At 35.9% G+C, this 144,179-nt stretch overlaps 4 protein-coding genes and 8 pseudogenes across 4 annotated transcripts; 10 read left to right on the top strand and 2 right to left on the bottom strand.

Moving 5' to 3' along the window:
• Positions 1-213: 213 nt before the first annotated feature.
• LOC114082345 (olfactory receptor 4K3-like) lies at positions 214-1,104 on the top strand (annotated as a pseudogene).
• A 1,365-nt stretch (positions 1,105-2,469) lies between these two features.
• Positions 2,470-3,361, top strand: LOC114082347 (olfactory receptor 4N5-like; annotated as a pseudogene).
• Positions 3,362-16,655: 13,294 nt separating this feature from the next.
• Positions 16,656-17,597, top strand: LOC114082348 (olfactory receptor 4K13-like). The gene has a single exon (XM_027923614.2). The coding sequence runs from the start codon at positions 16,656-16,658 to the stop codon at positions 17,595-17,597; it is 942 nt and encodes a 313-aa protein (XP_027779415.1).
• Positions 17,598-28,027: 10,430 nt separating this feature from the next.
• Positions 28,028-28,954, top strand: LOC139704550 (olfactory receptor 4L1-like; annotated as a pseudogene).
• Positions 28,955-35,782: 6,828 nt separating this feature from the next.
• Positions 35,783-37,419, top strand: LOC139704620 (olfactory receptor 4K3-like; annotated as a pseudogene).
• Positions 37,420-37,783: 364 nt separating this feature from the next.
• On the top strand, positions 37,784-43,790 carry LOC139704621 (aldo-keto reductase family 1 member B10 pseudogene; annotated as a pseudogene).
• Positions 43,791-57,667: 13,877 nt separating this feature from the next.
• LOC139704551 (olfactory receptor 4N5-like) lies at positions 57,668-58,594 on the top strand. The gene has a single exon (XM_071607303.1). It carries the CDS (start codon positions 57,668-57,670, stop codon positions 58,592-58,594), a length of 927 nt encoding a protein of 308 aa, XP_071463404.1.
• Positions 58,595-66,170: 7,576 nt separating this feature from the next.
• Positions 66,171-67,112, top strand: LOC114084784 (olfactory receptor 4K13-like). The gene has a single exon (XM_027925803.2). The coding sequence runs from the start codon at positions 66,171-66,173 to the stop codon at positions 67,110-67,112; it is 942 nt and encodes a 313-aa protein (XP_027781604.2).
• Positions 67,113-71,705: 4,593 nt separating this feature from the next.
• On the bottom strand, positions 71,706-96,863 carry LOC114084783 (olfactory receptor 4N5-like; annotated as a pseudogene).
• Positions 96,864-98,287: 1,424 nt separating this feature from the next.
• LOC114084782 (olfactory receptor 4K17-like) lies at positions 98,288-99,352 on the bottom strand (annotated as a pseudogene).
• A 27,858-nt stretch (positions 99,353-127,210) lies between these two features.
• On the top strand, positions 127,211-128,151 carry LOC139704622 (olfactory receptor 4K13-like; annotated as a pseudogene).
• A 9,468-nt stretch (positions 128,152-137,619) lies between these two features.
• LOC114084781 (olfactory receptor 4K13-like) lies at positions 137,620-138,561 on the top strand. The gene has a single exon (XM_034637096.2). It carries the CDS (start codon positions 137,620-137,622, stop codon positions 138,559-138,561), a length of 942 nt encoding a protein of 313 aa, XP_034492987.2.
• The last annotated feature ends 5,618 nt before the right edge of the window (positions 138,562-144,179 follow it).

The following is a 144,179-nucleotide window of genomic DNA, read 5'->3' on the forward strand; positions in this document are numbered from 1 at the left end:
CTTTCTTTAGGGAACATAATGCCATTCATAATTAACCAAGATTTCTCCTTGTAATCTGCCTTTTAATGTTAGAATAGAATTTCTATTAGAATGTGTTAGAATAGAACAGAATTTCAATGTGAATATCAAATTCTCAAAATTAAGTCTCCTTTCTCCTCCCACTAACTGCTAATCTACTTTTTCTAGGTTATTTCAGGGAACACACTGAATAAAATGGATGAAGGAAATCGGTCCACAATGTCATAATTTATACTTGTGGGACTTGGCCACTCGTGGAGTATGCAGGTCTTACTCTTCATGATATTTTTGTTACTTTTCCTGATCAGTGTATCTGGAAATATTGTAACTGTGACCTTAATCATCACTGACCCTCATCTTCATCCCCCCATGTATTTCTTTTTAGCCAAACTGTCCTTTGTTTATATGTGGCTGTCCTCAATCACCACTCCTAAGATAATCACCAACTGTCTCAGGGAGAAAAAGACCATTTCCTTTGCAGTTTGCATGTGCCAAATCTTCTTCGCCCATTTCATTGCAGCAGTTGAGATGGTGCTCCTGGTGTCCATGGCCTATGACTGCTATGTGGCTATCTGCAAACCACTCCACTACTCCACCATTATAAACCTGCAAAGGTGCACTGGAATAGTGGTTTTTTCCTGGACTACTGACTTTGAGCATGCCGTGAGTACCTGGCTGTGATTGTGTAGCCTTTCTGTGGCCCCAGGGAAATAGGTAGCTTCTTCTGTGATATGCCACTGGTGATCAAGTTGGCCTGCATGGATTCTCCTGACTTGGGAATATCAATGAATGTGAAATGTGTGACTGTGGCTGTAACTGTTTTTTCCTCTTGCTGGTGTCCTAAATGTATATTCTTCTCAGTGTTTGCCAGAGATCTAAAACTGGTGCATCTAAGGCCCTGTCCACCTACAGTGCCCACGTGTCACAGTGGTGGTGATCTTTTTTGTGCCTTGTGTGTTCATCTATGTGTGGCCCCTCAACATCACCAGGTTGAGGAAATTTCTTGCTGTGTTTTATTCTGTTTTTACACCTCTTTTCAATCCAGCCATTTATACACTAAGAAATAAAGAGATGAAAAGGCTCTGAGAGATTCAGGAGCTATTACATGTGTTCTAAGGAAAAGACTTTTGCTAGAAACTCATTGCATGTACTTCAAATTGAAAATACACTGACATTATAGTATAGTTTGAAAATCAGATAATTTAGTGAAGAACTACAAATTGTTCCAGTCTCTAGACACAAGTATACATTTAAGACAATTCACGGATTTTTCTTTTTTTACATTTGCACACCACACAGCTTAATGTTGTGAATTATTTCCTTAAAACCCAAACAAGAATGATTCTTCATTATGGGGAAATTAGCTGGTCATTCTTTTTATTCCATTAATGATGTGAGAAGAACCTAAATATGAACACTCATGTGTTCATCCTAATGAATAATTTTAATGAATTTGTCTTGAATATTGTCTTAATTCCATTAAAATACTTTATCTGGTGTTTTAACATTTCCCTGCCATTCTTTCATTTTACTCTTTGTGAAAATGTAACTTCATTATTATTTTTGTAGCAATATTCTACCAGGGAAAACAGAACAGAGAAAAATGAAGAAAGAAGAAACAAAATTGAATAACAATTATAACATTAGACTTTACCATGGTTTGGTTTCATTAGCTCAAGTGAAATAAAATTAAATAATAAATTTAAAATTAATGAATAAAAATTATTCTGTTATCTTTTCAGTTTTTCAATCATAAGGACTAAATATATATTATTTCAATTATTATTTACCATTGGCCTAGAATCCTAATATATAATATCCTTGAGGCGAGTGACCATGTCTTGGCATGTTAATTCTTTTTTTTCCCTTTAATCAACCTTATCATTTTTTAAAGTACATTACCACCCAACCAAAATGCCATCAAGATCCAATAACCTTCCTTAAAAACCCTCCCTTTAACAGCTTGGCATTGGTGACCAAGCTTTCAACACAAGAGTCTTTGAGGAATGCTTCATATACATACTACAATATTTGTTACCTAGAATTTCCAATTATATATTCCTACCCCAAATGAAATCCAATGCTCACACTCAAAATTGCCTATGAATAATAGCAACTTTAATCATAAATGCTCAGAAGTAAAAACAGCACAAAATACTTATTACCTGGCTAATTAATAAATAAAATGTGATGTATCTATACAAAGAGGTGTTATTTGGCATAAAAATAATCAGATACTGATGTATACTAAAACATGTATGAATCATGAAAATGTCAGGCTCCTTGAAAGTCCAAAAGACATAAATCCGTTTGTATCCAATGTCCATAATAACTAAAACTTAGGGGCAGAAAGTAGAATAATGATTGTCCAGAGCTGTGGAAGTGTGGTAAAATGTAATCTTTTGTGACTGTATCATTTAGTTTTGCTTTTATTCTGCAGAATGAGAAGTGATGGAGAGAGGGAACAGCACAGTGGTGACAGAATTTATCCTCCTTCGTGTGACCCAATCTCAAGATGCTGAGCTCCTGGTCTTTGTGCTAGTCTCACTTTTCTACATTGTAATTCTCCCTGGAAATTTTCTTATCATTTTGACCATAAAATCAGATCCTGGACTTACAGCCCCCCTCTACTTCTTCCTGGGCAACTTGGCCTTCCTGGATGCCTCCTACTCCTTCATTGTGTCTCCCAGGATGCTGGTGGACTTCTTCTCTGAGAAGAAGGTGATCTCCTACAGAGGCTGCATCACCCAGCTGTTTTTCTTGCACTTCCTTGGAGCAGGAGAGATGTTCCTCCTTGTTGTCATGGCCTTTGACCGCTACATTGCCATATGTCGGCCTCTACACTATGCAACAGTCATGAGCCCCAGGGTCTGCTATGCATTGCTGTTGGCTCTGTGGCTTGAGGGTTTTGCTCATTCCATTGTGCAAGTGGCCCTTATCCTGCGCTTGCCCTTCTGTGGCCCAAACCAGCTAGACAACTTCTTCTGTGATGTGCCACAGGTCATCAAGCTGGCCTGCACTGACACAGTGGCCTGCTCACCCTGCTGTGCTTCCTGGGCCTCCTGGCTTCCTATGCTGTCATCCTCTGCAGAGTAAAGGGACACTCCTCAGAAGGGAAGAGCAAGGCTATCTCCACTTGCACCACCCACGTTATCATTGTGTTCCTCATGTTTTCCCCATTTTTATCTACACCCGCCCCTTCAGGGCTTTCCCAGCTGACAAAGTGGTTTCTCTCTTCTGAACTGTCATCTTTCCTTTGCTGAACCCTGTAATTTATACACTTGGCAAGCAGGAAGTAAAGGCTTCCATGATAAAGTTGTTAAGTCAGTATGTGGTTTGCTGAATAATATAATAAGCAAAACAAAAAGAAGAAAATGCAGTTTGAATCAATTAAATCATGTCCTCATTCATGTGCTGAATCTATCATTTAGCAAAAACTATATTATGCACTTCTAATTTTCTTACATTATTTTAGGCACATTGATGAGACAGGTAAGATTCTAGGTTTCTTGAGTTGCATTCAAGTGTATAAAGACAAGTAAATCTATTAAATTTATCAGAGAACTGTCTAAGAAACTGCTGTCATAATAAGAAATTACTATTCTCATAGCAATTATGGATGTGGTTAACACAGAAATCATTTAACTGCTGTCTCCAGTATTCTTCAACCATAGCTTAAGATCATGAAAATAATCCAGAGGTATCCTAGCATTACTAGATATCATGGCAAAAAATGGAAATTTTGTATTCTGTAATCTCTGCCCACTCCCCTCATTTCTCAATATAAATCTTGTATAAGTAAATTAGAAGTCTTTAGAATATGTCATGGTCTTTTTTAAAATCCTGGAACTTAATAGATAAATCCAATGTAGACTAAATCTTATGAAGGCTAAATAGCAGCTTTAAACCACCAAACCTCTCTGTTTAGAGTAAGGCAGAGTTTGTCAGTATGACTCTATTTTCATTTAGGGCCACACAATTTCATGTGATCTGTAAATTCTTTTGCAGTTCCTTGATGTCTACTTACTGTAAGGTACTTGTAGTATATTAATCACTGTAACAACAAAAATTATCTCTGCAGATCCAGACATATTAATGTAAGACACATAAAAATCAAAAATAAAGAAAAAATCGCAGGAAAAACTTAGATGAGGAAACACAAAGAAGCCACAGCAAGATTGACTCCTTTATCCACAACAGGAACATGAAAGCCAGAGATTGGGTGACATCTTTAGGTTGCTGAAAGAAGATAATACTCAGATACATATATTCAAGAGATTTTTAAAAATTCTTTAAATGAGGGTTAAGTAAAGATATTTTCTTGTTGATAAGTGAATGTTCCTTGCAGATTATGTAAGACATATGTAGCTTAACATGCATCAAAAGAAACTACAATTCATTACCAAAAGAACTTTCAATTACATATTTCACATACTCTTTAACTGTGATTTAGTGACATTTGTCTATTTCTTTATGTATTTTTCTACTTATTTTATTAATTTTTACCACTTTTCACTAATGAGATTTTTAATTAAATTTATTTTTATCTGATATAGAAAAACTTACAGATAGTATACATTAAGAGTGTACCATGGGATTGTTTGATACGTGTATACATTGTGTTATTTTTAACTCACAGTAAAGGTATCTATATATTTTTAAAAATATTCAATTGATTTTTTAAAAATACATGACAGCGGAATGCACTGCAATTATTATTACACATATAGAGCACATTTTTTTATATCTATGTGTATAAAGTATGTTCACACTAATTCATGTCTTCATACATAATGATATCTATCACATTCCACCATCATTGCTAGCCCCCTGCCCCCTCCCTTCCCCTTCCAACCCCTCTGCCCTATCTAGAGTTCATTTATTCCTCCCATGCTCCCCCTCCCTACCCCATTATGGGTCAGTCACCTTACATCAGACAAAACATTTGGTATTTGTTTTTTTCCGTATATTCTTATTTGTCATTTCTTCATAGTAAAACTTTCAAAATAATTTCTTCCAGCTTTTTGAAATGTAGAGTACATTTTTGTTATCTAGAGTAATACTATGGTTCAAGAGCACAACAAAACATCTTGCTTCTATCTCACTATAATATACTACCCCTTATCAACGTTTTCCCATTCCTCTTAACCCTACTCTCCCCAGCCTCTGGAACCATCATTCTACCCTTTTCTCTTTCCTGATGTTAGAAAAAAAAATGTTTTCAGTGTTTTTTTCAATCAGCATGATGTTGGCTATTATGGGTTTGTAATATAGCCTTTATTGTGTTGAGACATATTCTATGTAGATACAATATTTTTGAGGGTTTATTTTTATCATATTGAATTTTACCAAATGCTTTTCTGCATGTATGAGATACTCATATGGCTTTTGCCTTAAGTCTATTGATACATTTACAGAATTTTGTGTGTTCTACCATGAATAATCAAGAAACATACAATGCATCATGGATTCAGATGTGCTGTTGGATTGTGTTTACTGGAATTTTCTTGAAAATTTTTGTATCTGTGTTCATTACAGATATTGTTCTAAGTGTCCTTTTTGTTATATTTTTTTTTCTTAGTATTGCTATCAAGGGAGACTAGTTTCATAGAATTAGCTCAAAAGAGTTCCTTATTTTTCTACTTTTGTCTTACAGTTTGAGATAGTTGATATCAGCTCTTCTTTAAGATTTTGTATAATTCAGCAGTGAAACCATCCAGTCTTAGGAGTTTGCTTGTTTTAATCCTATTACTAATTCAATCTTGGCTTTTTTATTTACATTTCAATATCACTATGATTATTGGATTTGTTCATTTTCTATGTCTTTGCAGTTCAATATCACTATGTTATATGTATGTAAAAATTCATACATTTCTTCTGGATTTTTAAATTTATTGACAAATACCTATTCATAGCAGTCCATAATTCTCCTTTGTGCTTATTTGCATTTGTTTTAGTATCTTTGTTTTTAGGTGATCTCATTTTTTTTTGATTCATCTAGCTAAAAATTGTGCTTTTTAAAATGTATTTTAAAAGGAGCTCTCCACTTTGATAACTTTTGTATTCTTTTTGGTCTCTCATATGTCTCTCCTCTGATCTTTGTTAATTTATTTTCTTTTTATGAATTTTGGGCTTTTTTTTTCTTTTCAACATTAGATTGTTTACTTGAACACTTTACCTTTTTGACATATATGCTTATTGCTTTGAAAGTTTTTCTTAGTACTGCATTTGCATTATCTTGTGTTTTGATATGCTGTGCTTCCTTTTATTTTGATTTTTTAGGAAATACTTAATTTTTAAAAATATTTTCATGTGTCATTGTTCATTCAAGAGCAAGTCAATTAATTTTCATGTATTTGTACTATTTGAAAATTATGTGTTGTTGATATCTAGCTATTTGGACAGATTCCATTGTGGTTAGAGAAGACATATGATATGATTTCAAGATTTTTTAATTTATTAAGATTAGTTTTGTGACCTAACATATTGACCATGCTGGAGAAAGTCCTAGTTGCTGATCCGAATATATATTCTGCAGCTATTGGTGAAATATTCTGCAAATATACATTAGGTCCACTTGATCTACCATATAGTTTATCTACAATGTTCCTTTGTTGATTTTTTTTTTCTGAACAATCTTTTCATTGATGAATGTATGGTCATTAACTGTGTTGAAACATATCTGTCTTCTTAGATATAATAATCTTTTCTCCTTAGATCTAAAAATTTTCTTCATAAAATTGGGTATTCCATTATTGGAGATATATGTGTGTGTTTATATATAAAATTTCTTTTTTGTATTGATTCCTTATCATTATATAGACATTCTATTTTGAAATTTTTTGATTTCAAATCTGTATTGTTTGATGTAGGTGTAGTTATTCCTGCTAACGTTTTATTTCCATTTGCATGGAAATAAAATCCCTTACATCCCTTTGTTTCAGTTTATGTGTGTCTTTACTGGTGAATTATTTCTTATAGACAGCAATAGGATGTTCTTAAGTTTGGTGTAAGGATAGTCTGGTGGTGAATCCTCTCCAGTTCTGCATGTGTGAGAAAGAATTTATTTCTCCTTGATGTCAGAAGGTTAGCTTTGTTGGGTATAATATTTTTGGTTTCAGTTACTTCTTTCAGAATTTTTAATATACCACACCATTTTCTCCTGACCTATAAAGTTTCCACAGAGAAATTTCATCTTAGTCTAATGAAGATTCCATTAAAGATCACTTGAAACTTTCTCTATTTTTAGATTTCTGCCTTTGCTTTTTATTTTTGACAGTTTGAGTATACTAAGCCTTGCAGTTGACCACTTTGGTCAAATCTATTCTGGATCCATTAAGTTCTTTTGATATGGATATTTCTATCTTTTCCAAAATTAGGAAATTTTTTAGGTATAATTTTATTAAATAATTTTTCACTTCATTTCTTCTCTTCCTTTTTTTAGAATCTCCATAATTCAGTTGTTTGTATATCATGTTTCATATCTCAAAAATCTTCCAAGTTTTTTTAGTTCTCTTTTTCTTTCTTCTAATTACTTTTTTTCTCTGAGGTTTTTTTAATCTAACTAGATTATTATTTAAAAAAAAAAAAAAAAAAAAAAAACTCCTCTCTTTAAGCTTACAAATTCTTTATTCTGTTTGACCCAGTCTTTTGTTAAGGTTCCCAATCCTATTTTTTGTTTTATTTTATTTTATTTATTCTTTAGCTCCAAGAGTTTGGGGTTCTTTTTTATGATCACTAGCTTTTTTAAATCATTAATTATTTTTCTAATTTCTTGGAATTATCTCTCCATATTCTCTTGTATTTCATTGATTTTTCTTAAAATGAATATTTTCCAGTATTAAGCAATTCACTGATTCCTTTTGCTTTTGGGTCTATAACTAGACTATTATCAGGTATCACATTACCTTTCTTTTTCATGCTTTTTGTTTATCTATATTGATATTTGCCTTTACCAATGTTATAGAGTTACTTTTGTAGTAAAACACTTTAGGCTGGTGATGCGTTCTATAATGTCAATTGGGAAGCAATATAAAGTTTGGTTCAAAGTTTGAACAGAACTGTGATTTTCATATAGCGTCTCCTTTTGTAATCAATGTTGGTGATAACAGTAAGCATCTGGTCTGGATTTCTTATACAAAATGGATTCCTCTCTGTGTGTTGTATGAGATGGTTGTGGGTAGGTGGCACTCAACAATTTTCCAGGTTCATGTGGTGTGATGTCCACTTCCTTAGGCCCCAGCAGACAAGGAACAACCGGTATAATAATAGAGGCAATGCATTTCTCAGATTTCAAGGTTTTAATGGGGGTGGGTATGATGAGGTAGTCCAAGTACACATAGTTCAGTGGTCCCAACAGTGGTGATGGGGCACTTGTCAGTATCTGATGGCCATGCAGTGACTGAGCTGCATGAGTGTACCCAGGTGGAGTATCCATCTGTGTCTGAGGACTGTGCAGACTTCATGAAACTCAGCAGCTCAATCCATTCATGGTAGGCTGTCCAGCTGCTTCCTGAAGATGTGAGTTGGTGGGTAAGATCTTCAGCTGTTTAAAAGGAAGCAGAGAAAGGTGGGTGGGTTTACTTAGCAACTTCTTCAGGTTAGTGGGGTCTCAGGATGGCACCATGAGCAGAATACTGGATGAGGTGGCACCATATGAACTGGGGACTTTCATGCATTAATGCAGTAGATTCCAAAACTGAGCTCAGTGTTGTAAGGTTCACAATGTTGTCCATGGTAAATTCTTTATTTGTCCATGGAAATTGTGGGAATTGCTGGGGGACTCTTGCTTATTCTTTCCTTGCCATGTGATGGCCTTCTCCATTTATGGTTCTATTGCGGGGCAGCCAGCACACAGCCAGGATAGTTTCTTGCTCAGAAGGTGTAAGACACCTGCTGAAAAGAGTTTGAAATAATTAAAAAGATTAAGACTCAGTCAGAAATTAGATCAAAGAGGAAGCAGAGTGCCTGATAGATCCTCATAGGAGCTGGAACTGAACAACCAGAAAATGGCTCCAGTTCTTTATTTAAGGGCGAGTACATCAAAGGCAAGAATAAGGTTTCAGCTGGAGAAGTCTTGTTTCTCCATGTGGCAAGGGTCTTGCAGCAAACAGGCTGATTGTCATCTTGGAAAGCCACACCCATCTCTGAGAGGCTATGTGGCTGTGTGGCTCCAGCAGGTCACCCCCATCTCAGGTACTGTGTTGAACCTGATAGAGCTGGGTAGGCAGTCCCATGTAGTGGGCAGTCTCAAACCAGCAAGATTGCTGCTTAAACTTCACAGATACCAGACTTTCCTATCCATTGGCTTCTATGCCGATTTGTTTCATGCACAGTTCACAGATGGCTCCCAGCATGTTTCATCTTAACTGAAAGAACGGGTTGGTAGATACCATGTGCTTCATTACCTTCTTCATAAGTCCATACTAGTTCTCCATGAATCCACTCTGTGGAATCTCTCTCATATCCCTACTGCACTCCTGCACTCTAAGTTTCAAGTAGAGTAATACTGTTTTTCCTCTGTTGAGGTCCTGTGTGTGTGTGTGTGTGTGTGTGTGTGTGTGTGCATATGCACATATATAATAGAAAACATTAATTATAAGCAATAATTTGAAGTTCATACACCACTTGCTATGTCTGTTAGAGAAAGCATGAGTAATAGAATTTATATGCCATAGGAGAGAGGCACAAATAGATCAAGCATCAATGGATTATATTATATTATCAATGATAATAACTGGGCTTTTCCCAGAGCCAAAAGAATCTTCTTATTGAGTATTCAGTAATATATAACTATTACTGACTGAGTCTACACCCAGTCCTTGATGATGTCATTCCAATATAGGATTTTGTGTAAAACATGATATTTTACCTCTGTCTATAAATGACTATTCTATTGTGCTGTTAACTCAGTATATTCTGTTATATAGAACTTGAAAGGACAAGTACATTCATGATAACTGACCAATTGTTGCATTTCCTTTTCAGGAAATAGGCTGCTTTGATTTGGTGGTACTAGAAGGACTCTCTTTTATCATATGACCTTAGATATTGTTTATAACATAAAAGACTATGGACATGAAAGAGAAGCATAGCGAGTCATACCCTGATTCCTGTGAAGATAAATCATTGTCTCAACTAAAATGCAATGGGCTAATGTAACTTGCTTATTTTTTGGTGGCTTGTCAGTCTCTTCAAGGAATGCTGCCATACAGGTGGTGTGGGTTGGTGTTTGCTGGTAATCAGTTGAATGCTTGTTGGGCCAAAAGCAAGATCAGTCATGGTGAGTAGGGATTATACATATCTTCTCTTTCTGCCACTATGGCTGTTATAATCATAGCAGGTGATGTCAACTAACCCTATCACTCTGTCTCCTTGGCTATTTAACAGCCTGTTTGTGATGCTCTCTAATGGATACTGCGGCCACAGAACCCAGATCATGTTGGAAAGCTCTGATCCTATGATAATCTATAGTCAAATGGTAGGGATACTAGAGCATAATAGATACTAGGTGATGATTGTCAAATCATCTATAGTTCTCTGCTGTATATAGTGTGGTCAGGCTGCATAATCCTATGGATCTACACTGGAATTCTCCTAGTAGGATTTGTCAAAATTTATGTGGTGCATTTCTCAGTAAAAATAACTTTAGTATCATAGGTTTTCCATAGACATATGGGTATAATGGTAAGGTTACTTTTACTGTGTAATAAGACTTCTAAGGTTATTTTCCTGAATTAAGTTCCAGTAAAACTTGGACCTCCAGTCCAATAAAAGGGTTAAAATCAATATTCCCAGACTGGAATATAATTGCCTCCAGGTCATAAAGAGTGCCACCAGACATCATAACTTCTTCTTAACAGTGGAGCGATTGAAGTGCAAAATATGATACTTTGCCCTTATTAATGTTTAGGGTGAGTTCCCAGCACATTTTCTGTGAATAGACTGCAAAAAACTTCATAAATGTGGAAAGATCCTGCATTTTGGTGTTTTGTTGTTGTTGTTGTTTTTGTTTATTTTAAATGAAGTTTTTTGTCCTCAAACTTGATGGTTTACAATGACCTAATGCTGGAAGAGAAAATACTGCTTTTCTCCCATCTCATATAAGGCAGTATTGGAAACTCAAATTACCTACATTTTAGGTGACTGTGTCTCACACATCCATAACCAGAATCATATTCATGCCTGTTATTCTGCTATTAATAAACTCAGATTATGGTTATAAATAAATTAGAATTATTTCTTAGTGTGAAACAAATCCATATAATTCCAGTGTTTGTATTATAGACGCAGAAAATCATCAAAGACTGATAACTCCTTTTTCTCTTTTTTTTTCATAGCATGTATCTTCTATTCTCAATGTCATAAAATGCCTGTAGGAATTTCACATCTTTAATTTATATTCTAGATATAATGAAAAATAAAAGAACTGTTTAATGTCTGAAATCATTTGTCTTCCAGCCCATTATTTTCATTGTTTCATTTTATCAGCTTTGCTCTGTTACATGATGCTTTAGTCCATGAAGACTGAATTTCCAGTGCCTAGTCGGACTCTGGTTTTCTGATAGTCACAATTGGGAGTCATGGGTTGATTAATAAAGGGAGTTAGTAAGGGAGGAAGAAGTATCTCCTTCCCTGCACCTCTCACCTCCACTGGAGCACACTGCCTCTGAAGAAGTAGTTGTATCAGGTCCATGGCTGCAGTTCTTATGTGGAAAGAATTACTATATTTTTGACTCTTCACATAAACTGTTTTAAGCAGAATAATAACTTCACAAAGTTCATATTCTAATCCCCAAACCTATGGATATTTTACATTACAATGCAAAAAATAATTTTCTGATGTGATTAAGTTTATAACTTTGATTTAAGGAAATTATCCTGGAATAGTACACCCAATGTAATCACATGTCTTCAGAAGGAGGTTATGATAAAACTACTTCTCTTCCCACTCCAATTTAGAAATGGAGGAGCTATCAGATGGTAAACTTTGGATACCCTGTACATACCCTGTTTATAATCTCATTTTGTCAGCTTAGTAACAAAAATTTTTCATTTTAAATATGTGCAGTGATTTTGCTTTCACTAAGAAGCCCTCAGAGAATTGTGGAGCTGGAGGGAGATAAAGTCTCTCTGAGTCTCTACCAAGCCAGGCCCTATACTGAAGTTTCACTAAATAGCCACTCAAAAATATTGCTTTCAAGTAATCTGCCATTTTTAATTGCAAGGAACATGGTAAAATATGTTCTAAATGAATTCAGATGTCTGTTACTAAGGGGAGAGTGGCAAGGAGGCACTCAGCAGTATAACTCTGACACATGGTCTATGTGCATTGCTAACCTGGTCTCTTGTGAGAAAATGGAAGTGCTGTGATTGGTCTAACTGGATATCTGGCTCTTTGGGGACAGGGTTTGAGACCCCACCAAAGTATATAGTTCATTGATTCCAAATCAATTGGTTTCAATTATCAAGGAAGAAGGACAAATCATGATTGGAAAACTAGCAATTTCTGCCATAAAGAATTAATCATCACAGTTATTCAATTTGTTTTCTATAACTTCCAGTTAATTGAATAAAGCAATGAGAAAATAAAGTGAAAGTTATTTTAATATTTGTAGATTGCTTCATATTTAACATAAAACACAATGACCCATTGGACTTTTTGAGACTTACTCACATGGTAGCATATGCCTGAAATTCTAGCCACTCTATAAGCAAGAGGATCACTTGAGCTCAGAAATTGGAGAGAACCCAGGGCAAAATAGTAAGAACTCATGCCCACCCCACAGAAAAGGAGAGAGAGATTTTTATAATTTTTGTACTTAACCCTTAAGTATATGAATAATTGCATTTGCAGATAACATAAATTATGTTAAGGAATAGCATTAAATATAACAACAGAATAAGAAATATACCAAATTTTATTTATGAGAAAACTATAATGACAAAACTTCTGTGAAGTATAAAGAAGATAAGAAGAAATGTTTTCCAGATGAAAAACTCAATTTTTCAGTTGTTCATTTTCCCTTCACTTATGGTAAGTCTAATGCTATAACGATTGAAAATCTTAAGAAATGACATATAAAAATAACTTTATTCATTAAGAAATACTGAGGTATATAAGAAAAATTTAAATGACTAGATCAATATGTGAGCCTTGAAGTTTCCTGATGTTGACATTTGCTCTGAAATACAATGATAAGAATGAAATACATGGTAGTTTATTTAAAAAAAAAAAAGAAAAGAAAGAAAGAAAGATTGAAATAGACCAAAAAATAGAAGAAAATTGATAAACTCAAAGAAGATCCTTGTCTATCAGTAAATTTAAAAAATTATAAAGTAAATATTGCATAATTTTAGAGGAATAAATTAATTACAGTAATGAAAAGATACCTCATTAATTTATAAGTTATTTATTTATAAATTTCAGACAAATTAGTTTAAATGTGAAAAATTCACTTTTGATAAAATTTAGAATGAAAATAATCTATAAGAAATCATTTATCTTGTATTAGTGTAACAATTATTGATACTTATTGTAAAAAATAAAAGAAAATAATAGCCACCATACAAAATCTTATTATTTGCCTCAAGTGATACTTTTCCAACACCCCCTGAGTATTGATTTTTGCCTTTAGTGAATTACCAATTTGATAGGGGAGAAATGGTGTCTCATTTTCTGTAATGTCGAATGGTCTATTTTAACAATCCCCATTGCTTTCTTACTGCCATTCTCTGAGGAATCTAATAGCAATCAAATGAGATCCCTCCTTCATGCCTTCTATCCAGGGATACATTTATATACTGTTGCCTTTTGCAAGTCCAGAGTAGAAAATAACGATGATGAAGATTGAGCATCCCGATTTCATAATGATTGTCCTTTGAAGTCCAACTTCAAACTGGTAAGTTACAAAATCCTCATCTATGTGACTCAACCTGCTTACTACATCTATCACACTATGTGCAGTGTTAAATATGTCCATAAATAAGAAAGATTAAAATGCTGAAATCAGGACTTATAGAAGAGATGAAATGAGGAAATTCAAATGAAATGAATTTTATCTTGCTAATATCAGGGAAAAATATGAAGATCATCATAACAATGTATATGCAAATTGAGAAATTATCAATTCAGACCAAATAAGTCTTGTTTTTAGAGATGAGAGATCTATGTATGTTTGACTTATTCAGCAATACTGATTATACTGAATTATTTTATTCTTTGGATAATTATATGATATAGAGAAAGTAACTTTGTTGTCTTTAGGGATACATCATTTCAAGAGAGATAAATAATAAAACCACAAAGATACAATGACTGATCCATAGCTTAAAAAATCATAGTATATTACCATATATAAAATATTGATGCTATCATTACATTTATTAAACTGTGTTTTATATATATATATATATTTCTATGGTATAACGAATCCCAATGTTATGTGTAATTACAATGCACAGATTTTGAAAAATTAAAAAAAAATGATAGAGAGGAATACATGAAGAACTTTAATTTTCCTATGACAACAATCTAAAAATGCCCAACATTTAAAACCCTGTTAAGGGGCTGGGGTTGTAGCTCAGTGGTAGAGCACTTGCCTGGCATGTGTAAGACACTGAGTTTGATCCTCAGCCCCACCCAAAAAAGTAAATTAAAAAAATTAAGATATTTTGTCCACCTACAACTAAAAATATATTTTTGAAAAACATATTAAGCTGTCAAGAATATGAAGAAAGATCAAGTCTAGGACTTGATCTTTGCCAGATCCATTTGCACCTGCAAATTAACTTACTTGCATACTTAATTATAAAAAACTGGAGAAGGTATAATTCAAAGAACACAATTGTCTTAGTATAAGAGCACAAAGCAGAGTAAAAATTCTCAGCTGTGAGAAAGAACTATTGAAAGCTTTCTGTTTTCAAATTCTATTACTTTAGAAGTTCTCAAGCTACTTTAAATGTGGTTTCACAAACATGGTTTAAAAAATGGTTAGAATGCAGGTCATTTTTAATGATACAATATTTGCCTCATGATATTAACTATCATGGAAAAATATACATGGTTAAATATTCATTTCAGTAGCAAAAATTATGATACTCTAAAAATCTAAACTGTGTTTTAAATGTTAAAATGTCTAAAAGCATACATGCATTTGATTTAATTTTTATGATATTTCATTAGGTTTGTGTCTAGACCCTGACAGAATAAAGGTATACAGCTGAGCAACAATAAGAATGAGACTCGGGAAACAGAGCAACCAGGGGCCAAGAGAGGAATGCGCTGAACTAATTGGACTGATATAGGTTGTTCATTGACCTGGTCTCTTAAATGTAAGTGTTCATATGTTTTTAAATTCATTTAGCTTAGCTGAGTCCTCCTCAGTTAGTAACACAATGTTTATTATTTATATCCATGCCAGAAAATGTTGAAATCTTAAGAAAGTTAAAATAAAATCATTGTGCTAATAGTCGGTACAAAGAGAACAAGTACCAATAGATATCACATAGGTGAAAGTACACATCTTATACTTTATATCTGTTTTGGGTTTAACTTAGCAAACTTTAATGATTTGTCTCACTCTTTAACTTCCTTGTTGGAGAAAAGTTGAACAGGACTATTGGAGTCAACTTCACTACATTCTGGTCTTAATGACCATGATTTTTCTTTTTCTTTGCAAACACGACATGGAAAAACGTGTTAAACAGGGATATCAGATACAAATGGTCTTTAATCCAATTTTACAACAATTACATAAGAAGAACAGACAACATACACTTACTTTACTGGATACACAAACTAAAGAGCTAGGAATATGTGGGATAAGCTAATATACTTTTAAGAATCAGAGTGTTTCAGTCTAAGACCTTAATCTTTCACAGCAATATGGTTTGATCTCAATTTACTGTAACTCTATCAAAGTTTTTCTTTATATCAACAATACGGGGATAGCAAGTTATTAGTTCTCTTCATGGAACTATAGTGCATATTGTAGATTTTTTTTTTACAATTTCCTTTCTTCTTATAAAACTATACAGGTGGAAAATTCAGCTTTATTTAGCAGTACTAAAAGTAGTAATCAATGGTTTCCTCATTATTTGAAGGTAAAATAGATAACATATCTATATGAAAATTGTGATTTGATTATGTTCCTATTTTTGAATTCAGGAAAAAGGAAAACTTTAAAAAATATAACAAAAATTTAAAAAGGGTAAGTTAAAGGAATATTGTAGGATTTCATATATAAAAATGTATTCCTCTGATTTTTCTCAAATGCCTCCTGTATCATTTTAAACTAAGCCTTCATTCACAGTCTGCCTGGAACTGAACATGAAAACAGACAAGGTTTAAGCATGTTCTTCTGACTTTGTCTCATATTAACCAAAGGACAAATTTGATCTATGTGGAGTGGTATCCACCACAGTTTCTACTCACTTTCTGCTCTATGAAATATCTCAGACTACAAAATACCAAGGAACACCTACAAAGCAGTCACCTTACCAATAGGGTTGGCTTCCTAAATAACAAATAAGATGTTTAAGTAAAGATTAGTCTTGGTATCTTGTTAGTCCCTGTCATTTTTTATGTTTTTTTCCACCTTCCAGATGACATCTAAGAATCTCATGAAAATTGATAAATGGCTACCCTAAACAAAAATTCAAGTATTTCTGAATTCATCCTGCTGGGACTTTCCATTTCTCAAGAACTTCAGTTACTTTTTCTTGCCATCTTCATTCTTGTCTATGTAGCCATTGTAGTGGGGAACCTTCTCATTGTAATCTCTGTGATATTTGATAACCATCTTCACTCACCCATGTACTTCCTTCTGGCAAATCTATCATTTTTTGACCTATGTTTTTCCTCTGCTGCAACTCCAAAAGTGATTGCAGACTTCCTCAGAAAACGCAAAACCATCTCATTGTGGGGCTGCATGGTCCAGATGTACTTTATGCACTTCTTTGGGGGTGGTGAGATGTCTCTCTTGATAGCTATGGCCATTGACAGGTATGTGGCCATATGCAAGCCCTTGCACTACCAGACCATCATGAACCGCAGAATGCTCATTGGGTTTATGGTGCTGTCATGGGTGGTTGGATTCATTCATACCACAAGCCAAATAGTTTTCATGGTGGGTTTACCTTTCTGTGGTCCCAATGTTGTGGACAGCATCTTCTGTGACCTCCCTCTGGTCATCAAGCTGGCTTGCACTGACACCTATATCCTGGAGCTCCTGGTGATTGTGGACAGTGGGCTCCTGTCCCTGGTGTGCTTCATCCTCTTGATCATATCCTATGTCATCATGTTCGTCACCCTCTGGCAGCACTCCTCCAGGGCCTCCTCCAAGGCTGTGTCCACACTCTCTGCTCACATCACTGTAGTGATCCTCTTCTTTGGCCCCGCTATCTTCATCTATGCTTTTCCATTCAATAGTTATTCTGTAGATAAGTTTCTGTCTGTGTTTTACACTATAATTACCCCCTTTCTTAATCCAATGATTTATACTCTGAGGAATCAGGAAATGAAGGGAGCCATTAAGAGACTGTGCAGTCAGAATAGTGTTTTCTCTCTGGACAGGTAAATATTGCTTGTGATCTCTAATTTTTGTGTATTTCTTCTGCTATTTTTAGGTTTTCATTATTGTATACTTGTTCAAATAATTAAAATTAAAATGTAAAATATTATCAATATTATTCTCTCCAAAGTACTGGAATTTTTAGGATATTTTTCTTTAAGATTTAAATGGAAATGTTCATAATACAGACATAATGCCTAGATATGAATATATTTTTCATGTACCTGCTTGACTTAAAATGTTTGCAATATATAAACATAATGTCTCCATGTTAAAACTGTATGATATTTCAATGTATTAATATGTAAAACTAGCACACTTTTAATATAACACAGAAGACACTTTTAGGCATCTATTTTTTTTTAAATCATGTTTTTTTAACGTGCAATGTTTAGAAAGTTTTTTATCGCTCTATGTTAACTTTGTGGAGGTTATTTGGTAAAGTTCAGGATTGAAATTAGTGAAAATTTTTTTATTCTCTGGTTCTAATAACTATCCATTCTTATAAAACATATGAACTTATTTAGAAATTAATACTTCAAACGTTTGCTCTTTGTTGGGGCACACACCTGTAATCCCAGTGGCTCAGGAGGCTAAGGAGGCAAATCGGAAGTTCAAAGCAAGATTCAGTAATTTAGAGAGGCCCTAAGGAAAAAAAAAATCAAAAGTTTGCTTGACTTCACAAATAGTTCTCTAAGAATATCCAATCAATTAAAATTTAAAATGATGTCTGTTTACCCTTTCATGTTCTACCAAAAAACATGACTTTTTTCAAAAATTCAATTCAATTTTGAAACATTTTGCTTTTAAATATTTATTATGTACCACACTGTTTTCTAAGCAATAGATAAATTGTTAATGATATATTTCTGGTCCTACCCTGTGGAAGATGATCTAACAGAGTTACCTGTGTTAAGTATAGTGAACTCAGAAGAGGAGATGGATAAGCCCAGGCATTTTAAAAGCTGATAATTAGACCTCTATACCTTCCTGTATCCCAATGACTCTTAAGTTTGGTCTCTTTATGTTATCCCACATTTCTTGGATGTTCTGCTCATGGTTTCTTAACAGTCTTGCCGAGCTGTCTATGTTCTTTTCAAGTTGAAATACTTTGTCTTCATTGTCTGATGTTCTATCTTCTAAGTGTTCTACTCTGCTGGTAGTATTCTCAATTGAGTTTTTAAGTTGGTTTAGAAAGGGTTGTTATCTGGTCAGGGAAACTAGGCATGGGTGATTTCAGAGCACGGGCAAGTATTCCAAACAAATTTAGAAATCGCAGTAATTTATAGTAAAACGGAAATTACCTTTTTATGACTTTGTGAGGAGATGGCTCCCAATCTTAAGATTGAATTTGGTTGGTTCATCACTGAGGATGTGACTCAGTGATTAAGTACCCCTGGGTTCAATCCCTGATACCAAAAAAAAAGAAAGAAAGAAAAAAAGAGAAAAAAGATTTTATATACTTTTAAGTTTGATATAGCTCTATCCACTTAAGCAGAAAATGAAAAAAAAAATGACAAAAGGCAAAGCAGAAAGAATAGGTGGTTTGTCAATTTGGCTAATAAGCCTGGACTTGAATTTATGAAGTGAATTGAATAGTAAGTTTACTGAAACTTTACAATAATGAATTATAAAGGCAAGTAAAAAACTAAAATTAGATAAAACACCTCCAGAGACTTTCCTGGGGTGACATCTTTTATTTGATGGAATATGTACCTCTAAATTCCAACTTACATATATTCCTTCCTTATCCTCTTCCTTTAAAGTATTTTTTACTGTACTTAAGTTTGGCCACAGACCAAAATTAAGTACAGTAAGTCATATTCCATGCTAATTGAAAAAGCCAAACAGAAAAACAAACAGTAATTATTGCCACTTGTATGTAGATTCCAAAACATTTGATAATGGTTACTAAGTCTGGGGTAGGGTGGGAGAAATGAGGAGTTGATAACCAAAAAGCACACAGCCTCTGGCAGATCAGGGGAATGGTAGACATTTTTCTTTTGATATCTATTGCATAGCTTCGTGAGTATAGGTAATAATTAGATTTCATACATTTTAGTATTATTATGAGAGTGAATTCTGGAAGTTCTCATCACAAAGTATGTTAAATACTTACAATAGTACTTATGTTAATTAGCTTGATTCAATCATTCCACATTGAATAAAAGAATCATAATCTTACTTTCTAACCCATAATCCCAAACAACCACAATTTGTCAATATAAAAGAAAAAAAGCAAATAAATAACTCCAAACACAATATGAACAAAAAAAATTAGCATTATTTTGGAAAAATGCTATGTCTGATACCTGATTTGGTTAATCAACTCTAGACACCAAATTTCAGCACATGCTATATTTCTAATTTCTTTATTAAGGATTTTTTTCCTTTCTTAGAATTGCTGCCAGAATTAGGCAAAGGGAAATTGAGTCAGGTTGGATCCAGGAGGCCAATTTTGAGTGAGTTGGGGAAGTTGGAGACAGTCCCCCAAGGATTGAAATATTAATTCCTTCAGAGCCCTTCCTCCACCCTTATCAAGAAACTGTCCCTGCTCCAACCTGTTGCCAAGGTAACCTGTCCCAGGAATTGCCCCTGCCTACAGTGAGTTATAAGGTTGTTAATGTGCCCTCACCTGCACCATCCTGCCCTTCCCCCTTCAGCCCACCAGTTCCCATCTTTTGGCCATCCCAACAAGGATTTCCCAGGCCTAATCAAGTACTCAGGAAGGAGACAGACCAGGGTAGAGGGAAGGAGAACAAAGGAAGCCTAGGGAATATAAACAGAGGAGAAGCCTAGCTTCTTAGGATACCAGGATACCAGCTGTGGCCCACTTTTCCCTCCCAGGAGAAGCCTATGTTACCCCTTTTTAAATAAACCCTGCTTTATATACTTTCTTAGGCCTGCTTCTCTAATGTTCAAACTTCAACATGTGAGGAAGCAGGATTTGTCACCAATAACCAGTGGTATCAGAATGACCTCTTCAAAAAGGAATGTGACACTAAAAAGTGGCATATATATTCAGAGCAAATAAAAATTTAATATATTATTTTTTATAGCACTACTGATTGTTAGTGTCTAGTTGGGTATGACCAGTTTTGCTGACAATTAGCAAAACTGAGTATTTCCTTGTAGGACTCATGGCGATTTGTATGTCTTTTTTTGAGAAATGTCTGGTAAGTTTTATAGCACATTTTTAAATGGGATTATTATTATTATTATCATTGAGTTGTTTTGGTTCCTTATATATTTTGAATGCAATCCCTTGTCAGATTATAGTTTAGAAATAATTTATCCTATTCTAGAAATTGTCTGCTTGACAGGACAGGAAAGTCTGGACATCTGAGGAATTTTCAGGAAGGATGTTTTTGACTGAAGGGTCCAGAGGGCAACTATGGCCTAAAACATTCTCTGGACAAAGAATCTAGAAATTCCTTGAACTTTATATCAGTGGGAGGAGGGGCTTGAAGATTTACATGACAAGTATTTTTTGTTCTATCTTTTTTTAGACTAGACAGAGGCATTTACAGGTCTTTCTTGGTATTGCTTTTTTTTTTTCCTGCAAACCTGACATTTACATTAAACAGGAAACTACCAACCATAATGCCCTTCTACATAAGTTTTTACTGACACCCTATGTAAAAAGCTTTCCAACAAGACTAAGAGGAACATACACCTTACTCTCTGGCTTGCTTCATGTTCACTCTAATGATTGTGTTGCTATGCAAAAGACTTTCAGTTCGCTGTAATCCCATTGTCTATGTTGAACCACAATGCAAAAAAAGACCACTGACTCAGTTTTAAATCAAATAACAGCAACCTTGTATTGTGTACACAAAAGCTGGCCAGCAACTGTCTCTCCCAAAACACGGTCAGAGAATAGCCCCCCAGCGCTCCAGGAAAAGTTTTCAAAGCAGAAAAAAATTGCAAAAGGGGGGTTGTCTTGATAACTTACAGCTAACAGGATTTTGACAAGCATAATACAAAGGCAGATAGTAGGTTAATGATCTACATGGCATAATATTTTAAGGTAGGGAATAAATTCAGATCCCAACATATAAGAATTTTTGAGGCACCACTGTGGTTTCAGAGAGACTTGTTACCTGGTCAGGGAATCCCAGGCATGAGTGAGTTCAGAGCATGGGCAAGAATTTCAAACAAGTTTAGAAATCTCAGTAATTTATAGTAAAACAGAAATTAACTTCTCATGACTTCATGATAAGATGGCTCCCAATCTTAAAATGAATTAGGCTGGGTTCATTAGTGTACTTTTGCTTTTTTTCTTGTACTTTGGAGATATTATTTAAAATATTCTGTTCAATTCAATGTCCTGAAGCATTTCACATTTTTTTCTTCCTCTTTTACCTTCTTAGATTTAGGTCGTACATTTAATGATTTAACCAATTTTTACTTATATAATGATTAAAGACAGTGTCTAGTTTTATTCTTCAGCAAAGGGATATAAAGTCTTCACACCATCATTAATTGAAGAGAATGTCCTTTTACCAATGTGTTTTGAACACCTTTGTGAAAGACCAGATGGATGTGAGTGTATGGGCTTACTTTATTTTCTTAATTTTGAACCATTGGTTTATGTATCTATTTATATGTTCAAATCATGGCATTTTGAATTACTATATTTTAAAGTCAATTACTGTGATGTCTACAATTTGTCATTTTTCTCAACATTGCTTTGTCGATTTAGAATTGTTGGGGTTCCATATGCATTTTAGGATTATTTTTCTAGTTTTGTGAAGGATTTCATTGATACTTTGATAAAGAGTTCCAATGAACCTGTAGATTGCTTAAAATAATATGGACATTTTAACAATATTGATACTTCCAATTCATGAACACAGGATGTCTTTCCATTTTGTATGTCTTCTCTAATTTTTTATTGAAATTATTTAGTTTTCATTATAGAGATAGTTCAAGTCAAGTGAGATACCCATTCATTTCAGTTAGAATGGCTATTATCAAAAAGGCAAAAGATAATAGGTCCTGGTAAAGATGTGGAGAACTGGGAACATTTCCACATTGTTCATGGGCATATCCATAAGGAAAACAATGTGGAGTTTCCTCAAAACATTAAAAAAATTAACCTGTTATATGATCCAGGGATCCCCCTAGCTGGTATATATCCAAAGGTAATGAAACAAATACATTACAAGACAACTGTGCTCCCATGCTCACTAAAGCACTATTTACGGTACCAAAGACATGGAATCAAATTATGTGTCCATTAATGGAATGATGAATAAAAAGAAGGTGGAATAGATACACAATGGAATACTAATCAGCCATAAAAATAATGTAATCTCTGATCTGCCACAACAGGGATAGAACTGGAAGATATTAGGTTAAGTGAAATAAGCCAGTCACAGAAAAACACTGCATGATCTCACTCATAAATTAGTTTAAAAAATGTCGATCTCATAGAAGTGGAGTTTTGAATGTTGCTTAACAAGATCTGGGGAAGTTACGGGAATGGAGAAATGGGGAAAGGTTGGCCAACTGGTACAAAGTTACAATTAAATAAGAAACATAAGTTCTGGTGTGCTATTGTAAACTAGCATGAGTTGGCATAGAAAAAATGTAGAATAAATTTCTAAAAGCTGTAATAAAAGATTTTTAATGTTTTCACCATAGGTAAATGGTAAGTATTTCAGGAGAATAAATATGTTAACCTGATTTGAACAATACACAATGTATATATGTATTAATACATTCATGGTGTCCAATAAATAAATACAACTTTGTGTATCAAATAATTATCAATAAAAATCTGAGGCTTCACCAAAGTGAGAAATTTGTTAGCAGGGTCTGCTCTCAGTTTTAAAATTGAGCATGGAATGCATTTTTGTAAATATGTTTTCCACCTTAATTTCTTTCTATTATTTTCCAGAAAACTATAATTATTGGAGAATCACAGTGGGATTACATATAAAAATAAACAGAAAAATTTATTTAACAAATGAAATCATCTTGTAGCATGTATTGTTAGCCTCTTGAATTTTATCTGTTAATTACTTAGTTGTATGATAAAGTTATACTACAGTCACTTCCATGATATTCTTCTAATGTTCTTAAGGCATTATGAAATTTGGCATAATTGTTAAGAACTTATGAAAGTTATAAATTTTTGGAATGATTCACTGCTGACATCTATTAATTTATTGATTATCACTAATTAATAAAGGTCAGCTAAGAAAAGTTATTTAGGAATATGAACTTCTGCCCACCCTCAATTATCTTGCATGGTAAAAGGAGATTTTTCTCTATGTTAAAAAAATGGTTAGAGCCGGGGATGTGGTTCAGTGCTAGAGTGATTGCCTAGAATGCTGAGGCACTGGATTTGATCCTCAGCACCACATAAAAATAAATAAGTAATTAAACTTATATCCATCTACAACTAAAAAAAAATTTAAAAAATGGTCAATTGTTTGTGAGTTTTTTATAAGCCTTACTCAGTGTAGATGGCATATTTTTAAATTTTACTTGGATAAAACACTCAATTATTATACTGATTATTACCCTTCATATTTATGAAATAAAATTAAGATAATTATATTTCCTCAAGTCCCTCATCTATGACAGGTTTATTTTCTGTGAATGTGCCAAAGGTACATTAATCAAACAACTTCAATTAGTGTTTTCCAGAGAAACCACTTTCTAGAGAAATTTCACATGATTCATAAACTTGGTGACTTCATGATCCACTTAAATAACAGGAAAGAAGTCCTTGCTCATAACTCAAGGGAAAACTAACATGTTTATTTTCATATTTTCCCCTGGGGGTGGGTCTCCAGTCTGCCTTTTTGTGTACATCTTTTCTGTCTCCTTCTTAAAAACTGCAAACAATTGTCATGTATTTTCTTGGAGTTAAAAACAAGATAGCCAATATTTCTTCAGAATTTCTTTGTGTCTACATGTATTTGAAGGAGTGATTCCTCAGAATAATTGGTAGGTTTAATAGCAGTGCTGAAGACACCTTACAATTATGGGCTTTAGTAAAAGAGGAGATATTTTACCTAGAGCTTGCAACTGAATGAAAACCATGTTATTCTGATCATGAGGGAAAGAATAAAAGGCAAGTTAGATCCACTAGTATCTGGATGAATGTATCTGGTTGCAACAGGAATTTAAAAGCCTCTACACTCTCTCTGAGAAATAGCCTCCCAATCCTTGGGGTCATTTTTATAGTCTTAGTTTTAATTTTCAGAATATAAACTTGCATTAGTTTAATCTACAGGAGACAAAAGGAGAAAATAATTTACAACATGCTAAATAATGGTAAATTAAGTTCTTTCTTGGCTTAGTTACCATCTATAATAAATTTAGCATTTCATCTAATAATATCTCAAGAAAGTTGAGAATTATTGACTCATTTTGCTCTATTAGTAATTTACTTACCTGTGTTTTTAGTTTCCTTCATTATTTATTTTAATTGCAAAAACAGTTATAGATACATGTGAGGTAATTAATTCAAATCAATTTTTTAAAAATTTTCTCAAGTCTACACCTCTTTTCTTGATTGTTCATATAATATTTTCATAGATACAAATGTCTAATTCTACTGCTAATATATGCATTTTAAAACATTTATTTTCTTACTTTATTAACTCTATTAATATTTGAAAATGAAGCCTTTTTGCACTAATAATATGGAGCCTCTTTTATTAAGTATACAAGTGTATTATTTTAATAAGGAAAAATACTCATAGTGATAATTTCCCAGTATATTTGACTTTTCACTTTCCCCAAATTTTATTAGTATTAAATGAATATTACCTTTGTATTAACTTATTTGTTTATAACTTAACAATTTCATGAAAAGGTAATATAGTGAAACCACATGATCAATATAAAACTTATAATACATATTCTAATAAAAAAACTTGTCTTTTACACATTTCCATATACACTAATTGTTCTACATAAGTGCTTCTGTGGAAACGTATTAGCTACTGAACACAGGCAAACAGCACTGGAGACTCCATAGCTTTTGTTTTGTAAGAAAGAGATTATAGTTGAAAACAGTGAGTCAATTGTACATTTTTTACCCATGTGAAAGACACTGAATGAGCTTGCCCCTCCAGTCCCACCATAATAAGTCATTTACCCCATTCTCAGATGTAGTTTCTGCCAGAGCAAAGCCAAACATTTTCTGACCCAATTTTATCATTTCACACCTTTTTAGTTTACTCATGTTTGTATAACACATACTACTCAAAACTTTAAATTTTCCATCTTAGGTTTAGCAGTGGCTTTAGTTAGGAAGGTCTGTTTTTTTTCTATTTTAACTTTATCTAGGAGTAAAAAATGCTTATACTTTTGAAAATATTTCATCTCTGATAATATGCACAAATTTTCATGATGAATAATGAAAGATTTCATTCCATCTACTTATAGACAGGTGAATATGAGATCTGAAGATTTTTAAATATGCTTTTAAAACATACTTCTTAAATATTTATAAAGTTTTTGCTTACAAAATATGCAAATATGATTACTAAAAGTTTTAAAAACCTAGAGTAATGGGTACTGTTTTCTTTTCTTGATTTTCCAGTTTTACATAGTAAGTTAAAAAGTTATTTTTGTATGTTGTCTCCAGATTTTTACCTGTCATTTTTTTTGAGATTGAGGACTATATAGTTTCAAAAATAATGTCAAGATTGATATATAGACTCAATTATTGTGTGAGTGGGCTAATGATGAATATAAAAATGATTCTTGATAAAATTGACAACGAGGTGATTATGTCAATGGCATTAAATAGAGCACAATATTTTAATCAAAGCTCACTATTCCTTACAGATTGTCTGTTGTGAAGTGCTTCTGTGGTTTCTTTTGGGTTGAGTTTCTTTATAATTACCAAAAAAAGAAACTAACTCTAAAGAATAGAATCTCATCAGTGCACATACTTATATATAGTCAATGAAATACACAAAGATGCTCAATATGTTAGCTTTATACCTTCTTAATAGTTTGTATTTAAAGAGTGTGTATTAGACTAATTTTACAGAAAAAATAATGTTAAAAAGAGTTAAAGGTATATTTCCTTTATAAATACTGAGGTCCAGACTGAGATTTAAGCACTATTTCTGCAGAAATTATTCATTCCAAAACTATAGGCTAAACAATGTTTTCTGAATATTTGATGAACTACTAAGTCAAAAGTCAGAATAAATTTCTGGCTTTTGTTCTGGTGCTTCAGAAATCAGGACATGGTACAAGTATGTGCCTTTGCATCTGTGTTTGTGTGTGTGATTGTTTTTTTATCTCTGTAGGTGGTATCAGTAGTAGTTCTAAAGAAAGAAGAAGAAAAAGAAAAGAAAGCGGAGACCAAAAGATCCAAATCAAAATTAAAAAGTAAGATAGAAGTGAGTTGACAATATCAGATTGCTGTGGGAAAACAGAATCCAAATGTCAGGATTAAAGAGCCAGTGTATTAGTCCAGAGACAGTCTGCTCAGGTGTGAAACACCAGGGGACAGCACTGGCTGCAGAGAAGAGAAGGTCAGTGTTTAGGAGGGAAAAAAAGCAAACACTACTTAGAGAATGCTTGGTGGTAGTCATGAGATTGTCTGCACAGAGAATACAAAGGGACGAAAAAGGACAAATCCCAGCCAGGAGTCAAGTACAATAGATTCATGAAAATAAGCCAGAGAACTGGAAGGAGAGGTCAGGAGTTTTGCTCACACCAAAGTAGTAATCACACCCTGCCCCATAAGATAACAAAAACAGACCTGAATACTGAAAAACACTAATGTTACTATGCAGAAACTTTTTAGGAGGGGAGTATAATTATTTAGAGAGGAGCAAGTGCATATGACAGATACCTTAGTTTGTCTTCAGAAATAAGTGAAATTATTGGTCTATATTTGTACAATGAAAGACAGAGGAGGGAATATAGCGTCACCAATAGAAGAAAGTACATTGAACTGATTTGCTGAGTTGGGTATGTAACTCAATTCAAATGTACCATCTGCATATATCAGACAGAGGGAAAAAGTGAACATTTAGGTTTCAAAAAACTCAATGATTATGCTCTAACCCACTTGAAATCACTTATTTGACCATTAGACATTTGACTCCTTTTCCTCATCAAACAAATTGAACACAAGAGCATAAATGCATGAACTCATACTAGAAACAACAAATGTATCTAGATACAATCTATGTATGCAAACATGATGTATGAAATATTAAAATAGATTTCTCATATTCTGTGCCTCTCTGGCTGAAAAACATGCAATAATGTTAATGGCACTTGTATTAATTAAAATGATTTTTTTTGTAAATATCCATTTTCTCTCTTCCTATAGAAACCAACATTTACTGCTTAAATGTCCATACCCTGAAAACTATCCCTGATTAAAATATCAGTTTTTTTCCAGATGATTTTCATCTTAGAGGCTTTCTGAAAATTTCTGCATGAATATGAAGAACAACTTTACGATATCTGAGTTTGTTTTGCTAGGGCTCACCAGCACTCTGCAACTGGAAATTTTCTCCTTTGCATATTTTTGCTGGCCTATGCAGCAATCATGGCAGGAAACCTTCTCATTGTGATCACTGTGACCTCTGACTCTCACCTTCATTCCACACCAATGTACTTCCTCCTTGGAAACCTCTCCTTTCTCCACATGTCTCTTTCCACCATCACGACCCCTAAGATGGTGGCAGATTTCCTCAGGGAGAAGAAAACTACTTCCTTGTGGGGCTGTATGGCTCAGATGTTCTTCCTCCATTTCTTGGGGGGCAGTGAGATGACTCTTCTCATAGTTATGGCGGTTGATCTGGAAGCCTCTTCACTACACAGCCATCATGAGCCGCAGGGTGCTGGTGGGCTCTGTGCTGCTGTCCTGGGCTGTTGGCTTGGTGCACACCATGAGCCAGATGGTCTTCACTGTCACCCTGCCCTTCTGCGGCCCCAACATAGTGGACGACATATTTTGTGACCTTCCCCTGGTAATAAAGCTTGCCTGCACTGAGACCTATGTTCTGGAGTTGCTGGTAATTGCTGACAGTGGCCTCCTGTCCTTCATCTGCTTCACACTCTTGCTTATTTCCTACTCTATTATTCTGGTAACTGTGAGACATGGAGCCTCAGGTGGGCTCTCCAGAGCTCTGTCCACACTGTCTGCTCACATCACTGTGGTCACTCTGTTCTTTGGGCCCTGCATCTTCATTTACACTTGGCCGTTCAGTAGTCTTTCGGTGGATAAATTTCTTTCTGTGTTTTATTCAGTCATTACACCTTTACTGAACCCCATTATTTACACACTGAGGAATCAGGAGATGAAATCAGCCATGAACAGACTGAGGACCCAACACACTAGCTCCATACACACCTTCTAAACAACAGCCATGGAGATGAAGGGTTTTGTGGAAAACCCACATTCAATTACATGTCAGAATAGGTTGGCCTGAAATGGAGGTTCCTTGTAGATTTTTAAATATTTTTATATCATATGTTTAAAGTTTTACAAAATGTCCCATTGTTGTATTTCTATGATATATATAGTTTTATTTAGAGAAAATTATTTTTATTGAAATCTATTTCAGATATGCATTAGTAAATTGATTTTTTAATATAATAAGTATTGTGATAGAAAATTTGGCTCATTAACTATATTTAGATAGTTAGTAGATACTGAAAAGAGAGAAAAATTGAATTTCTATACTTTAAATCAAGGATCTTTCAGCTCAATTCTATAGATGAGAAAAGAGAGTCAAGTTTATGTGAATTCTTCTGAGCCCACAGATGTGGACATAAACATTTACATTTTTGGGGATCCTAACAAGTCAAAAGATTATTTTGTAACAGAGCAAACATGTTGTTTTTATGACAGAACAGAAGCAGATATCAATTGACATAAGAATGCATTTTTTCCTTAACAGAAATTACAGCTAACAAGGGTGACATTGCACCTTTTGTCTTATCTTGCATTCATGTTTGTGTACAAATTTACATCATGTACCTTTCTAAAAACAAGTAGGAACATTACTTTAGTGTTTGTCTTCTGAACAAAGAAAAACTAAAGTAGCCCCCATGGATTCCTGGCATTTATACCATGAAAAAACAAGATTAGGAAAGCTGATAAAATTGCCTACAGAACCCCTAAATTTGGAATAAATAGACCATCCATGACCCCTTGAACATGTATATAAAAGGCTAAGATCATAATTGACCCTCAGCTAAATGCTCTAGAATTTGATATTTTACTTTTTTTCCTAAATTAATTCTTTCTTATGTTTATATTATCATTTACTCAAAAATTGTTTACTATTGTCCCTCAAATAATGCTTACCAATGTAGTGATTTAACTTGCATAAGTGCCATTCAGTTTTCTTTCTTCTCAAGCCCATCAATATGGTAATTCTAGAGAGAATTCATTGATCAAAGTGTTATTTTTTCATCATATAAATCAAACTCAATTTAATCAACTGTGCCTTAATTAATAACTAAGGTACCTTCAATTTTCTAATAATACAAGCATTTTCATGATTAAGATCTTTATACCCTCTCTGCATGTAAACCTGTGTAAAAATTTCTGTAGTATAAACACCCAGGGAAGAACATAATTAATTTCACTAACAGCTACAGATTATTACCTACTTTCAACTGCAGAGCCAGATTTTCCACCAGCCAGTATTCTAAAAGATATACACTCACATCTCTTTTGTTCTGTTTTGCTGAGAGCCACTGCCGAGTCTGTATGACCCCTGGCATTTTGCCAACAGTATTGGTTGACTGGCAGCGCATTACTATCCGCCTTGGCGGCTACTTTTGAGTGCTGGAGCTACTTTGGAGTTCTCATGGGGATTCCCAGAGAGAGTTCCCATTGGTTGGGGAAGTGCAGGAGGAGGGATTTCCGGAGGAGATATTGCCGCAGTCTGGCTGGGCACAAACAACAAGCCACTGAAGCAGGAACAAACTTTATTTTTGAACTGGAAGAAAACACTTCACACATGCTCTAGGGGAATTCTCCCAAACTCCACGCCTGCTCTTCCAGGAACCAGCCACCGGAAATATCTCCTCTGGAAATCCCTCCTCCTGCACTTCCCCAACCAATGGGAACTCTCGGGAAATCCCCAGGAATCCCCATGGAACTCAAAAGTAGCAAGAGCACTCAAAAGTAGCGACCAAGGGGGATAGTAATGCCTGGCCTGTCAACCAATACTGTTGGCAAAATGCCAGGGGCCATACAGACTCGGCCATGGCTCTCAGCACTGTTTCTCCATAGAATACTGACTGATACACATATATGCATATTTATATATGCATATAAGTAATCTCATATGTAATACATGTATTTTAGAAGTAGACACAAATAATATTTGTTTGCAAACTTGAGAGTAAGGTAAAGGCTCAACGCTATTTTACTGCTGACTAGTTCAGTCCATTTCCTAATACAGCATAATTTCCAAATCATGAAATTCACAGTGCTATTTTATGAATAGCTTATCAATAGACGCATTCAATTTTATTAAACACAAACTAAATAGTGTCTTTTAAACAAGATAAAACCTCTGGAACCACAAATTGTACTGCATCACCATGTCTCTTTATTATGTATTAATCTTCAACAATTCCTCAATTTTTCCTTGATATTTTTATGGTGATAAATAATAGAATTTGTAGAGTCTGTCAGAGTTCAGATAATGTTTTATAAGGTTTTATATAATGTTTCATAATGTTCATAATATTTTATATGACATACATAACATTATATAATGAGTAGATTCAGATTATTCACTTGTGGCAGTAGAACTACCCAAGTTGTATCCTTCTCAGTGATTCCTTGACTTTCTGAGTCTTGCTTATTTTACTTAGCATAATATTCTTCATTGGTATCCATTTACATGCAAATGACATAATTTTATTATCCTTTATAATTAAGTAAAACTCCATTGTGTATATATATACCACATTTTAAAATTCATTTATTGGACAGGCACCTGGACTATTTCCATGACTTGGTTAGTGGGAATATTACTGCTGTAAACATGGATGAATCTATATCACTATAATATGCTGATTTTAGGTGTGGAATAAATATTGAGGATTGGAACAACTGGGTCATGTGGTGGTTTCATTTGTAGTCTTTAGAGGAATTTCCATACTGTTTTCCAAGGTGGTTGTTCTAATTTGGAGTCCCACCAACAACCTTAGAGTGCTGCTTTTTCAGAATACACCATTTTGAAATGCACAAACACTTGCCAAGTTAGATAATATTCTTGGCCATAAAACAAGTCTCATTAACTTTGAAAGTATTCAAGTCACTCAGAGTTGTACACAGATAAGCAAAGAAGGTTTATTTGTAATAATCTGAAACTGGAAACAACACAAATGTGCCTCAGGATATGAATGTGAAAACAGTTATGGCTTTTAAGTACAATGAGATATTTGGCAATGAAAAGGAATGTTCTATTGATATAAATAGCATGATGAATATAAAAATAATTATGATTAATAAAAGAAAAAAAATTGGGGGGGGGGGGTTACCAAGGATTGAACCTAGGGCACTCAACCGCTGAGCCACATCCCCAGTCCTATTATGTATTTTATTTAGAGACAGGGTCTCACTGAGTTGTTTAGGGCCTCCATTTTGCTGAGACTAGCTTTGAACTCACAATCCTCCTGTATTAGCCTCCTGAGCCACTGAGATTATAGGCATGTGTCACAGCACCCAAGCAAGAAAATTTTTAAAAAGAGTGCATGCTACTCCAGTTTTTTTACATGAAACCCTAACACATGATAGATTGTAGACTGATGATTGCCTGTGAGGGAGGATATATGGAAGGTCTGGAAGGAGGTTATCTAAGAACAACTGAGCTTTGGGGGCTAAGGCAAATGTCACTATTTAGACGGTGGTGGTCTTTTTACAGCTGTATGCATGTATCCACACTCATCAAATTGTACATCTTAAATAAGAGCCCTGTCTCATATATCAATGTACTATAATAAATTTGGTTTTCAATTTAAGAAGTCAAAATAAATATATTTAGAACTCATATCAAAATCCTTTTTTAAAAAACTGAAAACAGCTTAATAACTTGACATACAATATGTAACAGTCAGCATCTTATGTAATCATAGAATAAACATCACATCACTTCATTTGACCAAGATTCCCTATCAATTCAGACAATCTTGCTATGTGTTATGGCACTATCACACCTTTCAGAGTATGACCTCTCTGGCAATTGGAAATAAAATTTGAATATAATATGAAACTTATTGTGCTTATTGTTCCAGTGAATAAAGTTTAAAATATTCACTGATTTTTAACATTGGGCTGATTTGCATGATTTTTTACTTATCTCCCTTTTCTGACTTCAAGAGTATGCAACACTTGGTATCACTCTTATAAAAAAGACAAGAGTTATCCAGGTAATTATTTCCATACTTGTGTTCTGAGCATAAAATGGGTTAATTTCCCCCAAGGGATGGCTTCAGGTGGTGAATATAGGACATGCTGAGGGAGAGCACCTCCGCAGACACTATCTCCACCCATAAATGGATGTAACACAAGCACACTTCAGAAGACAGAATCTGCTCTAAGAGAAAAGTGTGTCTTGTAAGTCATCTCATTTCTTTGATTTTCTTTAAGATAATTCTTAAAATATTTTCATGCCTTTATTTTAACGATCCTTGCTACACCTGGTGGGAAGAATGGCTTCATTACCTTTTGAAAATTTCAAAAGAGAATCCACAAATTTTCTCCTCCTACCTGTTCCTAGTAGAATTTCTATGGAGTTAACAAGAGTAAACACAACTGTAATATGCCTTGCCTCAGAGATGCTGTCAGATCCAGGTAGGAAGAGCATAGTCGTTTCCCCATGAATCAACATGAACAGGTTCTAGTAAACCTTGTTCAAGTAGTCCCTGACTTTTAAGAGGATAAAATTATTTTTATTATCAAAGAATGTATAGTATATGATGATAGCTCTTAGAATAAAGAAAAAAGAAAACACACAGAGACGTTATAAACCTGGTTATTACAAAATATGTTTAAACTAACAGCCTAAGAATAAAGAGTATAATTATGAATTATAGAATATAACTACATATTTCACCTGTAGTTATCACAGAATTAATTAAATCATCTAAGTCCTATATATGCATGCAAAATGCAAATATTAATCAATAAATCTGTTGTGTGCAATTATTCACCAACATTTTCAAAAATAAAAGTTACAAAATTTATTTTTAAGTAGCTCTATGAGTTTTTATGGGTCAGTTGTTTCTCTCGAATATACATAGTTATCTTTTAGTAAATTTCTATCTCAAACATATTTGCAGTAGTATTTGTGACAGTACTGTCTACGTAATTTATTCCAGGGCGTATAGAAATATCTTTTGAAAATTTAGCCCAGAAAATATTCTGTAAAAAGAAACTAAATTTTGGTTAAAAGTTCAATTTGTTCAAATTTTGCAATGGGCATAAATCAATTAGTTGTAATATTGATTTATTTTCCTTAGAAATTTGGTAAATCTCTATGACAGAATATAAGGTATATTTGCAACTTATGAGACTATTATCATATATCTCCTTTTCCCTAGCAAATTTTTGTTTGATTTTGCAATTTTTCTCTTTTTAATCTGTACTTCTGAGTCCTCAGTAAAAGTTAAGGCAAAATTAGTCACACTAATGTAATGGATTTTGTTACTCACCTGCTCTCCTTGGTCCAAACGTGACATTTTAAAGGCTAGAAAAAGATGAGAAAAACAATGCCAAGAAATAATCATGGTGGAGGGATATTTTGGTCCCACCATCCAGCTTGAACATAAAATGGGTTATTTCCCCCGAGGGAAGTATTGTCATTTGCTAAGAGCTTGAGAAGTATTGTCCAGCTTGAGAAGTATTGTCATTTGCTAAGAGATCGAGCTAAGCAATATTGGTGTTTATTCTTGAAGGTTTAATTTTACATTCATTCAGTACTAACATTCCAAAGGTGCAATTTACTTACATATGTAAGCAAATGCAATTTATTCCCAATTTATAAATAAATAAATATATATATATATATATATATATATATACACACACACACACACACACACATATATATATATACACACATATACATGCATACGTATATGTATATATATTTATGTAGAAAGCAATAAAAATGTTGTAACTATTATATGTATATGTAAACATATAAATGTATCTATATATGTATATATACATATATAGAGAGATGGATACATAAAGAGAGAGAGAGAAAAAAAACAGGAGAGAGAGAGATTTGTATTTCTGGTGGTCAAGAAATTAATGTTTCAAAGCCTATGATTTTCTAGCATCCACTGATACAATTTAAGGCAAATGTATTTTGTTGATAACCTTAAGATATCTGGAACATCAGAGCTCATTATATTTGAATCTATGTTTGAGTTCCCATCGACTTTGGTTCATTCACTTCTATGTGACTCTATAGTGAACATATATTTTTTCCTAACCCACTCACCTTATAAAATACATTCTATCTTCTGACAGATTTTAAATGCTGTTAAATTTTATGCCTAGTTTTGCATCCAAATTATATGCCAAAGTTTTATTATATGACCCTCAATTCAGCTTCTCCCATGAAGGTTGGCTCAAGACTTGTTTTAGAAAGAGAAGTAAAATTTTAATTTTATCATCTTTTAAGAGGACATTTTATCAGGACTTTAAATCATTAAACATAGGACATAGAAACAGTAAGAGTATGTCAAATCATTTGTGCTGGATTGCAATATCAGTTCTCCATTATCTTCCCCAGCATGATTTAATATTTTTTATATAAAATGTGATGATTCTGAGTTTCAGGCTCAGTTTTTTTTTCACTTAGTAGTGTACATAACCACAATACCGGGTGAAACCACAATCATTGTTTAGCATTTCACCTTGCTTCTCTGCTTACCACACTCCTTTCTTGTGAGAGAGCTTTCTAGGCAAATCATTTGGATAAAAATTCCAACTAACATGCAGGAAAGTCAGGTTCACAATTAGATTCTTTTGGAGATATGATGCTATTCATATTTAACCAAGATTTCTCCTCTCAATCGTACTTTTTAATGTTAGATATGAAGAATTTCAATGTGAATATCAAATTCTAAACATTTAGTCTCCTTTCTCCTCCCACTAACTGCTAATCTACTTTCTCCAGGTTATTTTAGAGGGCATACTCAATAAAATGGATGGAGGAAATCAGTCCACAGTGTCAGAATTTGTGCTTCTGGGACTTGGCCACTCATGGAGTATGCAGGTCTTACTCTTCATGATATTTTTGCTGCTTTACGTGATCATTGTATCTGGAAATATTGTCATTGTGATCTTAATCATCACTGACCCTCATCTCCATTCCCCCATGTACTTCTTTTTGGCCAACCTGTCCTTTGTTCATGTTAAGGTCTGTAAACAAGTCAAGGTGGCACCTGGCATTTTGCCAGAGGGAGTGGTTTGTGAAGTAACGCCAGCGAGCCATTAAGTGTGGAGATTCCTTATTGGTTGACTGCTGTATCTAGTTTATGTAATTAAGATAAGCTGTGTGTAATGTATATATACCCCTCCTGTCCTACAATAAAGGGTTCCCACTCCTGCTGTATCATTGTACACAAGTTGCTCGTCACCCCCGGTAGGTTATTTTGCTGCAGCCGGACTGCGGCATGTTGATATGTGGCTTTCCTCAGTCACCACTCCTAAGATGATCACAGAATTTCTCAGAGAGAACAAAACCATTTCCTTTGCAGGTTGCATGTGCCAAATCTTTTTTGCCCATTTCATTGCAGCAAGTGAGATGGTGCTTCTGGTGTCCATGGCCTATGACTGCTATGTGGCCATCTGCAAACCACTTCATTACTCCACCATTATGAGCCTGCAAAGGTGCACTGGGCTGGTGGTTTCTTCCTGGACTACTGGCTTTGTGCATGCCATGAGTCACCTGGCTGTGATAGTGCAGTTGCCTTTCTGTGGCCCCAGGGAAATAGACAGCTTCTTCTGTGATATGCCTCTGGTGATCAAGCTGGCCTGCATGGATTCCTATAATTTAAACATTTTAATGAATGTTGACTGTGGGTTTGTGGCTGTAACCTGCTTTATCCTCTTGCTGATATCCTACGCATATATTCTTCTCAGTGTTTGCCTGTTGGGACTTGTCTGTGCCTTCTTTGAAGCTGTAGCCATTATTGGGCGTTAAGAAAAGTGGCCTCATGATATCTCTGGGTAAGTCTTCTGTATATGTGACCACACGAAAGCTGGGTATGGTTTCCACATGCATAACAGGATTAAATTAGAATATGTCTCTGGGGTAACAGGGATGTGCTTGTTCCCTATAGGCTCCCACTACTTCTTCTGCTCTACTTCCTCTTTACTCTGCTATAAAAATCACCTTAGAGGCAATAAAGATTGAGATTTGCTGTGCCTTCAAGGCTGACACAACTCCTAGCTCAGTGTGGTTTGTTCCCAATCTTGGGTGGGGACTGGGTCGTAACACCCTCTTGCTCAGCCCCTCGAGATGACAGGCTGGTCCTGCCTGTCTCCCACGTACACTTGTCTCAGGGAGCAACATTTGCCAGAGATCTAAAACTGGTGCATCTAAAGCCCTGTCCACCTGCAGTGCCCACATCACAGTTGTGGTGATTTTTTGTGCCCTGTATCTTCATTTATGTGTGGCCACTCAACATCACCTGGTTGGACAAATTTCTTGCTGTATTTTATTCTGTTTTTACACCTCTCCTCAATCTAGCCATTTATACATTAAGAAATAAAGAGATAAAAAAGGCTTTGAAAAGACTCAGGAGTTATTATGTAGGTTCCCAGGAAAAGGCTTAATGCCCAGAAATTCATTGCATGTACTTTAAATTGACAATATGCTGACCTTATAATATAGTTTAAAATTCAAGGAATATATTTTATAGCTATAAATAGTTCCAGTTTCCAGATACATCTGTAGATTTGAGGCAATGCAGAGATTTTAAATTTTACTTATCAGCCAAAGTTGTGAATTATTTCCCTAAAATCCATACAAGAACAATCTTTCATTATGGAAAAATTATCTTTTCAGTCTTTCGACACCACTAATAATATGAAAAAGAACCTGCAAGCAAGCATAGTGACTTTAGTGTTCATCTGCAATACAACATGCATCAGTATAGGACACCAAATAAAACCTCATTGTGTGTGAACCACATTAGGCATGTCTGCCAAAATGGTGTGGATTTTTCTTGGTGGGACATGAAAGCATTCTAAAATAAGATTCTCATCTTTGTTCATAGCTGTGTGAATATACCACTTTCAACTTATACACATATATAAGTGAGTTTTATGGTATGGAAATTCTATCTCAACAAGACTTCTCTTTAAAAATCCAATTCTAGGTGTATACACATGGAACCTATCAAAACATGAAAGCTATTTATTTTAGTTTATACAGTGCTCAGGCTTTTTCTTCCTTTGTTAGGCCTAGCATGACCCAGGGGTTTCACTGGAACTTCAGTTATCCTCTTGGAGAGGGAGTCAGGTGCAAACAAAAGGGTCTTCTGTTGCCTGAAGCTTCTTTGAGCAGGGTGAGGTTCTGGCTCTTCTAAGGTAGGGAGACTGCTGGGGTAAATCTTTCATGAGCAACATCCAGTTGTTCCCACACTTTGGACTTCTAGGTTTTCTCTGCCAGTGCCCTGATCTGAGCATAACACCCATATCTGGACTAAGAGCTTATACATTTCTGGAGCTGTGTTATTGCATTAGATGTTAAATGTAGGTAAGTACTATACCTTCACCACAGGAAATAAGCTTCTGTATTTTTCGTACCAAATATTTCTTCAGGCCCTTACACTGGACCTTTAAGTACTTGTTTGTAGCCTTCTGTTCACTATTCCTCTGAAGGGAGTCCTACAGTTTAGCAAAGAGTAAACAACTACCCTACAGGAATGGAGTAGCTATTCCTAATCTTTGAACACCTGAATCACTTCCCTGCAGGGGTATTCATTTCGAAATGAATATTTTTTCCAGTGAGGCTTGGTGGTAGGCTAAGGCAGGAGGATTGTGGTTTCAAGGCCAGACTGGGCAACTGGAAAGAAACTAAATTTAAAAACAAGACTAAAAACAAAGATCAAAAATATTTTTTTTTTTCCCCAGGACCATCAGTGAAATCTTTTAACAATCAGGAATCTTCTTCCAGAACTGGGGTTCCATATATTCCCTGCGACTGATTCTTACTTGTCCACCAAGTTGCAAGTATAGAGATATGTCTAGAACATTATTTATGTTGATAAGGAGATATTTAAAACAAGAGTAAATTCTGTCAAAGTTTTATTTAACAGGAATTCAAAAATAGAGAAACAAATATTTAATGATAGAAATAAGAATAGTCATTCTTTCCAGTGATACTAGCTGCAAAGTGGATTAAGGAAACTTTTAACTTTGAGAAAAAATATTTTGTAGTTGATAAATGTGATAATTTCAGGTACATTTATGAGGGAAAAATTTAATCTTTTCATTTAAGAGTTTGAACCTTAATATCTGCAAATTAATTCTCATAAAATAACAGGAAATATGAATGGCAAAACAAAAAAAAAGTACTGGTTTAAAATAGTTTAAAATGTTCAGGGTAGATCTTTTCAATATGTAGACAAAAAAAAATTGGCACATGGTAGATATAGTACTAATTATTAAAAAGCAGTGTCTTTATTTCATTATCATAACCTCTTTTGAAAAATCTCCCCTGAGGTACTTTCTAGCCAACTCTATATCATGATAGCCAGTGTCTCATTATATTCTCCAAGGTCAAAGCAGGCAAAGGGGAATGGAATTCTTGTTTGCTGGGCTTAGGGAACATCTTGTTATTTATTTGTAGTTTTTCATTTTCATCCTTTGTCTTAACTTGTAATTTGTATGTAACTGTGTCACATGTGTTAAATTTAAACCATGAATGTATTTTAATTAATAGTGTTTTCTAATTTGCTATTTCTCTTTCTTTTTGTAAAATTTTCTCCATATTATTTTTAATGGTTTAAAATAATTCATTGTAGTTATGTTTCCTAATCTAGTTAACTAATAAACAATGGAGTAAAGCACACTCTTGCAATCAAATTATTACACACATCCTTATTTCCCTCGTTTGCCCCCCCCCCCCAGGTGCTGGGCATTAAAACTAGGGCTTCACACTTGCCAGGTAAACACTCTACACCAAGTAACATCCCCTTGTTCTTAATTTCTTTTTTCTATTTAATTGATTTTATTTTTTTAAATACACGACAGCGGAATGCATTACAATTCTGATTACACATATAGAGCACAATTTTTCATATCTTTGAATATAAAGTATGTTCACGCCAATTCATGTCTTTTTACATGTACTTTGTTTTGTTTTGTTTTTGCATTACAATTCTTATTACACATATATACCACAATTTTTCATAGCTCTGTTTGTATATAAAGTAGGTTGACACCGAATTCATGTCTTCATACATGTACTTTGGATAATGGTGTCCATCACATGCAATCATCCTTGGTAATTCCCTGCCTCCTCCCTTTCCCTCCCACCCCTTTTCCCTACCTAGAATTCATCTATTCCTCCCATGCTCCCCCACCCTATCCCACTCTGAGTCAGCCTCTTTATATCAGAGAAAACATTTGGCATTTGTTTTTTGTGGGGGGATTGGCTAATTTCACTTAATAATTTGCTATTTCTTTGCAACAAAATTAATTTCATTGCACCAATAAATTATTTTTTTATGTAATCTTTGTCTTTACTGGCACAAAGGCTTGAATCAATTACCATTCATTTTTATTTAGACCAAATTCATTATGGTTTAAAACACATAATTACAATTTCATTGAGAATAAACAAAGATGAATGGGTAACAGAAGCAAGACCAGAGATTCAATTTATCTAAAGATGTACTGGTGTTCCATTAAAAATAGAGGTTGCACCTCATGATCCAATGTGGAAAGGCGGTAGACATGGCTACTTCTTTCAGATTCAAATGTCTCCTACAATCATCTATCTGGTTCCTTCTTCACTACTAAAGTGACTTTTAATTTTAGAACTTAAAGACTGGTTTTTGAGTTATAATTCTTAGATCTTGAATAGTTTTCTTTAATAGGAAATTGGAAATGATAAAACAATACACTTTTTCATAGGATCAAACATCCACCTAAAATAAATAAATACAGAAAAAAAATGAAGGAAGTATAGGTAATACATATCTAAATAATATTATGGATCCTAAAAGAAACAAACGATCATTGTAAAACAATGAAGTATGGCTAACTTCAAAATCACATGATAATTTAAGAACTAAAGAAGAAAGAAAGTTTCAGAAAGCATAGAGCTAACTTGAACTGTGGAGGACATGCTATAGTGGGGCTCAGAGAAGGTAGGTGCGTGGGAGAGACAGGTAGAACAGAACCTCCTAGCTAAGCCTTTGATGTGCATTGCTGCCTCTGCTTCAGCCAGCCAACACCAAATTCACACCCGAAGCAACAGCATCTGCTCAGCTTTACCAATGTGAATTTAGGCTTTCTGGGTTTCTTTCCTATTTATATCTCGCCCTCTTCCAGCTTAGGTGGTGGAAACGGGGTTCCCCTTGGTGGAATGGGCTGGGTGAGAAATAAAAGCTAAGAGAAATAAAACAGCAAAAAATCACAGAACACAGAAAGTAATTTCAAGAGTGGGGGCAGGACGGGCACTTCGATCATACAGATCAAGCTTCTATACTGACAAAATGGAGCCCGCGCCTGCTTTATTTATATTAGGAAATAGCAAAGGCCTTCCATAGAATGTTCTTCATCAAAAAAGGTTAAAGATAGGTTGTCCAGTTCCCAACAGGTTACACCCATCTCCTGAGCTACTATGGGGGGACTTCCTAGCAGAGCAGAGATAGAAATCACATGCATTGGGCAATCTATTGGGAGGGCCACGGGTAGTTGGATAGTTCACAATACCAAACCAAAATCTCCCTGGCCACCATTGCTGGAGAACACCCTCATGTAAATCACAGATGGCTTCCCACACTTATATCCCCTTCAGACTCCTGGGTATCAACTCCTTTCAACATTAGTAACTTATTATTACATAAAACAAGATTTTGAGTCACACATTCTGTTACACTGTCAAAAACTCTCTGACTTTTCAAAAATATTCAATTCAACTTGTCCCATTTATGCCTCATTTTCTCTCCTGAGTAAAAGAGTCTGTTTGCTATATATCTTGAAAAGATGGAAATGGTTTATTTATTAAAATTAACTGCAGCTACTGCTTCTTAAATTACAAACTGAAATAACTCATTTTACTAAAATTAAAAATGTGAAATATATAAATTATAAAATAATCACCCCTAATAAAGAAGTTCTTCATTAGACTTGTAAGCTCTACTGTTTTAATTGGGTAGGAATATAGTTGGTCAGCCATGTATTGCTGCAGAAGATGATTATCTATCATTAAGAAAATGGAAGTTCGGGGTGGGATTGTGGCTCAGTGTTAGAGCGCTCGCCGAGCACAGGTGGGACCCGGGTTCGATCCTCAGTACCACATAAAAATAAAGGCATTATGTTGCGTCCATCTACACCTAAAAAATAAATAAAATCTCTTAAAAAAAAGAAAGAAAATGTAAGTGTCACTCAAGCAAAACTTTGACAAATTTTAGAGGAGAACACCAGACCAAAGGATTCCATATTTAGGGAAACTGTCAGTGATGGTCTGTGTATTTGTAGTCTCCTTAACTCAGGTTGAAATTAATTCTCAAAGCTATATAGTATTTTGCAGTGGGGCTTTTTGGAGGTTGGTAGACCAGATCATGAGGGTGGGGCCTCCATGACTGCATTATAATAATAGGGAGAGAGACCCAAGGTAGAAAGCTTGTTCTATCTCACATGCAGACAGTCCACAGAACAAGAAGGACCTCAGTAGAGGCAGCTGCCTGATTTTGCACATCTCAACTTCAGAACCGTGAGCCAAATAACACATCATTACTCAGGAGAAGATCGGAGAGAAGAAGGTTGGGAAAAAGAAAAAAAGTAACTTTCAAAGCAACAAGGGATAGAGTCAAAGCATCAAGTGAACCCCTGTTACACTTTTACTATATTTGTAGGAATAGTTCATTTATTTTACATAAATTAAAACCTGATAAATTTCAGAAAAAAATAAGATGTACATGCAGGTGTCCACACTAATGCTGACCTTCAACTTATAGTTCTGATCATTTATTCTTCACACACACACGTACACATTTTGTTTTATAAGGAACCCAGCCTAATTCCATCTTAAGATTGGGAACCATCTCATCACAAAGTCATGAAAAATTAATTTCTGTTTTACTATAATTTACTAAGATTTCTAAACTTGTTTTGGATTCCTGCCCATGCATTGAACTCACCCATGCCTGGCTGTCCCTGACCAGATAACAACCCTCTCTGAAACCTCAGTGGCCCCTCAGAAGATCCAAGAGAAGGTGGTGAAGCGGGAGGACCTCTTTATTGTGAGCAAGTTGTGGTGCACCTTCTTTGAGAGGAAGCTTGTGAAGGAAGCCTGTCGGAAGACCCTCAAAGATCTGAAACTGGACTATCTGGATGTCTACCTTATTCATTGGCCCCCCAGGATTTCAGGCTGGGAAGGACTTATTCCCCAAAGATGATAAAGGCAACAACCTCATCAGTAAAGAAACATTCTTGGATGCCTGGGAGGTCATGGAGGAGCTGGTGGATGAGGGGTTGGTGAAAGCTCTTTGTGTTTCCAACGTCAACCACTTCCAGATGGAGAAGATCTTGAATAAGCCTGGACTCAAATATGAACCAGTGACTAACCAGGTCGAGTGTCACCCATACCTCATCCAGGAGAAACTGATCCAATATTGCCACTCTAAGGGCATCATGGTCACAGCCTACATCCCCCTGGACTTTCCAGATAGACCTTGGGCCAAACCAGAAGACCCTTCACTACTGGAGGACCCTAAGATCAAGGAGATTGCTGCAAGGCATAAAAAATCCCCAGCCCAGGTTCTGATCCGGTTCCATATCCAGAGGAATCTGGTGGGGTGATCCCCAAGTCTGTGACCCTAGAACGTATTCTTGAGAACTTTCAGGTCTTTGACTTCAAATTGAGTGATGAGATGGAGACCTTACTCAGCTTCAACAGAAACTGGAGGATCTGTGTCCTGGCTGACCAGGCTAATTTTCCGGACTATCCCTTCAATGCCGATTACTGAAGCTCATCTCCTGATGGATTCTTTCTCTTCACTGAAGTGGAATTTGCTCTCCCTGAGGCCCATTTTAGCTAAATTTATATGAAATTATATTGTGCTTGATCTTGTCAGAATCTAGGCAAATTTTTTTTAAAGTTATTAGTGTATTATAATTGTACATAATAGGATTTTTTGAATGCTCTAATCATCCATGCATGCAACATTAGTTGCTCAATCTCCTTCCCAGAACCTTCTTTCATTCTCCTCCTCCCTTCCCCTAAGCAAGGTTTTATTTAGATCCATATGTTGAACCAGGAAAAGACTTATCACAGGGAAGTATGACTCAGATGAGCAAATAACTATTTCTTCCACTTATTTGTCTGAACAAATGTTTGTTAAACAACAGAGTCTCTGCTACAATTGATGATGCAAAAATAGAAAGAATTAAAAAAATGAAAGTTAAAAAAAGAAATAAACCAAATTCAAATGGTCAAGGTTAAATGTTTTCACTCAAAGTGGAAGTAAGAGCAAAGTCAGTAAAAAGCTCCCATCTAAAAGATTTTGAGTTTTCTCCACACAGAAAAGATGAGGTTTGAGGAGGTAAATGTTTCACCTGATGTGATCATTACAGAACATATACATCTATCAAATGTTACTTGGTGTTCCATTCATACGTACAATGTTATATTTTTATGTACTGGTTAATTGACAAGTGGGATTACATCAAATTTAAAAGCTTCTGAAGCACAATGAAGAGAATAGTTAATAGACTGAAGAGACTACTTAAAAAGTGGGGGTAAATCTTTGGCAAGAATTTATCTGACAGAGAGTTAATTTCTATAACATATGAAGAACACAAACATAAAGAAAAGGAGCATTTCAATTAAAAATAGGCAAATGACATGCATAGACACTTCTCATAAGAAATAAAAACAGCCAGTAAATAATTATATGAAAAAAATCCTTGTGCAGTGGTGCACACCTGTAATCCCTGAGGCTCAGGATCCTGAGGCAGAAGGATCAGGAGTTCAAATCCAGCCTGAGCAAAAGTGAGATGCTAAGCAACTCAGTGAGGCCCTGTCTCTAAATCCAATACAAAATAGGGCTGGCAATATGATTAAGTAGTCAAGTGACCCTGAGTTCAATCCCTGGTACAAATTATATAGAGTGCTCACCTAGCATGTGTGAGGCCCTGGGTTCGATCCTCAGCACCACATTTAAAAATATTTAAAATAAAGATACTGTGTCCAACTACAACTAAAAAATGAATTTAAAACAAAAGAAAAACCAGGCAGAATTTTGAATGATTAAATATTTTCTTGTATTTAATTTTCTTAATTGAGAAATGGAATGTAACAAAGCGTGTGTGTATGTATGTATGTGTATGTATATATAGTTAGCCATCAGTGAAATGGAAGTCAAAGATAAAATGACATTCCATCTCACCCCAGGTAGAATGACTACCATCAAAACAACAACAACAACAAGATAGAAAATAATAGATGCTTTGAAGAATGTTGTGGGGGGGGGGGCAACACATTATTGCTTGGAATGTGAGTTAATACAGCTGCAATGGAAGGGTATAGAGCTTCATCAAAAATCTAAAAATGGAACTTCCTTACGATCCATTTATTCAAATCATAGGTATATATCCTTAAGAAATGTAGTAAGAGATACTGGCCGACCCACATTTATATCAATACTGTTCATAAACTATGTACAATAGATAAGACATGCAATCATTCTATGGACCCATCAACAGCTGAATGGATAAAGGGAATGTAGTATTTATGCCAGGGATTGTGATTCAGCCATAAAGCAGAAGGACATCCTATCATTTGTAGTAAAATGAATGGGAACAAGTGAGCAGCATGTTAAATACAACAAGGCACACAGACAAGTAGAGCATACTTTCTCTCACATGTAGAAACATGAGAAGAAAAAGTTGAAATCAGGAGAGAAATTATTAGTGATTGATAAGGAGGCAAAGGGAAGAAAGCAGAAGGATGAGGGGAGCGGGTAGAAAAGCAGATGGACATGATCAATAGTCAATGTATATGCATGTATAGAAATACCACAATAAGTATCACTAATGTGTACCATTAGTATTAGTAATTCTAAAAAGTAATTTTTAAAACCTTACACATGAATGCACACTAAAGTATATCTTTATAATGTTATAAAATTGCCTAACATGAAAAAGTTTCTCAGAGGTAGAGATTATTTGGACTAGTAAAGCTCTAAGATACTACTTTTAACTAATTCTAATGTACTATGTTATACACTGAGAAATGGGAGCCAAAGACAGTCTGTAATTATATAAAAAAGGAAATAAAAACTCCACAAAAATCCAAAATTAAGACTTGTCTTTCCAAGGATACTCCCCCGCTCCCCCTCCCTCTCTTTTCCAGCCCCTTCCTCTCTATCTGTCCACGACTTTCTGAGTTCACCCATCACTTTGGGCATTATCACTCTTTTCATCTTTACTTCTGTATTTTCATATGTATTTTTGTTTATTTGTCTCTTCTGTGCTTTCTTTCCAGATACTGATATATTTAACTTTTACTACTGAGGATCTACTCTACAGATATATTTTTCATGGAAGATTACTTATGTATATTCAAAGTTATTAGCAGCATAGACTTTAATAGGAAATAAACCCCTACAAATATCATCTTCTTTCCTTTACTCTTTTGTTCACTTTTCATCACCTACTATTGCCTTCCTGTCTGAACTTGACAAACATTTGAATGAAAGAATACTTGACTGAATATTGTATTTACTTTGTAAAATTAAAGTTCCTTATTTTAGTTTTAATGTGGTTCAGAATAATGCCATGGTTCTTTTTCATGTATAAGAAAAACTAGGAAGGGCTGGGATTGTAGCTTAGTGGTAGAGTGCTCACCTAGCACGTGTGAGGCCCTGGGTTCCATCCTCAGCACCACATTTAAAAAATTTTAAAATAAAGATACTGTGTCCAACTACAACTAAAATAATAAATTAAAAAAAGAAAAACTAGGCATAGTTTTGAATGATTAAATATTTTTTCTATTTAATTTTCTTAATTGAGAAATGGAATGTAACAAAGCACATTTTTTGAAAAAAAAGTATAACTATCAATACAAAATGTGCAATAGATTATTATTTTATTTGAGAGGACAAAGACCTAAAGGAATTGGTCTCCAAGACACCATGAAGGTCTTTAGTTAAGCATAATTAGTAATTTCTGACAATTCATTAGAAACCTAATGTATTCTCTTCATCTTACTCTTTTGCACCAAAAAATGCAGATACTATGATATTTATTATTGATTCAGGACCACTATTTAACTTCCTAGATAAGATCTATGACTTCTTATCCCAGATATGAGTTACATATCTAAAATAACCTGTCTAGGCTTACTGCTTTCATTATGCCTGATTAACATCTGACATTCTAATATCACTGCCGCTAACAAATTGTCAAATATTACACAGATACATGTAATCCTATTCTTGTAGCAGCACAATCAAAATAGCCAAGTTATGGAACAAGCCTAGATATCCGTCAACATATGAACAGATGAAGAAAATATGGTGTATATACACAATGAAGTTTTATTCAGTTATAAAGAAGAACAAAATTATGTCATTTAAAGGAAAATGGATGGAACTAGAGAGTATAATGTTGAGTGAAATAATGCAGACTCAAGATTAAGGGCCAAATGTTATCTCTCATATGTGGATACTGGAGAGAAAAAACGAAGAGAAAAAGAGATTACAACAAAATAAGACAGACTAGTAGAGAAGAAGATGTTCAAAGGGATGAGTACAGGGAAAGGACAGGTACTAGGAAGTGAAATTTACCACAGTATGTTATGTGCATGTAGAAATATACCATACTTCTAAGGACATCAAAGACATTTTGTTATATTTCAGATCTCTTAGACTGAGTATGTTTGCTAATGCATGTGGGACTATGTGTTTGTGTGTTCATCAAATATATCCTCCTGTATTTTAACTACTTATTCTATAATATTATAACATTCTTGCACAGCTACTGTGCATAAATTATCATGATATAACTCTAAAACATTTTCATCAGGATAAATATATCCTCATGTATTTTATGTAAATTTCCACTGTACCTTTCTGCCTCTAACAGTTTCCTTGTCTGGATATTTTACACAACTGTTTTGTGTTGTCTTCTTCTTTCATACAGAATAGTCTTTTTCAGCTTCCTTCCTATTGTATCATGTATCAACATTTTACTGCTCTTCTTTTCTTTTCTTTTTTTGGCCAAATTGTATTTGTGTATTTCATAGCACTTTAAAAAAGTATTAAATGTAACTAAAAATCAAACCAGCATCTGTATATTTCACATTGCAGTAATTTATTCTAATCAGTAGTCATTTCTCTTCCATATAATCCACTACAACTGTGAACTATGTATTCTCAAAGTATTAATTATGTATTTGTTAAGTGTTTTTATATTAGAATAACACAAACACATGATTTTAAAAAACATCTGTAGTAAAAGAGAGAAATTCTACTGATTTCAGCACTCCAAAATATTACCTTGTTACCCTCCATCCCAGAATGAATAGTTTCTACCTTAGAGACTAGTATATAGACTAAATATTATTTCTCCATTTCTCCAACATGATTGTAACTCTTATTTAGATAAAACTTTAGACAGAAAAGGTGACTTTTTTTTTGGTACTGGAATTGAACTCAGGAGCACTGGACCACTGATTGACATCCCCAGCACTATTTTGTATATTAGTTAGAGACAGGGTCTCAATGGGGTCTCACTGAGTTGCTTAGTGCCTCACAGTTCTGAGCTGGTTGTGAACTCACAATTGTCCTGTCTCAGTCTTCTGAGATATTGGGATTACAGGCATGCACCACCTCTCCTGGCTAAAATGGGAATTATTAAGTCAAACAAAGTCATGATTTGTCATTTAATGCCTTGATGAAATAGTGTCAGTTAATGAAACACCAATACTTTCCTAATCAGTTTTGACAGAGGTATACACACTCATTTAATCACTTGCTAATGAGACCAAAGAAGGAAATACATTGCAAATTAACTGCAACTAACTTTAATTTAATTATCTCTTAAATGAGTATATTATATATTGTATATGGCCAATACCAATGCACTCTGCTTTAATTATATTACTTAGGGGGGATCCAACATGGCGGCCGGCAAGGAAGCAGCACTTTCAGTATCTCCACATTAACCGGATCAGAAACACCCATTAAAACAGCTACATTCTACCTACTGAGGAACTTCTAGCAAAATTCCGCTGAAAGGAGACCTGCCAGGAATTAGTAAGTTATATTAGAGGTGACAGTTGGCCCCAGACAAGTGAATCTTGGCCGGCCACGCGGGCGCAGAGGTCCAATCCCGCAGCCACCACCCAACCGGCTCTGCAAGCGGCCCCCGGCGGCCCGGGGCAGCGAGAAGGGTCCCTGCCTGGCCCGGCAGACGGCCCCCGCCATCCCGGCTCTCCTGGCGGCCCCGCTCGCTCTGTGATCGGCCCGCCCGGCCCTTAGCCACGAGGCCGCTGCCTACCGGGTTCTACAAGCGGCCCCCGGCGGCCGGCGCAGCGAGAAGGGTCCCCGCCTGGCCTGGCAAACGGCCTACGCCCTCCTGGCTCTGCTAACAGCCCCGCCCACCCGGCAAACGGCCCCCCGCCCTCCCGGCTCTGCTAACGCCCGGCCCGCATGGCTAACGGCTCCCTGCCCCCCGGCTCTGCAAACGGCCCCGCCCACCCGGCAAACGGGCCCCCGCCCTCCGGGCTCCGGGTTCTGCTGGCTCCCCGCCAGCGGCCAGCGCCGGCCCGGCTCTGCAGGTGGCCCCGCCCCCACTGCGAACGGCCCCGCACACCCGGCAAACGGCTCCCCCCCTGAGACGACGTGAAGGAAATCTAACCAAGCCTTTATGAAATAGCGAACTGGGAACTAAAACCAGAGATTGTGTCAGACCAGAGACAAGCCAGTTCCACCCCTCCCTTCGGACACTCCAGCAAGGAGGCAGGGGCCCGCCATAGCAGAGAGGGGAAGTCACCAAAGTTCGGCCAAAGAGATTCCTTCCCAGCGGAATCTACTTTAGCAGGTGTGTGACTCCCACCCGCATCAGATACAAACAACTGGGAAACTTCAAAATCTCTCCGTGGGTGTGACTGTAAGGGCCAAAGGACTCTCGACCCCCAACTCCCAATACTGCCAGTGACGTGGGCATGACTGTAGGGGCGGAGGGAAGCAGAGATGACTCCCCACCCCCAACTCCCCCAACCGCCAACTGAGAGGGCGTGACGGTAGGGGCGGAGGGAAACAGAGGACACTCCAGACCCCCAACTCCTCCTACCGCCAGCGGAGTGGTCGTGATTGTAGGGGCTGAGGGAAGCAGAGGGGATCCTCAACCCCCAACTCCCATTACCACCAGTGGCGACACCAATGGTCTTAGCCGCCAGACTCCGAAGGTGTGCCCACCAAAGGGGTCCGGAAAAATTAAACTATTGACTCCCAGAACACAGCTCCACAGCACTGGGGCTTAGATGAATGACAGAGAGAGTGCTCAGTCGTTAGGGAAATAGAGCACCCAGAGGGGCTGAAAGTGTAACCAAATCCTTGGAGAACCTCCTCCGATGCACAGGACCTGGCTGGCTGGCAGGAGGAAGGGGAGGAGGGGCCATAGAAGTGAAACGGCTCTGGACCAACAGGATTGAGAGACTCCCAGGAGCCACCTTACAGGGATTGCTGTTGACACATTGAGGGCAAATCTCAGCCCAGAGGGCACAGCTTTGCCTACGGGAAGAGAAGAAAATGGATCTCTAAGACCTAATTTTATTTCTTATTTTATTTTATTTTTTCTCTCCTTTTTTCCCTCTTTCTCTCCCCTTCCAAGTTTTATTGTTCTTTCCATTCTCCTCTATGCTATCTAACTCCCCCTCCTTCTTTCTTTTCAAGAGCACCTTCCTTCCCCTTCCCCCCAACTTTCATCCCAAGCATTACGTCCTCCATTTCGTGTAACTGTCTAAATGCAAACAGGTGAATGTTTCGAGGCCGTCTATAGTGCTCCTAAATACCTAGCTACTACCAACACCCTGATCCAATTGACGGTTAGCATCCCCCTTCAGTAGAGCAATCTTCTAAAGTAGCCAAGACATACTAACCCTTATACCTTCATAGCACCTAACCTAAAGTCCTAAGAACAAAAAACAAATCACTATATGCATACAAAATCCAGAAGCCCTTTATAAATTGAATGAATCAGCTCTAAAGTACAATAAAGCCCAACATCTATAGGCATAATCTCCCACCACAAAGGAGAGACAACAGATATAAACAAAGCCAAAACAAATGTATAGGAGAAAGCAGTTACAAAGCAGTCAAACAGAGCTGGAAAGTAACGTGAACAACATGAAAAAACCAGGGAAAAAAGGAGTACAGATAATGCAGGACAACTTAAATCTACAGGAGGACCTAGAAGCATCAGAAATATGGACAGGGAAAGAAATCAAGGCATACCTAACTCAGATGGAACGGAATTTTAGAGAAGACATGAGACAGCAAATCCAAGAATTGAAAGTATATTTTGAAAACCAACTAAACAAACAAATTCAAACTGCAAAGAACGAGCTTTACCAGGAGATAGAGATCTTTAAAAAAAAACCAAACAGTGATTTTAGAAATGCAAGAAACCATAAACCAGATTAAAAATGCTAACGAGAATATTACAAATAGACTAGATCAAGTAGAAGTCAGAACATCAGATAATGAAGACAAAGTTTATCAACCTGAAAAGAATATAGTCAATACTGAAAAGATGCTTAAATCTCACGAGCAATCTATCCAAGAGATATGGGATCTCATCAAAAAACCAAATTTGAGAGTCATTGGGATAGAAGAAGGCACAGAGATTCAAGCCAAAGGAATGGACAACCTATTGAATGAAATAATCCTAGAAAACTTCCCAGAGATGAAAGATGGAATGGATTGCCAAATCCTGGAAGCCTACAGGACCCCAAACATCCAAAACTGTAATAGGCCAACTCCAAGACATATAATTATGAAGATAGCCAACATACAGAACAAGGAGAGAATATTAAAAGCTACGAGGGAAAGGAGGCAGATTACATTCAGGGGTAAACCAATTAGGTTAACGGCTGATTTTTCATCACAGACTTTGAAAGCGAGAAGATCCTGGAACAATGTATTTCAAACGCTGAAAAATAATGCATTCCAACCAAGAATACTATATCCAGCAAAATTAAGCTTCAGATTTGACAATGAAATTAAAATCTTTCACGATAAACAAAAGCTAAAAGATTTCACAGCCAGAAAACCAGCACTGCAAAGCATTTTGGGCAAAATTCTACAAGAAGAGGAATGGAAAAACAGTGCCCAAAACCAACAGCGGGAGGTATCTCAGTAAAGGGGGAGGAAAACAACCAAAAAGTAAAAACTAGCCAAACTAAAATAAATAAATAAATAAACATGACTGGAAGTACAAATCATATTTCAATTGTAACCATAAATGTTAATGGACTAAACTCACCAATCAAGAGACACAGGCTGGTAACCTGGATCAAAAAAACAAATCCAACAACATGCTGCCTTCAGGAGACTCATATGATAGGAAAAGACATACACAGGCTGAAGGTGAAAGGTTGGGAAAAAATCATACCACTCACATGGCGCTCGGAAGCAAGCAGGAGTGGCCATACTCATATCGAATAAAATCAACTTCAAACCTAAGTTAATCAAAAGGGATAAAGAAGAACACTATATCCTGTTAAAAGGAACTATTCACCAACAATACATAACAATTATCAATTTATATGCACCAAATAATGGTGCAGCAACGTTCATAAAACAAACTCTCCTCAAGTTCAAGAGTCAAATTGACCACAGCACAATAATTATGGGTGATTTCAACACACTGCTCTCGCCATTAGACAGATCCTCCAGACAAAAGCTGAATAAAGAAACTATAGAACTCAATGACACAATCAATAACCTAGACTTAACCGACATGTATAGAATATATCAACCATCATCAAGTGGATACACGTTCTTCTCAGCAGCACATGAATCTTACTCAAAGATAGATCATATATTATGCCATAGGGCAACTCTTAGTAAATATAAAGGAGTGGAGATAATACCATGCACCATATCTGATCATAATGGAATGAAACTGGAAATCAATGAAAAATGAAGGAAGGAAAAATCCTGCATCACATGGAAAATAAACAATATGTTACTGAATGATCAATGGGTTACAGAAGACATAAAGGAGGAAATAAAAAAATTCTTAGAGATAAACGACAATTCAGACACAACATACCGGAATCTATGGGACACAATGAAAGCAGTTTTAAGAGGGAAATTCATTTCCTGGAGTTCATTCCTCAAAAAAAGAAAAAAAACAACAAATAAACGAACTCACACTACATCTCAAAACCCTAGAAAAGGAAGAGCAAAACAACAGCAAATATAGCAGAAGACAAGAAATAATTAAAATCAGAGCGGAAATCAATGAAATTGAAACAAAAAAAACCATTGAAAAAATTGATAAAACTAAAAGTTGGTTCTTTGAAAAAATAAATAAGATCGACAGACCCTTAGCCATGCTAACAAAGAGAAGAAGAGAGAAAAATCACTAACATACGGGATGAAAAAGGCAATATCACAACAGACAGTACAGAAATACAGAAGATAATTAGAAAGTATTTTGAAACCCTATATTCTAACAAAATAGAAGACAGTGAAGACATCGATAAATTTCTTAAGTCATATGATCTGCCCAGATTGAGTCAGGAAGACACACACAATTTAAACAGACTAATAAAAAAGGAAGAAATAGAAGAAGCCATCAAAAGACTACCAACCAAGAAAAGCCCTGGACCAGATGGGTATACAGCGGAGTTTTACAAAACCTTCAAAGAAGAATTAATACCAATACTTTTCAAGCTATTTCAAGAAATAGAAAAAGAAGGAGCTCTTCCAAATTCATTCTATGAGGCCAACATCACCCTGATCCCAAAACCAGACAAAGACACTTCAAAGAAAGAAAAAAACAGACCAATATCTCTAATGAACATAGATGCAAAAATTCTCAACAAAATCCTGGCGAATCGAATACAAAAGCATATCAAAAAAATTGTGCACCATGATCAAGTAGGATTCATCCCTGGGATGCAAGGTTGGTTCAATATACGGAAATCAATAAATATTATTCACCACATCAATAGACTTAAAGATAAGAACCATATGATCATCTCGATAGATGCAGAAAAAGCATTCGACAAAGTACAGCATCCTTTTATGTTCAAAACGCTAGAAAAACTGGGGATAACAGGAACTTACCTCAACATTGTAAAAGCTATATATGCTAAGCCTCAGGCTAGCATCATTCTAAATGGAGAAAAACTGAAGGCATTCCCGCTAAAATCTGGAACAAGACAGGGATGCCCTCTCTCACCACTTCTATTTAATTTAGTCCTTGAAATACTAGCCAGAGCAATTAGACAGACAAAAGAAATTAAAGGCATAAAAATAGGAAAAGAAGAACTTAAAATATCACGATTTGCAGACGATATGATCCTATACTTAGAAGACCCAAAAGGGTCTACAAAGAAACTACTAGAACTAAAAAATGAATTCAGCAAAGTGGCAGGATATAAAATCAACACGCATAAATCAAAGGCATTTCTGTATATCAGTAACAAAACTTCTGAAATGGAAATGAGGAAAACCACCCCATTCACAATATCCTCAAAAAAAATAAAATACTTGGGAATCAACCTAACAAAAGAGGTGAAAGATTTATACAATGAAAACTACAGAACCCTAAAGAGAGAGATAGAAGAAGATCTTAGAAGATGGAAAAATGTACCCTGTTCATGGATAGCCAGAACCAACATCATCAAAATGGCGATATTACCCAAAGTTCTCTACAGGTTCAATGCAATGCCAATCAAAATCCCAACGGCATTTCTGGTAGAAATAGATAAAGCTATCATGAAATTCATATGGAAAAACAAAAGACCCAGAATAGCAAAAGCAATTCTAAGCAGGAAGTGTGAATCAGGAGGTATAGCGATACCAGATTTCAAACTGTACTACAGAGCAATAGTAACAAAAACAGCATGGTACTGGTACCAAAACAGGCAGGTGGACCAATGGTACAGAATAGAGGACACAGAGACCAATCCACAAAATTACAACTTTCTTATATTTGATAAAGGCGCTAAAAGCATGCAATGGAGGAAGGATAGCATCTTCAACAAATGGTGCTGGGAAAACTGGAAATCCATATGCAACAAAATGAAGCTGAACCCCTTTCTCTCGCCATGCACAAAAGTTAATTCAAAATGGATCAAGGAGCTAGATATCAAATCAGAGACTCTGCACCTGATAGAAGAAAAAGTTGGCTCCGATCTACACATTGTGGGGTCGGGCTCCAAATTACTTAATAGGACGCCTATAACACAAAAGTTAATAACTAGAATCAACAAATGGGACTTACTCAAACTAAAAAGTTTTTTCTCAGCAAGAGAAACAATAAGAGAGGTAAATAGGGAACCTACATCCTGGGAACAAATCTTTACTCCTCACACTTCAGATAGAGCCCTAATATCCAGAATATACAAAGAACTCAAAAAATTAAACAACAAGATAACAAACAACCCTATCAACAAATGGGCCAAGGACCTGAACAGACACTTCTCAGAGGAGGACATACAATCTATCAATAAGTACATGAAAAAATGCTCACCATCTCTAGCAGTCAGAGAAATGCAAATCAAAACCACCCTAAGATACCATCTCACTCCAGTAAGATTGGCAGCCATTATGAAGTCAAGCAACAACAAGTGCTGGCGAGGATGTGGGGAAAAGGGTACACTTGTACATTGCTGGTGGAACTGCAAACTGGTGCGGCCAATATGGAAAGCAGTATGGAGATTCCTAGGAAAGCTGGGAATGGAACCACCATTTGACCCAGCTATTGCCCTTCTCGGTCTATTCCCTGAGGACCTTAAAAGAGCATACTATAGGGATACTGCCACATCAATGATCATGGCAGCACAATTCACAATAGCTAGACTTTGGAATCAACCCAGATGCCCCTCAATAGATGAATGGATTAAAAAACTGTGGCATTTATACACAATGGAGTATTACACAGCACTAAAAAATGACAAAATCATGGATTTTGCAGGGAAATGGATGGCATTAGAGCAGATTATGCTAAGTGAAGCTAGCCAATCCTTAAAAAACAAATGCCAAATGTCTTCTTTGATATAAAGAGAGCAACTAAGATCAGAACAGGGAAGAAGAGCATGAGGAAAAGATTAACATTAAACAGAGACAAGTGGGGGGAGAGAAAGGGAGAGAGAAGGGAAACTATAGAAATGGAAGGAGACCCTCATTGTTACACAAAATTACATATAAGAGTTTGTGAGGGGAAAGCGGGAAAAAAAAAACAAGGGAGAGAATTAAACAACAGCAGATGGGGTAGAGAGGGAAGATGAGAGGGAAGGGGAGGGGGGATAGTAGGGGATACGAAAGGTAGCAGAATACAACAGTCATTAATATGGTATTATGTAAAAATGTGGATGTGTAACCGATGTGATTCTGCAACTTGTATTTGGGGTAAAAAGTGGGAGTTCATAACCCACTTGAATCAAATGTATGGAAGATGATATGTCATGAGCTTTGTAATGTTTTGAACAACCAATTTTAAAAAAAAATATATTACTTAGGATAGTCAAATTCCTTTTTGTATTATTAAAAAATATCTGTGAGAAGGATATCATTTGGCTACCATTCTGACATTCAGAGAAGCAGATTTTAGGTATATGGTAAACAAAAAAAGGTCTACTAATTAGAATTTAAGAACAGGATATAGTGCCTAAACAGGATCGGCACCTGGTCATGTATATAACCAGGGTAATACTTCTAAATCAGGTCAAAGGCACAGATCTTGTTTTAAGTGCCTGATGACCAGTTTAGATTGAGAATTCATAAGACTATCTATGCAGAGCATGACATCAGAATTATCATTGCAATTCAGAAAACAAACAGAAAGATAACAAGCAAGAACTTGGGCTTCTGTAGGACTTGAAAAAAACACTTTGTTATGTGTCAATAAGGAGAAAGGACCCACACTTTGCCCATATTCTGACAATTAGAAACAGTGAATTAGCATTAACAACAAAGATTAGTCATCAATAACCCCAAAATGGAGAATCTTGCTAAAGTTTATGTTGTGTGTTAGTGAGTAAATTCCTAAGACATTGTAAGCAAAATAACTTTGAGTCCTACAGAAGCACAGTTATATAAAAAACTCATGGTTAAGTAGGAATGAAAGTGTAGTTAGAAGACCTGAGTCTTGGTGAGGAATGAGTAGAATGAAAGAAGGGTAAACTCAGGGTTCACACGAATTATGGGGCATAAGTTGCTTTCAGCTATGCTAATTTGGGATGTAGCATATATATATATATATATATATATATATATATATATATATATATATATATACACTAGGAAAGGATCTATTGAGCAGAAAAAGGTTGGTCATAACAGTTAACTGTTGAGGACCACAACCAAGTCAAGATGGCGCCTGGCACGTTGCCAGGAGGAGTGGTTTATGAAGTAACGCCAGTGAGTCATTAAGATGTTGAACATTCCTTAATGACTGACTGCTGTATCTAGATGATGTTAATTAAGTTAAGCTGTGTGTAATTAGTTAAGTATATATACCTCTGCTGTCCCATAATAAAGCGGCTCCCGCTGTTTCAAACTTCACAAGTTGCTTGTCACCCCCCCCCCCGGGTAATTTTGCCCACACAGACTGTAGCAGGTAACAATTTGCTTTTTGTGATTCTCCAGATTAGGAAGTGATGGACACAGGAAACAGCACAGTGGTCACAAAATTATTCCTCTTTGGTTTGACCCAATCTCAAGATACTCAAATCCTGCTCTTTGTGCTAGTCTCAATGTTCTACCTCATAATCCTCCCTGGCAATGTTCTTATCATTCTTACTATAAGATCAGATCCTAGACTTAATGCTCCCCTCTATTTCTTCTTGGGAAACTTGGCCTTCCTGGATGCCTCCTACTCCTTCATTGTGTCTCCCATGATGCTGGTTGACTCCTTCTATGAAAAGAAAGTAATTTCCTACAGAGGCTGCATCACCCAGCTGTTTTTCTTGCACTTCCTTGCAGCAGGAGAGATGTTCCTCCTTGTTGTCATGGCCTTTGACCGCTACATCACCATATGTTGGCCTCTACACTATGCAACAGTTATGAGCCCCAGGGTCTGCTATGCATTGCTGTTGGCTCTGTGGCTTGGGGGTTTTGCTCATTCCATTGTGCAAGTGGCCCTTATCCTGCACTTGACCTTCTGTGGCCCAAACCAGCTGGACAACTGTTTCTGTGATGTGCCACAGGTCATCAAGCTGGCCTGCACTGACACTTTTGTGGTGGAGCTCCTGATGGTCTCCAACAGTGGCCTGCTCACCCTGCTGTGCTTCCTGAGCCTTCTGACCTCCTATGCTGTCATCCTCTGCAGAGTAAAGGGACACTCCTCAGAAGGGAAGAGCAAGGATATCTCCACTTGCACCACCCACATTATCATTGTGTTCCTCATGTTTGGACCTGCCATTTTTATCTACACCCGCCCCTTCAGGGCTTTCCCAGCTGACAAAGTGGTTGCTCTCTTTCATACAGTCATCTTTCCTTTGCTGAACCCTGTAATTTATACTCTTCGCAACCAGGAAGTGAAAGCCTCCATGATAAAGCTGTTATGTCAGTACAGGGTGTTCTAAATGAAGTAGAAACATGAGTAAATCAACAGCAGACAAAGTCCAATAAAAATGAAATAAATTATTTATGCACTGAACGAATGAGTCATTTAGTAAATATACTATTACCGATCACTTTCAATTTTCAGGCTGTGTGGCATATGAAGGATATAAACAACATCCAGTTGTCCTAGGATTATATTCAAGTGAATAAATATAGGTAAAACTATTAAATCAGAAAAAATGTCAACAGCAGTGCTACACTCTGGATTGACTGGGGAGGTGCTAAATACCTTGCTTTTGATTGTCAATAAAACCAGCTGAATCCTTGGGATTCAGCTGATTCAAGATGATCTGAAAGTAGTAACCACACAATTACCTGAGATATTATAGGAAGAAAAGATGACTAATACAAGGATCCACAATTTTATAAGTTTGGTACATTTGAAGACCACAAGAATAACAATGTAGCTTAGTGGAGTTGAAGCATTTGCAAGTGGCAAGAATTGAAAAGAAGAGAGGTTGGCAGGTAAAACTCTCCTGAGGGATTTTCAGCCAAGAAGTTCACACCATTTAAACCTCAAATAAGTTCATAAAAGGCATTAAACTGGAGAGTATTAATGTTTTCTACTTGTCATAAGGAAAAAGGCTCAAGACTCTGGAGGAATATGGGAAATAAAATTTCATTAAGTAGAAAAAATTCATACTGTTAAGTAATTTTTATGGTGCCTTAATTAGTTTCAAAATTTTCCTAAATTTGAAAAGTATTGTGATTTTCCTCACTGTTGTTGTTAATCTTGGAGAGGAATTTGAGTTCCCTTCAAATGATTTCATCCTGAATGTAATTATGTTGGCTATTTGGTATGTTAATCTTTATTTAGTTATAGATGACTAAACCACTTCAATTTCTTTCTTTGTTTCTTTGTTTGCTTGGATGGGGGTAATACCAAGTATCCTATATTTGAAATAGTTGAATGGGTGGTAAAAGCAGCCTATGAACTTGGAATAAAGTTATATATATATATATATATATATATATATACAGCAAACTGGTCAATTGAAGAAATCCTGTCCTCATAGCAATTATTAATATGCAGAATACAGCAATTATTTTTCCATTTCAGGCTATAAGGTCACAAAACTGAAACTGTGTGTAATACTCAGGAAAATTGCTCAGAGCTTTTCTAGCACTAGTAGATAGTAGATATCTCCATATAGAATGGAAACCTTATATCCTGTAGTCCCTATGCCACTTCCCTGATTTCTGAATTTAAGACTTACTAAGTCAATCAGAGTTATAAGAAGACTTTATCCATGATGCCTCTGGAGAAGACAAAGTTGGATTCTCTCTTAAGAAGACTGGAAATCAGCTTCAACCTACAGTCTTCTTTGGATGAACAAGGGCTTTCTAATGGTTTGTTGTGAGGTGCTTCCCTCTGCATTGTAGGTTGCTGGGTAGCATCTCTGACCTCAACCTACTAGAGGTAATGTTTGCCCACACTTGAGACTCTCTGAGTTAAGAAGATTAGCTTCCTCATTTTGCAATTAGTACATGATCTAGTGCCTATGCAACTTATGATTTTTTAAAAAAATGTATTCATAGTATAATAAAAATCACTGGAAAATATTAGTATGCTATCTAAATATAATTTAAAAAATCATTTGTATGTATTTCTATACTATCCAGAGTATGAAAGAAAATAATATCATTAAACTAACTATGATGACTGTGTTCAAAATGGCAGAAAATAATGTATAAAAAAGATAAAAGGTTAGACACATGGCACATGCCTGTAATCCCAATGGCTTAGGAGGCAGAGGCAGGAGGATCATGAGTTCAAAGACAGCCCTAGCAGAGGCATGGCACTAAGCAATTCAGTGAGGCCCTGTCTAAATAAAATACAAAATAAGGTTGGGGTGTGGATAATTTTTCGGTGCCCCTGAGTTCAAACCCCGTCCCCCCAAAAAAAGGATAAAATAATTTCAACAGAAAATTATAATTCAAGAAGTCATCAACTAAAATTCTATTAATTAAAAATTGTTAATGTAAGAATTCATCACGACTTTAAAATTGATTAAACACAGGAAACTGCAAAAAAGTTAGCTAGAAATAAAGTGAATAAAAAATTTCAAATGAAATGCAAATTGGATAAAAAGGAAAATAAGGAAAGGATATTAGAAATATGTAAGATACAATGGAAATGACCTACCTATATATAGTTGACATCCAAGTAGTGTGGGAAAAAGAGAAAATGGAAAGAGGCAATATTTGCAGAGAACTTCTACAAAGTGATAAACGGAATCAACATGGACCATGGACCACAAGTTTTTGGTCCATAAGCAGAATAAAGTTTTGAGAAAAAAGACCCAAACACATGAATGTAAAGCAGATAAAAGTCAATGATAAAGAGACTCTTAGAAGCCACTGATAGAAAGGAGCACATATTGACTTGAAAGGATAAAGAGTAAGGATAGCTTTTCCTCCATAAAACAAACATGGAAATCAGAGTACAATGATACCTTGAAACTGCTGAAAGATGACAAAACAAGTCAAATAATTGTTATTAGATAAAGAAAACCGTTTAAGTTAAGAGAAGACATTTTTAGACAGAAAATCTGTTGTCTGGGAATTTGTACTAAATCAGTATTAGGAGTAGTTCTTCAGTAAAGAGACCCTAATCCTGAAAGGAAACAATAAATTAAATGAAAGAATACGTTAATTGTCAAGTTGATACATGTAAATAAGTATAGACTGACTATTGACAGTACAAACAGTAGTGTACTTTAAAGGTTTTATCATACATATGTACAGTACATACATACAGCATGTATGTAATATATACATATTATACATATTGTGTGTCTGTATGTACACATGACAAGAGTCATGAACAATGAAAGAAACAATAAACAAGGAATTTAAGTGTTCTATGATTCTAATATATTAAAATATTTGGTCAAACTAATACTTTGAGTAGAATCTCTGGATATATGTTTAATCTTTATGAAATCCTGTAAAATACTAATAAGAAGTCTTCTAACTGTAAAATTCAGGACAAGTTTTGAAAAGGATTATTTTGCCTGAAAACAGCTAGAAAGAAGAATGAAAGAGTGTCTGAAATAAGAAAAAAACATATAGAAAAGTAAATATACTACAAAAAATAAACATTAAAAGCTTCATTTAAATTCTGGAATTGCTAAACTTCAAGCATGAATGCTTTCACATACTTAATAAATAGGTAGAAAAAAGTTGAAATAAAAGGAAAGTTTGAAATAAAATACAGTTGTTGTTTGTTGTTCATGGGTTCCATATTTGTTTATTTGCCTACTCAGGAAATTTATCTGAAATCGCAAGTCAACATCTGTTATGCTTTTGGAGTGATTTGAGGACATGCAGAGAACAGCAGAAACAAAAACAAAAATACTTGAAACACCCTGCATGTGCACTCCCAGCTAAGGTGGCACAAAGTGACACTGAGTTTTCTTTCAGCTCTCTTCCTGTAACAAGTGTCCTTTTCACAGTCTGTTCACAGCACTGTTTTCCATGTATTTACAGTTATTGTTGGTGATTCTGCTGTTTAAAGAGCGCCCATCAGAGTGCTAAGAATGTTCCAAAACACAAGGAGTCTGTGATATGCCTCAGGGACCAAAGCTTGTATTAGTTAAGCTTCATTCAAGCAGGAGTGATGCTGGTGGCAGTGAGGTCCTTTTAAAACAGGAGTCTTTAAAAAAAATAAGCACAGATAAAACAAAATCATGTATTGATTGTTTGATGAAAATGTTGAGACCAGAGATTTGTAGAAAGATATGTTGCATTATTCTCTAAATTATTGTCATTTATTAATAAACATTAATGATTAATTATAATGTTATATTATATAATATAAATAAAAGTTTCTTTTAGGCAGCCATTTTTTAAAGTTAGATAAATAATAAGACTGTAAGGATAAAATACTTTAGAAAATCACAGAATGTTACCACTATAAAATATTGGTGATCTCATTACAATCCTTAGAACTTAAGAGGAGCAACAGATGAGAAAATTTAATCTTCCTGAAAACAGTAAAAAAATGGGTAATTACTTAACACTTATTAATCTAGAAATATTTAAATAGTGAGACACTGTCTTTCAGTTCCATGAGCTTCTGTAAGTCTACATTCTTTTTTGTACAGTATGTTTTTCAGAGATACAGAAAATCCAGAGGCAATAGCTGAATCTTTCAAACTTCTAGAACACAAAAATAAAGAAAATGCTGTGATATCACTCTGGCCAATATTTTTTTGAATATGACCACAGGAAAACAAACAGAAATAGAAAGGATTGAGCCAAATTAAAAAATTCTGCAAAGTAAAGAATTCAAGTAAGAAAATATTCTAGAGTGTGAGAAAATATTGGCAACACATACACATCTGATAAAATATAGAAAAATCTCAAACAACTCAATGTTAAGAAAAAATAATTTAAAAATTGGCAGTAGATCTGAGTAGAAATTTCTCAAAAGAAGTATAAAAATAATAGCCAATGTATATGAAAAATCTCCTTTATCATTAATCATCAGGATTCACTCAAATGCGATGTCACCTCACACCTGTTACAAAGGCTGCTATCAAAAAGATGAGAGTAACATGGAGAAAAGGGAACTCTTATACACTATTAATGGAAAATACTGAGGGCATGTAAATTAGTAAACCTAAATGGGGAAAAAGTATGGGGGTTTTCTCAAAATTCAAAATAGAGCTGCGTATAATCCAGTTACCTGTAAACTGACTATGTATCCAAATAAAAATATCTGAAGGTTTTTCTGCCCTTCCTTGCTTATTTAGCACTATTCACAATAGCCAAGATACAAAATCAACATAAGTGTCTGTCAACAAATGAATAAAGAAATGTGGTATATATGCACAGTGAAATAATATTTAGAATTTAAATAGGTGAAATCTTGTCATTTGTTACAACATGGATGAACCTGGAAGATATCATGTTAAATGTGGTAAGTCAGACACAGCAAGACAAATATCATGTGATCTTACTTAAAAAGTCAACCAAATAGAAATACAGAGTAGAAAGGTGGTTACCAGAGGCTGAGATGAAGATAGTTTAATTAAAGAGCACAAAATGTTGTAATAAAAGAGGAATAAATTTAAAAAGCTTATTATACACCCAGGAGACCATAGTTTAAAATTTATATTATCATCTTAAAAATTTACTACTGACTGTATTTTAAGTGTCCTCACCATAAAAATAATCACATTTTCTGAAATGGCAAAAGGATATTTTAAAAATCCCCAGTGTATTTTTACCACTAGTCTCTGAGGGATCTAATAACTATCAAATTTGTTTTCTCCTATATGTCCCTTACCAATGGATACTTTTAAATACTGTACTCTTTTCAATCCAGAGCAGACAAGTTCACTGGATGATGAAGACTAAGCATTTCAGGATTTCATAAAGTTGTTACTTCCAAAGTCCAAGGGCAACCTGGTAGGTTTCCTGACTCTGACACATTACCCTACCTTTAAACTACATATGCCACACTTTTTAAAGTTACAAATGGAATGTGTATCTAAATAATAAATACAAATGCCAAATTTCTAAAAGAATGAGGGGATTGAAAAGAGCTAACTAAATGGAAATAAATTTGACTTTGCTTCAAATTGAAAAAAATATTAAAAATACATTTTATAATGGGTGCTAAGAAATTAATTCAATACTCCTAGCTGAATAAGTCATCTTTAGAAAAGAGATGTTGTGTTTAAATTGTTTGCCCACACTGATCAGATTGAATGGTTTTATATTATCACATGATATAAGAATCTTTACCTACTCTCTTTAAGGCATGCAGTAATTTTTAAAAGTGGATATATAACAAGACTGCAAGCATAAAATGCCTGATCCATAGCTTAGAAAATCACAACATATTACCACACATGATACCATTGTTATATTCATTAGAATTTAAGAGGAATGACATGAGAGAAAATCTAACATCTCTAAGAAACAGTCTAAAAATGGGTAAATATTTAAATACTAATTCAACGGGAAAATAATCAATAGTTTGGAGGTTCATGTGCTCCTGCAAGTATATTATTTATATACTTCCTAGAAATATAGACTGTCCAGAGGAAATAACTGCACATGATAGTCTTACTGCAAGAGTACAAGCACAATCAAAAAGTCCTGGTGGACAGTGAGAATAATTAGACATTTCCACTTTCAAATTCTGCTCATTTAATTTTTACATAACTCTGGAAGATGGAGTGAAATATAATGGTTGGTATATGGGACACTTCTGATAAGATATTTGCCTTAATGCTAGCTATGCAAGGGAAGAGTATGTAATTGCATGCTTTGTGTGGTTAGCTAGAGACACAGTGTATTTTCACATTTAAATCATGTGACTTACAGGTTAAAATTTACAAAAAAAAATTCACACGTATCTAATTTTCTTTTTTAATAATCATTATTTGGTCTGGTTATAAGATTCTGATAAACACAAGAAAAGTTCTAGAAATAATTCACAGACCTCTAATAAGAATTGTATTGCAGCCCTACATCAAGGGAAAGGGGAGGCTCTGCACTTTATGGCTTAAAGTAGATCAAGTTCTGACCTCATTAAATGTAAGCCCCCCCTTTTTTTTAATTCACTTAGCCGAGTCCGCCTCAGTCATTGGCACAATGTCTTTGATTTAATTCATCCTGAATAATCTTAAGTTTAAATAAGCCTTTGTGAAAATAATTGAGAAGAAACAAAGATCCAGAAGGGACAATAACTTTCATGACACTGTATGTACAGTGCATCTACATTTTTTGTGGTATTGTCTTTTCTTTTTCTTTTAATAAACAAAATTAATGGTTCATCTCTCTTATTTTTTCTCAAATTCTTTGATAAAAATTGGATAACACAATAATAATAATGAACTTGGTACATCCTAGTCTTAAGGGGGTGATTTTGAAATTTCTGTGTATGGTTGATGTATGAAGACATATGTACTAAATAGAAATATCATATTCAGATTTTTGAATACAGTTTTGTAAAACACTTGCAAGCAATTATTTTGTTGGATAAATAAGCTGAATAACATTAATGTTTATAGAGGCAATAGGAATCATTCCAGTCTAAAACCTCTGTCTTTCCTGACATATTGACTTTAATTTCAATTAACAATGTAACTGTATTAACATTAAACATTACATTAATGATATGAGTATTCTCTATTATGATTACTTTCAGTAATATACAATGCACATTTTGTTTGAACACTGCTTTTTAATGTGACAATGATGAAACTTTATAGTGCATACTGAAGAAAGGATATGATATGAATGTTTCAGTCAATGAACTTCTGCAAAGCTCAAATATAAAAATGTACTTCATTATTGATTTTCAAAGTCCTTCTTTATGTTCATAATAAACTAAGAATTCAACCACGGTCTGATCTGGAGCCAAACATGAAGACAGACTTAAGGGTTGATGCTCTGGATAAATGATAAAGTAAAATGCAGAAGTAATGAATAGGAACACTGTCTTATTATTCTCTGTGACTTTCTGTGTTTTCTTCTCTTTTAGGCAACTTCTGACAGACTCACAAAAGTAGATATATGGATATGCTAAGTAAAAACACAAGCATTTCTGAGTTTATCCTGCTTGGACTTTCTCATTCCCATGAAATTCAAATATTCTTTTTTGTTATCTTCTTTCTTGTTTATGTAGCCGCAGTAGTGGGGAACCTTCTCATAGTGATCTCTGTGATATTTGATAAACACCTTCACTCACCAATGTACTTCCTTCTGGCAAATCTATCATTTTTTGACCTATGTCTTTCCTCTGTTGGAACTCCCAAAGTGATTGCAGACTTCCTTAGAAAACACAAAACCATCTCATTGTGGGGCTGCATGGTCCAGATGTACTTTATGCACTTCTTTGGGGGTGGTGAGATGTCTCTCTTGATAGCTATGGCCATTGACAGGTATGTGGCCATATACAAGCCCTTGCACTACCAGACCATCATGAACCGCAGGATGCTCATGGGGTTTCTGGTGCTGTCATGGGCAGTTGGATTCATTCATACCACAAGCCAAATGATTTTTACAGTGGGTTTACCTTTCTGTGGTCCCAATGTTGTGGACAGCATCTTCTGTGACCTATCTTTGGTCATCGAGCTGGCCTGCACTGACACCTATATCCTGGAGCTCCTGGTGATTGTGGACAGTGGGCTCCTGTCCCTGGTGTGCTTCATCCTCTTGGTCATATCCTACATCATCATGTTTGTCACCCTCTGGCAGCACTCCTCCAGGGCCTCCTCCAAGGCTGTGTCCACACTCTCTGCTCACATCACTGTAGTGACCCTCTTCTTTGGCCCCGCTATCTTCATCTATGCTTTTCCGTTCAATAGTTATTCTGTAGATAAGTTTCTGTCTGTGTTTTACTCTATAATCACCCCCTTCCTTAATCCAATTATTTATACTTTGAGGAATCAGGAGATGAAGACAGCCATTAAGAGACTTAGCAGTCAACAGATTGGTTCCTGTGTTTTCTCTTAGATATTGTTTGTGTTCTTGCTTATTTGTCTGCCTTCTACTATTTTAGCGAATTGAGTCTTAAGTATTTAATTAAGTGACTGAAATAAAAATACTAAATGATATCAGTTTTATTCCTGCCATATTCTATATATTAAGGCACTGTAAATGTTTTGATTTAAAATTTTCATAACAGAGATACATTTCTGGAAAAGCAAACATTATTTTATAACATGAGTCTTAAGATATCAAAAATATGTAAACACAGTGTTTCCTTATAAAATCTTTGTAATATTTTGGTGAATAAAATTGCGAACTATTTACTTTTAGTAAGAATATCAAAGATGGTGATAATTTTTTTACTTCTACCATTGTGTTCTTTAACTTAATGTTCTTAAAGATATCTTCCATTATATGTCAATATTTTGAAGGTTTCTCAGTGGTATTAAATTAGAATTTGTAAAAAATTTCTTCAATTCTATGGCCTCAACAGTGTACTCATGGTATAAAAAATTAGGAAAATATTTTCAAACATTTTTTTGTGTTTTTAATTTGTTTCCTAAAATTTAAAATCAATGGCAGTAATAATAATTAAAACTTTTTCTGTGTCAATATGTTTTTATACTAAATAATAAGCGTTATTCAATGTGTCTTTATATTAATTCAAGTGTTTAAAAAGCAACCTTTTTTTATAGTTACTAAGAACCAGACTCCTTTTCAAGCAATATAAAACATTGTTAGTGATATATGTCTAGTTCCTGTCCCAGAGAGGATTACAAGGTTGAAGTGGGGTGAGAGATCTATGTTACTCATTGTGATCTCAGAAAACCACTGTGAGAATGAGATGTTTAAACCAAGGATATAAGAATTAAGGAAACTGCATAACAGCACATTAGAGAGAGGAAGAGATATTCAGACAGAAGTTTCAGTCTATATAGCTATTGTGGAGTCAAAAGAACTGTGTCTACTGAAGATAGACCTTTATGAAGAAGTCTTATGAATTAAAGATGGCAAGTTTAATACTGAGATTGAATACAGGTGAAGACTTCAGAATATGTAAGTAGTAAATCCTCTTGTTTTAATAAAAATTATAAATAAAGGAATTTAAATGGGAGGGATTAGAAATAGTAACCTTTGATTGTAATACAGTTATGTCTTCTTAAGTGGATAATTGAAAAAGGTAAGTGAGCTGGCTTTTCTTCTTATCCTGATCTGTTAAATGATAGTAAATTTATTGAAACTGTACAATGAAGCCTTTTTAAAGGTAAATAAAAATCTACAGTTATGCAAAAAAAAAAAATCTAACAGACCATTTCCAGGTGATGTCCTATACCTGGAAATCAAGCTTACATATATTCCCTTTTCACCCCTTTATGTTCCCTACTTCAATTTGGCCCTAGACCATGTCTTTTAAATTGTTTATCTTAATTTAATAACTAATACTTGAACATAGATATAATAATAGTTATTGTGTCTAGTGATACTGATTGCAAAGTGTATAAAGAAACTTTTAACTTTGAGAAAAATATTTGATAGTTGATAAATGTGATAATTTTAGGTACATTTATGAGGCAAAAAGTTTCCATCTTATCATTTAAAATTTTGAACTTTAGTATCTGCAAATCAATTCTCATATAATAGGAATGAAAAGTTAATTGGTAAGAAAAAATATAGCAAAGCCAAAAGAATGTACTGGTTTAAAATAGTGTTCAGGGTAGATCTTTTCAACATATAGGCAACAACAACAACAACAAAAATTGGCACATAGTAGATACCCTATTAGTTATTAAAAAGCAGTGTCTTTTTTCATTATCATACACCTCTTTTTTAAAATCTCCCCTTAGGTAATTTCTAGCCAACTCTGCATTCTGATAGCCAGTGGCTAATTATATTCCCCAAAGACAAAGCAGGTAAAGGGGAAAGAAATTATTGTTTGCTGGGCTTTAGGGACATCTTGTTATTTATTTGTATTTTTTTCATTCTCCTCTTTGCCTTAATTTGTAATTGGTCTGTAAGTTTGCCTTATGCATTAAATTTAAATAACTAATGTGTTGTAATGGATTGTGTTTTCTAAATTGCTATTTCTTTGCAACAAAATAAATTTCAATACACCAATAAATTATTTTTTCTGTAAACTTTTTCTTTAATGGAACTAAGGTTTTAATAAATGACCATTCATTATGATTTAAACCACATCTTAAAACATATGACTTTTCTGTGTATGTATATTAAATTTTCTCCCAAAGAAGAAGTTCTATCCTGTAACTTATTAAGCCATAGTCTTCCTGCTAGAAAGAAGTTGATGTGTTCAGCAGCTCACGGAAGTAGAATTCTACAATTTCCTTGTGAATGAACAAAGATGAATGAATGAATAACAGAAGATGGATCAGAGATTCAATTTATCTAAAGATATGTTAATGTTCCACTAAGAATAGTTTTCACTTATGATCCAACGTGGACTGGGGAAACACATGACTGTTTCTTTTAGATTGAATTTTGTCCTACAATCATCTTCTTCCTTCTTCAGTACTGTTAGGGTAGCTGGCACAAATATCCATCAGAGTCACATCTCTGAGTTCATGCAAACGTTCACTGACTGAGAATATCTTCCAGGATCCCTTCTGCAATGTGAAGCAGCCTGCTGAACTAGGTATTCTAGTACAATGGAGTAGTTTAAAAATAACCTGTTTGATTTTGTGATTGTTACTTGATTTCTTGGCTGTGGTTTCCGTAGTTAGGGACTCTTTCAGGTTCGCTCTAATGGGATGGTCCTGCTTGGGTGGACAGGTGCTGATTATCAAAATAGAGTTACTTTGGCCTATGGACCTAACAAGTACTAGGGTGACTTTTATTTTAAAAACTTAAAGACTGGTTTTAAGTATAATTCTTAGATCTTGAATAGAGTTCTTTTTACCTAGAAATGATAAAACAATAGATTTTTTTCATATGATCAAACATTTACCTAAAAAGAAATGAAAATAGGAAAAAAATGAACGAAGTAAAGATATAGATATTATATATGTGAATAATATTATGGATCCTATTTTCTACCTTATGTCTTATTACCATAATATCACATCCCTAACTCCTAGAATACCTAAAGGTTTACTTATTTAGCCACACATTACTTCATAAACCTTAGTTAGAGAAAATTCTCTGGAAAAAGACTGTGTCCTGATATAAAAGAAATAGTTTTACAGAATACAGAACTCTCTGGTTTATCTAAAATATTAGGGTCTATATGACACTTATTTATGTCTTGTTAGCTATTGTGCACAAAACACATTGTTATACTTTTTATAAAAATGGAAATAATTTTTGTCTCAAAATTGGAGATAGTTTCTTAAATTACACACTAAAATAGTTCATTTTCCTAAAATAAAAAATATGATACATATAAATTACAAAAAAAAATCCCAGAGAAAGGATTTTTATTAACAGCATTCAGAGAGGTGTAATCTCTACAGTTCTCATTGGGAGGCAAGATAGTTGGTCCTTCATGTATTGTTCTAGAAAAAACTTAACTATATTTTGAAAAGGGAAGTGACACTGAAACAAAACCTTTGTTCAGGTTTGGATGTGTGGTATCACCCAGAAGCTTACACATGAGACAATGCAAGAAGGTTCAGAGGAGAAATGGTAGAGTTGTGAGACTCTTAACCCAATTAATGAATTAACCCCCCCCCATAGGGAATAACTGGTAACTGAAGTGGTTGAGTGTGGCTGGAGGATGTAGAAATTGGGGGCATGCCTTTGGAGTATATATTTGTATCTGGTAAGTAGAGACCTGTCTCTCTGCTTTCTGATCATGAAGTGAGCTGTTTCCTTCTGCCGCACTCTTCTGCCATGATGTTCTACCTCACCTTGAGCCCTGTGGAATGGAGTCTGCTGTCAATGGATTGTGACCTCTAAAACTGTAACCCTCCAAATAAGCTTTTCCTCCTCTACAATTGTTCTTGTCAGATCGTTTAGCAAGCAAAATGTTCTGTTGTGCTATTGAACCATAGTATGACTCTAGATAACAAAAATGTACTCTACATTTCCAAAAGCAGGAAGAAATTATTTTGAAAGTTTTACTATGAAGAAATGACAAATAAGAATATAGGAATAAATAAACAAATCCCAAATGTTTTGTCTGATATAAGATGACTGAACCATAATGGGGTAGGAAGGGAGTGCATGGGAGGAATAGATGAACTCTAGATAGGGTATAGGGGTGGAAGGGGAAGAGAGGGGACAAGGGTTTAGCAATGATGGTGGAATGTGATAGACATCATTATGTATGAAGACATGAATTAGTGTGAACATGCTTTATACACAGAGATATAAAAAAATTGTGCTGTATATGTGTAACAAGAATTGCAATGCATTCTGCTGTCATGTATTTAAAAAATAAAATCAATTAAATATTAAAAAAATATATACAGATACCCTTACTGTGAGTTAAAAATTACACAACCTATACGCATATCAAACCATCCCATGGTACGTTCTTAATGTGTACTATCTGTAAGTTTTTATGTATTAGAGAAAAATAAATGATAGATTCAACACATGAATGAGGACATGCTTTAATTAATTCAAACTGCATTTTCTTCTTTTTGTTTTCCTTATTATTTAGCAAACCACATACTGACTTAACAATTTTATCATTGAAGCTTTTACTTCGTTGTGAAGTGTATAAATTACAGGGTTCAGCAAAGGAAAGATGACTATATGGAAGAGAGAAACCACTTTTTCAGCTGGGAAAACCCAGAAGGGCAGTTGTAGATAAAAATGGCAGGTCCAAACATGAGGAACACAATGATAATGTGGGTGGTGCAAGTGGAGATAGCCTTGCTCTTCCCTTCTGAGGAGTGTCCCTTTACTCTGCAGAGGATGACAGCATAGGAGGCCAGAAGGCCCAGAAAGCACAGCAGGGTGAGCAGGCCACTGTTGGAGACCATCAGGAGCTCCACCACAAAGGTGTCAGTGCAGGCCAGCTTGATGACCTGTGGCACATCACAGAAGAAGTTGTCCAGCTGGTTTGGGCCACAGAAGGGCAAGTGCAGGATAAGGGCCACTTGCACAATGGAGTGGGCAAAGGCCCCAAGCCACCGAGAAAAGTAAGACTAGCACAAAGACCAGGAGCTCAGCATTTTGAGATTGGGTCAAACCAAGGAGGATAAATTCTGTCACCACTGTGCTGTTCCTTCTCTCCATCACTTCTCATTCTGCAGAATAAAAGCAAAACAGAGGTCATCTGTTAGAAAAACTTTTTCTTTTGTTTCACAGGTCCACCCTAGATAAAAGCAATATTTGCCATAGCCAACACATCCTAGTTAAATACAATTTATACCCCATAAGTCTTCTGTGTCCTGGATCAACCCCTCTATCCTTCTTCTAATTTCTCACTAAGGCTCTCTTTTTCTAGTCACATGCACATTTACCTTTTAACATGTGCTTCTGTATAACTGTCTTCTGTAGGACCCTGAGATGTTTTGCTTGGGGTATGTTAGAAATTTCCCATTTAAAGGAAAATTTAACCATTATCAAGGTCGTCCTTTTTGTGGTGTTTTAGGACTATTATTATTATTATTAATGGTTCTTCATCATTTCTAATTGTTAGATTATTGGCCAACTTTGGGTTCCTTCTCTTTATCCTCAAAAAACAAAGTGCTTTTGCACTTGCTTTTCTATTCAGGTCCTATGCAAGCCTGAGTTCCTGCTTGCCTATCGTTCTTTTTTGTTTTCTGAATTTATGTATTGCTGGTTTGCAACTCTCTGCTCTGCTTTGTTGTCCTTTGTGCATTCTCCCTCTAAACTGGTCATCAGGATCTCAAGTAAAATATGTACATGTGACTTGCCTTAGGGGATTCCTTTAATTAACAATGGTCTGGGCCAATCCTATATCTGCACTACATCCTGCTCTTAAATTCTAATTAATATTCACCCAGCCTTATTTGCTTAATCAATCTCAGAATGTTAGTCAAATGATATCCTTCTCTCACACAGGTATTGTTTTATAATACAAAAATTTTCAGAATATATAAAAATTTTTGTCTATCCCTACTAATAATATTAAAGCATAGTAGAGTGGGAATTCTCTAGATGGAAATATACTGCAAAATATTCATTTGATAGATAAGAAAAAAATAAAAGTTTTTAATTTATGATTAATGTACTCTTTTTTTTAACTTATTAGCAAGTGATAGGCAAAATTATGGGTGTGTACTTTTACATTTCAACTAATTAGATAATTATTAATTAATGGTTCATCTATTGGTGCAATTTATTTATGCACTTTATAATGTCATGGTATTGCTTTTCAAAATATTTCCTCTTTTCTGGCTATAATGTTTTTCTAAATATTTATGCTAGAGAAATTGGGAATTAAGGTGTAGTCCATATGATAGTTTGCAAAGTAGATTATTCATTCTAGGGAGGGGGCACAACATATTTAATTGGGGTGATTAAAAATAGTGCACCTTCTTTCTATGTCACTCTAAGCTATATTTTTGAAAAATCTTATATTTCCCAATGTGTTATAATTTTTGTGTTAGTATAATTGTGCAAATATTTAATAACAAATAAATTCTCACACATTGTTAGACTGTATGTTTAAGTACTGGAGTGGATGACTTAAAAGATGAATCATTACTAATTAAACTGATTGCTGCCATGCGACATACAAGTAGTACCATTGAGTTTTTTTGTTTTTTTTTTTAAAGAGAGAGAGAGAGGGAGAGATTTTTAGTATTTATTTTTTTTAGTTTTCAGCGGACACAACATCTTTGTTTGAATGTGGTGCTGAGGATCGAATCCGGGCCGCAAGCATGCCAGGTGAGTGCGCTAGTGCTTGAGCCACATCCCCAGCCCCAATACCATTGAGTTTTGATTACATGTAATGCTTACTTTTCAGTAGTTCCAGGAACCCAGTGTAATGCAATTTGGCAATGGAAAGTAATGAAATACATGCTACAAGATGAATAAAAAGAAAAAGCTTTACACTATGTTAATGGGGAGTCACACACACAAAAACAATATTTAAAAGGTCCAGAAATGGAAAATTTAGAAGAAATGTAGCATAATGATTGCCTAGGTTTAGGGGGTGGAATGAAGATTGACACAACATATATGAGAACATTTTAGCCTGATGAAACTGTTCTAGAATTATATCATGATGATTCTTGCATGATAAACTATGATTAAATAGTGCATTTTAAATGTTGTGTTTTATGATGTGCTGATAATATCAATATTGAAAAATATTGATGTAAGTAAATGTGGAGTGATACTAATGTAAATGTAATATAAATCACTAATGACATCACTATATAGATGAGATGGGAAGGGGAAAAATGAGGGAAAGAATAAAAAATAATCAGATCCAAAAGACCTTAAAGAACTCATGGGACACTTAGGCAATGTGTTATATTTTTTAACACACCTGTGAGGAAATATCTAAACATTTATTTTATGTGATTAGTAACATTTGTAACTAATAACTGGGGCTCGCCATAGCAGAGAGCTGACATCACCAGAGTTTGGCAGACAAGATCCCTTCCCAGCAAAATCGCTTCAACAGGTATGTGACTCCCATCCCCACCAGATGCATACAGCTGGGAAACCTCAAAAATCTCGCCCCAGAGATCTGTGGGCCTGACTGTAGGGTCCGAGGGAAGCAGAGGGGAGTCCCGACCCCCAACTCCCCCTACCACCAGCAGCAACACCCAAGGCCTTAGCCACCAGTTCCCGGGGGTGTGGCCACCGAAGGGGTCCAGACAAATTAAACTGATGGTTCCCAGATCACCCGCTCCACAACCTTGGGGTCTGGATGAATGAAAAACAGAGAGAGTGCTCATTCGTTCAGGAAATATGGCACTCAGGGGGGCTGCAACTGTAACTAGATATGTGGAGATCGCCTCTGGGGAGCGGGGCCTGGCTGGCTGGCAGGAGGAAGGGGGGAGGGGCCGGAGGAGAGAAATGGCTCTGGACTAACAGTATTGGAGAGACGCCCAGTAGGGGAAGAGTAGCCGCCTTACAGGAATTGCTGCCGGCACACAGAGGGCAGAAGCTTGGCTCGGAGGGCACAGCTCCGCCTACTGGCAGAGAAGAAAATAGAACTCTAAGACTTCATTTATCATTTTTTTTCTTTTCCCTTTTCAATTTTTATTGTTCTTTCCATTCTCCTTTATTCTACCTACTTTTCTCTCCCTCTTTCTCTTTAAGGACTCCTTTCTTCCCCTTCCCTCTAACTTTCATCCCAAGCATTATGACTTTCATTACATGTAATTATCTAAATGCAAATAAGTGAATGTTCTGAAGCTGTCTATAGGGCTCCTAAGTACCTAGCTATTACCAAATACCCTGATCCATTCACCTGTTAAAATCCCCCTTCAGTAGAGCAATCTTCCAAAGTAACCAAGACATACTAACCTTCATACCATCATAGCACCCAACCTAAACATAAACACCTAAGACCAAATAACAGATCACTATATGCCTACAGAATCCATAAGCCTTTTATGAATTGAATGAAGCAGCTTTAAATTTAAAAAAAGCCCAACATCTTTAGACATAGTCTCCCACCACAAAGGAGAGACCACAGAGATATACAAAACCAAAACAAATTTATAGGAGAAAACAGAAACACACCAGTTAAACAGAGTTGGAAAGTAATGTGAACATCATGAAAAAACAAGGGAAAAAAGGATTACAAACAATGCAGGACAACTTAAATTTACAGGAGAACCTAGAGGCATCAGAAAAATGGACAGAGAAAGAACTCAAGGCATACCTGACTCAGATGGAATGGAATCTTAAAGAAGTCTTCAGACAGCAAGTCCAAACAATGAAAGAATGCTTTGAAAATGAATTACATAAGCATATTCAAGAAGCAAAAAATGAACTCTACCAGGAGATAGAGATTTTTAAAAAATCAAACAGTAATACTAGAAAATGCAGGAAACCATAAACCAAATCAAAAACTCAAATGAGAATATTACAAATATACTAGAACAAATAGAAGTCAGAACATCAGATAATGAAGACAAAGTTTATCAACTCGAAAAGAGTATAGTCGATGCAGAAAGGGTGGTAAGAAACCACGAGCAAAACATACAAGAGATATGGGATGTCATAAAAAAAAACAAACTTAAGAGTCATTGGGATAGAGGAAGGTATAGAGGTCCAATCCAAAGGAATGAGCAATCTATTGAATGAAATAATTTTAGTAAACTTTCCAGACATGAAACATGGAATGGATTGCCAAATCCTGGAAGCCTACAGGACCCCAAACATACAAAACCGTAATAGACCAACTCCAAGACACATTATTATGAAGATATCCAACATACAGAACAAGGAGAGATTATTCAAAGCTACAAGAGAAAGGAGAAAGATTACATTCAGGGGTAAACCAATTAGGTTAATGGCTGATTTTTCATCACAGACGTTGAAAGCGAGAAGATCCTGAAACAACGTATTTCAAAAGCTGAAAAATAATGGATTCCAACAAGAATATTGTATCCAGCAAAATTAAGCTTCAGATTTGACAATGAAATTAAAATATTTCACGATAAACAAAAGTTAAAGAATTCACAGCCAGAAAACCAGCACTACAAAGCATTTTGAGCAAAACACTACAAGAAGAGGAAATGGAAAACAGCACTGAAAACCAACAGTGGGAGGTAACTCAGTAAAGGGGGGGGGATAACCAAAGAGGAAAAACAAGCCAAATTAAAATAAATAAATAAATAAATAAACAAACAAACAAACAAACATGACTGGAAGTACAAACCATATATCAATAGTAACCCTAAACATTAATGGCTTAAACTCACCAATCAAGTGACATAGGCTAGTAACTTGGATTAAAAAAAACAGATCCAAGAATATGCTGCCTTCAGGAGACTCATATGATAGGAAAAGACATACACAGGCTGAAGGTGAAAAGGTTGGGAAAAATCATACCACACACACGGTCCATAGGGTAACCCTTACTAAATATAAAGGTATGGAGATAATACCATGCATCTTATCTGATCATAATGGAATGAAACTGGAAAACAATGATAAAAGAAGGAAGGAAAAATCCTGCATCACCTGGAAAATGAGCAATATGTTACTGAATGAACAATGGGTTACAGAAGACATAAAAAGGAAATCAAAAAATTCTTAGAGACAAATAAAAATACAGACATAACATATCAGAATCGATGGGACACAATGAAAGCAGTTTTAAGAGGGAAATTCATTGCCTGGAGTTCACTCCTCAAAAAAAGAAAAGACCAACAAATAAATGAGCTCACACTTCATCTCAAAACCCTAGAAAAGGAAGAACAAAACAACAGCAAATGTAGCCGAAGGCAAGAAATAATTAAAATCAGAGCAGAAATCAATGAATTTGAAACAAAAGACACCATTGAAAAAATTGACAAAACTAAAAGTTGGTTCTTTGAAAAAATAAATAAGATTGACAGACCCTTAGCCATGCTAACAAAGAGAAGAAGAGAGAGAATTCAAATTACTAACATACGGGATAAAAAAGGCAATATCACAACCGACACTACAGAAATACAGAAGATAATTAGAAGTTATTTTTAAACCCTATATTCCAATAAAATAGAAGATAGTGAAGATATTAAGAAATTTCTAAAGCATATGATTTGCCCAGATTGAGTCAGGAAGATACACACAATTTAAACAGACCAATATCAAAGGAGGAAATAGAAGAAGCCATCAATAGACTACCAACCAAGAAAAGCCCTGGACAGGATGGGTATACAGCGGAGTTTTACAAAACCTTTAAAGAAGAATTAATACCAATACTTTTCAAGTTATTTCAGGAAATAGAAAAAGAAGGAGCTCTTCCAAATTCATTCTATGAGGCCAACATCACCCTGATCCCAAAACCAGACAAAGACACTTCAAAGAAAGAAAACTACAGACCAATATCTCTAATGAACCTAGATGCAAAAATCCTCAATAAAATTCTGGCAAATCGGATACAAAAACATATCAAAAAAATTGTGCACCATGATCAAGTAGGATTCATCCCTGGGATGCAAGGCTGGTTCAATATACGGAAATCAATAAATGTTATTCACCATATCAATAGACTTAAAAATAAGAACCATATGATCATCTCGATAGATGCGGAAAAAGCATTCGACAAAGTACAGCATCAATTTATGTTCAAAACTCTAGAAAAACTAGGGATAACAGGAACATACCTCAACATTGTAAAAGCAAGCTATGCTAAGCCTCAGGCTAGCATCATTCTGAATGGAGAAAAATTGAAGGCATTCCCTCTAAAATCTGGAACAAGACAGGGATGCCCTCTCTCACCACTTCTGTTCAACATAGTTCTCAAAACACTGGCCAGAGCAATTAGACAGACGAAAGAAATTAAAGGCATCAAAATAGGAAAAGAAGAACTTAAATTATCACTATTTGCAGATGACATGATTCTATACCTAGCAGACCCAAAAGGGTCTACAAAGAAACTATTAGAGCTAATAAATGAATTCAGCAAAGTGGCAGGATATGAAATCAACAGGCATAAATCAAAGGCATTCCTGTATATCAGCGACAAATCCTCTGAAATGGAAATGAGGACAACCACTCCATTCACAATATTTTCAAAAAAAAATAAAATACTTGGGAATCAACCTAACAAAAGAGGTGAAACATTTATACAATGAAAACTACAGAACCCTAAAGAGAGAAATAGAAGAAGATCTTAGAAGATGGAAAAATATACCCTGTTCATGGATAGGCAGAACTAACATCATCAAAATGGCGATATTACCAAAAGTTCTCTATAGGTTTAATGCAATGCCAATCAAAATCCCAACAGCATTTCTTGTAGAAATAGAGAAAGCAATCATGAAATTCATATGGAAAAATAAAAGACCCAGAATAGCAAAAACAATGCTAAGAAGGAAGTGTGAATCAGGCGGTATAGCGATACCAGACTTCAAACTATACTACAGAGCAATAGTAACAAAAACAGCATGGTACTGGTACCAAAACAGGCGGGTGGACCAATGGTACAGAATAAGGACACAGAAACCAATCCACAAAACTACAACTATCTTATATTTGATAAAGGGGCTAAAAGCATGCAATGGAGGAAGGATAGCATCTTCAACAAATGGTGCTGGGAAAACTGGAAATCCATATGCAACAAAATGAAACTGAATCCCTTTCTCTCGCCATGCACAAAGGTTAATTCAAAATGGATCAAGGAGCTTGATATCAAATCAGAGACTCTGCACCTGATAGAAGAAAAAGTTGGCTACGATCTACATACTGTGGGGTTGGGCTACAAGTTCCTCAATAGGACACCCATAGCACAAAAGTTAATAACTAGAATCAACAAATGGGACTTACTCAAACTAAAAAGTTTTTTCTCAGCAAAAGAAACAATAAGAGAGGTAAATAGAGAGCCTACATCCTGGGAACAAATCTTTACTCCTCATGCTTCAGATAGAGCCCTAATATCCAGAGTATACAAAGAACTCAAAAAATTAGACAATATGATAACAAACAACCCAATCAACAAATGGGCCAAGGACCTGAACAGACACTTCTCAGAGGAGGACATACAATCAATCAACAAGTACATGAATAAATGCTCACCATCTCTAGCAGTCAGAGAAATGCAAATCAAAACCACCCTAAGATACCATCTCACTCCAGTAAGATTGGCAGCCATTATGAAGTCAAACAACAAGAAGTACTAGAGAGAAGGTGGGAAAAAGGGTACACCTGTACATTGCTGGTGAGACTGCAAATTGGTGCAGCCAATTTGGAAAGCAGTATGGAGATTCCTGGGAAAGCTGGGAATGGAACCACCATTTGACCCAGATATTCCCCTTCTCTCACTATTCCTTAAAGACCTTAAAAGAGCGTACTATTGGGATACTGCTACGTCGATGTTCATAGCAACACAATTCACAATAGCTAGACTGTGGAACCAACCTAGATGCCCTTCAATAGATGAATGGATAAAAAAATGTGGCATTTATACACAATGGAGTATTACTCAGCACTAAAAAATGACAAAATCATGGCATTTGCAGGGAAATGGATGGCATTAGAGCAGATTATGCTAAGTGAAGCTACCCAATCCCTAAAAAACAAATGCCAAATGTCTTCTTTGATATAAGGAGATCAACTAAGAACAGAGCAGGGAGGGAGAGCATGAGAAGAAGATTAACATTAAACAGGGATGAGAGGTGGGAGGGAACGGGAGAGAGAAGGGAAATTGCATGGAAATGGAAGGAGACCCTCATTGTTATACAAAATTACATATAAGAGGAAGTGAGGGGAAAGGGGAAAAAAAAACAAGGGAGAGAAATGAATTACAGTACATGGGGTAGAGATAGAAGATGGGAGGGGAGGGGAGTGGAGGGGGATAGTAGAGGATAGGAAAGACAGCAGAATACAACAGACACTAGTATGGCAGTATGTAAAAACGTGGATGTTTAACCAATATGATTCTGCAATCTGTATATGGGGAGAAAATGGGAGTTCATAACCCATTTGAATCAAATATATGAAATATGATATGTCAAGAGCTAGGTAATGTTTTGAACAACTAAAAAAAATTTTTAAAAAGTTTTGACATAAGTTAGGGAGGGTACAAATACCCACATGAAAGCTAGCCATTTTTCCAAAATGAAATCTTAAGTTTTGTTTATCTGCCCTAAAAATTTTGGAGATTTTACATTAGGGTCACAGCCATTTTTTAATGATGGTTTACTATTTTTTGGAGCAATATGTGAGTGCCTAACTAACTTGTCACCCAATTAGAACTTAGAGATTACATGTCTCTAAATACTCATAATAAAAACTGCTTTCTCTAGAATGGCTTTTGTTTTGTAATTCATGTTTAATGTTTTTGATATTAGTAAAATGAGCTATTTCAGTTCATAATTTTAAAAACAGCACCTTTAGTTAATTTTGATAAATTAATTATTTCAATTTTTATAAAAGGTATTTCTACTGTTTCAGGATAGCAAACAAGACATGAATAGGTGGCAAATAGATCCTAAAATTTTTGATGATTCAGAGAATTCTGGATATAATGATATCTATTATTTGGGCCACAGTCCTATTAGAAAACATTGCATGATTAAATAGGTAAAATTGCAGGTATTCTAGAGTTAGAGATGTGATATTATGATAATAAGACATAAAAGTAGAAAATATGGTTGATAACTTATTTACATAAATAATACATATACGTTTTCTTCTTTCATTTTTCTCTTTTCATTTCATTTTTAGATAGATGTTTGATCATTAAAACAAAATTTGTTTCTTCATTTCCTGGTAAAGAAACTCTATCTAAGAATTATAACTCAAAACCAATCTTTAAGTTCTAAAAATAAAAGTCACTAATTTCAGCTCTGATTTTAATTATTTCTTGCCTTCTACTTCTTTTGCTGTTGTTTTGCATTTATACACAATGGAGTATTACTCTGCATTAAAAAATGACAAAATCATAGCATTTGCAGGGAAATGGATGGCATTAGAGCAGATTATGCTAAGTGAAGCTAGCCAATCCCTAAAAAACAAATGCCAAATGTCTTCTTTGATATAAGGAGAGTAACTAAGAACAGAGTAGGGTCGAAGAGCATGAGAAGAAGATTAACATTAAACAGGGATGAGAGGTGGGAGGGAAAGGGAGAGAGAAGGGAAATTGCATGGAAATGGAAGGAGACCCTCAGGGTTATACAAAATTACATACAAGAGGAAGTGAGGGGAAAGGGAAAAATAAAAATAATACAAGGGGGAGAAATGAATGACAGTAGAGGGGGTAGAGAGAGAAGAGGGGAGGGGAGGGGAGGGGGGATAGTAGAGGATAGGAAAGGCAGCAGAATACAACAGACACTAGTATGGCAATATTTAAAATCAATGGATGTGTAACTGATGTGATTCTGCAATCTGTATACAGGGTAAAAATGGGAGTTCATAACCCACATGAATCAAAGTGTGAAATATTTCAAGAACTATGTAATGTTTTGAACAACCAACAATAAAAAAAAAAGAAAATGCAAAAAAATAAATAAATAAAAAATAATAAAAAAAAATAAAAATAAAAGTCACCTTAGTACCGAAGAAGGAAGCAGATGATTTGTAGGAGAAAACTAAATCTAAAAAACCAAAGCCATGTCTCCCCCTATTCGACATTGGATCATGAGGTACAAACTGTATTATTATTGCATCATCAATATATCTTTAGATATATTGAACCTCTGGTCTTGTTTCTGTTACATGTTCATCTTTGTTCATTCACAATGAAATTGTAGAAACCCACTTCCTGAGCTGCTGAACACCCCAACTGATCAATAAGAAGACTACAGTTTTATCTTGTCACAGGAAAAGAGTTCTCTCTTTGACGACTCTACTTCTCAGTTTGGATGGAAATTTGATATACATATACAGACAGACGAAAGTAATATATTTTCAGCAGTGGTCTAAATCATAAAGCATAATACTTTATTGAAATCATAGTATTAGGACAAAAGGAAAGGATTAAAAATGAAAAATTTATTGGTGTATTGAAATTTATTTGGCTGCAAGGAGAATAGCAAATTAGAAATTATAATGCAGTATTCATTTAAATATAATACATGGAGCAAAATTCAGGCAAAGTACAAATTAAGGCAAAAGTGGAGATTAAAATACACTAAGAAATAACAATGTGTTTATTAAGCCCAGCCAACTTCCCCCTTTGCCTATTTTGACCTTGGAAAATATAATTAGCCACTGGCTATCAGAATACTGAGCTGGCTACAAACTATGTTAGGGGAGATTTTACAAAAGATGTCTGTGGTAAAGGAATAAAAAAAGACACTGCCTTTTAATAATTAATACTACATCTATCATGTGCCATTTTTTAATTGACTGTACTGTTGAAAGATACAGCACTGAACATTATTTTAAACCATTTAATTTTTTGGTGTTACTTTTTTTTCCAGTCTACTTTTAATGCCTCTTACTATATGAGAAATAATTTACAGATGCAGGTGAATGAAAGTTTTTTCTCCTATACATATATCTGAAATAACCACATTTATCAAACTATAAAATATTTCTCTCAACCTTAAATATTTCCTTGAGCTCTTTATGGTCAATACTACCTGAGACAATAGCTATTTCATTCCTGTTATTACATATCAGTGTCATCTATTCTTGAATTTGTATAAAATACAATTTCATAGTTCTTTTCATTTTGTTTTAAGTTTCTTCTTTTGAACAAAAATAATTCTTTAGAGATATCTCTGTGGTTAGTGTATCTGTTCTATTTTTCTTACTGGGTAATATTTCACTGTGTGAATGTGCTTTAATCCTATCATGTCATCTATCTCTCACATGAGCCAAAGTAACAAGTCTAGTAATGAGAAGAACCTTGGAAGGCAGGTGGTAAGTGTAGAAGACAGGACTGCAACCCTGGAAAAACATAGAGGCATGATTGTTAAAGGTTGTTAAATAAGTAAATGGGAAACATTTCTTCTTTTTAATGTTTTTTTTTTTTTTTTTTTTTTTTTTTTTTTTTTTAGGATCTTGCTAAGTTGTCTAAGCTGGCTTTAAGTCACAATCCTCCTGCCTTATCCTCCCGGGCGGGTGTTATAGGTGTGCATCCCCAAGCTCTGCTGGCAAAACATTCTTTTGTAAATAACACTAATGCAGGGAAGCAATTGAAGGTTTAAAAATGAAATGCTATGCCACAGTGGAGCTCTTTGCTAAGCTGTATTGGCTCACTGTAGATGAATAGTGTATTAAAAGGCCCCAAACGAGTAGTTAAAGTTCCAGTGTAAAGTTCCAAGGAAATATTTGGTAGTTCCAAAAAGGTACTTATTTCCCATGGTAAAGGGATATTTACTAGCACTACTGAATATCTAATACAATTACATAGCTACAGAAATACATGTATACTTGGTCAGGTATGTGTGTTCTACTCAGGTCAGAGCACTGGCAGAGAAAACTTGGACATCTGAAGTATGAGGTTGGTAAAACTGAATGGAAGATCCTGAAGGCTTTGCCCCAGCCTACTCCCTCCTTGAGTAGAATTAGAACTTCACCCTACTCCAAGAAGCTTCAGGTGACAGAGGACCCTTTTGTTCTGGCCTGGCTTCTTCACCATGATAACTATAGTTCCAGCAAAACCACTGGGACCCACTAGACTTGACAAGAGAGGAAGAGACAGCAATTGCAAGAAATATCTTTCTTGTACTGATAGGACCCATGGGAGTGCTCTTAGAATTAGTCATTTTTTAAAAAAAAAATCTCTGGACAATCATTAATCTATTTTCTGCCCCTAAGTTTTGCTAATTCTGGACATTGGATACAAATGGTTTATGTCTTTTGGTCTGTCACGGAGCCTGATATTTTCATGATTCATACATGTTTTAGTATATATCAGTATTTGATTATTTTTATGCCAAATAACATTTCTTTGTATATACATCACATTTTATTAATCCATTAACCAGGTAATAAGTATTTTGTGCTGTTTTTACTTCTGAGCATTTATGTTTAAAGTTGCTATTATTCACGGGCAAGTTTGAGTATGGGCATTGGATTTCACTTGTGGGAGAAATATGTAATTGGAAATTCTAGGTAATAAATATTGTAGTTTGTATTTGAAACATTCCTCAAAGAAGTCTTGTGTTGAAAGCTTGGTCACCAATGCCAAGCTGTTAAGAGGAGGGTTTTTAGGGAAGGTGATAGGATCTTGATGGCACTTTTGATTGGGTGGTAATGTACTTTAAAAAATGATAAGGTTGATTAAAGGGAAAAAAAAAGAATTAACATGCCAAGACATGGTCACTCTCCTCAAGGTTATTATATTTTAGGATTCTAGGCAAATGGTAAATAATAATTGAAATAATATATATTTGGTCTTTAAGATTGAAAAACTGAAAACGTAGCAGAATATTTTTATTTATTCATTTTAAATTTATTATTTAATTTTATTTCACTTGAGTGAATGAAACGCAAAACATAGTAAAGTCTAATGTTATGTTATAATTGTTATTCAATTTTGTTTCATTTTTGACATTTTTCTCTGTTCTGTTCTCCCTGTTAGAATATTGCTACAAAAATAATAATGAAGTTGCATTTTCACAAAGAGTAAAATGAAAGAAAGGGAAAATTTTAAAATACTGAATAAAATATTTTAAATGGAATTAAGACAATACTCAAGACAAATTCATTAAAATTATTCATTAGGACAAACACATGAGTACGTCAAACATATTTTAGGTTCTTCTCACATCATTAAGGGAATACGAAGAATGACAAGCTAATTTTCCCATAATGAAGAATCATTCTTGTTTGGAATTTAAGGAAATAATTCACAACATTAAGCTGTGTGGTGTGCAAATGTAAAAAAAATGAAAAATCTGTGAATTGTCTTAAATGTATACTTGTGTCTAGAGACTGGAACAATTTGTAGCTCTTCACTAAATTATCTCATTTTCAAACTATACTATAAGGTCAGGTATTTTCAATTTGAAGTACATGCAATGAGTTTCTGGCAAAAGTCTTTTCCTTAGAACACATGTAATAGCTCCTGAATCTCTCAGAGCCTTTTTCATCTCTTTATTTCTCACTGTATAAATGGCTGGATTGAGAAGAGGTGTAAAAACAGAATAAAACACAGCAAGAAATTTATCCAACCAGGTGATGTTGAGGGGCCACACATAGATGAATACACAAGGGACAAAAATGATCACCACCACTGTGACACATGGGGACTGCAGGTGGACAGGGCCTCAGATGCACCAGTTTTAGATCTCTGGCAAACACTGAGAAGAATATACGTTTAGGACACCAGCAAGAGGAAAAAACAGTTACAGCCTCAGTCACACATTTAACATTCATTGATATTCCCAAGTCAGGAGAATCCATGCAGGCCAACTAGATCACCAGTGGCATATCACAGAAGAAGCTACCTATTTCCCTGTGGCCACAGAAAGGCTACACAATCACAGCCAGGTACTCAAGGCATGCACAAAGTCAGTAGTCTAGGAAAAAAAACACTATTCCAGTGCACCTTTGCAGGTTCATAATGGTGGAGCAGTGGAGTGGTTTACAGATGGCCACATAGCAGTCATAGGCCATGGACACCAGGAGCACCATCTCAAAGGCTGCAGTGAAATGGGCAAAGAAGATTTGGCACCTGCAACCTGCAAAGGAAATGGTCTTCTGCTCCCTGAGACAGTTGGTGGTTATCTTAGGAGTGGTGATTGAGGACAGCTACATATCAACAAAGAACAGTTTGGCCAAAATGAAATACATGGGGGGATGGAGATGAGGGTCAGTGATGATTAAGATCACAGTTACAATATTTCCAGACACAGTGATCATGTAAAACAACAAAAATATCATGAAGAGTAGGACCTGCTTACTCCATGAGTGGCCAAGTCCCACAAGTATAAATTCTGACAGTGTGGACTATTTTCCTTCATCCATTTTAATCAGTGTGTTCCCTGCAGTTAGTGGGAGGAGAAGGAGACTTAATTTTGAGAATTTGATATTCACATTGAAATTCTGTTCTATTCTAACACATTCTAATAGAAATTCTATTCTAATATTAAAAGGCAGATTACAAGGAGAAATCTTGGTTAATTATGAATGGCATTATGTTCCCAAAAGAAGCTAACTGACTTTTCTGGACATTAGATAGAATTGTTATGCAAATGATTTGCTGAGCAAGTGCTCTGATAAGAAAGGAGTGAGGAAAGCAGAGGAGCAAGGTGAAAGGTTAAACAATGATTATGGTTTCACCTGGAATATAGGTTATATGCACTAGTAAATGAAAAAAAAATTGAGTGTGAAACTCCTGATCATTCCATTTTATAACAAAAATTAAATAACGTATTTCATATGATGGTGACTGATACTGCAATGACAGGATCCTATCATTTCTTGGTCCTATATGTAATGATTCCTTCAAGTCTTGTTGGGACATCTTGTTAAGATATCATAAGATTAAAGTTTTAATTTATCCCTGTAAAATAAAAATTGAGCCAACCTTCTAATACATTTGCTATGATGCATGCAAAACCAGGAACATAATTTACCATCAATTTCAACATATAAGAGAATGTATTTAATAGAGTAAACAGATTAGTAAGTAATAATAATCAATGTACAGTCACGTAGACATGGATTAACCAAAGTGTATACCAGTTCAAACTTAGATTAAAATACAATGAGCTGTGAAATTTTCATATAACTAAGTTATATGAAAACAGTTGCCTTAAAATTTTTCAGTAGATGCTGTAGAATACATAGACTTTGCAATATTTATCTTTTGACTCTGAAAGATAAAATCTGTCTCTTTATACACACATACATATTATTTGTAAGATTAGAATACATCAATGTGTAAGTAAAATGTATCTTCAAATAGTTAGTGCTGAGTGAATGTGAAGCTAAACCTTAAGTAGTGAACATCTGTTACTCTTCTTTAATTATAAATGTTGCTAAGAGCATCTCTGAGGCACTGCAAATTAAAGTTGTGTGCATTGTTGTTAAGACCATAGAAATTTTACTAAGAACAGAAAAAGAGGAGAAAAATCTGTGGATTCTCAAATTGTCAGAAGCTAATGAAGCCATTCTCGTCTCTAGGCATAAGGGCCTTAAAATAAAGGCATGAAAATACTTTCAGAATTTTCCTAAAGAAAATCAAATAAATGAGATGATTACTAAACACACATTTTTCTCTTAGAGCAGATTCTGTCTTCTTCTGAAGTGTGCTTGTGACAGTGTCTGTGGCTGTGCTCTCCCTGAGCATGACCTGTATTCACCACCTGAAACCATCCCCAAATTTTTCTATTTTATGCTTAGAATACTCACATGGAAACAGTTACCTGGACAACTCTTGGGATCTTCTTTCTAAGAGTGATACCAAGTGTTGCATATACTCTTGAAGTCAGACAAATAAAAATTCATGCAAATCAATCCAATGTTAAAAATTATTGAAGTTTTAAATGTTATCCATTGGATCAATAAGTACTTAGGAGATATCACTGTGATCTTGATCTGTAACTCTATAGACATAATCACATTTAAACAAAAATTTTATTTCCAATTGCCAAAGAAGTCATATGTGATACATGACCACAAACAAAATGATACAGTGCTCTAACACATGTCAAGATTGTCTGAATCAATAGGGAATCTTGGTCAAATGACTAGATCTGAGTCAGTTTATTCTATGAATACATGAGACACTGACTGGTATATATTTTATGCCAAATTGTTAAAACATCTTTAGAGTATTTTTTAAAGGACATTGATGCAATTTTAAGTACACTTATTTTGACCTGCTGGGTTTGAAAATAATTTTATTGTAGTATATTAACATACAATAAATTGCTCATATTAAAAATGTACAATTTTATGAGTGTGGATACATGTATACAGCCATGAAATAGTCACCACAATCTAGATAGTCACATGTGCCTCTGCCCCCAAAGCTCCTTTATCCTTCAGAATCTCTTTGCAGTCCTTGTCCACATTCTCTCTCCACAGACAACCACCAATTTCCACTCATATGCTAACGTTGCATATGCTAGAGCTTCATGCGAATAAAGTGAAGTAGCATGTACTCATTTAAAAATCTGACTTATTTTAGTCATCATAATGTTTTTTGATATTCAACATGTTGTTTATGTCAACAGAGCATTCCTCTTCATTGCTGGGTAATATTCTATTGTACTTAAACACCACTACTTTGTTACCCATTCATATCCTGAGGGACCTTTGTATTGTTTTCACTTTATTTGCTATTTCAAATTACCTTTGAACATTTGTGCACAAATGTGAGTGACAAATAGTTGAAAAGTTATAGAGACTTTTTTAATGGCCAAGAAATTGTCTAATTTAAAAAATTTTTAAACACTTTGAAATGGCGTATTTTCATATTTTGTTCAACGTGTTTTAAAAATATCAATTATATCTAATTTATCCCTGATGAATTTTTGTCTGCTTCTCTAAATTATTTAGAATGAAATTTGAACATTTTAAATCATGGTATTTTTTGTGTGCCTCTTTCTCCTTGTTGTGTTCTTAGTTTTTTCACATATTATAATGATCTATAATTAGCGACAAACTTAATTGAAATTATTGTTTCATTCTAATTAATTGACCATTTTCTTTATGTGAGATGATTGTCATTTTCTGTTAATAAATTTGTTGTACAGTTCAATATTCATGTTATTAAAATAGCCACTAATATTTTCTTTTGATATGTATAGACATTGCATATATTTTTATCTTCTAAATTTTATTTTGTTTTTATTGAAGATACTGTATTTACCCCATTGTATGTTCTTGGCAACTTTCTTATTTTTGGGGGGGTGGGGACATTGTATTATTTTATTTTAATATATGCTTGACATTTTCCATAAAAAGAAAGTTCCAAAAATTAAAGATTAAATTGTGTTTTATCCCAAAGCTATGCAATCTGAAAGACAAGGCCACTAGAAATAACTGTGGTACAACGTGTTTGGTATGTAATATATTTTTACTGATACTGAACATTGAGAGAACTTACATAAACTTTTTAGCAACTTTCTTAAAAACAAATTGATCAAAAAGGCACAGAATTCTTTCTGTACTCACTATTGTGTCCCATTGAGGTGAATATATTTTTATGCCAAAACCCATGTTTTTTACTACTACACATTCATAGTAGATTTTGTAGTCAGGTAATCCGAAACTTCCAGCTTTGTTCTGTTTGTGTGAAATTGCTTAGGTTCCTCTGTGTCTTTTGTGGTTCCATATGAATGTTAAGATGTTTTTATTTCAGAGCTTCCAACCACGCCTGCAAGGTAGGCGGGCCTGCGACCCACCCGCAGAACAGGCACAGCGGCCTGCTGAGAGGAAGAGCCACACCCCTCCCCCCGTGCCTGCAAGGTAGGCAGAACTGTGACCACCTGCACAACAGGCGCAGCGGCCTGCTGAGAGGCAGAGCCGCCCCCTCCCCCCCGCGCCTACAAGGTAGACAGAACTGTGACCACCAACAGAACAGGCCCAGCGGCCTGCTGAGGGGCAGAGCCGCCCCCCTCCCCCCGTGCCTGCAAGGTAGGCAGAACTGTGACCACCGGCACAACAGTCACAGCGGCCTGCTGAAGGGCAGAGCCGCACCCATCCACGCGCCTGCAAGGTAGGCGGAATGGTGACCAACGACGGAAAAGGCCCAGTGGCCCGCGGAGGGGCAGAGCTGCCAACCACGCCTGCAAGGTAGGCGGGCCTGCACCCCACCAGCAAAACAGATGCAGCGGCCTGCTGAGGGGCAGAGCCGACCCCTCCCCCAGCGCCTGCAAGGTAGGCGGAACTGGGACCACCAGCAGAACAGGCCCAGTGGCCTGCTGAGGGGCCGCCCGCGCCTGCAAGGTAGGCAGACCTGCGACCGACTGGCAGAACAGGCCCAGGGGTCTGCAAGCGTGGTAGACACCTCACATCAATTGGAGGAGGGGCGGAGCAGAGCCGCCGCCCGACCCTGCAAGGGAAACTTTTCAACTATACAAGAGCAATATAAATACATAGAGGAAAAAACATTTAAAAAACACAACAGTTTCACCAAGCAGAAAGAAACGCAAGCAGTATGAAAAGACAAGGAAAGAAAGGACCACAAGCAATGCAGGTCAACTCATCTTTAGAAGAGGTAACAGCTGCAGCAGATGGAATGTCAGATAAAGAATTCAGGATATACATGCTTCAGATGATCTGGAGTCTCAAGGAAGACATTAGACAGCAAAATCAGATAATGAAAGATCACTTCGACAATGAATTACACAAACAAATCCAGGAAGCAAAGGATCAACTATACAGGGAGATAGAGGTTATAAAAAAACAAACAAACAGAAGTCCTAGAAATGCAGGAAGCAATAAACCAACTTAAAAACTCAATTGAGAATACTACCAGCAGAGTAGAACACTTAGAAGATAGAACATCAGACAATGAAGACAAAGTATTTCAACTTGAAAAGAACATAGACAGCTCAGCAAGACTGTTAAGAAACCATGAGCAGAACATCCAAGAAATATGGGATAACATTAAGAGACCAAACTTAAGAGTCATTGGGATACAGGAAGGTATAGAACTCCAAACCAAAGGAATGAGCAATCTATTCAATGAAATAATAGGAGAAAACTTCCCAGACTTGAAGAATGAGACAGAATCCCAAATCCTAGAAGCCTACAGGACGCCGAATGTGCAAAATCATAAGAGAGCCACACCTAGACACATTATAATGAAGATGCCCAACATACAGAATAAGGAGAGAATTTTAAAAGCTACAAGAGAAAGGAAGCAGATTACATTTAGGGGTAAGCCAATCAAGATAACAGCTGATCTTTCAACACAGACTCTGAAAGCTAGAAGATCCTGGAATAACATATTTCAAACACTGAAAGAAAATGGATTCCAACCAAGAATTGTGTATCCAGCGAAAATAAGCTTCAGGATGGAAGATGAAATTAAAACCTTCCATGATAAACAAAAGTTAAAAGAATTTGCAGCTAGAAAACCATCTCTTCAAGACATCCTCGGCAAAACATTACAGGAAGAGGAAATGGAAAATAACAATGAAAACCAACAGTGGGAGGTAGGACACTAAAGGGGGGAAAATAATCAAAGAGGAAAACAAACCATGTTTAGTAACAAAAATAAACAAATATGGCTGGAAGAACAACCAATATCTCAATAATAACTCTAAATGTTAATGGCTTAAACTCACCAATTAAGAGACACAGGCTAGTAGAATGGATCACAAAACAAGACCCAACAATATGCTGCCTACAGGAGACGCATTTGATAGGAAAAGGCATACATAGGCTGAAGGTGAAAGGTTGGGAAAAATCATATCACTCATATGGACTTCGGAAACAAGCAGGAGTGTCCATACTCATATCAAATAAAATAGATTTCAAGCCCAAGTTAATCAAAAGGGATAAAGAGGGACACTACATACTGCTCAAGGGAACCATACACCAACAAGACATAACAATCATAAATATACATGCCCCAAACAATGGTGCAGCTATGTTCATCAAACAAACTCTTCTCAAGCTCAAGAGTCTAATAGACCACCATACAGTAATCATGGGAGACTTCAACACACCTCTCTCACCACTGGACAGATCTTCCAAACAAAAGTCGAATAAGGAAAGTATAGAACTCAATAACACAATTAATAACCTAGACTTAATTGACATATATAGAATATACTACCCAACATCAAGCAGTTACACTTTTTTTCTCAGCAGCATGGATCCAAGGATCCATGGATCCTTCTCAGAAATAGATCATATATTATGTCACAGGGCAACTCTTAGACAATATAAAGGAGTAGAGATAATACCATGCATCTTATCCGATCATAATGGAATGTAAATGAAAATCAACGATAAAAGAAGGAAGGAAAAAGCATACATCACTTGGAGAATGAACAATAGGTTACTGAATGATCAATGGGTTATAGAAGACATCAAGGAGGAAATTAAAAAATTCTTAGAGATAAATGAAAACACAGACACAACATATCGGAATCTATGGGACACATTGAAAGCAGTTCTAAGAGGAAAATTCATTGCGTGGAGTTCATTCCTTAAAAAAAGAAAAAAACCAACAAATAAATGATCTCATACTTCATCTCAAAATCCTAGAAAAAGAAGAGCAAAACAACAGCAAAAGAAGTAGAAGGCAAGAAATAATTAAAATCAGAGCTGAAATAAATGAAATCGAAATAAAAGAAACAATTGAAAAAATTGACAAAAGTAAAAGTTGGTTCTTTGAAAAAATAAACAACATCGACAGACCCTTAGCCATGCTAGCTAAGAGAAGAATAGAGAGAATTCAAATTACTAGCATACGGGATGAAAAAGGCAACATCACAACAGACACTTCAGAAATACAGAAGATAATCAAAAATTATTTTGAATCCTTATACTCCAATAAATTAGAAGACAGTGAAGGCATCGATAAATTTCTTAAGTCATATGATCTGCCCAGATTGAGTCAGGAAGATATAGACAACCTAAACAGACCAATATCAATTGAGGAAATAGAAGAAACCATCAAAAGACTACCAACCAAGAAAAGCCCAGGACCAGATGGGTATACAGCAGAGTTTTACAAAACCTTTAAAGAAGAACTAATACCAATACTTTTCAAGCTACTTCAGGAAATAGAAAAAGAGGGAGAACTTCCAAATTCATTCTATGAGGCCAACATCACCCTGATACCTAAACCAGACAAAGACACTTCAAAGAAAGAAAACTACAGACCAATAACTCTAATGAACCTAGATGCAAAAATCCTCAATAAAATTCTGGCGAATCGGATACAAAAACATATCAAAAAAATTGTGCACCATGATCAAGTAGGATTCATCCCTGGGATGCAAGGCTGGTTCAATATACGGAAATCAATAAATGTTATTCACCACATCAATAGACTTAAAAATAAGAACCATATGATCATCTCGATAGATGCGGAAAAAGCGTTCGACAAAGTACAGCATCCCTTTATGTTCAAAACTCTAGAAAAACTAGGGATAACAGGAACATACCTCAATATTGTAAAAGCAATCTATGCTAAGCCTCAGGCTAGCATCATTCTGAATGGAGAAAAATTGAAGGCATTCCCTCTAAAATCTGGAACAAGACAGGGATGCCCTCTCTCACCACTTCTGTTCAACATAGTTCTCAAAACACTGGTCAGAGCAATTAGACAGACGAAAGAAATTAAAGGCATCAAAATAGGAAAAGAAGAACTTAAATTATCACTATTTGCAGATGACATGATTCTATACCTAGCAGACCCAAAAGGGTCTACAAAGAAACTATTAGAGCTAATAAATGAATTCAGCAAAGTGGCAGGATATAAAATCAACACGCATAAATCAAAGGCATTCCTGTATATCAGCGACAAATCCTCTGAAATGGAAATGAGGACAACCACTCCATTCACAATATCTTCAAAAAAAATAAAATACTTGAGAATCAACCTAACAAAAGAGGTGAAAGACTTATACAATGAAAACTATAGAACCCTAAAGAGAGAAATAGAAGAAGATCTTAGAAGATGGAAAAATATACCCTGTTCATGGATAGGCAGAACTAACATCATCAAAATGGCGATATTACCAAAAGTTCTCTATAGGTTTAATGCAATGCCAATCAGAATCCCAACGGTATTTCTTGTAGAAATAGATAAAGGAATCATGAAATTCATATGGAAAAATAAAAGACCCAGAATAGCAAAAACAATACCTAGCAGGAAGTGTGAATCAGGCGGTATAGCGATACCAGACTTCAAACTATACTACAGAGCAATAGTAACAAAAACAGCATGGTACTGGTACCAAAACAGGCGGGTGGACAAATGGTACAGAATACAGGACACAGAAACCAATCCACAAAACTACAACTATCTTGTATTTGATAAAGGGGCTAAAAGCATGCAATGGAGGAAGGATAGAATCTTCAACAAATAGTGCTGGGAAAACTGGAAATCCACATGCAACAAAATGAAACTGAATCCCTTTGTCTCGCCATGCACAAAAGTTAATTCAAAATGGATCAAGGAGCTTGATATCAAATCAGAGACACGCCGTCTGATTGAAGAAAAAGTTGGCTACGATCTACATACTGTGGGGTCGGGCTCCAAATTCCTCAATAGGACACCCATAGCACAAAAGTTAATAACTAGAATCAACAAATGGGACTTACTCAAACTAAAAAGTTTTTTCTCAGCAAAAGAAACAATAAGAGAGGTAAATAAGGAGCATACATCCTGGGAACAAATCTTTACTCCTCACACTTCAGATAGATCCCTAATATCCAGAGTATACAAAGAACTCAAAAAATTAGACAATATGATAACAAACAACCCAATCAACAAATGGGCCAAGGACCTGAACAGACACTTCTCAGAGGAGGACATACAATCAATCAACAAGTACATGAACAAATGCTCACCATCTCTAGCAGTCAGAGAAATGCAAATCAAAACCACCCTAAGATACCATCTCACTCCAGTAAGATTGGCAGCCATTAGGAAGTCAAACAGCAACAAGTGCTGGCGAGGATGTGGGAAAAAGGGTTCACTTGTACATTGCTGGTGGGACTGCAAATTGGTGCAGCCAATTTGGAAAGCAGTATGAAGATTTCTTGGAAAGCTGGGAATGGAGCCACCATTTGACCCAGCTATTCCCCTTCTCGGTCTATTCCCTAAAGACCTAAAAAGAGCATGCTACAGGGACACTGCTACATCGATGTTCATAGCGGCACAATTCACAATAGCAAGACTGTGGAACCAACCTAGATGCCCTTCAATAGACGAATGGATAAAAAAAATGTGGCATTTATACACAATGGAGTACTACTCTGCATTAAAAAATGACAAAATCATGGAATTTGCAGGGAAATGGATGGCATTAGAGTCGATTATGCTAAGTGAAGCTAGCCAATCCCTAAAAAACAAACGCCAAATGTCTTCTTTGATATAAGGAGCGTAACTAAGAACAGAGTAGGGTCGAAGAGCATGAGAAGAAGATTAACATTAAACAGGGATGAGAGGTGGGAGGGAAAGGGAGAGAGAAGGGAAATTGCATGGAAATGGAAGGAGACCCTCAGGGTTATACAAAAGTACATACAAGAGGTAGTGAGGGGAAAGGGAAAAATAATACAAGGGGGAGAAATGAATGACAGTAGAGGGGGTAGAGAGAGAAGAGGGGAGGTGAGGGAAGGGGCGGGGGGATAGTATAGGATAGGAAAGGCAGCAGAACACAACAGACACTACTATGGCAATATGTAAATCAATGTATGTGTAACTGATGTGATTCTGCAATCTGTATATGGGGTAAATATGGGAGTTCATAACCCACGTGAATCAAAGTGTGAAATATGATATATCAAGAACTATGTAATGTTTTGAACAACCAATAAAAAATTTTTTAAAAAAAGATGTTTTTATTTCATTTCTGAGAAAAAAATTGTCATTGGAATTTTAATACGAATTTTATTGAATTAATAGGTTTCTTTATAGAACATGGACATTTTAGCAAGATTGATACCTAAAATCCATAAATGTTTTGTATCTTTCTTTCTGTTATGTTCAATTATTTTCAAAAAAGATCTTAAATCTTTCTTTATAAGTATTTCATTTTCTGCATCTATTAATAATGAGGTGGTTTGAGGATTACCTTATATATTCTAAAGGTAGTAAGTAGAAATACAACTAGATTTGGTATATTGATTTTTTATCCCACAACTTTAATAGATTTGGTTACTACAATTCTTTTCTGCTAAAGTCTATAGGAGATACATGTGCAAGTGCTCTCTCTCTCTCTCTCTCTCTCTCTCTCTCTCTGATATTTTTTGCTATAAATTTCTGTCTTAGACCTATATTTGCTGCTTCCCTTTCGTTTTGGTGTGATATGTCCATTTCATTTGTTCACATGCTTTAAAATTTTCATTTGGATTTCTTCTTTGTCCCATTGTTTGTTTAGGATTGTCGTATTTACTTTTCATACTTTTGTAAATTATCTAAAAATTCTTAGCTATTTATTTCTGATTTCATACCAATGTGGTCAGCATAGACATCTGAAATGATTTAAAGCTAAAATTTCACAGGACTTGATTTGTGGTCTATATCTGGTCTATCCTGGAGAATGAGCTACCTACCCTTGAGAGAATGTGTGTTCTGTTGCTGTTGGATGGAATTTTCTGTGTGCTTTTTAGGTCCATTTGCGTCATTGTAGATTAAGGCAGATATTTCTTATAGATTTTTGTGTCTTCATGATATGTCCATTGTTGAAAGTGTAGTACTGAAATCCTTAACCATCACTGTATCACATTCTATCTCTCTTTGCAAAATCTTCCCTCAATGTTAGTACACATATATTAAAAATTGTTAAGGTTTCATGACTTAACCATTTTGCAATTATATAATGACCTCCTGTGTTTCTTTGTACACTTTGTGTATGTAATTGTATTTAACTTATATAAGCTTAACCACCCTTTCTCTCTGGTTTCATTTGCATACATCTCATAATACTTTTTTAAGTTGGTAAATATTTAACTTTTTTTCACATAACAAATTGTACTTTTACTGTACACCTTCCCATATTTATTCTAGGAAATACAAAAGATATAAAATGTTTTCTTTATGTATTTTATATTTTCTTTTATGTTGTTAGTCCTTCAAGAAGTTTTTATATGTTTTATATGATTTCAACAATTCTTTGGTATTTCTATTTTGTTTATTGATTTTCTGAAATTTTTATCATTGTTTAATCATTTCTTTCTATAAGTAAGTTTGCTCAGCTTCCATAAAACTGTAATTGGAAATTCTTTGCCTGGTTTTCCATAGGTCTGGAGTCTGCTACTGAGGAAAATTTTGTTTTCGTTAGGTAGAGGGAAGTCTTCATGGTTTTTCATGTTTCTTGTTGTCTTAAGTAGATTTCTGTGCATTTATTGGACCACTCAGCACTTTTAGACTTTATAGGGTTATTTCTGTGGGAAAAGATCTTACTCTGTGTGTGTTTGTGAAAGAAATGACTGAAAAGGGTGATACTGTCCTGGCTAGCATCGGATCATTGAAGAGTGGAGCAGGGATTTTTGATGGCTAGCAATTTAGGTGTTTGCCTTGGTGGAAACAGTTGATGTTCTGAGATTCTTTGTTTCTTACCTGAGAACTTGAGAGTCAGAGAAGCCCTCTTGGCATTGAGTCTTTCCCCATGGAGTATTGTGACAGCGGTGGCATGAGTATTTGATAAGTGATGTTCTTGGAAAGGTGTGGAACTGAGGAAAGAAGCATGGGCAGGTGCTGCCTTACTATAGATCTGTTTTCTCAGGTAGCCATGACAGAAAACCAAACTTAGGCCCACAGTGAGTGCCACTTACTCAAACTGTACAGAAAAACATTCAAAGGGTTACCTTTATTTCCCATCCATCTAAAGCCATCAGAATATTAGGAAAAATATATATCTACCAATCTGCTCTGAAGAACAAGTAAGTCTTTGACAATCATAATTCAGTCAACATCATTTTTAAAAGTAATAGCCATTTATCAATGTTATATAGATCAAAGTATGTTAGAATATCTGACTTTCATTTGCTTACTTCTATATGACTCTAGTGACTTTCTTGTAAAGAAACTTTTAAAGATCTGAAAAATACTATTTCTCTTCAATTATATTTTTAATCTGAGTATCTTCTCTGGAGTTCACAAAAGCTCTCCAGAGTTTTCTCATGGCTGTCTTCATTTCTTAGTTTCCTAGAGTGTAGATAAGTGGATTGAAGATAAGGGTGATAATGGTATAAAATACAGCAAGGAACTTATCCATGGAGTGGTTGCTAAAGGGCCAGACATAGATAAAGATGCATGGACCAAAGAAGAGAATTACCACAGTGATATGAGATGTCATAGTGGAACAGGCTTTGGACGGCCCAGTAGAAGAGCATCTCCTGATGGTTATGAGGGTCACAATAGGAAATAAGCAAAATAAGGAAACAACCCATGGAGAGCATGCCACACTTGGCAACAATGACTATCTGTACAAAATATCTGTCTGTGCATGCTAGTTTGCTCACTAGAGGGAGATCACAGAAAATGCTGTGCACCACATTGGGACCACAGAAAGGCAAGTTTACTGCTTAGACTAACTGAAGTCCTACATGAATGAGACCTGAGCACCATGACATCACTACAAGCAAAGTACACAGTTTCTTGTTCATGATGGTCATATAGTGTAGGGGCTTACAAATGACCACATATCTATCATAGGCCATGGAAACAAATAGTACCATTCAATATCACCCAGCACATGAAGAAGAAATGTTTGAGTGAGACAACAGCAAAAGAAAATAATCTTTTTTTTTTTTTTATTTTTTTTTTTTACCAAGTTCATGATCATTTTAGGGGTGTCAAAGGAAGCAAAGGTCATATTCATAAAAGAGAGATTTCCTAGGAAGAAGTACATGGGGGTGTCCAAGTTTGGGGTAAAAAACACTGTAACCATCATGAGAAGGTTACCTAGTACAGTTACAACATAGATAGCTAAGAAGAATGCAAAGGGAATAATCTCTGCATCCTTGAAACTGGTCAGTCCCACCAAAATAAATTCTGACACTTGAGACTGATTTAATAGTTCCAAGGACTCTGCCATGTTGCCTGCTCTTGCGTGACCTGTGGAGAGAAAGAAGAGATGACTCATACCATGAATGTGGCCAAGCTTTTTCATTCCTTTGGGTTTTTCAACATAATTCAAAAACACAGAGAACTAAAGAAAACTAGACAGATGTGATTTCTTTAGACTAAAGAGCTTCAAAGGAAACAATTGACAGAGTGAAGAGATAACTAACTGAACAGGAAAATGTATTTGCAAACTATAAATCTGATAATGGTTTAATATCCAGAATATATAAGGAACTCCAAACACTCAATAATATAAAAAAAAACTAACAGAATAAAAGACAGACAATAGACTTATCTTACAATAACATATACAAATGGCCAAATACTTAGAAAAAATGTTCAACATCACTAGCCATCATGCAAATACAAATTAAACCACAATGAGATATCAAATCCCTGTAATAATAATGGCTACTTAAAAATAAAAAAAAATTGAAGATAAAAATGCTGGTGAGAATATAGAGAAAAAGGAACTGTTGCACACATTTTCAAAATGTGAATTAGTCCAATCATTATGGAAAATCATATAGGGTTTCATTAAAAAAATTAGTTGAACTATCACATCCATCAATCTCACTACTGGGTATATATGCAAAGAAAATGATGACAGAGTGGACCAAGTCGAAGAACAGTAATCATAATGATCCTCTTAGGATGATGAATTAAACACATTAACATACTTATAAAAAACAACCAAAAGATCATAAGACATTAAAAATGCAGAAAAGAGATTTTCAACAAACTGTGATGGAAAAAATGGATATGGAAACCAAAAAAAATCTAAAATATTAAAAATTGGCAATTACAGCAGGAGCAAGGTTTCAGAGAGTGCCGGGTACTCTAAGGTCAGGACAACCCCTGGCCCTGTGCTGCCCTGCAGCCTGGGCACCTTGCTTGTTTTCAGAGGCTTGGTCTCACTGGTTGGTACAGACTTCTACCTCATCTGCTTTTGCCCGCTGAGGAGGTTGGAGAATTACCTGAAGGAACATCCACAAATCGAGGTGTTATTAAAGATGATATGCAGCCTCAACTGTTCAATGTCTGGTCTGATTCATTTGGCAGATAGATAAATGTAATTCCAATTGTCTAAATTTTGCTTTCATTTAATGGCCTTTTAAAGTCAAATTCAAAGTAATTTTGCCCAATCCATGTAAGTTTTCTTCTATTAGATACATATTTTAAAAGAACAAAGGATAAAAAATCACATGATTATTCCAATAAGTGCAAAAAAGCATTTTTCCCCTTTTTAAACATATACTTGAAAAACAATTTACATAATATATTTTACCTAATATTTTTACTTACAATATTTCTTGAATGTTTCCCTTAACATTCAGTTTTACAGATCCTTATATGCCAGATTACTATTCAATTTACAGTTGTATAAGATAAAAAAAATTGTGTCTTTATTAGGAATATATAGGCTATGTACTTTTTTATCTATCCCACTCTATTTTACAATAATTAAACCTAAAATTCTATATGTATGTGAAGAATATATTTCTAGAAATATAATTTGAGGGTCAATGTTAGTGTTTGTATAGGTGTGTGCCTGGAATATTTCTGACTTTTACCATTGTAATTTATGTACAGTTATAAAAATAAACATTAAATAAACAGCAAAACTACTTTTAACATGAATAAACATATGAACACAATGAAGATTATGTTTCATAATATTTCCTTCACTTCATATTATGAACTTGTTTAAAAATGGCTGAGTCTTATCTTTAAGTGCATGTGCATGTTTTCATATGACATATTAAATTTGGAGAGAATGTTGCCTAACACTTTATTATGATGTAAGAGGTCCAAAGCTTTCCATCTTCCAATATTACTGTCCTTACTGCTGTTGAAGAATCACTAGTCACTTACTCATGGCTGTTTTTAGTTACCTTCTTTGCTACTGTGACCGAAAGACCTGACATGAAAAATTTGAGAGGGGGAAAAGTTTTTTGGGGAATTCCAGTTTTAGAGGTCTTAGTCCATAGATGGATGACTCCATTCTTTGGGACATGAGATGAGGCAAGAGTGTGGCAGAAGAAAATGGCTCAGGACATGTCCATCGTGAAGGTCAGAAAAAGAGAGAGAAAGAGAGAGAGACCCATTCTTCGGTGACAAAATAAATATCTCAAAGGCAAACCAACAATGACCCACCTCCTCTATTAACAAACTGCTTTCAGTAAATCATTAGTAGTAGATGAATGCATTAATTAGGTAACAGATTTCATAACCCAATCATTTCACCTCTAAGTTTTCTTGCATTGTCTCACACATGAAGTTTGGGGAGACATCTAAGATATAAACCATAACACTAGCCTTCCAGCCTTTGTTGCTTGACCACAAATCCAATGCCATATGTTTTCATTTTTGTTTTAGTAGCATCCCAATACTGGTACCTATTTCCATTTCAATTTTTATAGCTCTATACATATTAAAATATGACAGCAGCACAAAATAATAATTTTTAAATGGCAGTGCCACTTTGGAAAGATAAATTCAGAGAAAGAAAGAAAAGATTTGTGGTAAAAAAATTTCTGTTGAATTGCACTGGCTAAGTTCAGAACAATCCACATGCAAGTGTTGGTGAAAAGAAATCTATCCCTTGGTGAGAATAGAGGAGTGAACACTTTTTTTTTCCAACTGATTCCTCCTAGATAGAGCTTGTTCTTGATTTCTTCTAAGAAATTTCTTACAAAAAATGGTCGTTGAGTTATTCTATTTTTTAAAAATTGTCTATGATTTTTGAGTGGCAGTTTCTGCTGTTAGAACTGAATATCATAGACCTGAATAATCTATGAAGAAACAAGGACCAATTCAGCTTTTGTTTCTGAAGGCTGAAGTATTCAAGATTGGGTGGCAGCAACTAGGGTGGACCTTCTTCCTGCTGTGGACTCTGCACAGAGTCCCAAGGTGATGCTGGTCACTGCACCATCTCTCTATTATCATAAAGTCACCCCTACAGTCATAGGAGCCCCACCCTAATGAGCTCATTTAATTATCTCCCCAAAGTCCCACTGCAATACACCATAAACATCCAACTTTGGGGATTACTTTTTGACATGAGAGTATAACACCAACAGCATAGCTGAGTTTTCCCTAATATAAAACTATTGGATTTTGTTTATTTTTTCTCTATAATCTTGAAGGTTGATTTAGTCAGCTTTTCTATCTCACTGTAATTTACTACCCCTTATCAACCTTTTCCCATTCCTCTTAACCCTACTCTCTTCAGCCTCTGGAACCATAATTCTATCCTTTTCTCTTTCCTGATATTAGAAAAAATGTTTTCAGTGTTTCTTTCAATCAGCATGATGTTGGCTATTATGGGTTTGTAATATAGCCTTTATTGTGTTGAGACATATTCTTTGTAGATATAATATTTTTGAGGGTTTATTTTTATCATATGAATTTTACCAAATGCTTTTCTGCATCTATGAGATACTCATATATTTTTTCCTTAAGTTTATTGATACATTTACAGAATTTTGTGTGTTCTACCATGAATAATCAAGAAACATACAATGCATCATGGATTCAGATGTGCTGTTGGATTCTGTTTACTAGAATTTTCTTGAAAATTTTTATATCTATGTTCATTAGGGATATTGTTCTAACTGTCCTTTTTGTTATATATTTTTTCTTAGTATTGAATCAAGGGAGGCTAGTTTAATAGAATTAGCTCAGAAGATTTCCTTCTTTTTCTACTTTTTTCTTATAGTTTGAGATAGTTGATATCAGCTCTCTTTTGAAGATTTTGTATAGTTCAGCAGTGAAACCATCCAGTCCCAGGATTTTGCTTGTTGGAAGTCTACTACTAATTCAATCTTGGCATTGGTCATTTTCTGTTTTTTTTTTTTTTTTTTTTAATTTTCATTTTCTGTGTCTTTACAGTTCAATATCACTATGTTATATGTATGTAAAAATTCATATATTTCTTCTGGATTTTTAAATTTATTGACAAATAGCTGTTCATAGCAGTCCCTCATTCTCCTTTGTGTTTATTTGCATTTGTTTTAGTATCTTTGTTTTTAGGTAATCTCTTTTTCATCTTGATTCATCTAGCTAAAAATTGTGCTTTTAAAAATGCATTTTAAAAGCAGCTCTCTACTTTGATAACTTTTGTATTCTTTTTGGTCTCTCATATGTCTCTCCTCTGATCTTTGTTAATTTATTTTCTTTTTATGAATTTTAGGCTTTTTTTTCTTTTCAACATTAGATTGTTTAATTGAACAATTTACCTTTTTTGACATATACGCTTATTGCTTTGAAAGTTTTTCTTAGCATTGCATTTGCATTATCTTGTGTTTTGATATGCTGTTCTTCCTTTTATTTTGATTTTTTAGGAAATACTAAATTTTTAAAAATATTTTCATGTGTCATTGTTCATTCAAGAGCAAGTCACTTAATTTTCATGTATTTGTACTATTTGTAAATTATCTGTTGTTGATATCTAGCTATTTGGACAGATTCCATTGTGGTCAGAGAAGATATATGATATGATTTCAAGATTTTTTAATTTATTAAGATTAGTTTTGTGACCTAACATATTGGCCATGCTGGAGAAAATCCCATTTGCTGATCTGAAAATATATTCTGCAGCTATTGGTGAAATATTCTGCAAATATACATTAGTCTACTTGATATACCATATAGTTTATCTACAATGTTCCTTTGTTGATTTTTTTTCTGAACAATCTTTTCCTTGATGAATGTATGGTCATTAACTCTGTTGAAACATATCTCTTCTTAGATCTAATTATCTTTTCTTCATAAAATTGGGTTCTTCATAATTGCAGATATATATATGTGTGTGTGTGTGTGTGTGTGTGTGTATACATATATGTGTATATATATATATATATATATATATATATATATATATATATATATATATATAATTTTCTTTCTTGTATTGATTCCTTATCATTATATAGACATTCTATTTTGACATTTTTTACTTCAAATCTGTATTGTTTGATGTAAGTGTAGTTATTCCTGCTAACGTTTTATTTCCATTTGCATGGAAATAAAACCCCTTACCTCGCTTTGTTTCAGTTTATGTGTGTCTTTACTGGTGAATTATTTCTTAGAGACAGCAATAGGATGTCCTGAAGTTTGGTGTAAGGATAGTCTGGTGTTGAATCCTCTCCAGTTCTGCATGTGTGAGAAAGAATTTATTTCTTCTTGATGTCAGAAGGTTAGCTTTGTTGGGTATAATATTTTTGGTTTCAGTTACTTCTTTCAGAATTTTTAAAATACCACGCCATTTTCTCCTGAACTATAAAGTTTACCCAGAGAAATTTCATCTTAGTCTAATGAAGATTCCATTAAAGATCACTTGAAACTTTCTCTATTTTTAGATTTCTGCCTTTGCTTTTTATTTTTGACAGTTTGATTATACTAAGCCTTGGAGATGACCACTTTGGTCAAATCTATTCTGGATCCATTAAGTTCTTTTGATATGGATATTTCTATCTTTTCCAAAATGAAGGAATTATTTAGATATTATTTTATTAAATAAGTTTTTACTTCATTTATTCTCTTCCTTTTTAGAATCTCCATAATGCAATTGTTTGTATATCATGTTTCATATCTCAAAAATCTTCCAAGTTGTTTTAATTCCCTTTTCTTTATTATTATTAATTTTTTTCTCAAAGGTTTTTTTTTTTAATCTAAATAGATTAGTTTTCTTTTTTTAAAAAAAAAACTTCTCTCTTTAAGCTTTGAAATTCTTTATTTTGTATGACTTCGTCTTTTGTTAAGGTTCCCAACCCTATTTTTTATTTTATTTTATCTTATTTATTCTTTAGCTCCAAGAGTTTGGGGTTCTTTTTTATGATCACTAGCTTTTTAAAATCATTAATTATTTTCCTAATTTCTTTGAATTATCTCTCCATACTCTCTTGTACTTCATTGATTTTTCTTAAAATGAATATTTTCCAGTATTAGGCAATTCACTGATTTATTTTGCTTTTGGATCTAGAACTAGACTATTATCAGGTATCATGTTATCTTTCTTTTTCATGTTTCTTGTTTATCTATATTGATATTTGCTTTTACTAATATTATAGAGTGACTTTTGTAGTAAAACACTTTAGGCTGGTGATGTGTTCTATAATGTCAATTGGGAAGCAATATAAACTTTGGTTCAAAGTGTGAACAGAACTGTGATTTTCATGTAGCTTCTCCTTTTGTAATCAACTTTGGTGATAACAGTAAGCATCTGGTCTAGGCTGAGATGTGGATTTCTCATACAAAATGGATTCCTCTCTGTGTGTTGTATGATATGGTTGTGGGTAGGGGGCACTCAACAATTTTCAGGTTCATGTGGTATGATGTCCACTTCCTTAGGCCCCAGCAGATAAGGAACAACTTGTATAATAATAGAGGCAATGCAGTTCTCAGATTTCAAGGTTTGCATGGGGGTGGGTATGATAAGATCGTCCAAGTACACATTGAGTTCAGTGGTCCCAACAGTGGGGATGGGGCACTTGTCAGTATCTGATGGCCATGCAACGACTGAACTGCATGAGTGTACCCAGGTGGAGTATTCATCTGTGTCTGAGGACTGTGCAGAGACTTCATGAAACTCAGCAGCTCAATCCATTCATGGTAGGCTGTCCACCTGCTTCCTGAAGATGTGAGTTGGTGGGTAAGATCTTCAGTTGTTTAATAGGAGGCAGAGAAAGGTGCATGGGTTTACTTAGCAACTTCTTCAGGTTAGTGTGTGCTGGTAGCAGGCCCGCCCTGGCCCCTGGGGACTCAACCCCCAGTTCTTTGTTATGCATGTCAATGTGGCCAGCTCACAAGGCCGTGACTCGGGCTTGCGGTTCCCTGTTTATCTGCCTCGAGCATATGTGTGTGACTCGGGCTTGCGGTTCCCTGTTTATCTGCCTCGAGCATATGTGTCTCTCGGGAACATCTTGACCTGTTCGAGCCTCCTGATAGGGGATGGTGACGTGATGGTAACCCAAGGACGCAGTTATTACTCTTCCCTCCTCACTTTTGAGTGATTTCCCGCAGCTGTTAAAAAGATATATAAGGGGAACAAATTTGGCAATAAAGCGCACACGCTTCCTCCTGGATGAAGAACCTTGGTGTCCTGTGTATTCTTAACCCCGCCATCCCTCGCTGGACTCGGCTCCCTTAGCCGGACGCGGCATCTGGAGGTTCCCACCGAGATCTATTCACCTGGCCCCCCAGGATTGCAAACGTTTTGCTCAGACCAACCCCTTTCTATCTGGGAGCTCCCAAGGGGAATGCCGGGAAGTGCAGGATTGGACCTCAGTTCCACCTCCCGAGCAGTACTGACTCCGCAGATGGGTCCCCAGACCCTGCCGACTGGAGCCTTTGGCCCTTTGCCGGAGGGAACTGTGGGACTGATACTGGGAAGGGGCAGCACTCTACATAAAGGGCTCAGAATTCTTACAGGTGTGGTTGATGGTGATTACCACAGGGAGTTAATAATTGTTGCTTTCTCTTTACCTTCAATAAATTTTAGGGAACCCTATCAGCGGTTTGAATGGACTGTCTTACCTCAAGGAATGGCCAATAGCCCTACTATGTGTCAGTACTTTATAGCAAAAATTCTGCAACCCTTTAGGCAACAATTCCCAAACTTTTACCTCGTCCATTATATGGATGATATATTGTTGGCAGGCCCTGATAGGAAAGCACTTTTCCGGTCTTATGAAGTCCTCCAGTCCCTGTTAAAGGGGGTCGGACTGATTATAGCCCCAGAGAAGGTGCAGATTCAGTATCCTTATTACTACCTAGGATATACTATTAACAAGGTAGGGATCACTCTCCAGAGGCCTCAATTTCAGGTGAACCAGCTCAAAACCCTGCACCAATGGCAGACATTTCTGGGGGAAATCCAATGGCTGCGGCCTTCCCTCCATGTCCCTACTGGTGAACTTAAACCCCTGTATGACCTTTTGAGAGGAGACCCCTCACCCACCTCCCCACGAAAACCTACTCCAGAAGCCTTGAAGGCGCTTAGATTGATAGAGACAGCCTTACAAGAGATGCAGGTGATGCAGGTGGACTACTCCCAGTCCTTGTTATTCATTGTTCTGCCATCAAAACTCACCCCGACTGGAGTCTTTTGGCAGACTGGTCCTATTTATTGGGTTCACTTACCTGCATCCCCCTCCCTGGTCTTGATACCTTTCCATGATCTGGTAATACAATTAGTTTGGAAAGCAAAATATCTAGGAGATGCCTTGTTTGGGAAAACATTTGATGTTCTCATATTACCATATAATCAAGACATTCTTTCTAAATTAAGACAGGAACATGATCTCTGGTGTCTTTTCTTCTGTAGTTTCATGGGACAGGTTGACAATCACTACCCTAAAAGCAGGCTCCTTTAAAGTCTAAAGACGTGTCCAATAATTTTCCCAAAGATCCTAAAAAAGGATCCTCTCCCAGGGGCACAAACCGTCTTCACTGACGGGGCCAAAAATGGGTTTGCTGTCATTTCAGATGGGACCCAAGTCATCTGCAAGAGAGTGGCCGATTGTTCGGCCCAAAAAGCGGAGGTTGCAGCCTTAATATTGGCCTTACAGACCTATAGCTCGGTGCCCCTTAATGTTTTCACAGACAGTCTCTATATCGCTAGGCTCGCCTCCGCGATTGAGACGGCACCTTATATTGGAAAACAATCCACTATCATGGATCAACTACAAACAGTGCAGCTTCTTATATGGGCTAGGGCAGACCCCCTCTTCATAGGTCACATTAGAAGTCATTCCGGACTTCCAGGTCCTCTGGCGGCGGGCAACGCCATGGCAGATGCTGCCACACATGCCACTAATTTTATATATACAATAACTGAGTATGATAAGGCCCTACAACTTCATAATAAATTTCACCTAAACGCACAAACTTTGCGCTTCCGCTCAGGATGTTCCCGGGATCAAGCTTTAAAAATTGTCTCCCTATGTCCTACTTGTGCACCTTTTATCCATTCCCCTTCTCTGGGAGTCAACCCAAGGGGCCTTCAGCCAAATGACATCTGGCAAACTGATGTAACTCATATTCCTAGTTTTGGAAAACTGTCTTTTGTGCATGTCAGTACAGACACGTTCTCTGGTTTTATCTCCGCTACTTTACATTCAGGAGAAAAGGCTAAGGATGTGATACAGCACTATGTTAAAACCTTTTCCTTTATGGGAACCCCTCGATGTATAAAAACAGATAATGGCCCAGCTTATATTAGTCAAACCTTCCAAAAATTTTGCTCACAGTGGGATATTATACACAAAACAGGAATCCCATATAACCCCCAAGGACAGGCCATTGTTGAACGGGCCCATCAACATCTTAAAACCTATTTGCAAAAAACAAAAGAGGGGGAGATATACCAGAGTTGTCAGGGACCACATGCACTATTAAATATAACTCTATTCACTTTAAATTTTTTGCTCACTGACGCCGAAGGCCGTACAGCGGCGCAGCGTCACTTTTCCCCTCCCACCATACAAAAAGCACAGATAAGATGGAAGGATCTGGCTACAGGGAAGTGGCAACCCCCTGCTCCACTCTTGGCTAGAGTGAGAGGAGCTGTATGTGTCTTCCCTCCAGGGACGGAAAAACCCATTTGGATCCCGGAGCGCTGCACCAGACCGGTGAATGAAAATTCAAGACATAATGAAGTTCCCAAGATGGCTGATCCTGCCGCTGTTGTTCTCACCCCTTCAAGTGAGTGCCGAGACACACCTCATGAGCTGGACCCCGCTTGTGGCGCTCCTTCTGGACAGGTTTGTTGAAGGAGGGCTTGACCCCCCACCTGGGAATATTCATGAATATCTTTTTGGAGCCCCTTGTGAGTGTAAGGGAGGGCCCCGGCACTCGGCCCCCTCTGGTTATATCCAGAGCGTTGATTGTGGGACTAAAGTAGCCTACATGGTGGCTGAACTCAATCAAAACATCCGAGGATTTGAGCAACCAAAATGGGTATGTGTTAATAAGCCTGGACTTGTTGTCCCTAATCCGACTGAGACTCTTGGAAGCTGTTCTGCCACTTGTCATTACACCCCGGCGATGCACATCTCCTGTTATACATCAGCCTCAATTTGTGTTAATAATTAAGGAAAACAGTATTTTGAGGCCATCCTAACTAACACCCATGGAGAAAGGGGGACCACTTATAATTTTATTCCTTTTCTTGGTGACCGGGGAGGAGAAGGCATCACGACTCTGTTAAAGGAGGCGGGATTTGAGGGCGTCGTGGGTAAACCCTCCTGCTGGCCCATGCATGCCCCCATCGGAGTCTCTGATGGAGGGGGACCTACTGATGCTATCAAACACCTTCAGGTGATTAAGCTTTTAAAGCCGGAGATCCCTAAGCCTACATACCACCCCTTGATATTGCCCAAATCCCAGCTTCCTGATTTAGATGCCAATACATTAGATATCCTAGAAACTACCTTTTCTTTACTTAACAGTTCCAATCCTACCCTTGCTGGTGATTGCTGGCTCTGCATGATGGCAGGTGCCGTCATGCCATTGGCGGTCCCCATTAATTATACCATTGATGATGACAACACATGTCAATCTGGGCTACCCTTTAAGGTGCAGCCTCTAGGTGGTTTTATGTCTTGCCTTCTGGGCATGATGCAAAATAATACCTATGATGTTGATGTTGGAGTCTCTTCCTTTGGGAACTGCTCATTAGTAAAGAACTACTCTTCACCTACTCCGCCCATTTGTCCCCCTAATGGTACAGTTTTTATGTGTGGTGGAAATTTAGCTTTTCCCAGGCTCCCTACAAATTGGACAGGTGTCTGCGTTCTCACCCTGCTCCTCCCTGACATAACCATTGTCCCTGGGGATGAGCCCCTGCCCATCCCCAGCCTAGACACCCTAGTTAGAAGACACAAGAGAGCTGTTCAGGCCTTACCACTCCTTGTTGGCCTTGGAATAACCGCTTCTGTGGGCACAGGCACGGCGGGATTGGGTACGGCTATACATTCTTACCGCCGCCTATCTCAACAGCTTATAGATGATGTGCAAACCCTGTCGGGAACCATTAAAGACTTACAAGACCAGATAGACTCCCTAGCAGAAGTATTTCTTCAGAACAGGCGAGGTTTAGACTTACTGACTGCCAATCAGGGGGGAATCTGTTTAGCCTTAGGAGAAAGGTGCTGCTTCTATGCCAATAAATCGGGCATAATTTGCACTAAAATCAAGGAGCTTCAAGAAGACCTAGAGAAAAGGAGAAAAGAATTATTCAAGAACCCTCTTTGGACTGGGATGAATGGGTTCCTGCCCTACCTTCTTCCCCTCCTGGGGCCCTTACTGGGTCTTCTTTTGATTGCAACCTTGGGACCTAGTGTTGCAAACAGGATAACTCAATTCATTAAGGACCAGATTAACATTTTAACCTCCAAGCCAATACAGGTTCACTACCAACGCCTGGAGATGGACGACTCCGCCCACGAGGTGTACTTACGACCCATCCGGAGATGAGATGTAACTGGACAGGAGCCAATACCTGAGCCCTCCTATGTATGCCTGCTTTTGCCCAGGTCCCTAATTACCCTGCCGACTTGGTGCTGTCATCCCAGACCCTTACGTTCAGAAAGCTCCCTGGTCATAGCTATCCCACTGGCAAAGATGATGACTGGGATCCGCAGTTGTGTCCTGCTGGCCATGACATCCTAACTGAAAAGTGTCCGTTTACGTAGGACAAGAGCTGATCTTGTAGTACCCAGTGACAGGCAACTTCCACGCTTGCACTGCAACCTAAGCCAGGGGAATGGGGCCTCCCCAGAGATGGGTAAGCAGTGCAGGGGCGGTAGACGACCTAAGACAGGGGCTACTTGATTCCCATTGACATGCAAAAAACAAAAAAGGGGGACTTGCTGGTAGCAGGCCCGCCCTGGCCCCTGGGGACTCAACCCCCAGTTCTTTGTTATGCATGTCAATGTGGCCAGCTCACAAGGCCTTGACATGGACTTGCGGTTCCCTGTTTATCTGCCTCGAGCATATGTGTCTCTCGGGAACATCTTGACCTGTTCGAGCCTCCTGATAGGGGACGGTGACATGACGGTAACCCAAGGACACAGTTATTACTCTTCCTTCCTCACTTTTGAGTGATTTCCCGCAGCTGTTAAAAAGATATATAAGGGGAACAAATTTGGCAATAAAGCACACACGCTTCCTCCTGGATGAAGAACCTTGGTGTCCTGTGTATTCTTAACCCCGCCATCCCTCGCCGGACTGGGCTCCGTTAGCTGGACGCGGCAAGTGTGGTCTCAGGATGGCACCATGTAGCAGAATACTGGATGGGGTGGCACCATGTGAACTGGGATCTTTCATGGGTTAATGCAGTAGATTCCAAAACTGGGCTCAGTGTTGTAAGGGTCACAACGTTGTCCACAGTAAATTCTTTATTTGTCCATGGAAATAGTGGGAATTGCTGGGGGACTCTTGCTTATTCTTTCCTTGCCATGTGATGGCCTTCTCGTTTATGGTTGTATTGCGGGGCAGTCAGCACCCAGCCAGGGTAGTTTCTTGCTCAGAAGGTGTAAGACACCTGCAAAAAAGAGTTTGAAATAATTAATAAAGATTAAGACTCAGCCATAAATTAGATCAAAGAGGAAGCAGAGTGCCTGATAGATCCTCCAGTCCTCATAGGAGCTGGAACTGAACAACCAGAAAGTGGCTCAGTTTCTTTATTTAAGGGTGAGTACATCAAAGGTAGGGATGAGGTTTCAGCAGGAGAAGTCTTGTTTCTCCATGTGGCAAGGGTCTTGCAGCAAACAGGCTGATTGTCATCTTGGAAAGCCATACCATCTCTGAGAGGCTGTGTGGCTGTGTGGCTCCAGCAGGTCACCCCATCTCAGGTAATATGCTGACCCTGACAGAGCTGGGTAGGCAGTCCTATGTAGTGGGCAGTCTCAAAACAGCAGGATTGCTGCTTGAACTTCACAAATACCAGACTTTCCTATCCATTGGCTTCTATGCAGATTTGGTTCATGCAGAGTTCACAGATGGCTCCCAGCATGGTTAATCTTAACTGAGAAGAACAGGATGGTAGATACCATGCGCTTCATTATCTTTTTCATAAGTCCATACTAGTTCTCCATGCATGCCACTCTGTGGAATCTCTCTCATATCCCTACTGCACTCCTGCACTCTAACTTTCGAGTTGTAAAGGTTGGGCGAGTGTTGGAGGAAGAGACCACCAAGAGACTGTCTCATGCAACAGCAAGGGGTTTATTGGGGGTCCAGCATGCTGGGGCTCAGAGCTCACTTGAATAGAGCAAAGAGCCCCGAGAACAGTTTAAGCAGAGCTTATATACTTTCCTTGGAGAAGGCATGGAGGGAAGTTCATTGATGGGTCAGGGCCAGTGGGCGGTTTGCGTGCAACAGGGTAAGGGAATACATTCTGCAGTTTGGCAGTTGGGGACAGCCCATTCTGGGAACAAGATTAGCAAACAGTTCTCAAGATTATTAACCTTTCATTTTTCATTTCTTCTTCTGGCTACTTTTAATCATAAAAGTGATCATTGGGGGGTGTCACATTTTATGTCTGCTAGTGGGGTATATTATTGTCTGATTACCATAAGTTTAATTTGTCCAATTTGAGCTTGGAGAAAAGAAATTACACAGTTGAGCAAACAGGGTCCTACAGTTAGCAATAATATGAGGATTATTAATGGACCGGCCAGGGCTGATAAAAGCGTAGTTAACCAGGGGGACTGTGTGAACCAAGACTCAAACCATTCTTTTTGGGTTTCTCTCTCTCGTTGGTGCTCTTCAAGGGGTCTTTTTAATTTACTCATAGATTTTTTTACAACTCCAGTATGGTCGGCATAAAAACAACATTCTTCCCTCAATGCAGTACAAAGGTCCTCTTCTCTCATGAAGAGGAGGTCTAACCTCGCCTGTTCTGTAAAACAACTTCAGAGAGAGAGGTTAAAGATTCCTGCAAAGCTGTGATGGAGGTTTCTAATATCTTTTAAGTTTTGGTCTATTGCTGCTTTTAATTGGGTCATTTGTTGTGTCCTATGGACCAGGGCAGTGGTTCCTGTGCCTACCTCTGTAGCAATTCCTATTCCTAATAGGATGGCTAAAGTGAGGGATACAGGTTCCTGGCGAAACCGGGTTGTATGCCCTCCTATTTGATCTTCAAATGAACCTGCGTCATGATGCACACTGGGAAACATCTGCACCATTACATAATTAATTACATCTGTTGATCATTTTATGAAAACATAAACAATGTTTAAGTATATAGAATTATACTGTTGTAGGGACGGACAAGGCAAGGCACCTAAGATAGTACTGAAGACAGGGAAACAGTCCTATTTGGTTGCAATCGGATTCAGAGGGCATTGCTGCTGTTGTAATCAATTAATCCCCTGAACCCCAAGTTTAGGTAGTTTCAGAATTTTGTACCCAACATGTAAGGGAAGGGGCTCAGAAGTTCACAGTCTGCAGAAGTTTATAAAAAGCGGTTTTTATTTCTGCTTTTTCTTCTGTTCTGGGCAAGTTAACTTTTCAAGGACACCTGGGAGGGGGAGAGTTTTTTCTTCCCTTTTTTTTTGTCCCCCTGCCAGCTGTTCTTATGGAGCCCAGTTGGTAACTTCTTTATCTTAGAAATGTAGCCATCTCTGTGAAGCCCCAGCTCAAGGCCAGAGGCCTTGTTCACATATTTTGTGAAAAACTAGTAAGGGGGTATCTAGCTTAGGAGTGCTGATTTTTCTAGCCAGTGGCCAAGTAAAACAGGGCAACATGAAAAGAGGAAGTTTATCTATACTGAACTCTTTTATAGGGACTCTTTTGCTGAAAGTCCTAAAGTCAGCCATGGTGAAGACTTCTGGAGAAGGTCAGTTAAGATTTTTCTGTGGGCTTGGTACAGAGGGGGAAGACGGGGAAGGCGGGGCTGAGAGCAGCTCTGTGGATAATGGGAAAGGGGTTTGGGATTTTCCTAGCAACAAAAACTTGAGTAGTAGAACAGGTAGAGTAGAGGGGAAGATAGGAGTGAGTATCCCAAGAAGCCTGTGAGGGACTTTAAATTCTTAGTAACTTGTTTTCAGTGATGACAAAGCAATTTTAAAGGCCATTTTCATTACATCTTGGAGAGGGGTCTGAGGGCTCTCCTCAGCTGGTTTGAGCTTTGGGTTAGCTGGTAAGAGGACCTGGTGGGACCCAGTGTGGGCAATGACAGAAGAAGAGAGGAGTGAGTGGGTGGAGGGGTACCTCAGTACCTGTTACCTCAGCAAGGGGGCAATGGTCTGAGAACCGGCGGAGGTTTGGGTTTTTGATCTAGTAACTGGAGGGGAGAAATCAGGTTGCTGAGGTGGGAGTGACAGCAGAGAGTCTGGAGCAGAAGGCTAAGGGTGAGGATCTATTGGAGAAGCATAGTTTAGGATGTGAGCAAAGGAAGGAAAAGGCCTCCACATAGGGGAATCTCCTTCCATCCTTTTGAGCACTTGCAGAAGTTAAAAAGGTCATGCAGAATTTGAGGATCTAGAGACCCCTCTGGGGGTCATCAGTTTTGGTTATCTAATTGGTAATATGGCCAATGCTGTGTACTGAATTTGATGAGGAGTTTGGGTTCCACCAGGCAGCCCCTGTATGCTCACATCCCTATGACTTACAGAAGAAGTCGGCTTTTCCCCCACACAGCTGTGACTGTTTGTGGCTTTGATAGTCTGCCGGCAAACATAGTAATTTAGGTTAGCCAACCTGCATCTGGCTCGCGTGTTCCTACATCCATAATGTTTGTTTTCATTATCTATGGTACGGAAGGGATTTAATGGAATTTTAGTGGGATCCTCTTCATCAGGGATATCCCAATAGGAAAGACCTATAGCCAGCTGACAAATGTCTGGGTGGAGAGATGGCCACCAGGTCCCTAAGGGGGCGGTATGCAAGATAAACCATATTTCTTGTCTAGTAGGATTTGTGATCAGCCATCGTTGCTGAACGGGCTGATGAGGGTTAAGACTATTGGTGGTCAAGGGGAGAGTCTATAGCCCTATCCACACGGTGAATATGTAATTTGAAAGGGTTACCAGTCTTTTTCAGTTTCCAGCCAGATTCTGGACAGGGCGCAGGCTTGAGATGAGAGGCATGGATCCAGGAAGTGATTCCATCTACCTTTACCACTGTAGGTGTTATAAGTAGCACCTGCTATGGTCCTTTCCAGCGGGGTTCCAGGGATGACATCTGATGTCATCTTACATAGACAAAGTTTCCCATTTGATATCGGTGTGGAGTCCTTTCGTCCCCAGGTTTGTAGGCAGTGGCCAGCTGTTTCCATAGGTATTGCTGGGTTCTTTCTAGAGCTTTAAGTCTGTCAAGCAAGGGGGTGTGAAAGGAATCGTTAGGTCTTAGAGTTGGGGTTAGGTCCCTTACTGGAGGAGGGGCACCATAGAGAATTTCATAGGGGTGAGGTTACACAAAGAAACAGAGGGAGTATTTTTTGCACGAAACAGTGCATAAGGCAGGAGCATAGTCCAATCTTTTATGCCGGTCTCTAAGCTTAATTTCGTTAAGGTGTCTTTAATGGTTCTATTCATTTTTTTCTACCTGTCCTGAACTCTGGGGTCTATAAGCACAATGTAACTTCCAATTAATCCCCAGGGTCCTGGTTAACCCCTGACTTACCTGGGCCACGAATGCCGGTCCATTATAAGACCCTATTACCTTAGGCAGGCCATATCTTGGAAAAATGTCTTCCAGGATCTTCTTGACCACCATTTGCGTCGTTTCTTTTTTTTGTGGGGAAGGCTTCAATCTATCCTGAAAATGTATCTACAAAGACTAGGAGATATTTAAGTCCATACCTTGCTGGCTTAATTTCAGTAAAGTCCATTTCTTAGAATTGTCCTGGTCTGGTTCCTTGTAGGTGCTTTCCTGCAGGAAGCTTGGAAGGGTAAGCATTAACCAATTGACAGACCCAACAGGCTTTTGTTACCCGTTCAGCTATTTCCTTTTGCTGTGAGTCAGTTAGTGGAAAACTCTGTTCTTGATCTTTCAGTAATGCCTGCAGTTTCTTTGAACCAAGGTGAGTGAGTTGATGTACATTTTTAATGTAGTGTAGGGCTTTTTGAAATTGCAGGCTGGGCTCAGTGAAGTCGAGGAGTTCAGTGTTAGTGTCCTTAGATGTTAAGTTGTAGGGGTGCTCCCACTTAGTTAAATCTCCTGACTTATTTTCCCCTGGTGTGGAAAGTGTTAACATGGTTAATCCATTTAGGGCTGCCAATTTAGCCTCTTCATCTGTCCTCCTGTTAGATGGGGGTGGTATCTGCACAATGGTTTGTTTTCTGGGCTCAGTGAGCCATCGTTTACTGCCCCTAAGGGAATAGCCCAGGAAGATTACTTCTTGCTGGCAAATTTGGGCCTTTTTGGCAGAAGCTCTATATCCGAGTTGAGCAAGCTCGGATAATAGTGCTTGGGTCGCAGACTCACAGTTTTCCTTGGTGTCGGCTGCCAGTAGCAGGTCATCCACATATTGAAGCAGGGTGACTTCGGGGTGCGTAGTTATGAAGTTGTTGAGATCTCTGTGGAGGGCTTCATCAAAGAGAGTGGGGGAGTTTTTGAACCCCTGTGGGAGTCTGGTCCAAGTTAGTTGACCAGACGTTCCGGTTTCTGGGTTTACCCACTCAAAAGCAAACAGCAACTGACTATCTTTATGCAGAGGCAAGCAAAAGAAAGCATCTTTTAAGTCCAGAACAGTATACCATTTTCGCTCAGGGTTCAGAGTGCTAAGCAGATTGTATGGATTAGGTACCATGGGGTGAATGTCCTGCACTCTGTTGTTGATGTCTCTTAGGTCTTGAATGGGGAGATAGTCCCCGGTTCCTGGCTTTTTTTACTGGTAGCAGGGGAGTGTTCCAGGCCGATTGACAGGGCCTTAGGATCCTTAAGGCCAGATATTTCTGAATATGGGGCCTTATCCCATCTTTAGCTTCTTTGCTCGGAGGATATTGTTTGACATTAACTGGGGAGGCTGAGGTTTTTAACTCCACTGTTATTGGAGGTTGTTTCATGGCTAGGCTTAACCCAGCAGTTTTTGCCCAGGCATCTGGGTAATCTGTTATCCAGTTCTGGGGTAGCTTGCCTGTTTGATCAGTCTTGGGGGTGTGAAGAGTTAATGTTCATCTTCTATTGACATAGTTAAAGCTGTGACTATAGGAGTTTTTACTGAAGGATTAAGAAATTCCATTTGGGGGCCTTCAGGGTTAAAAGTTATTCTGGACCGGAGCTTGGTGAGCAGATCTCTGCCCATCAATGGGGCCGGGCATTCTGGGATCACTAGGAAGGAGTGATGGATTTTTCTTTTCCCCAGGTCCATGGTCCTCTTAGTTGTCCAAGCCCGATATTTATTGCTGTTAGCCCCTTGAACTAGAGACCTTTTATTTGATAGAGGGCCCAATGGGGCCTTAAGGGCTGAGTATATTGCCCCTGGATCCACTTCAAAGTTTACTGGGGTCCCCTCCACTTCAAAAGTTACCCTGAGCTTAGGGAGGGGATCTGAGCCCCGACTTTCCTAGTCATCTTCTAGAGTCAGAATGGCTGGCTGGAGTGGCTGTCTCTTTCTAGGGCACTCTTTGGCTCACTGTCCTTTTTCTTTACAGTAGGCACATTGATCTGAGGCCAGGGGTGGCCTCTGGCGTGGGCCCAGGTATCCCTTCCTGTCTCCCTGTTTCTTAATTTTTGGCCTATTTCTTGTTGTGACCAGGACCTTAGTCAATGCCTTAGTCTGTCTTTTGCTTCTCTCATCCTCCCTTTGCTCCCTTTCTTTCTCCCTCCTTTGTTCCTTCTCTTCCTCAGTTTCTCTCTTATAGTATACCTTCTCGGCTTCTCTGACTAAATCTCTCAAAGTCATATCTTGTAATCCATCTAAGTGTTGTAACTTTCTTTTAATATCCAGGGAAGCTTGCCCAATAAAGGCCATCGTGACAGATGTTTTTTGATCCTCTGCCTGAGGATCGAAAGGAGTATATCTCCTATATGCCTCCATAATTCTCTCTAGAAACATAGAGGGAGATTCATCAGGTCCTTGAATAATTTTTCTTACCTTGGCCAAATTAGTTGGTCACCTAGCGGCCGCTCGGAGACCCACATTAGAGCCCAGCAATAAGTGGACAGATGCTCTCTACCTTTAAAGGTGTTGGGGTCCCAGTTGGGTTGGTTCAAGGGGAAGTTATGTCGGTCGTCCATCTGGTCCGAGGATATTTTTTCCTAGCTTCCAGGAGGATTCTCTCTTGTTCCTCTGTCATGAAGAGAGTCCCTAGGATTTGTTGGCAGTCATCCCAAGTAGGCTGGTGTGATAATGCCGGCGAGTTCTATTAGCTGGGCCAGTTTCCTCTAGGGGAGGAGGGGCTGAGTCAGCAGCAGGGGAATCACTTAGAGGGTTTTGGGGTTGGGGGACGAGGGCAGGGGATAAGGAGGGGGAGGAGAGTCCAGTAGAGTCAAATCTTGAGACTCAGGGAGAACAGAGGGTGGAGGAGGAGGAGGAGCAGAGGGTTTGAGAGATAGAATCGTGGGGGAAGGAGTAGGAGCGGGGGCAGGGACAAGGAAAGGCTTCACCCATGGAGGAGGAGATTTGCAGAGGTCCTGTTAAGTTAAGATATACGGCTGTTGATCTGGATGGCTATGTGGCCCGCGCTGAAATACAATATCTCTGACTTTTTGAATTAGTGGGAAGGTGAAAGATCCTTCTGGGGGCCATCCGACTCCAAAGGTGGGCCATTCTGAGGCACAGAGAGTCTGCCAAGTCCAGCGTTTTACTGAAAAAGAAAGATTCTGAGCCTTTAAGCGGACTTTGGTCCAGTGATCAAGGGTCAGGGACAGAGGCATTGAAGTGCTCTGTCCCATAATGAAAGATACACAAACAGTGAAAGCAACGAATACGACACAGACAAGACAAGACAATAAAGACAGGCAATGGACGTCCAACATTGAGACCAGGACTGAGTAGCCGGCAAAACCCGATGGGCTGGCAATACCGAATCCGAAACAAAATATCACCGAGTTGAGGAGACTATTGTTCCTCGATTTCCCGAGTCCTCTGGAGCGTCCCCCAGGGATGTGGCCTGTGGCTCTGTGACACGTCTGTCAGCCACCATCGGAGAGAGCTCACACTCTTCACCAATAGCCATTTTGCCAAGCCCTAACCTGAAACCTGAAACCAAAAACCAGAAACCAGAAACCAGAAAGAGGCACCTTACTTACCCCGAGAGGAGCCCATTGGGGGTCTTTCGTCCACCACTGCCAAATCTCGGTGGAATTTCCATATGTAAGGGTCAGGCGAGCGTCGGAGGAAGAGACCACCAAGAGACTGTCTCATGCAACAGCAAGGGGTTTATTGGGGGTCCAGCATGCTGGGGCTCAGAGCTCACTTGAATAGAACAAAGAGCCCTGAGAACAGTTTAAGCAGAGCTTATATACTTTCCTTGGAGAGGGCAGGGAGGGAAGTTCATTGACGGGTCAGGGCGAGTGGGCAGTTTGCGTGCAACCGGGTAAGGGAATACATTCTGCAGGTTGGCAGTTGGGGACAGCCCATTCTGGGAACAAGATTAGCAAACAGTTCTCAATATTATTAACCTTTCAGAGTAATACTGTTTTTCCTCTGTTGAGGATGTGTGTGTGTGTGTGTGTGTGCACGCGCGCACATGAGCGTGTATGTAAATCTATTCACATATATAATAGAAAACATTAATTGTAAGCAATAATTTGAATTTTATACACCATTTACTATGTCTTCTAGTGAAAGCATGAGAATTAGAATTTATATGCCATAGGAGAGAGGCACAAATAGCTCAATCATCAATGGATTATAGAGAGTGATAATAACTGGGTTTGTTCCAAAGCCCAAAGAATCTTCTTATTGAGAATACAGTAATATATAACTATCACTGACTGAGTCTACACCCAATCCTTAATGATGTCATTCCAATATAGGATATTGTGTAAAACACTATATCTTACCTCTGTCTATAAATGACTATTCTAATGTGCTGTTAACTCAGTATATTCTGTTATATAGAAGTGAAAGGACAAGTACATTCATGATAACTGACCAATTGTTGCACATTTCCTTTCCTGCAAATAGGCTGCTTTGATTTGGTGGTACTAGAAGGACTCTCTTTTATCATATGCCCTTAGATATTGTTTATAACAAAGAAGACTATGGACATGAAAGAGAAACATAGCAAGTCATACCCTGATTTCTGTGAAGATAAATATTGTCTCAACTAAAATGCAATGGGCCAATGTAACCTGCTTATTTTTTGGTGGCTTGTCAGTCTCTTCAAGGAACGCTGCCATACAGGTGGTGTGGGTTGGTGTTTGCTGGTAATCAGTTGAATGCTTGTTGGGCCAAAAGCAAGATCACTCATGGTGAGTAGGGATTATGCATATCTTCTCTTTCTGGCTGTTATAATCATAGCAGGTGATGTCAACTGACCCAATCACCCTGTCTCCTTGGCTATTTAAGAGCCCCTTTGTGATGCTCTCTAATGGATACTACTGCCACAGAACCCAGATCATGCTGGAAAACTCTGATCCTATGATAAACTATAGTCAAATGGTAGGGATACTAGAACATAATAGATACCTAGGAGATGATTGTCAAATAATCTATAGTTCTCTGCTGTACATAGTGTGGTCAGGCTGTATAATCCCAGGGATCTACACTGGAATTCTCCTAGTAGGATTTGTCAAAATTTATGTGGTGCATTTCTCAGTAAAGATAACTTTAGTATCATAGGTTTTCCAAAGACATATGGCTATACTGGAAAGGCTAATTTTACTGTGTAATAAGAATTCTCAGGTTACTTTCCTGAATTAAGTTCCAGTAAAACCTGGACCTCCAGTCCAATAAGAGGGTTAAAAGCAATATTCCCAGACTGGAATATACTGCCTCCAGGTCATAAAGACTGCCACCAGACATCATAACTTCTTCTTAACAGTGGAGCGATTGAAGTGCAAAATATGATACTTTGCCCTTAATGTTTAGGGTGAGGTCCCAGCACATTTTCTGTGAATAGACTGCAAAAAAATTTCATGTGGAAAGATCCTGCATTTTGGTTTTTGTTTATTTTAAATGAAGTTTTTTTGTCCTCAATCTTGATGGTTTACAATGACCTAATGCTGGAAGGGAAAATACTGCTTTTCTCCCATCTCATATAAGACAGTATTGGAAACTCAAATTACCTACATTTTAGGTGACTGTGTCTCACACATCCATAACCAGAATCATATTCATGCCTGTTATTCTGCTATTAATAAACTAAGATTTTGGTTATAAATAAATTAGAATTATTTCTTAGTGTGAAACAAATCCATATAATTCCAGTGTTTGTATTATAGACACAGAAAATCATCAAAGACTGATAACTCCTTTTTTTCTCATAGCATGTATCTTCTATTCTCAATGTCACAAAATGCCTGTAGGAATTTCACATCTTTAATTTATATTCTAGATATAATGAACAATAAAAGAACTGTTTAATGTCTGAAATCATTTGTCTTCCAGCCCATTATTTTCATTGTTTCATTTTATCAGCTTTGCTCTGTTACAGGATGCTTTAATCCATGAAGACTGAATTTCCAGTGCCTAGTTGGACCCTGGCTTTCTGATAGTCACAATTGGGAGTCATGGGAAGATTAATAAAGGGAGGTAGGAAGAGAGGAAGAAGTATCTCCTTCCCTGCACCTCTCACCTCCACTGGAGCACACTGCTTCTGAAGAAGTAGTTGTATCAGGTCCATGGCTCCAATTCTTATGTGGAAAAAATTACCATATTTTTGACTCTTCACATAAACTGTTTTAAGCAGAATACTTCACAAAGTTCATATTCTAATCCTCAAACCTATGGATATTTTACATTATAATGCAAAAATAATTTTATGACGTGATTAAGTTTATAAATTTGAGTTAAGGAAATTATCCTGGAATAGTATACATGTAATCACATGTCTTCAGAAGGAGGTTATGGTAATGCTTCTTCTCTTCCCACTCCAATTTAGATATGGTAGGGGCTATCAGATGGTAAACGTTGGATATCCTGTACGTACCCTGGTTATAATCTCATTTTGTCAGCTTAGTAACAAAATTTTTTCATTTTTAAATATGTGCAGTGATTTTGCTTTCACTAAGTAGCCCTCAGAGAATTGTGGAGCTGGAGGGAGATAAAGTCTCTGTGAGTCTCTACCAAGCCAGTCCCTATACTGAAGTTTCACTAAATAGCCACTCAAAAATATTGCTTTCAAGTAATCTGCCATTTTTATTTGCAAGGAATATGGTAAAATATGTTCTAAATGAATTCAGATGTCTGTTACTAAGGGGAGAGTGGCAAGGAGGCACTCAGCAGTATAACTCTGACACATGGTCTATGTGCATTGCTAACCTGGTCTCTTGTGAGAAAATGGAAGTGCTCTGATTGGTCTACGTGGATAAAATCTGGCTCTTTGTGGGCAGGGTTTGAGACCCCACCAAAGTATATAGTTCATTAATTCCAAAGAAATTGGTTTCAATTATCAAGGAAGAAGGACAAATCATGATTGGAAAAGTAGCAATTTCTGCCATAAAGAATTAATCATCACAGTTATTCAATTTTTTCTAAAACTTCCAGTTAATTGAATAAAGCAATGAGAAAATAAAATGAAAGCTATTTTAATATTTGTAGATTGCTTTATCTTTAACGTAAAAACACAATGACCCATTGGACAAAATGTGCTCAAGATTGAGTCACATGGTAGCATATGCCTGAAATTCTCACCACTCTATAGGCAAGAGGATCACTTGAGCTCAGAAGTTGGAGAGCAACCAGGGCAACATAGTAAGAACTCATCCCCACCCCACAGAGAAGGAGAGAGACATTTTTATAATTTTTCTACTTAACCCTTAAATATATGAATAATTACATTTGCAGATAACATAAATTATGTTAAGGAACAGCATTAAATACAATAACAAAATATGAAATATACCAAATTTTATTTATGAGAAAATTATAATGACAAAATTTTTATAAAGTATAAAGAAGATAAGTATTTAAAGACCAATAAAATGTTTTCTGCATGAAAAAACTCAATTTTTCAGTTGTTCATTTTCCCTACACTTATTGTAATTCTAATGCTATAATGATTGAAAATCTTAAGAAATGACATATAAAAATGAATTTATTCATAAAGAAATACTAAGATATACAAGAAAAATTTAAATGATTAGATCAGTATGTGAGCATTGAAGTTTCCTGATGTTGACATTTGGTATAAAATACAATGACTAAGAATGAAACACATGGTAGTTTATTTAAAAAAAAAAAGAAAAAGAAAGAAAGAAAGAAAAATAGAAGAAAATTGATAAACTCAAAGAAGAACCTTGTCTATCAGTAAACTTAAAAAATTATAAAGGAAACATTGCACAATTTTAGAGGAATCAATTAATTACAGTAATGAAAACATACCTCATTAATTTAAAAGTTATTTATTTATAAATTTCAGAAAAAATATTTTAAATGTGAAAAATTCACTTTTGATAATTTTTTAAAACAAATGGGAATATTTTTTATTTATTTTTTCCCCTACCAACTGAATAGCTTGTATATATTTAGCTAAGACTCTGGGTCACATAATATGATATGTACCACACTTGTATGTGTACATATAAAGTATATGACAGAATGGTCTTCTTAAAATAAGCAAGACTTGTCTGCAGATCTATGAATGAATGGGAAACAGCACTTGGTACAACTTTTGATAAAATTTAGAATTAAAATAATCTAGAATAAATCATTTATCTTGTATTAGTATAACAATTATTGATACTTATTGTAAAAAATAAAAGAAAATAATAGCCACCATACAAAAATCTTATTATTTGCCTCAAGTGATACTTTTCCAACACCCCCTGAGTATTGATTTTCGCCTTTAGTGAATTACCAATTTGATAGGGGAGAAATGGTGTCTCATTTTCTGTAATGTCAAATGGTCTATTTTAACAATCCCCATTGCTTTCTTACTGCCATTCTCTGAGGAATCTAATAGCAATCAAATGAGATTCCTCCTTCATGCCTTCTATCCAGGGATACATTTATATACTGTTGCCTTTTGCAAGTCCAGAGTAGAAAATAAAGATGATGAAGATTAAGCATCCAGGATTTCATAATGATTCACCTTTGATGTCCAACTTCAAACTGGTAAGTTACAAAATCCTCATCTATGTGACTCAACCGGCTTACTACATCTATCACACTAATGTGCAGAGTTAAATATGTCCATAAATAAAGATTAAAATGCTGAAATCAGGACTTATAGAAGAGATGAAATGAGGAAATTCAAATGAAATGAATTTTATCTTGCTAAAATCAGGATAAAAATATGAAAATCATCATAACAATGTGTATGCAGAATTGAGAAATTATCAATTCAGACCAAATAAGTCTTGCTTTTAGAGATGAGAGATCTATGTATTTTAGACTTATTCAGCAATACTGATTATATTGAATTATTTTATTCTTTGGATAATTATATGATATAGAGAAAGTAACTTTGCTGTCTTTAGGGATGACATCATTTCAAGAGAGATAAATAATAAAACCACAAAGATATAATGCCTGATTCATGGCTTAAAAATCATAATATGTTACCATCCATAAAATATTGATGCTATAATTACATTTATTAAACTGTGCTGTATATATGTATTGCTATGTTATAACGAATCCCAATGTTCTGTGTAATTACAATGCACAGATTTTGAAAAATTAAAAAAAAAATGATAGAGAGGAATACATGAGGAACTTTAATTTTCCTATGACAACAATCTAAAAATGCCCAACATTTAAAACCCTGTTAACAGGCTGGGGTTGTAGCTCAGTGGTAGAGCCCTTGCCTAGCATGTGTGAGACACTGAGTTTGATCCTCAGCTGCACACAAAAAAGTAAATTAAAAAATTAAGATATTTTGTCCACCTCCAACTAAAAATATATTTTTGAAAAACCTATTAAGCTGCCAAGAATATGATGAAAGGTCAAGTCTAAGACTTGATCTTTGCCAGATCCATTTGCATCTGCAAATTAACTTACTTGCATACTTAAGTATAAAAAACTGCAGAAGGTTTAATTCAAAGAACACAATTGTCTTACTATGAGAGCACAAAGCAGAGTAAAAATTCTCAGCTGTGAGAAAGAACTATTGAAAGCTTTCTGTTTTCAAATTCTATTACTTTAGAAGTTCTCAAGCTACTTTAAAGGGTGGTTTCACAAACATGGTTCAAAAAATGGTTAGAATGCAGGTCATTTTTAATGATACAATATTTGCCTCATGATATTAACTATCATGGAAAAATATACATAGTTACATGTTCACTTCAGTAGCTAAAATTATGATACTCTAAAATCTTAACTGTATTTTAAAGGTTAAAATGCATAAAAGCATACATGCATTTGATTCAATTTTTATGATTTTTCATTAGGTTTGTGTCTAGACCCTGACAAAATAAAGGTATACAGCTGAGCAACAATAAGAATGAGACTCAGGAAACAGAGCAACCAGGGGCCAAACGAGGAATGTGCTGAACTAATTGGACTGATATAGACTGTTCACTGACCTAGTCTCTTAAATGTAAGTGTTCATATTTTTAAAATTTATTTAGCTTAGCTGACTCATCCTCAGTTAGTAACACAATGTTTATTATTTATATCCATACCTGAAAATGTTAAAAGCTAAAGAAAGTTAAAATCATTGTGCAAATACTTGGTACAAAGAGGACAAGTACTAACAGATGTCACATGGGTCAAACAATACATCATATACTTTATTTCTGTTTTTGGTTTACCTTAGCAAAGTTTAATGATTTGTCTCACTCTTTAACTTCCTTGAGGGAGAAAAGCTGAACAGGACTATAGGAGTCAACTTCACTACATTCTGGTCTTAAAGACCATGATTTTGTTTTTTCTATGCAAACACCACATGGAAAAACGTGTTAAACAGGGATATCAGATACAAATGGTCTTTAACCCAATTTTACAACAATTGCATAATAAGAATAGACAACATACACTTACTTTACTGGATACACAAACTGAAGAGCTAGGAATGTGTGGGATAAGCTAATATACTTTTGAGAATCAGAGTGTTTCAGTCTAAAAACTTAATCTTTCACAGCAATATGGTCTGATCTCAACTTACTGTAACTCTATCAATGTTTTTCTTTATATCAAAATATGGGGTTAGCAACTTATTAGTTCTCTTCATGGAACCATAGTACATATTGTAGATTTTTTTTTTTTTTTACAATTTTCTTTCTTACGAAACTATAGAGGTGGAAAATTCAGCTATATTTAGCAGTACTAAAAGTAGTAATCAATGGTTTCCTCATTATTTGAAGGTAAAATAGATAACATATCTATATGAAAATTGTAATTTGATTATGTTCCTATTTTTGAATTCAGGAAAAAGTAAAACTTTAAAAATATAATAATAATTTAAAAAGTGGAAGTTAAAAGTAATATTTAGGATTTCATATATAAAAATGTATTCCTCTGATTCTTCTCAAACACCTCTTGTATCATTCTAAACTAAGGATTCATTCACAGTCTGCCTGGAACTGAACATGAAAACAGACAAGGTTTAAGCATGTTCTACTGACTTTGTCTCATGTTAACCAAAGGACAAATTTGATCTATGTGGAGTGGTATCCACCACAGTTTCTACTCAATTTCTACCCTGTGAAATATCTCAGACTACAAAATACCAAGGAACACCTACAAAGCAGTCACCTTAACAAAAGGGTTGGCTCCCTAAATAACAAATAAGATGTTTAAGTAAAGATTAGGCTTGGTATCTTGTTAGTCCCTGTCATTTTTTATGTTTTTTTCCACCTTCCAGATGACATCTAAGAAACTCATGAAAATTGATAAATGGCTATCCTAAACAAAAATTCAAGTATTTCTGAATTCATCCTGCTGGGACTTTCAATTTCTCAAGAACTTCAGTTACGTTTTCTTACCATCTTCATTCTTGTCTATGTAGCCATTGTAGTGGGGAACCTCCTCATTGTAATCTCTGTGATATTTGATAATCATCTTCACTCACCCATGTACTTCCTTCTGGCAAATCTCTCATATTTGACCTATGTCTGTCCTCTGTTGCAACTCCCAAAGTGATTGCAGACTTCCTTAGAAAACGCAAAACCATCTCATTGTGGGGCTGCATGGTCCAGATGTACTTTATGCACTTCTTTGGGGGTGGTGAGATGTCTCTCTTGATAGCTATGGCCATCGACAGGTATGTGGCCATATGCAAGCCCTTGCACTACCAGACCATCATGAACTGCAGGATGCTCATTGGGTTTCTGGTTCTGTCATGGTCAATTGGATTCATTCATACCACAAGCCAAATGGTTTTCTTGGTGGGTTTACCTTTCTGTGGTCCCAATGTTGTGGACAGTATCTTCTGTGACCTCCCTCTGGTCATCAAGCTGGCCTGCACTGACACCTATGTCCTGGAGCTCCTGGTGATTGTGGACAGTGAGCTCCTGTCCCTGGTGTGCTTCATCCTCTTGGTCATATCCTACATCATCATGTTCGTCACCCTCTGGCAGCACTCCTCCAGGGCCTCCTCCAAGGCTGTGTCCACACTCTCTGCTCACATCACTGTAGTGACCCTCTTCTTTGGCCCCGCTATCTTCATCTATGCTTTTCAATTCAATAGTTATTCTGTAGATAAGTTTCTGTCTGTGTTTTACACTATAATCACCCCCTTTCTTAATCCAATGATTTATACTCTGAGGAATCAGGAAATGAAAGGAGCCATTAAGAGACTGTGCAGTCAGAATAGTGTTTTCTCCCTGGACAGGTAAATATTGCTTGTGATCTCTAATTTTTATGTATTTCTTCTGCTATTTTTAGGTTTTCATTATTGTATACTTGTTCAAATAATTAAAATGAAAATGTAAAATATTATCAATATTATTCCCTCCAAATTACTGGAATTTTTAAGATATTTTTCTTTAAGATTTAAATGGAAATGTTCATAATACAGATGTAATGCCTAGATATGAATATGTTTTCCATGTAGCTGCTTGTCTTAAAATGTGTGCAATATGTAAACATAATGTTTCTATGTTAACAATGTATGATATTTCAATGTATTAATATGTAAAACTAGAACACTTTAATATAACACAGAAGATGGTGTTTGGCATTTATTTTTTAAAATCATTTTTTAACTTGTGTAATGTTTAAAAAGATTTTTATCACTCTATGTTAACTTTGTGAAGGTTATTTGGTAAAGTTCAGCATTGAATTTAGTGGATTTTTTCTTACTCTATGGTTCCAATAAATATCCTTTCTTATAAAACATATGAACTTATTTAGAAATTAATACTTCAAACATTTGCTCATTGTTGGGGCACACACCTGTAATCCTGGTGGCTCAGGAGGCTAACACAGCAAAATCTGAAGTTCAAAGCAAGCTTCAGCAAGTTAGAGAGATCCTAAGCAAAAAAAGAAAAAAAAATCAAACATTTGCTTGACTGCACAAATAGTTCTCTAAGAATATCTAATCAATTAAAATTTAAAATGATGTCTGTTTTACCCTTTTGTGTTCTACCAAAAAACATGACTTATTTTCTTAACTCAATTCAGTCAATTTTGAAACATTCTGCTTCTAAATATTTACTATGTACCATACTGTTTTCTAAGCAATAGAAAAACTGTTAATGATATATTTCTGGTCCTGCCCTGTGAAAGATGACAGAACAGTTACCTGTGTTAAGTACAGTGAACTCGGAAGAGGAGATGGATAAGCCCAGGCATTTAAAAAGCTGCAGAATTAGACATTTTCGCTTCCGTCCCTGGTCTGCTTCATTCTCTTGGTTATATCCTACATTGTCATGTTTGATACCCTCTGCAGCACTGCTCCATGCCTCCTACAAGAGGAAAAGAGCATTCCAAGCAGAAGGGCCTGTCTATACTGGAATTGTAGAGTGAGAAATAGCTTGTAGGAAAGAAGATAGAGCTCTATGATGGAGACTGATAAATAAAAGTAAGATTGATGCTGAGATATTGTATGGAAGGAAAGACATCAAAATGGACAATTCTACTGAATGCATTTTCAAAATCAGAAATGGAAAGATACAAATGGGTCTTGAGAATGAGATTCAATATACTTTTGGGGGGAGCATTTAATCACTGAGCTGCATCATTATCCCTTTCTGTTATTGTTATTATTGTTATTTGAACAATAATAACAATTCCTTGCTAAATTGCTAAAACAGTTCCTTGCTAAATTGCTAAAACAGTTCCTTGCTAAATTGCTGAGGCTGGCTTTGAACTTGTGATTCTCCGACCTCAGCCTCCATAGCCACTGGAATTACAAGTGTGTGCCACCATGCTCCACATGCCTATACCTGCATATCTGTAATCCCAGTATCTCTAGAGGATGAGGCAGGGAGATAACAAGTTCAAAGCCATTCTCAGCAATTTAGCAAGGCCCGAAGCACCTTAGCCAGACCCCATCTCAAAATAAAATATAAAAAGGCCTGAGTGTTGTTCCCCACACACAAAAAAATCATCGACTCCAATTTTAAATCAAATTAAAGTAAGCTTGTATTTGTGTACACAAAGGCCAGCCAGTGACTGTCTTACCAGAAATCCCAGGCTAGAGATAAGCACCGCAGCTTTCCAGGAACACAGTTTTATAGCAAAAAAAAATTGCAAAAGTGGGTGTCTTGAGAACTTCCAGATAACAGAATTTTGACAAGCATAATACAAAGAATACAGTAGGCTAATTATCTACATAGGATGATATTTCAAGGTAGGTTGTTATCTGGTAAGGGGGAGCAAGGATTTATGAGGCACAACTAAGGTTTTAGAAAGGGTTGTTATCTGGTCAGGGAAACTAGGCATGGGTGAGTTCAGAGCGGGGGCAAGTATTCCAAACAAATTGAGAAATCACAGTAATTTATAGTAAACCAGAAATTAACTTTTCATGACTTGTCAGATTATAGTTTAGAAATAATTTATCCTATTCCAGAAATTGTCTGTTTGACAGGACAGGAAAGTGTGGACATCTGAGGAAGTTTCAGGAAGGACATTTTTGACTGAAGGGTCCAGAGGGCAACTATGGCCTAAAACATTCTCTGGACAAAGACTCTAGAAATTCCTTGAACTTTATATCAGTGGGAGGAGGGGCTTGAAGATTTACATGACAAGTGTTTTTTGTTCTATCATTTTTTAGACTAGACAGAGGCATTTACAGGTTTTTGGTTTCTTGTTTTTTTTTTTTTTGTTGTTGTTGTTTTTGGTGTTTGTTTTTTTCTGCAAACCTGACATTTACAGAAAACAGGAAACTACCAACGATAATGCCCTTCTACAGAAGTTTTTTGCTGACACCGTATGTAAAAAGCTCTCCAACAAGACTAAGAGGAACATACACCTTACTCTCTGGCTTGCTTCATGTTCACTCTAATAATTGTATTACTATGCAAAAGACTTTCAGTTAGCTGTGATCACATTGTCTATGTTGAACCACAATGCAAGAAAAGACCACCAACTCAGTTTTAAATCAACTAACAGCAACCCTGTATTGTGTACACAAAAGCTGGCCAGCGACTGTCTCTCCTAAAACCCAGTCAGAGAACAGCCCCCCAGCCCTCCAGGAAAAGTTTTTAAAGCACAAAAAGTTGCAAAAGGGGGTTGTCTTGATAAGTTACAGCTAACAGGATTTTGACAAGCATAATACAAAGGCAGATAGTAGATTAGTGATCTACATGGTATAATATTTTAAGGTAGGGAGTATTTTCAGATGCCAACATCAGAATTTATGGGGCACTGCTGAGGTTTCAGAGAGAGTTGTTATCTGGTCAGGGAATCCCAGGCATGAGTGAGTTTAAAGCATGGGCAAGAATTCCAAACAAATTTAGAAATCTCAGTAATTTATAGTAAAACAGAAATTAACTTCTCATGACTTTTTGATGTGATGGCTCCCAATCTTAAATTGGAATTAGACTACGTTCATCAGTTCATCAGTGTACTTTTGCTTTTTTTCTTATATTTTGGAGATCTTATTCAAAATATTTCTGTTCATTTCAATGTCCTGAAGAATTTCCCATTTTTTTCTTCCCCATTTACCTTCTTAGATTTAGGTCATGCTTTTAACACTTTAACCAATTTTTACTTATATAATGATGAAAGACAGTATCTAGTTTTATTCTTTGGCAAAGGGATATACAGTCTTCACACCATCATTAATTGAAGAGACTGTCCTTTTGCCAATGTGTTTTGAACACCTTTGTCAAAGACCAGATGGCCGTGGGTGTATGGGCTTACTTTTAGTTTCTTAATTTTGAACCATTGGTTTATGTATCTATTTTTATGTCCAAATCATGCTATTTTGAATTACTAAGGTATTGTATTTTAAAGTTAATTATTGTGATGTCTACAATTTGTCTTTTTTTCTCAACATTGCTTTGTCTATTTAGAATTGTTGGGGTTCAATATGCATTTTAGGATCATTTTTCTAGTTTTGTGAAGGATTTCATTGACATTTTGATAAAGAGTTCCAAAGAACCTCTAGATTGCTTAAAATAGTATGGACATTTTAACAATATTGATTCTTCCAATTCATGAACATAGGATGTCTTTCCATTTTGTATGTCTTCTCTAATTTTTTATTGAAAGAAAATAAAAATTATATAATTTTCATTATAGAGATAGTTCAAGTCAAGTGAGATACCCATTCATTTCAGTAAGAATGGCTATTATCAAAATGGCAAAAGATAATAGGTCCTAGTGAAGATGTGGAGAACTGGCAACATTTCCACATAGTTCATGGGCATATCCATAAGGAAAACCGTGTGGAGTTTCCTCAAAACATTAAAAAATATTAACCTGTTATATGATCTAGGGATCCCCCTAGCTGGTATATATTCAAAGGAAATGAAATAAATATATTACAAGACAACTGTGCTCTCATGTTCATTAAATACACTAATTAATTGCACTAATTACAGTACCAAAGACATGGAATCAAATTAAGTGCCCATTAATGGAAGAATGAATAAAAAGAAGGTGGAAGACATACACAATAGAATACTAATCAGTCATAAAAATAATGTAATCTCTGATTTGCCACAATAGGGATAGAACTGGAAGATAATAGGTTAAGTGAAATAAGCCAGTCACAGAAAAAATACTGCATGATCTCACTCATATATTAATTAAAAAAATGTTGATCTCATAGAAGTGGAGTTTAGAATGTTGCTTAACAAGGTCTGGGGAAGTTACAGGAATGGAGAAATGGGGAAAGGTTGGCCAACTGGTACAAAGTTACAGTTAAATAAGAAACATAAGTTCTGGTATGCTATTGTATACTAGAGTGAGTAGGCATAGCAAGAATGTAGAATAAATTTCTAAAAGGTATAATAAAAGATTTTTAATGTTTTCACCACAGGAAAATAAATGGTAAGTGTTTGAGGAGAAAAAAATATGTTATCCTGATTTGAACAATACACAATGTATATATGTATTAATACATTCATGGTGTCCCATAAATAAATACAATTCTGCGTATCAATTAATTATCAATAAAAATCTGAGGCTTCACCAAAGTGAGAATTTGTTAGCAGGGTCTGCTCTCAGTTTTAAAATTGAGCGTGGAATGCATTTTTGTAAATATGTTTTCTACCTTAATTTCTTTCTATTATTCTCCAGAAAGCTATAATTATTGGAGAATCACAGTGGGATTACATATAAAAATAAACAAAAATTTATTTAACAAATGAAATAATCTTGTAGCATGCATTGTTAGCCTTTTGAATTTTATCTGTTAATTACTTAGTTGTATGATAAAGTTATACTAGAGTCACTTCCATGATATTCTTCTAATGTTGTCAAGGCATTATGAAGTTTGGTATAATTGTTGAGAACTTATGAAAGTTATAAATTTTTAGAATGATCCACTGCTGAAATATATTAATATATTGATTATCACTAATAAATAAAAGTCAGCCAATGAAAGTTATTTAGGATTCTGAACTTTTGTCCACCCTCAATTATCTTGCATGGTAAAAAGAGATTTTTCTGTATGTTAAAAAATGGTTAGATCTGGGGGTGTGGCTCAGTGGTAGAGTGCTTGCCTAGCATGCATGAGGCACTGGGTTTGATCCTCAGCACCACATAAAAATAAATAAGTAATTAAAGTTATGTCCACCTTCAACTAAAAAAAATGTTCAAAAATGGTCAATTGTGAGTTTTTTATAAGCCTTACTCAGTGTAGATGGCATATTTTTTTAATTTTACTTGGATAAATCACTCAATTATTATACTGATTATTACCCTTCATATTTATGAAATAAAATTAAGATAATTATATTTCCTCAGATCCATCATCTATGACAGGATTATTTTCTGTGAATGTTCCCAAGGTACATTAATCAAACAACTTCAATTAGTGCTTTCCAGAGAAAGTACTTTCTAGAGAAAGTTCACATGATTCATAAACTTGGTGACTTCATGATCCACTTAAATAATAAGAAAGAAGTCCTTGCTCTAAACTCAAGGGAAAACCAACATGTTTATTTTCATATTCCCCCTGGGGGTGGGACACCAGTCTGCCTTTTTATGTGCATCTTTTCTGTCTCCTTCTTAAAAGCATTTTTAAGCTGCAAACCATTGCCATGTATTTTCTTGGAGTTAAAAACAAGATAGCAATTTTTCTTCAGAATTTCTTTGTGTCTACGTGTCTTTGAAGGAGTGACTCCTCAGAATAATTGGTAGGTTTAATAGCAGTGCTGAAAACACCTTACAATTATGGGCTTTAGTAAAAGAGGATATATTTTACCTAGAGCTTGCAACTGAATGAAAACCATATTATTCTGATCATGAGGGAAAGAGTAAAAGGCAAGTTAGATCCACTAGTATCTGGATGAATGTATCTGGTTGCAACAGGAATTTAAAAGCCTCTACACTCTCTCTGAGAAATAGCCTTCCAATCCTTGGGGTAATTTTTATAGTCTTAGTTTTAATTTTCAGAATATAAACTTGCATTAGTTTAATCTACAGGAGACAAAAGGAGAAAATAATTTACAACATGCTAAATAATGGTAAATTAAGTTCTTTCTTGGCTATAGTTACCATCTATAATAAACTAACATTTCATTTAATAATATCTCAAGAAAAGTCAGAATTATTGACTCATTTTGCTCTAATAGTAATTTACTTATCTGTGTTTTTAGTTTCCTTCATTATTTACTTTAATTGCAAAAACAGTTATAGATACATGTGCAAAAACAGTTATAGATACATTATTTACTTTAATTGCAAAAACAGTTATAGATACATCAAATCAATTTTATTTTAAATTTTTAAATTTTCTCAAGTCAACACCTCTTTTCTTGATTGGTTATATAATATATTCATAAATACAAATGTCTAATTCTACTGCTAATATATGCACTTATCTTCTTACTTTATTAACTGTTTCAATATTTGAAAATGAAGCCTTTTTGCACTTGTAATATATAGCCTCTTCTATTAAATATACAAGTGTATTATTTTAATAAGGAAAAACACTCATAGTGAAAATTTCCCAGTATATTTGACTTTTCACTTTCCCCCATTTTTTTTAGTGTTAAGTGAATATTACCTTTGTATTGTCTTATTTGTTTATAACTTAACAATTTCATGAAAAGGTAACATAGCAAAACCACATGATGAATAGAAAACATATAATATATATTCTAATAAAAAAACTTTCTTTTACACATTTCCATATACACTAATTTTTCTACATAAGTGCTTCTGTGGAAACATATTGGCTACAGAATACAGGCAAACAGCACTGGAGACCCCATAGCTTTTCTTTTGTAAGAAAGATATTATAGTTGAAAATAGTGAGGCAATTGTTCATTTTTTACCCATGTGAAAGGCATTGAATGAGCAATTCCTCCTTCCCCATCCCAACATAATAGGCCATTTACCCCATTCTCAGATGTAATTTCTGCCAGAGCAAAGCCAAACATTTTCTGACCCAATTTTATGCATTTCACACCTTTTTAGTTTACTTATGTTTGTGTAACACATACTACTCAAAACTTTAAATTTTCCATTTTAGGTTTAGCAATAGCTTTAGTTAGGAAGGTCTGTTTTTGTTTTTTGGGTTTTTTTTCTGTTTTAACTTTATGAGTGAAAAATGCTTATACTTTTGAAAATATTTCATCTCAGATAGTATGAACAAATTTTCATGATGAATAATTAGGGATTTCAGTCCATATATTTATAGATAGGTGAATATGAGAGCTGAAGATTTTTAAATATGCTTTTAAAACATGCTTCTTAAATATTTATAAAGTTTTTGCTTACAAAATACGTAAATATGATTATTAAAAGTTTTAAAAACCTAGAGTAATGGGTACTGTTTTCTTTTCTTGATTTTCCAGTTTTACATAGTAAGTTAAAAAGTTATTTTTGTATGTTGTCTCCAGATTTTTACCTGTCATTTTTTTTGAGATTGAGGACTATATAGTTTCAAAAATAATGTCAAGATTGATATATAGACTCAATTATTGTGTGAGTGGGCTAATGATGAATATAAAAATGATTCTTGATAAAATTGACAACGAGGTGATTATGTCAATGGCATTAAATAGAGCACAATATTTTAATCAAAGCTCACTATTCCTTACAGATTGTCTGTTGTGAAGTGCTTCTGTGGTTTCTTTTGGGTTGAGTTTCTTTATAATTACCAAAAAAAGAAACTAACTCTAAAGAATAGAATCTCATCAGTGCACATACTTATATATAGTCAATGAAATACACAAAGATGCTCAATATGTTAGCTTTATACCTTCTTAATAGTTTGTATTTAAAGAGTGTGTATTAGACTAATTTTACAGAAAAAATAATCAATGTTAAAAAGAGTTAAAGGTATATTTCCCTTATGAATACTGAGGTCCAGTCTGAGATTTAAACACTATTTCTGCAGATATTATTCATTCCAAAACTGTAGGCTAAACAATGGTTTCTGAATATTTGATGAACTACTAAGTCAAAAAATGAAAATTCAGAATAAATTTCTGGCTTCTGTTCTGGTGCTTTAGAATCAGGACATGGTACAAGTATGTGCCTTTGCATCTGTGTTTGTGTGTGTGATTGTTTTTTAATCTCTTTAGGTGGTATCAGTAGTAGTTCTAAAGAAAGAAGAAGAAAAAGGAAAGAAAGCGGAAACCAAAAGATCCAAATCAAAATTAAAAAGTAAGATAGAGTGAGTTGACAGTATCAGATTGCTGTGGGAAAACAGAATCCAAATGTCAGGATTAAAGAGCCAGTGTATAAGTCCAGAGTCAGTCTGCTCAGGTGTGAAACACCAGGGGACAGCACTGGCTGCAGAGAAGAGAAGGTCAGTGTTTAGGAGGGAAAAAAATCAAACACTACTTGAAAAATGCTTGGTGGTAGTCATGAGATTGTCTGCACACAGAATACAAAGGGACAAAAAAGGACAAATTTCAGCCAGGAGTCAAGTACAACAGATTCATGAAAATAAGCCAGAGAACTGGAAGGAGAGGTCAGGAGTTTTGCTCACAAAAAAAATAGTAATCCCACCCTGCTCCATAAGATAACAAAAAACAGACCTGAATATTGAAAAACACTAATGTTACTATGCAGAATCTTTCTAGGAGGGGAGTATAATTATATAGAGAGGAGCAAGTGCATATGACAGATACCTCAGTTTAAGTCTTCAGAAATAAGTGAAATTATTGGTCTATATTTGTACAATGAAAGACAAAGGAGGGAATATAGCATCACCAATAGAAGAAAGTACATTGAACTGATTTGCTGAGTTGGGTATGTAACTCAATTCACATGTACCATCTGAATATTCAGAGGGACAGAGGGAAAAATTGAACACTTAGGTTTCAAAAAGCTCAATGATTATGCTCTAACCCACTTGAAATCACTTATTTGACCATTAGACATTTGATTCCTTTTCCTTATCAAACAAATTGAACACAAGACCATAAATGCATGAACTCTAATAGAAACAACAAATGTATCTAGATACAATGTATGCATGCAAACAAGATGTATGAAATTTTAAATAGATTTCTCATATTCTGTGCCTCTCTGTCTGAAAAACATGCAATAATGTTAATGGCACTTGTATTAATTAAAATGATTTATTTGTAAATATCCATTTTCTCTCTTTCTATAGAAACCAACATTTACTGCTTAAATGTCCATACCCTGAAAACTATCCCTGATTAAAATATCATGTTTTTTTTTTTTTCAGATGATTTTCATCTTAGAGGCTTTCTGAAAACTTCTGCATGAATATGAAGAACAGCTCTACGATATCTGAGTTTGTTTTGCTAGGGCTCACCAGCACTCTGCAACTGGAAATTTTCTTCTTTTGTATATTTTTGCTGGCCTATGCAGCAATCATGGCAGGAAACCTTCTCATTGTGATCACTGTGACCTGTGACTCTCACCTTCATTCCACACCAATGTACTTCCTCCTTGGAAACCTCTCCTTTCTTGACATGTCTCTTTCCACCATCACGACCCCTAAGATGGTGGCAGATTTCCTCAGGGAGAAGAAAACTATTTCCTGGTGGGGCTGTATGGCTCAGATGTTCTTCCTCCATTTCTTGGGGGGCAGTGAGATGACTCTTCTCATAGTTATGGCGGTTGATCGGTACATCGCCATCTGCAAGCCTCTTCACTACACAGCCATCATGAGCCGCAGGGTGCTGGTGGGCTCTGTGCTGCTGTCCTGGGCTGTTGGCTTGGTGCACACCATGAGCCAGATGGTCTTCACTGTCACCCTGCCCTTCTGCGGCCCCAACATAGTGGACGACATATTTTGTGACCTTCCCCTGGTAATAAAGCTTGCCTGCACTGAGACCTATGTTCTGGAGTTGCTGGTAATTGCTGACAGTGGCCTCCTGTCCTTCATCTGCTTCACACTCTTGCTCATCTCCTACTCTGTCATTTTGGTAACTGTGAGACATGGATCCTCAGGTGGGCTCTCTAAAGCTCTGTCCACACTGTCTGCTCACATCACCGTGGTCACTCTGTTTTTTGGGCCCTGCATCTTCATTTACACTTGGCCCTTTAGCAGTGTTTCAGTGGATAAATTTCTTTCTGTGTTTTATTCGGTCATTACACCCTTACTGAACCCCATTATTTACACTCTGAGGAATCGGGAGATGAAATCAGCCATGAGCAGACTGAGGACCCAGTGTTTCAGCTTCAGACACACTTTCTAGACAACAATCATGAAAATGAATGGTATTAATGGAAATCTCATGTAAATTACATTTCAGAGTAGGCTGATATTATTTTGTCTTATTTGTAAGTTTTCTAACAGTCATATTGCGCACTGAAATCATTTAATATCATGTTCCATCATTATATTTTTATATTTAGTTTTATTGAAAGAATAAGTTATCCCATTAAAATTCAACTCAGATTGAGTTTTAAAAAATTCAAACTTATCAATAAATTAGTAAATTGTTTCTTTAAATGGAATAAAGAATAAAGTAGAAATACTGGCTCATTAACTATATTTAGTAACCCAGAAACATCTAATATTAATATTCTTCACATAAAGAACAATTAAATGTAAAATTGTTTACTTTATGGATCATTCAGTTAAATTCTCTAGATTACTAAATATAATTAAAATTATATAGATCATTCTGAATTTATAGGCACATATACATTTATTTAGATTTTTTTTGTCTTTTAATTGTGATAAGATTAATTTTGTAAATTTTTTTTTAGTTGTTGATGGACACACCATATCTTTATTTATTTTTATGTGGTGCTGAGGATCCAATCCAGTGCCTAATCATATGAGGCATGCACTTTATCACTGAGCTACAGCCCCAGCCAAAGATTACTTTTTAACAAGGCTGGCACATTAGTTTTATGAGCAGTAAGATCCATAAAGCAAATGTTATCCACTGAAAGAAATTCCACATAACAAATAAATTGTTCATAACGCAATTTGGCTTATTCTTTTATTTATATGTGTATTACATTTTCTATTCATATTTGTTCTCGTATTTCTCTCTGGAAATATGAACACTACTTTTGTGTTAATCCCTCTTGTGAATAAAGAATAAATGAAGAAACAACAATGAATTTCAGGCATTTCCCTCTCAACAAAATAGGAAGATCCAAATGGATTAAGATGCATAAAGAAAGTCATAAAGTATAATAAATTAATAAATTTAGACCTGTGGTTCATTGAGATTAGAACTGACTTTCTAGGCCTATTGATATGAAATTCAAAATGTCCATCTTTATCAAAGACCTCATAATCTCTTAGAGGCTTCATACAATACTTCTCTGTCACTGTCTCTTATGCAATATGTGAGCTACAGTAACTAGAGCTAAGGATGAATTCACAGTCATATGTGCAAGGCATATGTTATACTAAATTCTTTTCTCAAAACTGAATTGAGGAAACTGGGAACAGAGCCCCTGGGAACACAGGGCATAAAAGTATCTATTTCTAAAGATTAATATTTATTTTAGAGTTAAATGTGGATATTGATAAATATGTACCCTTTTCAAATTTGTAACATTTTAGCACATTTGATTCAGATCATCTTTAATTAATCTATAATTAATATTTTGTTATGATATAATAGAAATATAATTTGATATGGCTTATGTATATGTAAAGATAGATAATAGGTACATATTTAATATATTTGAATGCGTTGATATATTTAAATATAGATATCTAAGTGTATCCAAATTATATACACATAAAAATTGTATTTATGGATAAATATAAATACATGTTCTATAGTTAATTTTAATAGGTCAACTCATTTGGCCCAAAGCACACACAGAGATAGTTGGTCAAGGATTATTTTGGGTATTTTTGTGAAGGTGTTTTTTAGATGAAATTAACAATAAAATGGGTAAACAGTAAAAGAGAGTGTCCTCCATGACTTCCCCAAGCAGAGCAGAATTCTTCCTAAAGACCCTCTTTGGAACTCAAACTGCATATATCCTCCTGAGCCTCCAATTTACCAGTCTATCTCATTAGAATTTGTTCAGCCTCTACAACCATGAGAAACAATTCTTTAAAAAAAATGTGAGGATTGCAGGTTCAAAACCAGTCTCAGCAACTTAAAAAGATTGAGTCTCAAAATAAAAAGTTAAAAGGGACAGGGGATGTTGCTCAGTGGTTAAGAGCCTCTGGGTTTAAAACTAACAAACAGACAAAACAAAACAAATCTCTCTCTCTCTCTCTCTCTCTCTCTCTCTATATATATATATATATATATATATATATATTATTTATGTATAAATATATATACATGTTCTATAGTTAAGATATATATATATAGTATTTATATATATTATATATATTTATATATATTATATATATAGTATTTATGTATAAATATATATACATGTTCTATAGTTAAGATATATATATATATATATATATATATATATAGAGAGAGAGAGAGAGAGAGAGAGAGAGAGAGATTGATAGATAGATAGAAACATGTTGTTGATAGTGTTTCTCTGGGGAACTCTAAATCAAATATATACATTCACACACATACATATATATTCATATGTTTATAAATTATAAGTATACATAATATCATAATATATAAAACTTTATCTGAATTTTGGAAATAAGTTTAACATGGGATGCCTTTTTACTCCTAACATGCTCTTTGTGTATTTCCAAAAGCAGTGCAATTTTTAAAATCAGGAAATTGCATTAATGTTTTAGCAAAATTTAATCTATAGATCTTATTCAATTTTGTGATCAGTTACCTGAATAAAGTCATTTTAGAAAAGAAAAAAGACATCTAGAGCAGAATCTAATCCAGAGACACAGAATGTATTGCATTGCCCTGCCTCTGGATTATATATTAATCTTCAACCATTCCTTAATTGTTCCTTCATATTCATGACGTAAAAGCAACATAGAAATTTCCCATGTTCTTTATTAGAGCTGCAAGTCTCAGAATTGCAATAAATATGGTATGGTAGGAAAATAAAAACGGAACCTAATTTAAAGCGTCTCTGATATGTTATCTCAAAACCTTGGCAAGCCTTGTCTCTCTGGCAGTAGTGTTATTCCCCATATCAGAAAGTGTTCTAATCTGCTTCAGGCGGATGTCTCAAAAATATTTTTATAGTTCCTCAAGACATTCATTTATTTTCATGTCTGTGCCATTACTGGTTTGAGGGCTTCTATTAATGGCTATAACCAGATAAGGCAACAACACTAACAACAACAGAAATCATAGGCCAATATTCTTGATGAATATAGTTGTAAATATCATCAACAAAATACTAACAAACTGAATCCAACAGCATATTAAAAATTATTTGCCATGAGGAAGTGGAATTTACCCCAGGGATTTAAGTAGGTTTCCACATACACAAATAAATAAATGTGATACACCACACCAACAGAATGAAAGCCAAAATGTATGATCATCTCAATGTACACAAAAAGGCATTTCAAAAAATTCATCCCTTTGTGGAAAAAAACCTATGAGTGAGTTAGTTATAGAAGACACATTTCCCAAACTTAAGAAAACATGCATAATAAGCCAACAACTAACCTTATACTGACTCTACCATTGATCTGAATTTAATGTCTTTTCCGAGTACTATTAGGCAATGATTAAAAATCTATCATGCCCAGAGTAATTTTGCATAACAAAAAATAATAATTGAAAAAAGAAGTCAAATTGTCACTTTTTTTGAGATGATATTCTTATGTAAATAAAACCCAAAATATTCGACCAAAATTATTAGAACTAAAAACCATGGAAACAAATGATAGTCCATTTTCTAGAAAATGCCATAATTTCATTATTTTTTATGGCTGAATTCACATTTTCTTAGTCCATTCATCTGTTGATGAACACCTAAGCAGGTTCATCTCTTAAGACCAATATTTTGCAAGGAGATTGGGTTAGTAATAAAAAGTTTCCCATCAAACAAAACCTTGGACCTGATGGATATACTACTGAAGATTTTGAAGAAGAAGTAATAACAATCTTGCTCAAACTTTCTAAAAAATTTTTTAAAAGGAGTATTTCCAAACTCATCTTTGAGCAAAGCATTACACCAATGTGAAAGCCACTAAAAGAAAATAATATTATAGATCAAACAGACCAAAACAGACATGAAACTAGATCTTTTAAAAACCAGAAAAATATTAGCAAACTGAATTTAACCATACATTCAATTGATCATTTATCTGTTAAAAGGAATTTATTCTAAAAAATCACAGGTAGCTCAACATATGCAAATATAAAAAACGGATATAGCAAAATAACAATGTAGGAGAGCAATAACATGTGATCATATGAACACATGAAGAAAAAGCATTTAACAAAATTTAATATTTTTTCTTATAAAAACTCAAAATATTAGGTCACAAATGATAAGCTCTTAGCTTGATGGAAAACTTAAAGTGTTTCCTCTAAGAACAAGAATAGAAAAAAAAAGAGGATTACTAGTCTTACCATTTCTATTCACATATAGTACTAAAGTCTGAGTAAGTGCAATTAGGCAAAAGAAAGAAATAAAAAGTATCAAAATTGGGAAGAAATATGTAAAATTGTCTCTGCAAATGACATGAAGCCATATATAAAATCCTACAGAATTCATTGATATTACAACTGAATTTAATAAACTTGCAGGATACAAAATCAATATATATCAGTATTATGTCTATATACTAACCACATAAATTGGAAAGGAAGTCAAGAAACAATCTCAATTTTAATAGCTACAAAATAAAATAGTTAGGGAATAGATTTAACTAAGGGACTAAAGATTGTGTTGAAAATACAAATAAATATAAATATATCTAGAATTCATACATTTAAACAATAATCTTATTAAAATGTCCACATTCATCATAGAAACCTACAGGTTAAATGTAACCCCTGTTGAGAGCCACAGCCCAATCAGCCCAGCAAACTTCCAGCTGATTGACTCCTCTGCAGTGATGATCATTGGGCTGTTTCCCGCCCTTTCAGACCTCGGAGCTGCTCATTTGGGGGACTCTTTTGGCTCCGCCCATGTGATCCAGCCAATCAGCCTCAAGAGCAGGAGGAGCCGGTGGTGGCAGTTAGGCTCTGAGGGAATTCCTGAAGAGCTCAGTGTGGTGCAGGGTGTGTTCTAAAAATAAAGTTCGTTTCTGCTTGACAAGTGGCTTGGGAGTGAATTGTGCCCAGCCAGACTGCAGCAACCCCCATCAAAATTCCAAAAATGCTTTTTCAAAGAAATGGGGAAAAAAAATTCCTAAAATTTATTTGGATCCAAAAAGACCTTGAAGAACCAAGGAAATCTTAATCAAATTGGCAAAGCTGGAGGTATCACACTACTGAAAATCTGTGGTAATCAAAAAAGCATGGTGCTGACATAAAAACATACACATAAATCAACAGAACAGAATAATGAGCACATGAAGTATTTCATGAATTTTTGGTCAATTTATTTTCAACAAAGATGCCAACAACAAGCAATGGGGAAAAGATAGCCTTTTGAGGGAAAAAAAGGGAATGCATGAAAGGATGAAGAAACCATAATATTAAAATTATTTTAAGTCAGTGATTTTTAAATTATTTTTGGTTGTAGATGAACATAATACCTTTATTTTACTTTTATTTATTTTTTATGTAGTGCTGAGGCTTGAACCCAGGGCCTCACACATGCTAGGCAAGCGCTGTACCATTGAACTACAACCCCAGTCCCATGACTATTTTAATAACACTCAAAGTATATTTCAGAACAAACAACATTACCAGATACAAAGAAGCTCATCTCATAGAGACAGCACTCACTTCTTTCTCTTGCCTAACTGCACTTACTCAGG

Source organism: Marmota flaviventris, chromosome 2 (assembly GCF_047511675.1).
Source record: "Marmota flaviventris isolate mMarFla1 chromosome 2, mMarFla1.hap1, whole genome shotgun sequence".
Taxonomy (NCBI): domain Eukaryota; kingdom Metazoa; phylum Chordata; class Mammalia; order Rodentia; family Sciuridae; genus Marmota; species Marmota flaviventris.

Excerpts from the sequence above, each read along its gene's own strand:
- LOC114084781 (XM_034637096.2), top strand. The coding sequence starts at position 137,620 with ATGAATATGAAGAACAGCTCTACGATATCTGAGTTTGTTTTGCTAGGG.
- LOC114082348 (XM_027923614.2), top strand. The coding sequence starts at position 16,656 with ATGGCTACCCTAAACAAAAATTCAAGTATTTCTGAATTCATCCTGCTG.
- LOC114084784 (XM_027925803.2), top strand. The coding sequence starts at position 66,171 with ATGGATATGCTAAGTAAAAACACAAGCATTTCTGAGTTTATCCTGCTT.
- LOC139704551 (XM_071607303.1), top strand. The coding sequence starts at position 57,668 with ATGGACACAGGAAACAGCACAGTGGTCACAAAATTATTCCTCTTTGGT.